The sequence below is a fragment of the Sciurus vulgaris genome (assembly GCF_902686455.1).
Source record: "Sciurus vulgaris genome assembly, chromosome: 7".
Classification (NCBI taxonomy): domain Eukaryota; kingdom Metazoa; phylum Chordata; class Mammalia; order Rodentia; family Sciuridae; genus Sciurus; species Sciurus vulgaris.
The window spans coordinates 59,488,239-59,632,417 of NC_136467.1; the positions used below are offsets into that span (position 1 = coordinate 59,488,239).

At 35.0% G+C, this 144,179-nt stretch overlaps 1 protein-coding gene and 1 pseudogene across 7 annotated transcripts; both read left to right on the forward strand.

Annotated features, from left to right (window-relative positions):
- Window positions 1-9,253: 9,253 nt before the first annotated feature.
- Window positions 9,254-19,951, forward strand: LOC306666913 (ribosomal RNA processing protein 1 homolog B-like; annotated as a pseudogene). The gene is made up of 2 exons: window positions 9,254-9,351; window positions 19,162-19,951. The product of its transcript is annotated as a ribosomal RNA processing protein 1 homolog B-like (transcript).
- A 7,369-nt stretch (window positions 19,952-27,320) lies between these two features.
- Window positions 27,321-110,272, forward strand: HACE1 (HECT domain and ankyrin repeat containing E3 ubiquitin protein ligase 1). Of its 6 annotated transcripts, XM_079148370.1 has the most exons (24): window positions 27,321-27,672; window positions 31,915-31,969; window positions 33,160-33,249; window positions 34,003-34,107; window positions 39,824-39,899; window positions 46,686-46,817; window positions 57,588-57,670; window positions 65,402-65,498; window positions 65,668-65,769; window positions 66,798-66,904; window positions 70,815-70,965; window positions 76,207-76,532; window positions 76,988-77,056; window positions 77,301-77,388; window positions 84,113-84,224; window positions 84,318-84,415; window positions 84,599-84,686; window positions 88,498-88,647; window positions 89,149-89,345; window positions 99,061-99,192; window positions 103,866-103,964; window positions 104,236-104,306; window positions 108,591-108,704; window positions 109,249-110,272. In XM_079148370.1, the coding sequence occupies exons 1-24, from the start codon at window positions 27,597-27,599 to the stop codon at window positions 109,349-109,351; spliced, it is 2,721 nt and encodes a 906-aa protein (XP_079004496.1). In that variant the 5' UTR covers window positions 27,321-27,596; the 3' UTR covers window positions 109,352-110,272. The 6 variants fall into 6 exon arrangements, with proteins under 6 accessions (XP_079004496.1, XP_079004498.1, XP_079004497.1 ...); XM_079148372.1 differs by lacking the exon at window positions 88,498-88,647; XM_079148371.1 differs by lacking the exon at window positions 33,160-33,249.
- Window positions 110,273-144,179: the final 33,907 nt, after the last annotated feature.

Below are 144,179 nucleotides of genomic sequence, written 5' to 3' on the forward strand. Positions count from 1 at the left end.
GTTGTACAGTGCTTGCTTAATCTGTCAAGGCTCTGGGTTTAAGCCCCAGCACTTCAAATACAAAACAAAATAAAAAACAAAGGAGAATATGTGACTGAGATAAAGCCTAAAGAGTAAAACCTAAACTTTTTACTATCTAGGCCTCTACATAAAAAACTTCTCAATACCTATCCTACAAGTTGACTTAAAACTCCTAACCATAACATGTGCAAATGAAAAATCATCAGGTATAACCCTTATTATTTCTTGAAATTATTTAAAATATTTTAAAGGATAATGTGAGGATTACCTTCTTGCCTTAAGAAAGAGATAATTTTCTTCTTAAGCAAAAAAACTTTTCTCTACAAGTGGGCGTGGTGGCACACACTCATAATCTAGTGAATCAGGGGGCTGAGGAAGGAGAATCACAAGTTCAAGGACAGCCTCAGCAACTTAATGAGACCCTGTCTCAAAATAAAAAAATGAAAAGAGCTGTGAATGGAGCTCAATGGTAAAGTACCCTGGGTTCAATTCCCATATAAGCCCCAAACAAAACAAAAAGCCCTTTTCTCTATAAACCATGCTTATTTGTCCATTTCATCCAACTGTAGGAAGGCTCTTATCCATTTTGGATAAAACCAAGACAGAAATTCTCAATTTATATGCACATTTATATATACATACACACAAATACACATACTTGTCTTTTTCTCCCTAAAGCAAGTCCTTATGAGGTTTTTTCGTTTGTTGGTTGGTTGGGTTTTTTGCCTTAAAAGATTTAAAAAAAGAACCTAAGATGGGAATAATCATGTCAGTACTCATTGCTTTTCTGTTCATCAACTACCTTCTTTTTATTGTTTTTCTTTAACTCCTCTGGGTTAATGCAAAGAAATTGGTGGTGAATTAAAACACCTGTTTTCAAATGTCAAGACTATGATGACTTCAGAGGACCTGGTCAATAGCCTCTGTATAGTCCTGTTCATACATCTGAGCACTGCAAATATGTCAACTCCTATCTGTCCATAGCAGGATTACAGTTTACACTATGATTTCACTATTATTGACATGCATTGAGTGCTTGTAGGTTTGAATTTAAATTGAATTCAGTTCTAAGGTTAGAAAGATCTTGTTCTAATTGCACTGTTGTGTGGACCTACTTGCCTGCTCCAGTACTTGAAAGTGCTGTTTCTTGCTCGGGGCATGGTGGAGCAGGCGAGTAATCCCAGTGACTCAGAAGGCTGACAGGAGGATCTCTAGTTTAAAACCAGTCTCAGCAACTTAGTAACATTCTCTCTCAAAATAAAAAATTGAAAGGGCCGGGGACTTGGCTCAGTGGTTAAATTCCCCTGGGTTCAAACCCCAGTACCAAAACAACAACAACAATAACAACAACAACAAAGTGCTGTTTCTTGTTCTCAAATCCGGATCCCTTCCCTTTCCTATTTTATTCAGACTTCCTTATACCCTACTCTTTACTTTGGTCCTTAGCTTTAACTTTTTCTTTCCCTGAGTATGATCCCCCAATATCTATCTTTGGATTTTGTGGCCTTCATCATGCCTCTGCCTGAGCTCTGTGAATACCTGATTAGCCTCTGAACCTTGCCTATGCCTTCAATTCTAGTCACTGTGATACAAATTCCTTTCTGTATTCTTTGTCTATACCCTGAGAATGGTGCGAGAGGTGAACATCCATGTACACTGTCCATGGTTCTGAATCACCATTGAACTGAAACATTGTGTTGTGTTCTTAGATCTGCCCACACTCCTATCATCCTGCTCGCCAGCTTTGTTCATGGACCTGGTCTCCAAATTCTGTTCTGCCACACAGAACAAGAACACTAATGGAGGATGTAAAGTACCTGTAGGAAGATGCTATGTGGAGGCACTGAAACAGTGAACTGGGTTTTGTGGCTGCCATGTGATTTTATTTTCATTTATCCAAATGGTGTCTAAAACCAAAGACCACAGCTTGAAAGAAAACGTTATGTGTGGATACAACTTTTAGATCTTTTTATCCCAAATTTTGTTTTCTGATCCCTATTTTACTTGACTTTTTCACTGCTGATACACACTAAGTGCTTTATATACTATCATTATAGTTTTTGCACAGGATTTTTATGTTCTTTTGTTATTTCAGGGACAGAGAAAATCTAAGGAAATAAGATTTAAGTAAGTTTGCTACAGATAGCTGTGGATACCTAATAAATAACCCAGTCATTGATGGTAGATGGTTTTTCTTTCTTTTCCACAAGGTCTTGCTATGTTGCCCAGATGGCCTCAGGCACCTGGCCTCAAGTGATCCTCTTTCTTCAGCCTCCCAAGTAGCTGGGATTGTAGGCCATGCCCAGTTATGGAAGAAGATTTTAAAGGGTAAAGTTGTTGAGAATGGTAAATGGATCAGAATCTAGATATTCATATCTTCTTTGTCTTTAGAAAAAAAGATGGGCACAAAGAGAAAGAAGTTATATAAAAGGAGAAAGTAAAGTTTTCATTTTAGGCAAACAAGGTTGGCCATGAATTGGTAATTGTTGAAAATGCATTATAGATACCTTAAAGTTCCTTATACACATATTTGCTCCATTTTTGTACATGTTTGGAAACTCCATAACAAAAAGTTTTAAAAGTTACTTTAAATTGTTGGAGAAAAAGGCTCATGAGTTAAATCATACTACATCTATACAATAAAATACCGGATACAGGTTGTGGGTGTATCTCAGTGGTAGCGTGCATTATTAACATGCACAAGGCTCTGGACTCAATCCCCAGCATCACACACACACACACACACACACACACACACACACACATACTCCAGTTACATATTAAATTACTTCTGGACTGTTTTATATAATGATGCTTATAATATAATTGTTTCATAGTTATTAAGGGCATAGAAAATTCTATCTAGCTAGGGTCAAAACCTGCTCTACTACTTTATGAGAATATCTTTTTTTTTAATTGGCAAGATTAATACTTAATACAATTTGGGGGCTGGAGTTGTGACTCAGTGGCAGTGCACTTGCCTAATATGCGTGAGGCCCTGGGTTCAATCCTCAGCACCACAATTCCAAAAAAAAAAATTTGGAATTTAAAAAAAAAATAAAATATTTTAAAAATACAGAGATGAATAAATTAAAGAGCTGTATGTGACCTTAACCTTATTCATTCACTGTAATGTTCCTCCTTAGAAGTGATACCATTATCAGTTTTGTTGGATTGGGGCTCAAAAATATGGCATCTTGGCATACAGGGTATTTTAAGATGAAGAAAATGAGGAAACTTCAGATGTGGTAAGGTCCATTCTTAGAACTTTTTGACTTTTCTTTCCCTGTAGTAAACCATACAAAATTCCTCTGACCTACCTCCCATGAAGGTCATAAACCCTCATTCCAGAGGAGTTCCACCCTATACTCCAGGCCAAGGAGAATCTGAAGAGACAGGGTTTGTTAAGTTTCTTCCAATTTATCACCATTAGATCATACACCTTTGTCCTCTGACTCTACTCCCACATGACTATCCCTAAAATACACAATTTTCCTTGGGTTTTTAGATCTTCATTTCTGAAGGATCCTTTGAGATTTAAAGTTTAAAATAAATTTATGATGCTCTCCTTTTTTAATCTGTCTTTTCTTATATGTTAGCCATGAACCTTGCAATGAGTGAAGAACAGATATTTTTTCTACTACAGTGGACATTTTTTCCTATAAACTTTTGAAAATATGAATTAATATTGATGTGTAAATGTAGAAATAGTTCTATTATAGTATATTTGTCAACATGTTGTATCATGTTTTTCTATTTATTTATTTATTTTAATTTTTTATACTGGGGTGCTTTACCATTGAGCTACCTCCCCAGTCCTTGTTATTTCTTATTTTGAGATGAGGTTTCACTAAGTTACCCAGGGTGGCCTTGAAGTTGTGATCCTCCTACCTCAGATTCCTGAGTTGCTGGGATTGCAAATATGTGCCACCATACCTGGCTTGCCAACTGATTTTTAATCTTAATACATTTGGGAGATAGTAATAGACAATACTTAGGAATTTACTTCCTCCACTTAAAATATCTACTTGAGCTGAGTGCTATGATACACCTCTGTAGTCCTAGTAACTCAGAAGGCTGAGGCTAGAGGATCTCAAGTTTGAGGCCAACCTCAGCAATTTAGTGAGACTCTGTCTCAAAATAAAAAATAAAAAAAGCTGGGATTGTGGCTCAGAGGTAGAGCACCCCTGGGTTCAATCCCTAGTACTAAATAAATAGATAGATAAAATACCTACTTCAGGCTTAGGGATATGACACAACAGTATAATTCTTGCCTAGCATGTACCCTAAGCCCTGGATTGGACCCCAGCTCTAAAAACAAAACAAAACAAAAACTGATTTCTTTTAGGAATAAATCTGTTGTCTCATTATTCTAATGACAAGCTTTTAGCCTTTCTGTGTCCTGGCATAGAAAATAAAACAAAGGATGCAATTTCAAAGGTAAAAGAAAATATTTGTCATCTATTATTGCCACAGACTGTGTAGGAAAGATAATTTGTTAACATAAGATTATAAAACACGAGGCAGTAGTGATTTGGAAATACTTCTCTAGATTTTCCAGGGTCATGAAAAACCTACAAGGCCTCTAACCTCATAATTTATAGCCTCACATGAAGTCAGTTAACTTTGTTTTGGGTCATCCATGTCCTGGCAGCTGTCTGTCAGTTGACCCTGTTGCTTTCATTGAGCAATTACTGCAGTTACAGCATCTAAGCACTGACAAGGACATAAACAATCAGATCTGATTTGATTAACAACAGTGATAGCACAAAGCCACTCCATAATATTGACACGTCAATATCTTAAAATGTATCTGGTTTCCCACCTCCCACCTTTTAATTTCTTTGCAATACTGGGTATTAAACCCAGGGTGCTCTACCACTGAGCTACATCGCCAACCACTTTTTAAATTTTATTTTGAGACAGAGTATCACTAAGTTGCTCAGACTTTCCAAGTGGCTGGGATTACAGAAGTGTGCACCACTGCAAATGCTCAACCCAATATTATTTTTTTTTTTTTGTATCAAGGATTGAACCCAGGAGTGCTTTACCACTAAGCTACATCCCCAGCCCATTTTATTTTTTTTATTTTGAGACAGGCTCTAAGTTGCTAAGACTGGTCTTGAACTTGCAATGTTCCTGCCTCAGCCTCCCAAGATGCTGGGATTACAGGTGTGTGAAACCATGCCTGGCTGACTTTTAAATATCTTATTATGGAAAGAATGTTTGTAGGCATGACATTGATAAAAACCTAGGTAATTTTTCCTGAGGTGCCGAATACCCTACTACCATTCATTAGGGGGTGCTTAGTAGTCTGCTACTGAGAAACTGGAAACAGTGTACGTACTTCTGTAATCCCAGCTACTTGAGAGTCTGAGGTAGGAGGATCCCAAGTTCAAAGTCAACCAGGTTCAAAATAAAAAAGTTTCTACTGAGGTAATATCTTTGAATATTTTCTACTAGAAATTATATGCATCCCTAAGATAGGTAGGGGCATAATTTCATAATCAAGTATGCAGTGAGATTTTCACAAGAGGTGCAATAGCCCTTGTAGAAGAAGAGATTAGTGAGTCAGGTGTTAAGAATTCTTGTTTTAACTGAGGGGAAATGGCACATGACTGTAATCCCAGCTACATGGGAGACCAAGGCAGGAGGATCACAGTTCAAGGTCAACCTTGGCAATTTATCAAGACCCTGTCTCAAAATAAAAATGAAAAGGACTGGGGATGTAGCCCAGTGGGAGAGTACTCCTTAGTTAGATCCCCAGTGCCACGAGGAAAAAAAAAAGAATTCTAGTTTTAGTTCTGTCATAATTATGTAGCTTTGTACAACTCTAATCTGTTTAGATATCCATTCATCTGTCCAATGGAATTCTTTGATTTTTCTGCTCCACTGATGTTGTTAATTTGTCACTAAATAGATTTATTAAATGTTGAAAGTAATGAGAATATAGAGATAGTAACACTCTACCTTAAATCATCACTTAGTGAGGGACACAGACAATAAACTAACCTACACATGGTAACATATGTGTGTAGAATAGACTCCCAGATGACAGACAGGGGGCCCTAACTCATCTAGGGATGAGCTGAGTCTTGAAGAAAGATTGGGAGTTGCAGGTAAATGAGGTTGGAACGACATTCCAGGGAGTGAAACAGCTGGGCACAGCTGTGATGTGTGAGCACAGGATATAGTTGGAGAACAAGTATTTTTTTCACCATTGGAGTCAAGCAGAATATTGGAAGATGGTCAAGCTGAAAATGGGATGGGTCAAAGTGGCTTTGTGTACCATTCCACTAATCTGAAGTTGATTCTGAATGGGATGGAGACTATCATTGACAAGTTGGGGAACAACGTGATTTAATATTAGAAAGATTTCTGTGTAGGAGCAGTGTGAAAGATTGATTGCAAGGAATGAGGCCTGACTCAGGGGAATCACACAGGATATTATAACTTTATCCAAAGAGGAAATGATGAGGGTCCAATTATTGTCATCATGGTGATAAAGACAGAGATTAAACATGAGATATGATATGCTTAAGAGGGGTATGCAAAGAACCTTGAGAACTATCAGATGTAGGGATGAACAATTCAAAGATGCTGCCATAATTTTCAGTTTATGCATTTGGATGGATGTAGATAAAGACTGAGATAAGTAATATAGAGTAACAAAATAATGGAATTTGTTTTTGTGGTTGCCCAACATTTGAACTCCCTTCTTTTGTAAGGGCAACTCTCCACAGTATGAGTCTTAGCTATTGTCAGAGGTCACCTCTCACTGTAGAAACTGAAACTCACTCACTTTTCTAGCCTCCTTTACAGCTAGGACAGAAGTACATGCCCTAAACTCAGCTGACCAGAAGTTCCGGTCCTAGAGTTTAAACCGGAACCAATGACACAAATAATCCTTTCTGTGGTGGCAGTGGTGGCAATGGACTTTCTGCTGCGTTGCGGTCAGCAGCTAACAGCTGGTAGCCACTGTGTGGCTGTGGTTCTTGGCATCACATCAGTCCCACCAGGTGGTTTTTGTGGAGTGATCCTAGTTGTCACCTCAACTTCTGTCCAGATTGTCTTGGACTTCCCTGATTCCCAAACCTGGTTTTCTAGGCTCCCTAGTAACTCCACTTCAGTTTTAATCAGTTAGAGGAAGTTTGTCATGCTTGCAACTAGGTCTCTGATAGATATTAGCAAACTTGGGTGGTGAAATCGTGTGGGGCTGTGGAGAACATATCACTGTGCTTTTGTACAGCAAGACTTTCTGAACAAATGTTACTGAAACTTGGTTCTAACAAACCCTGAAAGGTGACTAATTAGATAGTGGGAGAATTCCAGATTTACCTAGAGAGGCGCAAGTTTACATTTCAATGGGGTCTGAGAGCAAGGACTCCAGGCATCCCTGGGTTGTAAAGCTAGAGACAATGAATCTCTTTCCCAAGAGATTTATTTACATGAGAATTCAGGGTCCTTTCAATTCATTCCAAAGAGACTTTCAGCAAGGAAGAGATAGATGCCACTCTTTCTTTTATATAAATATCCAGATTTTTTTGTCAGCATTCTTTTCCAACAACACAAGTTTTATATTTGTAGAGCAGTGTCTGCCTTTTGTTACATCATCCCAGTGGAAAGAATCAGGGGATGGGGATTCACAGTTGTTATTTGCTTTGAACTTTATAATTGGTCTTTACTTCAGGAACCTCATGTGTGCGTTCAAGATAATATTAATCGATATGGCAGGATAGGAGGAAATAGTGAATATGTTCATGTATCTGGAGACATCAATGGACTGGAGATAGCAGTTTTTAGGAGATAATGGAGGAAGGACAAGGACATTAAAAATTTGGAGTAGTGACAAAAGATGAAAACTGGTGGCACTAAGAAAAAGTTGTACTGTGTTATGGTTTGGATGTGAGGTGTCCCCCCAAAAGCTCACATGTGAGAAAATGCAAGAAGGTTTAGAGGAGAAATGATTGGATTGTGAGAGTCTTAACCCAATCAGTGAATTAATCCCCTGATAGGGATTAACTGAGTGGTAACTAAAGTGGAAGGTGTGGCTGGAGGAGGTGGGAATTGGGGTGGGGCTCTGGGGTCTATATTTGTTTCTGGCAAGTAGAGACTCTCTCTTCTGCTTCCTGATCACCATGTGAGCTGCTTCCCTCTGCCACACTCTTCCTCCATGATGTTCTGTCTCACCTCAAACCCTGAGGAATGGAGCCAGCCTTCTAGGGACTAAGACCTCTGAAACTGTGAGCCCTTAAATAAACCTTTTCTCTTCTATAATTGTTCTGGTTGGGTTATCTAGTCACAGCAGCAAAAAAGATGACTAAAACATACTGGTAGAGGACTGCTAGCTAGGAAGAAACTCAAAGAACTGAGAGCTTGAGACCTGTAGCCTACACATCCTTGGGACAGGTTCTAATTGACTAATCAGTAAATTAGAATATGAACAATTTTCTCCCTTAACCTCATTCATGTTAACGAGTATTTTTGTTCCTATACTTGCCAAGTACTGTGCATGGTTCTGAGAAGGTTACTGGTTTAGCAGTAAACCACACCTCAGTGAAATTTTCAAGATGAAAAAAGTTCTGGAGGACTGGGGATATAGCTCAGTGGTAGAGTGCTTGCTTAGCGCTTATGAGGTTCTCAGTTCAATTTCTTGCAGTGCAGGAAAAAAGAGTTTTGGAGACGGATAGTTGTGGAGAGTGGTGACTTAGATCATAGTATTTGACTGCTTCTGGGTTGTGGCTGCGATACTCTGGGACTTTCTGTGCAAAGGTGCAGAACAAGATTGCCCAGTTGCTATAGTGATGCTCTGCCTGAGTAGGTTCTGTGCAAGGCACGAAACTATCAGTCTTGACCTCAAGTTCAGACACCAGCTTCTGGGGATACAGAATTATGAGCATCGTAAGATAATTAAAAGTGTTTACAAACTTTTCAATACCTTTGTTCAAATTAAATACCAGAAATGTGCTTTGAATTTTGCAAAGGCCATTCTCCTCTCTATGTTGGGAGACATCTGTTTCCTCCCTAGGCCCCTCAGGTCTTTTTGTCCTGGGAATAATAAATTTAATGTATGTTGGCTGCTTTTTTTGCGGCCCATGAGCCAGGATACTTACTCTGAGTGTTGTATCTACAGAAGTGGGGGAGGTAGTGGAGAAGAAAGAGGATTTCACTATCAAATATTCAGTGAAAAGGAATACCAGAATTAACTAGCAGTGATGTGAATTAGGTTAACATGACGACTGTGCGAAGTCCTCGTTATTGGAGCACACGGCAATCACAGAAAACCCTCAGAGGGAAACACATGTCTTCAAAGCAGGTAGGGCAACATTGGTATCCGTGTTCAGTTCAGTTCTTTTCGCCTTAGCTTTGCTTGGGGTCTGACCCCTGCATGTACTTCATGGGTCAGCCAGAGATGTGGGAAAATTTAAATGCCAAATTGGAACTCTCCTGCTTTGGTTTATTCTTTTCAGAATTTCCCTATGGACTTTGTAGGAGCTGTTTTCCTGTTTGAGCTAGTGAAACAGTGATTTTTCTACTTTAATTGTAGCTGTCTAATGCCAACTGGGATCTGCCCCACTTCCAGCAAGAATAAGAAATTCATCCATTATCCCTGCTTTCAAATGTTGACTTCCATTCAGTTTTTGTCAGCTTTGTTCCCTTTCCAGTGCCTTCAGGTACTTACTTTTAAAATTTTTTTTTGCAGGTTTTTATTTATTTTTGTGAGAATCTTGTTTCAATAGGAACAACATGGTCATTTCTCTTATCCAGCTTCGATTCTTCAGTTGATCGCTGTGGTTACTCCCTTGCACGTGCCTAAACTTCTTTGCTTCTTTCACTCCTTAGCATACTCACCTGGAAATCCCCAGGCTTAATTAAATACAACTTTCCATCTGGTCCAGAACTACATCCAAGAAGCCAAAATTGGCTGTATAAAAATATAAATGCTAACTAGTCTCACTTTAAATGAATGACAGAGCAGAATTGCTATACTTTCTTAGTTGAGCCCTTCTCTTATTTCCCTAAGTAACTTATCTCATATTGCTTTTTCTCTCTACTCCAGTGCTTCACTCTCAGCTTGCAATTTATTTAATGACGTAATAGCAGCAACAAGAAGAGAGTATTCATGTGTTCCCACCGGTACATCTGCCAATTGTGTGCTTTATACCAATGAATTTTGCCTTTTCTCCTATGACCTTGGTGTCCGTCTAACTTCCTGTCTGAGGTCTCCCTTGAGCACTGGGTTCCATCCTTACTTCCCTATTCACAAAGAGCAATTGTCCTCTCTCTGTGTTATTATTCACTTTCTCCCCTATACTTTAATATTTCTATAGCAGTATACAAACATGTTACAATATTGCCCAACTTAAAATATAAGTGAAATGTAGTGTAGATTCCTTTGTTAGCCTCCACTTGTTGCCCCATTTCTGCATTCTCCTTTAAAACCACGTTAATTGCTGGGCTCAGTAGTTTGTTCAGAAACTTGGGAGGCTGAGGCAGAAGGATTGCAAGTTTCAGACCATCCTTGGCAACTTAGTAAGATCCTGTCTCAAAAAAAAAAAAAAAAAAAAAAAAAAAAAAAAAAGCTTGCAGATATAGCTTAGTGGTAGAGCGCCCTGTACCACAAGAGAGAGAGAGAGAGAGAGAATGAATTGTGAATTATTCTGACTGCCACTACTTTTTCACCTCGTATTCTCTCTGTCATTGTTGTTGTTATTATTATATTATTATTTTGTACTGGGGATTTAACCCAGGGGCACTCAGCTACTGAACTGTACACTCCAGCCTTTTTTATGTTTTATTTTGAGACAGGGTCTTGAAAGTTGCTTAGGACCTTGTTAAGTTGCTGAGACTGGCTTTGAACTTGTGATTCTCCTGCTTCAGCCCTCTGTGTCATTGGAATTATAGGCATGCACCACCATGTCCAGCTCTCACTGTCTTTAAAAAATTAGTAGGTAAAACATTTATATAAATTCAAATTTAGCTGTTATAAGGGGGTACCCAGTGCTCCTGTGTCCCAATAAACTAGTTTTTCCAACTTGGAGACAACAATGTTAGCAGTAAATTGTGCATATCCAACACACATGCAGTTATGTAGTCTTTTTTTCTTTTAATAATGTTAACACACTATGAATTTCCTTCTGTACCTTGGTTTTTACCCCGACTTAACAATACTTCTTGGAAATTATTCAATATCAATAGAGTCACTTCAGCATAAAAATAGAAAGCATTTTTTCATTATTTTTATGATACTTCGTGACATATATCACAGTTTCACTAGTTCTTTATCGCCACTACGAACAATGATATAAAAATCATCTCTATAACTGTAATTTTGTGCAAATTTAAATATATCTACAGAATAAAATGTAAGTTGAATTGCTTGATCAAAGATATATGCATTTGAAATTTGAAATTTGATAGATATTGCCAAATTATCCTCCAAATGAGTTATATAATTAACATCTGCAGTGATATAGCAAAGTGGTTCCATTTTCCATTAAACCTATTCCAATCAGGTTTTACAGTCATCTTTCCATCAAAACCATAAGTTTAAAGGATATGAAATCTTTATGTTGTCAAATCCAATCATTGATCTTCAATTTTCGTACTCTAACAGGAGCATTAAAATACTTTAGAAGTTTTCTTCACATGGCTCATGTCCACTAACTGTCTGATTGCTCCTTCTTACACTGCTTTGCTAGATCCACCTCCATTTGCCTATCTGTAAATGTTGGATGTCTTACTACTTCAAATTTCTCTCTCTCTCTTATTTTCCCTAAGTGATTTTGTTCAATTGTGTGGTTTTATTACAATCCACAGCTGACAACTCTTTTTTCTTTGTTTATTGTGGTACTGGAGATTGAACTCAGTGGCATTCTACCACTGAGCTACCTCCCCAGTCCTTTTCACTTTTTATTTTTAGACAGGGTCTTGCTAAGTTACCTAGTGCTTTGCTAAATTGCTGAGGCTGGCCTTGAACCTGCAGTCCTCCTGCCTCAGCCTCCTGAGTCACTGGGATTGCAGGTATGCGCCACCATGACTGACTCCTCTTACATATCTAATAAACACCTTAAATTTAAGGGACTCTGTTTCCTCCCTACCCCAACCACTCTTTCTCCAGTTACTGCCGTATCAGTAACTGGCAGCTCCATCACTGGGTAACACAGGCCAAAATCCTTAGAAGTCTTAGATTCTTGATGCCTCTCTTTTTCTCAAACCCTTTTTCTCATTCCCAGTAAATTCTCAAAAGCCATCATTTCTCACCACCTTTACTAAAACAATTTTAGTCCAAGGCACTATCATCCCTCAGTGAGCTCTTAGTTTGTTTTCTTATAGCCCTACAGTTTGCTATCTACTCAATAGCTAGGACAGTATTTTAAGAAATGTACATTGTATTACATCACTCCACTGGTTCAAATCAGTTAGTGGCTCATCAAACTCTCCTAATCTATCCTACCATGTCTTTTACCTTATTTCCTAGCTCTTTCACCCAAGCTCCCTCTACTCTTTTTTTGCTGTCATTGTTGGGGGTAGGGTGCTGGGGATTAAACCCAGGGCCTTGTGCATGCAAGGCAAGCACTCTACCAACTGAGCTATCTCCCCAGCCCTCATTTTCTTCTGTTCTTAAACAACTCTTCTGATTCTTCATTTACTTTTTTGAGGCGCTAGGGAAGGAACCCAGAATCTTCCACATACTAGGCAAGTGGTCTACCCAGAGCTACACCCCAGCTACCAGACTGTATCCTAACTATGCTTTGATATGTTAATAGTTTTTGAGAAAATCCAAGTACATGCTAGCTGGTCCACCTTGTCTGTCTGAGCATTTAAACCCTTTCCTCTTTCCTCATGGTGTGGGGATCTGTCTTTCTTGCTGTTGCCCATGACATACTTTGGTCTGTCCATCTCTTTCTTCAATCTCTTGGCACCTTCTGCTTTTATCTGTTCTCATACATGGGTGTTTTTCAGAAAACATTATCCCACTGAATGTGATTTTATGTAAATTAAGCCTGCAAAATACAGATGTGGAAAACCTGTACTCAGATGACAGATGCATTTATGAAATGGATCTAGCATAGGATGATCGCAGACTCACGGATGATACTGAACTGCTCCAGACTCAGGCTACTTAGAAACATAGCATGTGCATAAGAACAGCAAGGAATACAGCAATATGCATTCATCTGCAGGTCCACTGCATTGAAGTGGAGGAAAGGGCAAAATCAAACATGTATAACAATAAATTCAAATGCCTCAGACCTAGCTTTGTGAGAAATGGATGACTCAAATTTAAAATTACTGTCTTCCTCCATGAAAATCTGTCAAAAGGGTTTTGCTGTGGTTGTAGCTCTGTGGTGGAACACTTGCCTATCATGAGATCCTGGGTTTGATTTCCAACACCAAAAACAAAAGGTGTGCATAGAACTTTTGTATTAGTGTTTCTCCTTCAAAAGGTCTACTGTAATTCTGACTACCACTGACTTTCAAGTCATCTTCAGCTCTTACCCATCTAGTCCATCAACCACCTAGATTCTGGATTCTGCATCCTGGTAATCCACAGTACTTATGCCCATCTTCATTGTTCATTCCTACCTTAATAAGTCGTATTTCCACTCACCTGTATGATTGCAGTAGCCTCTTAACTCATCCAGCTGTTACTACTCTTTCCCACTACACTCTGATGATGTTGCCCTCACTGCTTGTGGAACAGGCTTCAAGCTCTTAAGCATGTCATTCACGGCTAACTGAAATCTGGCTAAACGTGTAAGCCTTAATTCTCCAATTACCCATAAGCCTCGGCTAAATCAGCTATACATGCTCAACAAATATCAGCTGTTATTATTTGTTGTTAAGCAGATTGTCCTGCTCCTTTCTGTTGCCCATGTGTAAATGTGACCTGCTTCAGGCATGAAATCTCCCTGATTCTACTCCCTCCCTACCCTGAAAGTGGTGACTGTCCCTCACATTCCCAGGGTCATTGGTAAAACTTGAAGGATTCTCCACGGTTTGCTCTGTTTCACGATCACATTCATACGTGTCTTAACTTTTTAGAAGTTGAACTCTTTGAGAATATAAAAATATACATGTTGAACTTGGAACTAAGTTACCCAGGGGGAACTCACCAGCACCTTCTTTTTTTTTCTCTAGTATTTTGGGATTGGTTTATTTTCACCAGCACCTTTTATCTAACCAAAATTAAATGTTTAAAAAAGACAGAACTTCAATGAAATGGGGGAATCAAAGTACAAATAAAAATGGTTGCAAATACCCAAGTTCAATGATACTAGTTTTCTTTATATATAAATACATAGAAAAATATATATATATAAATTTATAAATATAAATATATATGTATATAAATTGTAGGTGGACACAATACTATTTATTTATTTATTTATTTTATGTTGACCTGTGCCTCACATGTGCTAGGCAAGTGTTCTACCATTGAGTCATGCCCCCAGTCCTGTTAACTAGTTTTCTAGACATTATTATTTTTGGTTGGAAATAACTTTTCATGCTACTCTCTGAAGTGATCACTAAGGTCATTGAACTTACTACAAGCTTCAGAAAATTCATTCATAAGACTAATTATTGATTTTACTTATTATCAAAGTCACAGACTTTTACAAATTCCTTAATGGTTAAAATTTTAAAATTCTCAGTATGAGTCACATTTTGGATGTTATTTATGTCTACTGATATCCTAATACCTTATCATGGAAGACCCAGTACTGATTTTTTTAAACATTTTTTTTAGATGTTGATAGACCTTTATTTTATTCATTTATTTATATGTGGTACTGAGAATCGAATCCAGTGCCTCATACGTGCTAGGCAAGTGCTCTACCACTGAACCACAACCCCAGTCCCCAGCACTGCTTTTATATTAGCAGATACCCTGAAATTTTGCAGTAGATATATGAAATTTTGAGACATCAAATTTATTGTAAGCATAGCCAAAAGCTCCTACTTTACACAATTTATGTGATTTGTGAAAATCCTATCATTTACATTTCTCCTAAGAGCTAATACATTTTTAATCTTAACATAACATGAAAGTAGGCTTGCAATAATATACTCCTGAAAAAGTTCTGGTGGCCTAAAATTTCTGTCAGCTCCTGTTAGCATCTACTTCCCATTGTAGACACACAGGGAAGAGAATTGATATGTATGGAGCTGATTCATAGACAGTGATTCCCCCACCCCACAGGGCCTCGTGTGTGTTAGATAAGCAGCAGTTTACCACTGAAACATGCCTCCAGTTCCTAGATAAAGATTTTAACTTAAATTTCCTCAGTATTTGTTGTGTTATCTCAGAACTCAAGAAAATAGAAAACTTATTTTAGTGTGGTTAGATTTTTCCAGGAATAATTCTCTCCACATATTAAGCTAGATGTGGCAACTGAAGAGGAAAATATCTACCCTGTCCCTTTATTATTTCATCTCAGTCTTAGAGAAGAAACTTTTTTGCATTGATAGAATATACATGTATTCACTTTGTGTCATAAGAGATATTAAACTATCTTTCTGTTGGAGGGGCCATGTTTTACATTTCTTGAGAGTAGTATAGAATAAACATCTTCAGTTTGTTGGGTACTTTGTCTTTTGATTGGCGTTCTTCAAGTAAAAATGCTTTCTAAGATATTTCTTTTTTTTTAAATTTTTTTGTTTGTTTTTAGTTGTAGATGGAAACATCACCTGTATTTTATTTATTTATGTGGCACTGAGGATTGAACCCAGTGCCTTATGCATGTGAGGCCAGCACTCTACCACTGAGCTACAACCCCAGCCCCTGAGATATGTTCTTTGTGAATATTTCCTCTTATGGAGAAAATGCCTAGTCCTTTTTCCAATAATGTTGTCTGCTAAGAAGTTTTTAAAAATTAACATCAAATTTTGCCTTTATGCTTTTTTGCTTTGTGTGTTCTGTTCAAGAAGTCTTTGCCTTCTCCAAGGTCATGAAAATAGTATCATATATTTTCTTCTAAAAGCTTTATAATTTTTGCTTTAAAATTTTTATAATTTTGTTATATTCATGATCCCTTTTTAATTAACTGGTACACATGGAGAAGTGGTGGGGGGAGAAAAGGAGGCAGGGAAGGAGAAAGACACAGTGTTTAAGTTCCAGAAACTTCTTCAGAAGGATAAGGAAGGTTTTTTCTGACAGCTCTGAGCAACTTCTCATTTCTCATTGGTCTAAATTGTGAACTACCAATGGACAGCAGTGGCCTAGTATGAGATTAGGCCCCTGAGCTACATGCCCCTAGCGACAGGGGTAGAGTCTACACATGGGCTGTATAGAAGTGTGGGCACCCGAATCAAAGTAGGATTATAATTAATGTTAAGAGGGGAAAAGGAGAGTGATACTATGGAATAAAAGAACCTTCAGCCATATCTCAACAAAATGAGATATGTGAGCTGTTACTTGGATTCTGATTCAAAAGAGTAATTTGCTAAAAATGTAAGACCCACATCTATGGTTCTAGTACTTGGGATGTTGAGGCACGAGAATCACAAATTTAATTATTTTAAATTTTTTTCATTTATAAAATTTTTATTTTAGAAAAATAAAAAGGGCTGGGGATGTAACTCAGTGGTAGAGCGGTAGAATGCTACTGGGTTCAATCCTCAGTAACACACACACACACACACACACACACACACACACACATACACACACACACAAAAGAAAATGTGTAAGACAACTGAGAGAATTTGAAAATCCTCTGGATATTTGATGCTATCAATTAATTTTAGCAAATATTTTATGTATAATAATTACATTATAATTATTTTGTGGAATCCTTATCTTTGGTAGATATATAGGTGAAATGCTATGATATTTGAGATTTACATTACAGTAAATTACATTACAGTATAGTGTTAGAATGGCAGAATAAATGGGGATATTGACAAAATGAAATTGGTTGGGTGATGAGTTTTATTTTGCTGTTTACTTTTTTTTTTAAATACACATTTTTTAGTTATCATTGAATCTTTATTTTATTTATATGCAGTGCAACCCAGTGCCTCACACATGCTAGACTCTGTCACTGAGCTACAACCCCAGTCCTGCTGTTTACTTTTTTATAAGAAAATATTGTAATAAAAATGTAAAAGTCATCCATCCAAAAGAAAAAAATGAGCATATACATTGTCACAAAAAATAGACTGTTCTGGATATAAAACGATGCCCATTCTATTAATACTTTTCATACACAGTACCTCTTGATTTGGGTTGTTTAAAATCATTTTATCACTGCCAGGTGTGGTGGTACATGCCAGTAGCTCCAGTGACTCAGGAGGCTGAGGCAAGAGGATCACAAGTTCAAAGCCAGCCTCAGCAACCTAGTGAGGCCCTAAGCTACTTAGAGATACCGGTCTCAAAATAAAAAGTTTTAAAAGGACTGGGGATGTGGCTCAGTGGTAAAGCACCTCTGGGTTCAATTCCTGGTACGAAAAAAAAAAAAAAATCATTTTAACAGGTTTGACTAGGCAATGAATTTTTAGAGGTAAGAATCATAGAGATCTGAGGGCATATACAATGATAAGTCTCTTTCACATGGCTGGCCTGGCACAGTCAGGGAATGCCTATGAACAACAGGACACCCTTTGGACAAAATATAAAACTTCTCATAGGCAATAAGAGAGCACAGCTAGCTCTCAGTCCTATGGGGCTAAGGGTCATATCAGAAGATGAGGAGTTAAAAGGTGAACTAGTTTTCAAGGCTATGGGATTGAGATAATCAGGGGACGAAAGGGTGGGAAAGTCAACTTAACCTTCTGAGATTATTATTATTATTTTTGATATCAGGGATTGAACCCAAGGGTGCTTAACCTCTGAGCCACATCCCCAGCACCCTTTTTTAAATTTTTAATTTTGAGACAGGGTCTCAATAGGTTGCTTACAGTCTTGCGAGATTGCTGAGGCCGACCTTGAACCTGTGATCCTCCTGCCTCAGCCTCTTGAGCCGATGGAATTACAGATGTGCATCACTGCACTTGGTTAGCTGTCTGAGATTATATGGTCAGCAGAAATATCAGTTCTGAAAGTAATGATATTAAGGACTTTCACAGACGATAAGGGCTTTCCAGGTGGTAAGGGGCAAATGTGTGCATAGAATAGTCACTAAGGTAACTCCCAGTTACCTACACCTTATTAGCATGGCAAAACATATCCCTAGGTGGAGACTTAAGATGGTTATGAAACACGTACACATAAAAAAGCATGATAAAGAAAAGCACAGGCATGACTGAAGTCCCACCTCTACATGTGATGACATCAAGAGACCAAGATCCTGCCTACCCTGGGGATGGAATAAAAGATATTCCCCTTTCTTCTTTTTTTAAAAGATTTTTTAGTCAGAGATGGAAACCATACCTTTATTTTATATATTTATTTTTATATGGTGCTAAGGATCGAACCCAATGCCTCACATGTGCTAGGCAAGTGCTCTACCACTGAGCCACAACCCCAGCCCCTGCCTTTGTTCTTCCCTTGAGTCAACTTGTGGTCTCTGTCCCTCATGTGTTGTCTCCCTTCTGGCTTGAGCAGAAATTCTTAATAAAGTTTTGTGCGTCTTAAATTCTTTCGGGGTTCATTGTTTGTTTCTATTAACTCTGGGTCAGTGGTTTTCCATTCCAACAGCTGCTTTTCCTGAAGTCAATGCTATTCTTTACTCACATGTATCTTTTTTTTGGTCCTGGGGATTGAACCCAAGTGTGCTTAACCACTTATCTACATCTCAAGTCCTTTTTATTTTTTATTTTGAGACAGGGTCTCACTAATTTAGCCTCACTAAATGGCTGAGGTTGGCCTTGAACTTGAGATCTTCCTGCCTCATCTCTCAGGTCACTGGGATTACAGGTGTGTACCATCACACACAGCTCTTAGGCATCATTTTTAATGGCTGCAAAATACTACATTATATAAACACCACAACTTAATGAGAAATTTTCTTATTGTTGGAGGGGCTTATTTTGCAGTTTTTTGTAAAAAATATTTTTATTTGTCTATGGACCTTTATTTTATTTACTTATATGTGGTGCTAAGAATCGAACCCAGTGTCTCACACATGCCAGGCAAGTTCTCAGCATGTGCTCTTCTGCAACTGATCCGTGACCCCAGCCCCTTTTTTGCAGTTTCAAAATTTCTCCGTTCATAGCACTTGAGTACCTGTTCATTCAAACCTGTTGGCAAACCATGAATAGAGAATGTAAGAGAATAGACAAGCTGGGCCTGGACAAATACGATATGCTAATCCGTGTGGTCCAGAGCCAGTCTTTTGAAGTTCTGAAACGGAATGGCTAGGAAGAAAACCGAATCAAGCTTTTTTCTATATGTTCTGACAAAGAAGTTCCTGTGTCCTGAGAGTCAGTCGCCTGATGGAGTGAGATTCCACTTCATTGATATTTGTCTGGATGAACTTTCCAAAATGGGAAGGAAAGAGGTTTGGGCTCAGAATGTCAAGTTTATTGATCCGTTCTGCAAAATTGCTGCCAAGACCAAGGACCACACACTGGTACTGACTATAGCTAGGGTGTTTTTGAAGTCATTCTAGATCACTTTCCGTTTGTACATGAAAAGACAATGGAGGAACAGTAAATGGCAGTGGGTGATGGTGACCTCTGAAGAGGAGACTTCTGAAAACCAGGCAGCATGGAGAAAAACAATCAGCCAAAATAAGACAGCACTGGGAAAATGCCACTGCAGGAGAAACGGGATCAGTGATGAAAGAGAAGGAAAGGCCTATGGAATCTTCAAGGACACGGGCTCCTTCTCCAGTGCGGCTAAAAGGCTGTTGCTGACTAACTCCTGGAAATAAGGAACAAGAAAAGCATTCCTTCCTTCAACCAGAAGCATCTCTGCAAACTAATCAAAAAGTTCCAAGGCCTCACTAAGGATGATATATCTCAACTCAGTTTTCCTTGAGGACCTTTCTGCTGACAAAGATGATCAAGCCCTCAGTCAAGAAAGACATAAGAAAAAAAAGATGTAAGCTTTTAGAGAAAGCTGACTTGGAGAAGGAGAAAGAAAACACTCTTTTTTTTTTTTTTTTTGCTGAGGAAGAGGACAGTGAAGGCAATATTCAGAAGAGAAAAAGGAAAAAAAAAAAAAGAAGAACCACACCCAGCCTAAAACTGGGGGCGCCAGGGATGCAGTCACACCCTCAGCACAGAGCAGGGACCCCGCGCTTCAACTACTGAGAGGCAGACCCCACAGGTGCTTGCAGCTTTACCTAGAGCAGGTCAAGTCCAGCACCAGGGAGGAGAGCAGCTCAGAAATCACTGTCCCCATGCACAACAGGAGGAAGAGGCTAAGAAGAAAGAGTCTGAAGGCACAGGAAGAGATCTGAGACTCCGTAGAGCTGCCTCTGGAGGACAAGTCTCAGAGCGGCCCTGGCAGCAGTCATCCTCAGATACCAGCCACCAGAGGTTCCCCAACAGATGAAGCTCGAGTTCTGAAAAGGAAGCAGAAGCTTGAAGTTATCCTGGTCAACTGCACACTGGCCCATCCTCCCTTGAACCTAGCAGAGGGAGAGCATGACTAGGCCACCCTGTCCCAGTGCAGGAGGTCACAGACAAAGAAGGCAGAACCCAGCAGCTCTGACCTCTACAATCTGTCCAATGAGAAAACAACAGTTTTGAAAAAGAGGGAGAACAATGAAAGAAATATTGAACTAGATAGAACACAATGAAATAGGGGAATCCAAAGTCAGGCAGATCCAAGCTCTGGGAAGCAGTAGAACAGAGAAGGACTTTGTGAAGTTTGACACCCATTCCTTACCAAAACCCCTGTTCTTTGGAAAAGTCAAGAGCAGCACTGTCCCCTACTCTGCATAGCTAGCTGGCCAGCTAAACAAAACACCCTCCAGCTCCAAGGAAGTCACCTTTGGATTGAACAGAAACACAACTGCAAAACTGAAGAAGACAGATAAGAGTATGGTCAGTCCCATAGGCCCTGTCCAAATGGCCTTCAACCCTGAGTAGAGGCCCCTCCATGGAGCACTGAAGACCCCTGCCACCTCTCTGACCAGCACTCCCCTGGTAATCAAGAAACTGCTGGCCATCACTCCAAAGAGAAGGCGGACAGCTCTGGACTTATAAGGATAGCAGAGTCTCTTTTAAAAACTGCTTTTGTATAAAATAATCTATACATTATAACTTTAGAAAACAAAAACAAAAAAGATAATTATTTCTTCTTATTTCCTTTTTATTTATTTATTTATTTTTTTTAAGATTGGGTTTTACTACATTGCCCAGGCAAATCGCTAACTCCTGGGCTCAAGGGATCCTCCAGTCTCATCCTCCCCAGTAGCTGGGACCACAGGCAGGTACTTTTATTCTGTTCTTTAAAAATAATCGTTTCAAGCTGGGCGTGGTGGCATGTGCCTGTAATCCCAGCAATTCCAGAGGCTGAGACAGGAAGATTGCAAGTTTGAGACCAGTCTCAGCAATTTAGCAAGGCCCTAAACAACTTAGTGAGACCCTATCTCAAAATAAAACATAAAAAGTGTTGGGAACATATCTCAGTGGTAAAGCACCCCTGGGTTCAATCCCCAGTGCTGATAATGATAATAATAATAATAATAATTTCTCATATGGACTAACTAGTAGTCCACTAACTAGTCTCTTCTCATCTACTAAATTGACAATTCAACTTATTCTTCATACTTTAAGAGGAGTGAACTTTCCCCCTCAAAACACAAATCTGATCACATTACTCCCACTTGTCTAAAATTCTTAAGTGTTTTTGCACTACTTATTCTAAAGGGCCTGTTATGGGCTACAAAGTCCTGTGTGGAATGCTTCTTTTCTTGTCATTTCAAAGTCCACTCTTTTTTGTTGTTTTTATTACTTGTCCTTCATAAACACAACCAAAAACAACTTTTTTTGTTTGTTTGTTTGTGGTGCTGGGAATCGAACCCACAGCCTTGTGCTTGCAAGGGAAGCACTTTACCAACTGAGCTATCTCCCCAGCCCCCAAAACAACTTTTGTTAGATTTCATGAACATTCCATGTACCACAGGATCTTTGCCAATTCCATTCTCTCCACCCACTTATCCTATCTCCTTTGCCCAGATACCTCTTATTCATCTTTCAATTGGTAGGTTAAGTGTTTGTTTCATGGGAAAGCCTTTTTTTTTTTTTTTTTTTTTTGCGGTGCTGGGGATCGAACTCAGGGCCTTGTGCTTGAGAAGCAAGCACTCTACCGACTGAACTATCTCCCCAGCCCCAGAAAGCCTTTCTAGATGTTCTCAGTCTTTCACTGAATTTTTTTTATCCTTTTAGAGAACTTGTTTCTAGTTTTGATTGTATATCCTGAGTGTAATTATTCAAAACATACTTAAGAAATATTTGTCTCCCCATAGATAGTATGATGGTGTTTTTGTAGCATAGTGCTTGAACTGTGGAAGGCACTTAATGTATACTGCTGAAAGAATAAATGAACATATTTATTTATAAACCTTTGTCTTTATTTCAGATTATTTCTTTGGGCTATATGCCCAGAGGTGAAATGATTGGGTCAAAAGCTACACAATCATTATAATGGCTTTTACCGCACAAACAGATGCATCAATAATGATGAAACATTTTCCCCAAAGGAGCCCATTAATGAATAAAAGATAATCTGCAGAAAGTCTTAGGTGATTTAAAAAATCACCAATTTTAATGATTTCCCCTCTTTGGTTCTCTTTTATTTCAGCTTTTTTTTTTTCTTTCTTTCTTTTAGTGTTGAGTATTGAACCCAGGACCTTGAGCATGCTAAGCACATGCTCTACCACTGAGCTATACCCACAGCCTTTGTTTCAGCATTTACCTGTGACTTAAGTTTCTACATATAGAGAGAACTTATTGTATATTACATATTTATATACATGATATACAGCAGAGGATAAGAAATGTCTGATAGATGCAGGATCCAAAAGATCTTTTCAGGTTATAATAATGGCCTCAGTAATTGAAGATGAAGAGGGCAGGTGGAGGACCCTGTGCTTGATTGCATAGGTATTGAATGAGAGAGCATGCTTTAGTGAGACCCATGGATGCTTCTCTTGGCTCAACTCCAGGGCTTCCTCTGCTGGCTTCATCGCATCCCCTGCTGTTTCTAGACCTACAAGCTGTTTTACTTTCCTCTGGTAGCTGCCTCTGTCTATGCCATTCCTTTGGTTTTCTCCCTACCCAACTGTTTTCTGTTATGGATTTTCCTAGTTTGCCTATTGAAATCACCCAGAAACCACTCCTGACATGGGAACTCACCCAAAAAACTTTATTAGCAGACAAACAAAGTGCTCTTAAAGGCAAGAGGGAGAGAGGGAGAGAGTGAGAGTGAAAGTGAGAGAGAAAAGAGAGCAAATAGCAGGGGAATTACCCTTAAGTAGTGAAAGCCTGTGGGCTAATTGAACCAATGACTGACAAGAAAGTTAACAATCTAGATTACAAAATGTTGTGTGGAGAGGGGGCAGAATCAGGGGAGAAATAGCTGCAGTCTTATTCCTTACACCTATTGATATTGTTACCTAAGTATTTTCTCTCTCTCTCTCTTTCTTTGTCTCTTTGTCTCTCTCTCTTCTTTCCTTCCTTCCTAGGGATTGAACCCAGGGGTACTTAACACTGAACCACATCACCAGCCCTTTTTTTTTCCCCTTGGAGACAGGTTCTTGCTAAGTTGCTTAGGGCCTAGGTTGCTGAGGTTGGCTTTGAACTTGCCTCAGCCTCCTGAGCTGCTGGAATTACAGGTATACCCCACTGTGCCCAGCACTTATGTATTTTTGTAAGCCTAACATTTATACTTTAAAAGAATGTGTGTTTCCTCTTTGTTAGGTGAAGTGAATGTTCACATATGTGCTTTGATGAGGCTTGTCACTGAATATTTTGAATGTTCTATATTCATACCTATCTTATTTTTTTTCTGCTAGTTCTATCAGTTTCATAGTAAAGGTGTTAAAAATCTATGGCTGTGGTAGTGAAATTTATTCTTGTAGTTCTGCCAAATGTAGTTTTATTTTTAGTCTTTGTTGTTAGGTATAGGTTCAGGACAATGATAAACTGCCTTTTGATTCTCTAGCACTCTAATAATTATATTATTTTTGCTTTAAAGTTTATTTTACTCATGTTAATATTTATTTATGATGGGTAATTTTATGTGTCAATTTGGATAATATTTTGGATGAGATTAATTTGTGAACTATGGTTGAAGTAGATTGTCCTCCATAATGTGGGTGGGCTTTGTCTAATCAACTGAAGGTCTGAATAGAACTAAAAGACTGGGCTCTTAAAGCAAGAGGGAATTCTCCAACTAACTGCCTTTGACTTCATCTGCAGCACTGGCTGTTTGGGTTATCAGCTTTTGGATTGAAATTACACCATTGGGTCGCCTGGGTCTCAAATATGCTGGCCCACACAATAGACATTGGGTTTGCCAGCTTCAGTAAACATGTGGGCTGGTTCCTTATAATAAATCTCTTACACACACTCACACAAATTGGTTCTGTTTCTCTGGAGAACCTTGACAAATACCAGGTACATATTATTTCCAATTCCTCTTTGAAATTCAAGGAAAAGGTAGTCTCTTAGGGCAAATAGCTGCTTTATTTTTATCTTTCATATGTAAAAAATAAAATCAGATCAAGTTAGAAAAAAGTTAAAAATTTATTGGCATTCAAAAAGTACATATTGTGTTGCAGGAGATTTTGAACTGTAGTAAGACACTCACCTTATTGCAGTTATAGCACAGTTTATAGTTATAGCACAATTTAATGCTGTGCTATAAAGGAGGAAGTACTTTGATTTCTCTTGTAATTGGCTGGTATGGTTAACTTTTTTTCTTTAACACCCAACAGCTATGTAAGCTGATTTGTCTATAGCTGATTGGTTTAATTTCACTGAATCATACTGATAGGAACATAAACTTATGTTTTGTGTTTATGGTTAGAGATATTTAGGGGAATTGGGATGACTTCAGTTTTGGTTACATGGTCATAGACAGTTTAACTTGGGTATACCTAAACTGTGGCTTCCACATTTATTTTTCTTTCATACATATGACCTGAAACAAATTGTTTTAACTGTTGAATTTAGTCAATGTATAATGAATACATTTGAACTTAACTTATACTATTCTATTCTGTGTTTTTGATGGTGGAATTTATTATACAGAATGTCTTTTTAACACTAACAGTTGATATTCTTGGTGTTTGTATCCATAAGAAAGAAAATCTTTGATTCTTTAGGTAATGATGGATGAGGAGCCATTTGGCTTTTTCTGATCCCCTGCTGGACAATTTCCTTCCTGATGTGAAGCTCTGTGTAATCTGGTAGCCTCTAGGCACATGAAGCTATTTAACTTAAATTGTATTTAAGTACAAATTTAAAATTCAGTTGCATTAGTCACATTTTAAGCACCTAGTAGACATATTAGGTTAGTGGCTTCTATTTTGGGCAGTGCAAATTATAAAAATGTCTGTCACTGTAGCAATATCTATTGGACAAAGGTGTATTGCAGCTTCACAAGCCTTGGAACAGAGCTAGTCAGAAGGCAGCATTATATTGCAGAAGTTGGAACTGACAGTGTACAGCAGCATTCTGTAATGTTCTCCCAGTATCTTTTGGTTCTGTAGTGAACAGTGACCAGCACAGGGAGCACTAAGGAGAATGGAGGCTGCTAAGGGCTTCTGCTCCAACACATAAACTCTAGTTTTGGTGCCCACAGGACATGGATATTAATCTATATGGAGGAAGAGACAGGGAACAATGGTGCCAAAGCAAGTTTTATTTTGCAGTACATACTAGGCGAGTGCTCTACCATTGAGCTACGCCCCCAGCCCAGAATCCCGACTTTAAGTGACTTAGGGAGGCAAACAAGACTAAAGCATTTTCAGCTGAAGCCAGGTTGCAAAGGTTGGGCATGGTCTAAACTGGCCCACAACATATGCCCTACCTTTGAAGTGTTGACTTCTCCTACCTTGTTGCCAGACTGGTTTAGTCTTATCTGAACCAACTGGTTAGGTGAAGATGATGTCAGTTACAGGCTAGACTGATTTAGGATGGCTTTGGCAGGGAGCACCCAAACAGTACCAGCCACTTTCTGCCCCTTCATATCTTGTGTGGACAGGTGAGACTTCTTTTTTCTACTTAATGCCCATCCATTGCAGAGATAGCTTTGCCTTTGCCTCTTTGAGGGAGAAGTTGAGAGTCAAACCCTTTTCTTCTCCCTTACTCAAGCATCACCTTAGCACTGGTAACAGATTTAAGAAGAATTTCTTCCTTAACTTTTCATTGTCAATTGGGTTCACCAGGCTCCTATTGTTTCCCTGATGGGATTAATTCTTTCAAGTTTCAGCTGCTCAAATTTCCATTGGTGTTTAACTGCTGTGCACAGATGACAAATATGATTTCTTCTCACTGATTTCCTTTCTATTACTTTCTTCCACACTTGTTGGTATCCAGGTTTTTTATAACTCATGAAGTCTTTGCATTTCTCATTAGGATGTCATCACATTGAGACAGCATTGTACCAAATACAATTTTTCTTTCATGCTGTTTTAATTCCTGTCATCCCCAAAGTTTCAACTTGGTGCTAGGTGTTGTGGTTAAGTACAGGGATGAAGCAAAAGGTAAGAGTGGTGTCCAAGCCTCCTGGAAGTCACTCAGTATGAGAAACAAATAAGCTATTGTTAATTTTCTTACAGTGAAGGAAAAATTGAATTTTGCTTTCGCATTTGTTTAACTTATTACTCCTCAAATTTGACATATGATATTTAAACAGTTCATTTATCTGGAAAAAAAGTATATCGACGGGCACGGTGGCGCGTGCCTGTAATCCCAGTCACTAGGCAGGCTGAGGCAGGAGGATATCAAGTTCAAAGACAGTCCTAGCAAAAGCCAGGCGCTAAGCAACTCAGTGAGAACCTGTCTCTAAAAAAAATACAAAATAAGGCTGGGGATGTGTCCACTGCCCCCGAGTTTAATCCCCGGTACCCCCCACCCCCCCAAAAAGAGTATCAATACCAAGATAGTTGGTGGTACTCGATTTAAGAATAATCGTGCAATCCCAACCTGATTTATACCCATTCATTTATAGGGGAGTGATAGAGTTGAAGGAAACTATTCCTGTCCAACTCTGGAGGAAACGCCCGGGAAGTGTCTCCCCGGGACATGGAGGTACAAGCCGTCCTGCCTTGCTTGCCTCACTCGCGGCCCTGGCCCTGAGGGGGCTGGACGGGGAGGAGCGGGGCGGGGCATCTCCGGCGTGGCTCCGCCCCGGGAGCGCGCCCTGCCAGCCCGGAACTACAGTTCCCAGAAGGCCGTGCGAGTCCAGAAGGGAGCGGCGGCCACGGTAGGAGACCCGCGCACAGAGGCGGCGGCGGGTGATCCCCAGCGCAGGTGGTCTGTCCAGTAGTCGCTGGGGGCCCTGGAACCAGGACGCAACCCCAAGCAGCCGTCGCAGCTCTGCGTGCTGGTCCGGGGGATCCCGCTTCTCTGCCAGCTGACCGGGCCTGGGGCGGGATGTAGGGCGCTGGGCGCGAAGGCCGCCAGCGCGGCTCGGCGCGGCGATCGCGGAGGACGCGCCGAGGATGGAGAGAGCGATGGAACAGCTTAACCGCCTGACGCGCTCGCTGCGCCGCGCGCGCACCGTGGAGTTGCCGGAGGGTGAGCGGGGCTAGGGACCAGAGAGGCCAGGGCTCGAGCCGTGCGAAGGTCTGGTGAAAAAACTAACCCAAAGCTGGGAAAACGCCCACTTTTACTTTCCTGACCTGGGAGGGGCCGGGCCAGGACCCCGGGCCTCCCCTGGCCGGTCGCTCCCGCCTCCGCAGGTGGGAGTTTGCGGGAGAGGCCGGGTCTGTTCGGGATCTGCTGCGGGGACAGTCCGAACCGAGGTCTTAACTGTCGATCAGGGGTTTGGGGGAAGGAGCAGAAATACCAGCCGATGGCGGAGACCCGTATTCAGAAAAACGTTAGTTACGAGCCATTTTACAGTCGTTGCTTGTTGGGGATAGGGAGATGCTCCAAAGAAACTATTTACTTTTTGCTACCGGGGGTGGGGTTTAAGCCATTTTTATTTTAAAATGTAGGGCACTCCCGTGTTTTGGCAACAGACAAAAGATTGTCATGCATCACATAGGTATTGTCAAAGTTTGTGTGTATACGTAAATATGCATTTTTCTTTAATAGGCATGTATCTTTTCATGCTTTATTCAGTGGGCTAGTTCGAAACCGAGGGGCTTCAAAAAAGAGGAGTAAGGCATGGTCCCTGTATTTCAGGACTCTTATTAGTTCAGTGTGCCAGCATTCCTTCAGAACAGGTAAAACTCTAATAATAAAAGAGAAAAATACTGCCGTTTCGTTTGTAGCCTCACGAATTCAGATGTTTTAGTGGCTGTGAGACCTGGCGGTGATGCCTCTAATGGACTGTTTTTTTATGCCCAAGTGAGAGAAGGGTTAGAAGGGAGTTAGGGCTGATGAATTGCCTTTTTTTTTTTTTTTTTTTCTTTTCTTTTTTTAATTCTTTGTAGTTTATGTTGTTATTTCATTTTTTAAAAATAACTTTCTTTGAATTGGTGCTGGGGAAGTTATAAGTTATTGGAAGTAGGCCTTGGGAATCTTGAAAGAATTATTGGGTTGAGGACTTTGAGATTAATTTTCTTGAAAAAAAAATTTCCTGAGTCTCTATGTAGGATTCAGAGTAAGGACGATTTATGGGAACTGTTTGGTACTTTGTTAGTATAAGCAGTTAAGTTCTGGGTTTTAGTAACTACACTTCCAGCTTCAAATTTTTCTTTCTCTTCAAACTTCCACCTTTGAAGCTGTTCCTTAAGTGCTGCTCTTACTTATTTTCCAAAGTCAGATTATTGGTATAAGTGGATGAAGGCTTTGTGTGTAGTTTCATTGACATTGCAATTTGTATTGCCCAGTGTGAATCCAATGTCTTTACATAAATATAATTTGGGAGGCTTTGGTAGTGTTTCTGCCACCCAATATAAATAATGTTAACATTTTCTTTATTTCCTTCCATTGTTAATTCCTTTTCTTTCTCTATCAAAATAAAATCATACTGCATATAGTATTTTAATTTGGATTTAGAAAAAGACAAAAACAATTTTTTCTTTGGTATGGTGCTGGGCATCAAACTCAGGGCCTCCAATATGCTAGAAAAGTGCTCTATGACTTAGCTACACCTTCATCCCTTCATAAACATTTTTTATATTCTTAAATATGCTTAATGACTTTGCAGGATTTCATAGGATGCGTGATTTTTGTTTTTATAACTGATTTTACGAGGAGCAACTTTGTACTTAAGACTTAGTCTACCTGTTTCCCCAGGGTTAATTCTTAGAAAAAGAATAATAGGGTCTAATTATATCAACATTTTTTAAGGCTTTAGGCATCAGTTTCTCAATTTACACCTGGAAACTACCTCAGCAGTCTGAGTGGTTAGAAACTAAGAGTATTACAATTAAAAGTAAAACTTTTCCCTATGTTGCTAGGCAAAAACTGGCATCTTGTTTATCTGTTTTTCTTTGATTTATGATGAATTTATTCATTTTGTTCCTTAAATTTACCTTTGATCCTAAGTTCTGATGAATCTTTTTGAATTCTCTGAGCGTATAGTACATTCTACAAATTCACATTGATGTGTTCACATTTGAGGAATGAACAGAAGTGCTAACACTGTACACTTAAGAAATATCAGATTTTTTTTTGCCTTGTTAGAATTCAGCAGTCAGTAAGCATGTAATTAGAATAAATTCTTAAAACAGTAAAGTTTTTAACTATCTTTTACTCTGTAGTTAACTTCGTTGCACGATTTACTGACTTGAACACTTGGGGGTGGGGCATAGTTATGTTTCCTTGAGGTGGGTATGATCACCAAGAATTGGAGTCTAGGTTGTTGAGTCATCCTAGGCAGGGCTAATCCAGGAATAGTCTTGTGAGAGAAAAAGAGGTGATGACAAAGAAATTACTTTAGGGATGTGGATTCTCAAAAGAACTTTAAAAGGTTGGTGTATATTGTTCGCATGTGGAGAAAATAAAGTATTGCATTTACCGTGTTTGCTTAATAAGAATTTTAGCATACATATTTGAATGATCATAGAATAATTATCAACTTTAAAACAAATCATTCCCATTGATAGTTTGAAGAGAAATTATATATAATAAATGCTGAGCTCCTTTTTCTTTAAGATTTTCCTTTTAGTAGTTAATTAAAACTATTAATAAAAATGGTCAACATGTCTGATAAAGCAAGAGGTTAAATTTTTCTTAACATTTTGAAAACTTACCTAGGTTTCAGGGTATCTACGTAGGTATGAAAAAGGAAGCATCTGGCAACAAATTTTGTTCTGTCCTTTCTTAGTAAAATATTTCGTCTCCTTTTAGCACCATAGTTTTTCTTTATCCTTACTTATCCTCGTAGTGACATGTACACACACACACACATATTCATATATATATATTTTTAATTTTTTTGTAGTTGTAGATGGACAGCATACCTTTATTTTATTTATTTTTGTATGCAGTGCTAAGGATCAAACCCAGTGCCTCACATGTGCTAAGCAAGCGCTGTCACTGAGTCCCAGCCCCAGCCCCTATGACCTATATTTTTTACAAGGTTAGATGTGACTTAACATGTAAGAGCCACATCTAAATTTAAAAAAATTTTTATATTATTTATTTTTGGTGTTAGGGATTGAATGTTAGAGCACTTACACCACTGAGCCACATCCTTGAGACAGGCTCTCACTAAGTTGCTTAGGGCCTTGCTAAGTTGCTGAGACTGGCCTGGAACTTGGGATTCTCCTGCTTTAGCCTCTCGAGCCACTGGGATTACAGGCGTGTACCACTGTGCCTGGCTTTTATATTTTATCTAAATAAAAGCCTTATAAATAAAATCAATGCAAACCTTACGGTGCTCACTTAAAATTATATACTGTTTTGATTTGTGTTTAAATTGGCAAACAAGGGTGTTGCCTGTTCATGACTTTTTTTAAATTAGGGAAATTGCCATTGCTTAGAAGTTCAGATTTTTTTTTTTTTTATTGGGTTGTGTATTATATGAGAGAAAGAATGTTGTTATACCAAGGGAGGCTTAGTGCAATGTTTTCAGCTTCAGTACTGACTCATTGGTGATTATTGAGAACATTTTATTGGATTGCAATTAGCATTTTAAAGAAAGAAACAGAAGAGGATAGAACAAATTAGAGTGTATCGTATTGCGGACCTTTTGGTTATTGTATATATAGTGTATTCTGGGTAGACTACAAGGTATGTAGCATTATGAGAGTATAGAATCTGTGGTTCATTGCCACCATTACACAGCTTGTTATCTTGTGTTACAGTTTTGAACTTGGGATCCTCCTGCCTCAACCTCCTGAATTGCTAGGGTTACAGGTATGCATCACTGTGCCTGGCTTAGTATATGTATCTTTAATATTCATATATACTTAAAATTTCACAAAGTATACATGTAAGTATGATAAAATACTACTTTGGAAGTAAAATTCAGTTATTAAAACTATAGAAAATGTTAGCTATTCAATTTGCTCCTTGTATCCAGAAGCTGAGCCTTTTTTGTGACAGCAGTAGAGGAGATGAGAAATTATGTAGTGTTGTAAGTTTTGCAGTACATTTGGTATTCTTCACTATTGTGAAATACCTCATTTTTTATATAGAGTTAAGAAAACTCTAATCTTAAAGTGAGCATGATGGTGCACACCTGTAGTCCTAGATACTGGGGACGGTGAGGCTGAATGATGCTGAAATTTAGGAGCTCGAGGCCAACTTGGGCAACACAGTGAGACCTTGTCTCAAAAGAAAACTTTTTAGTCCTAAGTATCACCCTTTGGAAAAAGTAGGAGATTAATTTATTCTTTTTCCTTTTTTTATGAAACTCAGATAATGAAACTGCAGTTTACACATTAATGCCAATGGTTATGGCTGATCAGCACAGGTGAGTGTCTCTTTCATAAATTTATGCCTTAGAATTATACTTTGTTCTAAATGTTAGACACACAGATACATAACAGATCCACAGTTTACACCTAGATGGTGTTCTGAGGGCTGTTTTAACCTATCATAATTTTCTGTTGTGAAATAAGGAACAAGATTTCCCAAGAACTATATCTAAGCTGTAATTTTATGGTAAGAGATTTTCTAAATGAATAATCAGATTTTATGTCCAGTTTTTGGTTGGTCATTGAAATAGAAAAAAAATTTCAGTGGTTTCTTTTAGAGATCACTACTGATTTTTATAGCAAAGATTAGATCTGAGGGGTAACTTACTTACTTTTTTTTTTTTTAATATTTTTTGGTTGTTCATGGACCTTCATTTTATTCATTTATTTGTATGCTGAGGATCGAACCCAGTGCCTCACACATGCTAGGCAAGCGTTCTACCACTGAGCCACAACCCCAGCCCCACTTATTTTCCTTCTGTGCTTCTACTTTGATGTTCTTTTTATTGAGATTGTGTTGATTTTTTTTTTTTTTTTTTTTTTTTGTAAATAGGGGCATGTTTAAAATACAGGTGTCTGCTTTGTGAAGGGATCTTTATTCTTGTAGCAGCCAGCTCTGATGTAGTTGACCAGTGGATAATTTAGTATACAATGAGAAGAAAATGAAGAGAAACTATTTTGAAGCAAGTTTAAAATACCTGGTATAGGGCTGGGGATATAGCTCAGTAGGTAGAGTGCATTGTAAGCACAAGGCCCTGGGTTCAATCCCCAGCACTGCAAAAAACAAAACAAAACAAAACAAAAAACTGGTATATTTAAAAAGTATTTTTGTCTGATTTTTTATTTGGCTAAAATTAATAATAGGTAGGCTCAGCTTTTGATAAAGAGAGCAGCTATGCCTATTCCCTTTGTTTCTCAATGAGCTGGGGAGAGCTGAAGTCAATTTACTTTATTAGGTATCCTCAGCGTATGTAACAGCACAGTTTGAGTGGCAGATTAGGAGACCTGCAGTACCAGTTTATGGATAATAGTTTGCTGGCTACCATTCTGTACTTCAGAATAGTGCCTTACTTTTTGGTTGATAAGACCTTGGGAATAATTATTAAGAGAACTTGATTTATTATGTTTAAAATTTTTTTCTTTACATACTGATTCCTTTTTAAATTTTTTTTTTGGGGGGGGCTAGGTCTGTTTCTGAACTACTGTCAAATTCAAAATTTGATGTCAATTATGCATTTGGACGTGTGAAAAGAAGCTTGCTTCACATTGCAGCAAAGTAAGACTAAAGATATTTTGTGTTAGAATCTGGTCTAGAGTAAGAATCATGAGCTTTGACTCACCATTTTCTCATAATAGTTGTGGGGAGAGATAAGAACAGACAGCCAAATGGTCTTTATCCTGTTGAGGGAATAGTATGCTATGTATTTTTTCTAGATAAATTTTTAACTTTGGGATTGAACTCAAGTCTCATGTTTCTGTTGTCTTAGCTTGTTCTAGGTTGGGCGTGGGGATTGTTTTTCCTGTTATACGTAGAGTGTATTCACCCAATTTTCCTTTTATCCTATCAATAAAAGGAATAAAAGGACTATGCTAACTATTTGAAGTCATTGGTTTTTTATTTTTACCTTGTGGGAGTATCATTTTTTATCCATAGTCTCCTACTGTATAATCAATCAGTTAATTTATTGTTACTCATTCTTCTTTCTGGTTTTAGGTAGATGTGTTTAAATTAATTGTTCATGCTTAAAAGTTGATTCTGGGAAATCAAAAAAATTGAGAATACTATATAGCTTCTTTTATAAATGAATTCTTGATTTTGTTTTATTTGAACTTCTCAAATATTTTATAGTTTCCTAATAGAATGTACCATTTTGAAGGTAGAGGGTATTTGTGACAGAAGTTAAATCAAATTATAGATAAATATAGAATTTTAAAATAATGTTTAATAGAAGGTTTTTTTTTTTATTTAAACTTTGTCAAGTATGGCTTTTGTTGAATGTATTTGAACTGTCTTTTAATATTTTTTCAGTTGTGGATCAGTGGAATGCTTGGTTCTGCTGTTAAAGAAGGGAGCAAATCCTAACTATCAAGATATTTCAGGCTGTACACCCCTTCATTTGGCAGCTAGAAATGGGTAAATATTTAGTTTCCTAAAATTGCTGAGGCTTTTTTATTGGTATTAACAGAAATTAGACAAATAATACATTTTACTTGTTATAATTTTTTGGTTTCTTAAGGATATATAAGTATTTTTTTCTCTTTAAAGTAGGTCTTTTATCATTATGTTACAGTTTAAAATAACTATCATGTAATAACTTATTGTTCACTAATATTTTTCTTCCTGAAAACATATTGCAACAGTTCATTCCTTGTATTATAATGACATTTTCCGAAAAGCATAATTTTAACCTCCGTTTTTTGTTGTCTTTTTTTTCCCTGCCAATCTTTTGCCACTCCTAACTCCATGGCTTATTTCCCAAGTTACTTGTTCAGTTAATTTTAGTAGTGGAAGTAAGGAGAGTGAGATATTGTACCCAGTTTATAGTTGTTTAACAATGAACTGTATTGAAGTAAATTTTCTAGTTAAGGGTAACTTTCAGTGCTAAACTATTTTCATTTTAACTCTGAAAATAAGTTTTCTAAATTAATGTGCTTAAAAATAAAAAAGGGGGAGTATTTTCAAAAAGTAAAACTTGAAGATGGTATATTGAGTATATTTTTGCCTCTTCTTGATAATTCTGGTCATCATGATGAGCATCATTATGTTATGGTGTGCTAGTCTAAGCCCTACTGTAATTTTTATGTTTTTTTGTTTTTCTTTTCTGTGAGGCATTTTGAGTGTCACATTTTTGTGTCTCTCTCTGCCACTGTTTTTCTCTTAAAATTCTATTGGACCAGGAAATGATACCAAAATGATTGAAATTAAGTTTAAAATGAAAATAAGTAGGTTTTAATTGAGGTCTTGAGGAACTTTGAGTATTATAAAACTTCTTTATGGAAGTATATTCCTGTTTTGTCTCTTGATTAATCTTAGAGATATTTTTGTTTCCTGTTCTAAACTGGAATAAGATTACCCACTGCATCAATCTAAGCCAAAATTTTGCATATAAGGATGCAAATTGAACCAAAAAGATAAGAACCATAGTGACGTTGGGTTGGAGGGGAAAGCATAGTCTTTTCACCCTCTCTGATGTGTCCCCTTTTATGAGTTAACACATGAGCCAACTTATTTGTCTGCTGTTTTAACAGATAACAACATGTTGGTAACAGTTGATTTTTCTAATGGTCTTTAGAGGTGTTGTAGTGTGTCAATCCAAGATCACAGAGCGGAATCGATTTCAGATCTAGATACATTATCCCGAGTGTTGAATAGGATATTGACACAATTTTTTTATTTTCCCTCTTGGTACTGGAGAGTGAGCCCAGGAGCACTTTACCACTGACCTATATCCTTAGCCCTTTTTTGTATTTTATTTTGAGATAGGATCTTGCTAAGTTGCTTGGGGCCTTGCTAAGTTGCTAAGCCTGACCTCATACCTGGCAATACTTCTGCCTTAGCTTCCCAAGTTATTGGGATTACAGGTATATGCTACTGTGCCCGGTTAGTGACAATAGTCTGAAAAGGTTACAGGTATTCTGTCAGCCATCATAAATGGAAAGACATTGGTACAAGGCAGGGTTTAAAAAGTCCACTGTAATTGTGGGTAGACTTAGTCATACAACTTCAATGTGAGGATCAAGAAGTATGTCTTAGTCTTGAAAGACAGGATGTTCTTGATCTGCTAAAAAGATGTTTTGTAAATTATTTTCCAATATGCAGGCCTTTTAAGTATCATGTAGAAAATAGCTTTGATCACTGTTTCTGTCAATAGTAATTGAAAAGACCATTATATTTTAAAGAGGAAGAAATATGACATTACATGATTCACTTATCAATTAGCAAGAAGAAAAGGAATAAGAAGAGTTCATGACCCATTCTTTAGTTTGGTTGCCTTTTTACTTTTAATAAAGATTGCTTTTGACATTCAATATTTAAATATTTTAGCTTTTTAAAAATTAAATTGGTGCCTTGTACAACATAGAGATGTTCAATAAATGTTTGCTAAATGACTCGAATCCTTATTACTTCCTAAAACTACTGGTGTTTTCAGAAATAACTTTTTCCTGTAATTTCATTATGAATTCAAATTTGTCCATATTGAAGTAAAAGTCATGGAAGAATTCTACCTCTTTTGCTGGTCCGTTAGTTTTTCTTTTGCTTCCTCAGCTGTCATTGTCAGATAGATAGTATATTTCTATTGACCTGCTAGCATTTCTCTTGTCACTATTAGTGTTGTGTTGGATTTCCTTTCTTTTTTTTGGGGTGGGGGTGGGTACTACGGATTGAACTCAGAGGCACTCAATCACTGAGCCACAGGGTCTCATTGAGTTGTTAGCGCCTTGCTGTTGATAAGGTTGGCTTTGAACTTGAGATCTTCCTGCCTCAGCCTCCCAAGCTGCTGGAATTACACGTGTGTGCCACCATGCTCAGCTGTGAAATACAATTAAAAAAAAATTGGGGGGCTGAATTATGAGCTAATTAATAAAGGACCAGGCCTAGCTGGGCACAGTGGCACTCCCTTGTAATCCTAGTGGCTCAGGTGGCTGACACAGGAGGATCATGAGTTCACAGTCAGCCTCAGTTGCTAAGCAACTGTGAAACCCTGTCTCTAAATAAAATACAAAATAGGGTTTGGGATATGGCTCAGTGGTTGAGTGCCCCTGAGTTCAATCCCTGGTTACCCCCTCCCCTGAAAAAAGGACTGAGCCCGTATATTAGTTAGCATTTTATGTCTGTTTTTTGGCAAAATGGCTGCTAACTTATAAGGCATTTTGATTTACTCAGATTCTGGAAAACTGTAATAATGGTTGTTAAGTAAGAAAAGTAGGATAAGTTTCCTATATTGCCCTACACCTTTTGCAGTTCTTTCTTGGGAAGTGGGGAGCCTTATGGTTTGTTGCTTTTTTTCCAACAACCACCCCTATTCTATTTTTTTTTTTTTTTTTCTATTTCCTGGGCTATTTCCACCTTTTATTTTGGAATAGATCAGTGGTCCAGGTGAGCTTCTGAATAGGTTTTAGAAACCCACCCTTATGATATAAATACAAACATATATTAAACAATGTCTTTATTTTAATAGTACTGTCTGGTCTGCTGTCTCATAATTATTGAGAATTTTCTTTCTTTTTTTAAGTATTGACATTGAGCTACATTCTCAACTCTCTTTTTTTTTTTTTTAATTATTTTGAAATAGGGTCTTCTTTGGTTGCCCAGACTGGCCTCTGACTTGAGATCTTCTTGCTTTAACCTCTGGAGTAGCTGGGATTATGGGTGTGCCCTACCTTGCTTAGTGAGAATTTATTTCCTACGATTTTCATAATGATATGTTAGATGAGGAAACTGTAAATATTTGAACTTAAAAGTTTATTCAGAGCTTTATTTTCTTCCATGTCTTTGATTATAATGTTGCTGAGGCTGGCTTTGAACTTTGGATTCACTTGCCTCAGCCTTCCAAGCTTATAATGTGATTTTTATGACATTTAACTTTGTGTAAAACTCAAAGCAAGAAAATTAATTTGCTAGTCCTTTATTCTTTTATTTTAAACTGTTCATTTGATCATTTAAGAATCACTTTAGGGCTGAAAAGGATGCCTGAGAACATTCTTATCCCAATTCTTTTGCAGGCAGGGATGGAAGAGTGACCTAGTTCTGCCCAGTGTGACTTAGGAATAGGTTTGTTGGGGGGACTTCTGGAGAACTTTTGCTCTAACTCCTTTCTTTCTTGTTCTTGTGATGTTCAGATCGGGCCGCATTGTGTCTTCACATATGTGAGGTAAAGGTAGTTTTCTTAAGTCATGCTTAGTCAAGTCATCCTGACACAAATGCACATTGGATGCAATCTTTATTTTGACAGCACCATATATTTGATATCACTTGATTTTTAATTTACTAATAAAGAACCTACATCATGTACAACCATAGAAATGAAAAGTTGTACCCCATTTGTGTACAATGAATCAAAATGCAGTCTGTAAAAATGAAAATAATAATAAGAAAAAGAATTTTAGTAATTGATTATTGAAGTTTTGAGAGTCACTATGTGTCTGGCTATGCTTGATTATGAGTTATTTAAGGAAATGTGATATAATACATGGCAGAAGTTTACTATCTAGTTGAGTAAATAGTAATATATACATATATACCATTTACTCTGCATATGCCACTATACACTATGTATACCATACTACTAATACATGTATTTATACTGTATGCACTGTTTTATGTATATCTCTATTCATTTAGGTCATGACTTCATACCACAGATTTTATTCCGTCAGTTCAGTGCTGAGCATAGTTGTAATAGTGTGTGTGTGTGTGTGTGTGTGTGTGTGTGAGAGAGAGAGAGAGAGAGAGAGAGAGAGAGAGAGATGATTGCCAAAAGAGCTATACCAATAGGTAATATGGTTCCAGAGGAATATGAGGTTCCATGTAGTTCACAGGAATCCATACACAGTTTATTAATGAAGGGGAGTTTAAGATGAATATTGAATAGTAACTAGGAATAGATCAGGATAAAAAGAAACTTTGTAAGCAAAATGAGGTGATAGGCTGGCTGTACAAAAATGGGCAAAGACTTGAAGAAACTTCTCCAAAGGTATGCAAATGGCCAGTAAGCACATGAAAAGATGCTCAGCATCACTAATTAGGAAAATGCTAATCAAAACTACAACAAGATACCAACTCGCAACCATTAGAATGATTACCATCAAAAAACCCCCAGAAAATAACAAATACTGGCCAGTATGTGAAGAAATTAGAACCCTTGTATATTTGGTAAGAATGTAAAATGGAAGAGCTGCTGTGGGAAACACTATGATAGTTCCTTGGAGCTGGTGTATATTGTTCAGTGATAGAGTGCTTGTCTTGCATGCATGAGGTCTTGAGTTCAGTCCCCAGCACTGCAAAAAAAAAAAAAAAAAAAAGGAAAAAGAAAACCAAACAAATATTAAGACAAAGTATGGTAGTCCTCAAAAATATTAAAAATAGAATTATTATTATTTGATCTAGCAGTCCCACTTCTGGGTGTATATTCAAAAGAATCGAAAGAAGTGTATTAAAGAAATATTCATATATTTATGTACGTGTTTATAATAGTTAAAATGTGGAAACAAATGTCTATCAACTTATGAATGAATAAACAAAATGTGGCATATAAACATAATGAAATATTATTCAGCCTCAAAAAGGAAGGAAATTCTGACAAGCTATAATATGGATGAAGTTTGACTTTGTACTATGTAAAATATCACAAAACTTTTACAGGTTTAAAATGGTAAATTTTATGTTATGTGTATTTTACCATAATAAAAATGAATGAAAAAAATGGAGTAGAGTGGGATGCATAGACACATTTTATTGATTTTCTGATCATGTTTTTATAACTCAGTGTTAAGTGTGTTCAGTCAAGAATGTGGAATACAACATTGAGACATTTTGCTGTATTCTTCATACAATAGACTTTTATGGATTTTCTTATATTTCCAATGGAGATTACTGTTTCATTTAGTCAACACTAGAAATTTCTCCATAGTTTGAGTAACTTTGTTCCAATGACACGAAAACCTAATGGTTATTTATCATATTATCTTTGTATCATAGAAACAATTTTATATTTTATTTCAAATAGTGTTCATTTAAATATTGCAGATATAGTTTGAAAAAGGTTGATTGTAATTAATATTTCATTAAAATAATTGTTATTTGTATATTTTTTCCAGTACCAGTTATCTGTGACTGTCTTTCTTTTCAGGCAGAAGAAATGTATGAGTAAATTATTAGAATACAGTGCTGATGTCAACATTTGTAATAATGAAGGCCTTACAGCAGTAAGTGCTATCACTTTTATCTGAGATTTGTTTTTTCAAGCATACTAAGCAGATTTTATTTAAAGGTAATAATATAGACTTCTTCCAGGAGGGAGAAGGCAGCCATGGCTGATGTTCTAGAATCCCAAGAAGTGAGCACGCCCTACATCTTTTATAGGTTACGGTCTTTTTTGGTTTTCCCACTCTCTCCCCTTATCTCTCCTTCCTGCCTATGTGACTAGGCCCAGGGATTGGGTTGTAGGTGACATAGCAAAAAAAGGTGAGCAGCAAATGGCAGGGGGAAGGCCAATGTGATTCAGGCAGGTAAGCGCCCAGGGGACATTTTATCTGAGATTTTTAAAATAATTTTTCGAATATGATCTTAAATGTGATGGCAATGAGAAATGTAATACAAGTGTTTCTGTGAGTTCTTTATAGTAATTAAGAAGGTGTAGATTGAGATATAGTTTTAAGTCATAGTTCACTGTATTTCTCCCTTCTTGTTAGGTTATTACTTTTACTTGTTGTAAAGTCTTATTCTGCTAATTTTTGTCACTGACATTCAAGGAACTTCTTAGGAGCATTTCTGCTTGAGTATGTTATCAGTTCATTGTAGGAGAGCTGTTTTCATTATGTCCGTTTGAGTAGTGTTAATGTTTCATTTTAGGAAAACTGGTGTGGCTAGAGAGAAAGGAATAAAGTAACAAAGGGAATTAGCACTCCTTATATTCCCTGTACTCAGAGATAATCACTGTTAATATTTTGATCTATATTCTTTTAGATGTGTTGTATCTTAAACTAGTATTTTTATCCATTTTGCCTTTTTTTTTTTTTTTTAAGTACTGGGAATTGAACCCAGGGGTGCTTTACCACTGAACTATGTCTCCAACCTTTTCTATTTTTTATTTTGAAATGGTCTCTCTAAATTGCCCAGTCTTGGCCTTAAACTTGTAATCCTCTTGCTTCAGACTCGTTTCTAAGATTATACTCATGTACCCCTGTGCCTGGCACATTAATATAGTTTTGATCCATAAAGATATTGTAGGGAGGTGGTATGGATATTGCTAAAGGGCTTGTTGAAATCTCAGAATTTTAACCAAATCATCATTATTTAATGGAGCATTATTTGTTTTGAAAGTAGAGATAAAATAGAATTATTGAGGGCTGGGGATATAGCTCAGTTGGTAGAGTGCTTACCCAGCAAGCACGAGGCCATGGGTTCAATCCCCAGTACCACCAAAAAAAAAATAGAATTATTGAGACAATAAATTTTGAAGTCATGGAAGAAGATTTTAAGTAGTATTTGTTAAATTGAATTTAACCTACCTTTGATAATACTTGTAGATTTTTACTTTTAATTTGTAAATAAAGAAGAATATTGACTACTTACTTACCAGGCAAGTGTTCAAGGTCTTTTTGATTAAAGACTTTTGGGGGAGGGGTATAAGAAATAATATTTTTATATATGTTTATCTGTATATATAAAATATATATTATATATAAAATTTAAAATTATATATAGAGGCCTGGGGTTGTTGCTCAATGGTAGAGTGCTTGCTTAGCATGTGTGTCACTGGGTTCAATCCCCAGCACCACATAAAAAAAAAACTAAATAAAATTATATATAGAATATAAAAATATGTATCTTATATAATATATATAATATTATATTATATATTATAATATTATAATATTATATATTATAATTATATATTATTATATTATATTGTATTATTTATTATTATATATTATATAATATATAATAATTATATTATATATTATTATATATTATAATTATATATTATTATATTATAATTATATATCATTATATTATATATATTATATATTATTATATATTATAATATTATATATTATATATTATATATTATAATATTATATATAATATTATATAATATATAAATATATGTATCTTATATAATATATATATATATTTTAAAATACGGCAAAGTTTAGTAGAGGAGAAAGAAGACCCCTCAAGGGAGAGACACATCTAACCCTTCACCTTTTCAGTTTGATTTATTTTACTTAACATGGTTGTCTCTAGTTCCGTGCATTTTCCTGCGAACTACACAATTTCATTTTTCTTTATGGCTGAATAAAAATCAATTGTGTATCTCTACCACATTGTCTTTATTCATCCATCAGTTTATGTACACCTAGGCCAGTTCCAAAATTTAGCAATTGTGAATTGTTCCACTATAAATATGGAATAAGTAAGTATCCCTGTAATATGATGACTTTAATTCTAAAAGATAAATACCAAAGAGTGATAGAGGGTCATATGGTCATTCCATGCCTTGTCTTTTGAGGAACTTCCATACAGATTTCCATAATAGTTATACTAATTTTCAGTCCCATCAACAGTGTAAAAGTGTTGCTTTTTCTCCATATTCTCTCCATCATTTATTATATGTGATCTTGATAAATGCCATTCTGACTGATGTGAGATGTAATATCAGTGTAGTTTTGATTTACATTTTCCTAATTACTAATGATGTTTAACATATTTCCATATATATATATTTTTTCATTTGTATTTGTTCTTTTGAGAAGTGTCTGTTTAGTTTACTTGCCTATTGATTAATTAGGTAATTGGATTTTTTGGATATTAATCTTCTGTTCTTCTTTGTTATCATTCTCTTGTCCCTTTATTTCTACAAATGAAAGGGAATTGAGAAAAACAGTAAGTCAGTAAGCACTCTTGTTTTCAAGTGAAAGAAAATCAACTCAAACTAACATAGACAAAGGTGGGGGCAGTGTTTTCTTTTACAGGTGATAACCCTGGGGGTAGTTCTGACTGCAGGCACAGCTGGTTTCAGTGATGTATATTTTTTTCTTTCCTTTTTTTTGGTCTTTTCATCTCTTAGTTTCCATCCCATTTTTTGGCCTCCTCTGTAATTACAAGATGGCAGTGAGCTTTCCGTGCTCAACTCCTGCTAGCCTTTTGAGGACCTCTGAAAGTGTCTATGAGGACCAGTTCAAGCCAACTTGGCAGACTGTGTTTTCATCTTCAGTGGGTTTCCAAGCTCTGATTTCTTCGACTTGGTCATCTTCCCACCTCACCCAACATAGGGTGAAATGCAGAGGAAGGATCCCAGGAAAAATCAGGAGTTTCTTATCATGCTGGGAGAATTTCTTATCTTTTTGCCATTTCCTCTTGAGTTTTAGTTATACCTGCCATCATTTTATGTTGTGAGGAAAGTTTCTTTAGCCCTGCAGCCTGTGGCAAAGATAACAGCATCAATGTCGTCCTCTCTGGAGCCATCCTCAAATATGGCAGCTGTCTCTGTGAATTCCTTCACATTTCCTTTCACTTTTACCAAGCCAGAAATTATATATTTGGCAGATCATCATTTACTGTTAGATGTTGGCTTAGATCTCTGTATTTAGTCTTCAGGCCAAACATTTCATAATCAAATCTTTGATTCATACTTTTTTCCAAAAATGTATTTGTGAATGCTTGGCCACATATCTCTGATATAAGATGTTTAAGTTGAGAAAAGTGTAACACATCAAAAGGGTATCCATGGTCCCCTACACGATTCAGGATCCAAGCCTGACTCCTGGTGCTGAGGAATACCTGCTTGGCTGTGTAGTTAATCTCTGCAGCCAGATCTCCTCCAGAATTCCCAATAATTATAAAGACTTTTTCCAGTCAGTGCTTCTGGGTTTTTATAGTCTTGACTATGGAAGTACTGTCCTTTGAACTTCTCAATTTCTGATACCTACACAGCCCTCCAATGTCATCAGTCCTTTCAAAGCAAACAGATTCCAAGTCTTCATCCAGGCAGCACTTGACAGAAGAGAGCCCACAGGCTGCACTTCCAAGCGCAGCCATTCTTTTCTTGGTCCTGGTCTCCAGAGGTCTTCACCTGGCTATGGTAATGTCACTTTTCTGTGAGGCTGACTCGTAGCTCCAGCTCCGAGTCGTCCACAGTGTGCACCCCCTGCTGGCTGCGTGGCGCCCTAATACCATCCACTCTTAAGGAAAGATTGTGTTCTGTATATCTGCAGTGCTGTGGTAGGTGCCATAGAGAGTTATGAACCCTTAGAAATGATCTTTCCTTAGGATACTACCTAGCTCAGGTAAGACAAAGATGTCCAGTGTTAATTTAATCTGTTGAATCACATAAGTTTTTATTTGATAATTTCTTCACTTAATTCCTGAACTTCAAGGAAAATGGAGTAGAAAATATTTAAAAAATTTTATTGAATAAAACTATTTATGCACAAATGTAAAGTCAAATGATTCTACAAGGCTTAGTGTAGGAAACAGTCTTTTGGCCTTCCCAAACTTGCCTCCTTCAAGGCTACCTATCTCTAGGCAGTTCTTCTCAGTTATTTTAATAAATTTAAAAATTTCATATCTCTGTATTGAAATGTTTGTGAGTGCTAGTTTTGATATTTTTTTGTCCAGAATGTATAATGTGCATTCTGTTATTACATATTCCCACCAGTAATATCTGAGTGATAGATTTTTTCAGTTTGTTGCCAGCATTAGCTGTTGTCATTTTTTTTTTTTCCTTATAGTACTGGGGATTGAACCCAGGGATACACTACTGCTTTTTAATTTTATTTTGAGATAGGCTCTGACTAAGTTTTTGAGGTTGGCCTTGAATTTGTGATCCTCCTGTCTCAGCCTTCCAAATCACTGGATTACATATGTGTACCACCAAGCTTGAATTTTTTTTAGGCATTATGATGAATATGATCTCATTGTGTTTTCAGTAAGCATTTGCCTAATTGCCAGTGATGCTGAACATCTTTTCATAGGCTTATTTGCCATTTGTGTATCTTCTTATATGAAATGAAATGCCAATTCATGTCATTTATCCATTTTCTAATTGGATTTTTAAAAAAAAAAACTGTTATGGGAAGCCTTTATATATCCAAGAGAGTAGGGTTTTATCTCAGGTATGTGATTTTCAGATATTTTCTCCCAGTCTTTAGTTACTTTTTCAAACTCTCATCAGGGTATTTTTTTCTCTTCTTTTTTTTCCCCATTGGGGTCTTTTGAAAAGCAAAAGTTTTTGGTTTTGATGGAGTAGACTTTATCAGATTTTCCATTTTTAGATCATATTTTGGTATCAAGGTTATAAGAGCTTTTTGTTTAGCTCTAGATCCTGAAGATTTTATCCCTTTTTTTCTAAAAGTTTTAGTTTTACATTTTACATCTGTCTGTGATTTCTTTTGAGTTAATATTTGTATAAGACATGGGGCTTAGATTGAGGTTCATTGTTTTGTCTATTAATGTCCAGTTTCTTTAGCACCATTGAAAAGGATGTCCTTCCTGCATGGAATTATTTTTGCATCTTTCTCAAAAATCAGTTGAGTGTATTTATGTGGGCCTTTTCATTGATTTATGTGTCTTCCCCTCTGTGGGTACGACAGTGTCGTGATTATTGCTACTTGAAAGCAAGTCTTAATATCACTAGAGTAATTCCCCCCACTTTAATTTTTTTGTCTGTCAGGTTTGTGTTAGCTATTCTGATTCCTTTTTCTTTCTGTATAAATTTTAGAGCAAATTTGTCTGTGGCTACAAAAATACTTCTCTGGGATTTTGATTGAAATCGTATTAACTGAGAGATCAATTTGGGGATAATTGACATCTTACATTGATTGATTGAGTCTTCCAATCCATAAACACAGTGCATCTCTCCACTTATATAGGTCTTTGATTTCTTTCATTAGCATTCTGTTATTCAGCATAGGGATTTTGTATATGTTTTATCAAGCATTAAGCCAAGTATTTACATTTTCTTTGGAGCAGTTGTGTAAATGGTGTTGTGTTTGTGTTTCTACATGTTTAGTATTAGTGTATAGAAGTGCAGTGTTTTTGTGTGTGTGTTGATCTTGTACAACCTTGCTGAACTCATTTATTTAGTTCTAGTTTACTTGTTTTTTCCTTTTGCTTTGAATTGTGTTATCTGTGTCTTAGGTGTCTCTCTCACACTTTGCTGGAGCACATCATCTGGTAGTTTCCTGAGGAAAGGTGCATGGGAGGTAATTTGTTGCTACTTTGTATGTCTGAATATGACTTGATTCTTTGTATTTGCACAATTATGTAATTGATAATTTAGCTGACAATAAAATTCTAGGCTGGATATGATTTTCCCTTTGTATTTGGAAAGCATTGCTTTGTTGTCTTCAAGCTTTCATTCTTAAAGATTGGTACCATTTTGATTCTTGAGCCTTTATGTGACACTTGTTTGTCTCTGTAAACTTACAGAATTTACTTTGTACTTCTGCATTCTAAAATTTCATGGTTATATATTTTGGTTGGATTTATTTTATTCATTTGGCTGGATAATGCTGAGGCCCAATAACCTAGTAACTCTCATAATGGGAGTTCATGAGAAATTTTCATACATTATGATTTGGATGATTCCCACTCCCATTTTCTCCTTTCTTAGCTCTTATGTTTGAATTTTAGACCTCTTGGACTAGCTTATCAATTTTATTATGTTTTCTCTTGTTTTTCTGTTTCTTTTTCTTTGTGCTTTGTGGGAGACTTCTTCAACATAATCTTCTAAATCTTCTTTTAAGGTATTTGGTGATTCTCAGCCTAGGAACCATACCATTTGAGTCTTTGAGTTCTTGATGGACTAAAATGTATTTTGATGCACGTATCTTTCTCATGTTAAAAAAAAGGGAAAAACTATATGGACTTAAAATATCTTTAATTTTTATATTATGTTCATTTGAGAAATAATAGCATTATTCATCTTCTGTTTTCTTATGAAACGTTCTTGCACAAATAATTAATGTAACTAAATGACTTCACAGATACACTGGCTGGCTGTGAATGGGCGGACAGAACTGCTCCATGACCTTGTACAACATGTCAGTGATGTTGATGTTGAGGATGCGATGGGGCAGACAGCACTGCATGTAGCCTGCCAGAATGGTCACAAAACGGTAAATTCACCCATGAAGACTTGAAGTTGCTTGTGCTTGATTTTGAAAACTTTAAATTTGTGAAAAGTTTTTCACTGTGTACTTTGGAACATGAAGCTTTATAAGAAAATATTATTTTCTAACTCCTGTGGATTTCTGGAGATTATATTTTATATAAGGCAAAAAGAATAGAAAATAGTACTTTTAATTCTTCAGAATATTTGTAATTTGTACTCTAATTTTATTTCTGATTCATAAATTTTGATAGCTTAATAAACTTTTTTTTTTGGTAGTATTGGTACTCGAACCCAGGACCTTGTGCATGACTGAACTATATCTGTAGCTGTTATTTAAAAAAATTTGTTTTGGGACATGTTTTGTTAAGTTGCCCAGGCTGGCATCTAACTTGTGATCCTCCTACCTTTGGTCTCCCAAGTAGCTGGGATTTTAGGCATATCCTACCATGCTTGGGTGAATATACTAAAAATTTAAATGTGTGTTCACATATATTCTAAGCAATTATAATTTTTCTTCTAGCTTAAACCTCAGTTATTGGAATTAGTGAGGAAAATGAGTACTGGTATTGCTTAAATAGTTTGGAACTTCCAAACACCACAGTGTTTATATTTTTTGTCTAATTGTCTGAAAACTAACCAGTGTTTTCAAGAACTGTTACTTCTCATTGGTGCTTACTTTCTGAGTGTTATTAAGTTTAAAAAATGTTCTATGTGAAAAAAAAAAGATCTGAGGTATCTTAAATTATCTTTTTTTAAAATGTGTGTGATGCTGGGGATCAAACATGCTTTATGCATGGTAGGCAAGTGTCTACCACTGAACTACATCTTCAGCCCCAGTGACCCAGATTTTTAAGGAACTACTGTATATTTCAAAATAAGTTCTATATATAGCTCTCAGAGGACAGAAAAGCACTTCTTTAATGTAAGTGATCTCTGCTATACCAAATGGGCAGAGTATCATTAAGTCTTGCAAGCCTCTCTTATATAGAAAAAAAAAAAAACAATTGAGATTCAGATTAGAAATAATCTGTAAAGACTAATGTTTGCTGCCTTGAGCTAGTGTAGAAACAAGGGATTACTAAGAATGCCTTCATTTAAAACATGTGCATTGCAGGCTGCATTTAAATTTAGAATTGCCTTCTGAAGTTATTGAAGATTAGGTGGTATGAGTATAATATACTCCATATGGTTTACAACCTAAAGCAGGTGTGGTTAAGTAATGGGGAATTCCTCATAGTCAGATGCCTTTGAACAATTGTATGCCCAAAAGATTTATAGGGAGCCTGACTTCACTAATGATGAGTTTCACAGGGTGAGATTTTGCAGATATGCTCGAAGAGAAACAGTACAAAAACCATATTGACTTGTTGATTGTATTGACTAGTGAGATTGCTCTTCTCATAGTTGGTCAGTTATGGTTATTTTTGAGGTTTGTGCACAGATAAAGGAAAACTTAGCACTACTTTCTGAATTATTGTGTATATCTTTCATTCTTTTTCAATTTGGACAGAAGAAATCTTAAAAATTATCCTTATCTCCTTGTCTCCAGACTGAATTATACTTCTGAAAGTCTGTATTGATAATTTTGCTAGTATTGCTTGTGTTTCAGAATTTTGGGACTAGTCCAAATCTCAGTGGATTAGCATGTACTCTTATCCTGAGTTGGACATGATGTACTGGTTTGTGAAGTATGTTAAATTATTATAGGATAGGGATTAATGACTTTTTAGAATCTTTGTGTATCTTTCCATAGGTTGCACTCTGAGCAACATATTTTAGTGGCTAGTCAAAATGACCTTTTTTATTGTCTCAAAGTAGCCAGCTCTTGCACTAATTCTAGAAAGATCTCTAGAACTTATGTCCACGCAGACAAATACTAGCACATCTAGGTTTCAAGATTTTTGTTTTAAAATTTAAGCTTTAAGCTTGCATATCGGTTATATATATTTTGGGAATAAAATATAAAACTTTCAGGGGGAAAGAGACTGTAGTAAAAGTATTTAAAAATTTTTCAAATTAAGCCAAGATAATGAAGAAATCCTTGAAATTTGTCTTCTAATCTCATTTTAGTATCAATCTCAGGAGTGTATGAAAAGATTTTGAGCAACTGTCCAAGAACCTTAAAGCTTTGTAGAATTTTGTAATTTAATATTATACTCTTACTTAATGACCAGAAATGCTTTTCCAGATTTACACAACTTTGTTTTAAAGGGAAAAGGTTTGGAAAACAGATTAATTTTTGTCATAATTAAGAAATTGAATAATTTTAACCATGATTTTATGTACCTGCATCTGTCTTGTTAGCGGGAATATCATAAAGATCTCATGTGATTCATGGTGTTTTTTTTTTTGTCCTTGCAGTGTAATAACACCATGATTTTAAGTTACTTCTATTTGTATTTGAAAATAAGATGAAAGAAATGATTATAACTAATAATTTTATTTTTATATAATTTTATTTATATCAACTGTAATACTGCATTGTTAGGTACACAATACCAGAATTATGGTTTGTCTTTGAATATTGATTTTAAAAAATGATTTTAGACTATGTGGGCATGATGATATTGAGACTGTGGCAGGAGTATTGCTTGAGCCCAGGAGTTTGAGACTAGCCTGGTCAACACAGAGGCCCTGTCTCAGAAAATGAAACAACAACAATAACAAAATCATTTCAAAGTTTTGTTATTTATCTGACTTATGTAATCTTTGGCAACTTTTTCTGCTGTTTCTCAGAAGGTATCTTCTGTGTAGTGATAATATAATTGAGGAAAATGTTGTGAATACTCTGGAGGAATTTAAGAGCATTAATATCTATTGCCGTTATTACTACCATTATTAATAGGTATGTGATTATGTGAAAATACATAGAGCAATATCTAGACTCCTTTATTCATTTAATTTTTTTTTTTTTTTTGGGTGCTGGGGATTGAACCCAGGGCCTTATGCATGCGAGGCAAGCACTCTACCAACTGAGCTATATCCCCAGCCCCCTCATATACTTTTGTATAAGAAGCTATACATATACTTTTGTATAAGAAGCTGTATTTGATTTCGTTATTCTTTTTTCTTTTTCAATTTTGTTTTTAGAAAGTTTAGTAAAATCATAATTATATATATGTGTGTGTGTGTATATATATATATATATATATATATATATATATTTCACTCAGTTTTTTCTTTTCTTTCTTTCTTTTACCATAAATTCAACTTCCTTTTTGGTAGATTTTTCTTTTTTTATTCTTTAAGATTTATAAATATATTGAATTGCCACAAATGATTGTTTATTGTCTTCCTGGAATAATGTGGATTTAGAAACACTAGAGAACTATCATGTAGTTTGACCAAAATTTAAATGTTAGGTTACGTAGCAGGATTAGTTCAGGGATTAATCTATAGTTTATTTAAAAATAAATTATATTTTGTAAGAGTAAATTTTATATTCCTGAATTTATACAACTGAATATAAAGCTTCTCAAGCAATGTAAAGTGATGGTTGGACTCTTGTTTGGGAGGTTTACATTTTTATAACTTAAAAACAGTTGTTTGATACAGATATTATGGACTGAAATTGTAGATTTGTTAGTTAACAATGCTTACCTACGTTCATTTAGCTCTCTTGGTTGTTGTATCCTTAGCTGTCTTCCAAGCTTTTCATCCAGAGAGTTACCAGTCATGTGAGCTTAATATAAAGTATTTGCAAAAACATTAATCAGATTCAGCCTTGAGGCCCAAAGGTAGGTAGACTAATATTTTAGAAAGTACTTTTTTATTCAGAGTAACTTTATTTATTTCAATGCTAGAATTCTCTTTAATTGCTTATGGGAAATAGCAAAAATTAGAAAGTCCTCCTGTCACTGATATTTTCCTAACACAACAAAAAAATAATGATTATTGTGGGATAGTGAATACAGGTTCAGACCCTCAATATATTTAGGTGAACAGGCTGCTGAAGAAACCCTATATGATTCAGTTGCTGATTAGTGGTTTGACAGTTTTTCTTAGTGTATTAGTTATTTGTACATTGTCATAAGTTATGTCATTAGAATTATTTAATAAAAAATAGACGCTTTTTGATTCTTTAGTCCCCTTTTAGCAAATGATAATACCACAACTTAGGCTTTTGCTTATAGCTTTATTAATGAATATCTATTGCTTTTTACTTTGATCAGCATTATTTTGAAAGTTGACATCAATAAAGAGCTGCTTTGGGTTTTTTGCTTTGTGATATATCAGTGTATTGGATTCAGGTGGTCTTAGTCACTATTTTCAATTAAATGACTTTTGAGATTGACCCAGCATTAGCTTTGCACATTAGTTTTCCACTTAGGATACTGTTTTATCACTTGAAACATTATGAAGGCTGTTGAAAGTGTGTTGTTTCTTAAGGATCTGTTGAAGGTCATATGAAAATTTCCTTTCTATGCTTTTCTTTCTACGTACCTCCTGAGCAGTTTATTTTCTAAAGAGAAGGAATCCCTACTCTAGATATTAGGGATTGGAAGAATAGTTTTTCGTGGTAGTGGTGGTTGGTGGGGAAGAGTTGAGCAGGAAATTATAATTATGAAATTTCTAAGAGCTTATTTTGCTGATGTCATTTTATTCATCTATAGTGATCTTAGTTCACTGTAGCTATTAAAATTATGTATATGACTAATCAGCTATCAGTCACAGATATTTATGTTGGTTTACTTTTAATGTTTACTTATATTTTAAGCCACAGAGCTTAATTTTTACAAGGAAATGAGAAACTATAAATTCTGAAAATGAGAAATTTTGATCACTAATCATAATATCATTATGGTTTTTTGGATCTTTTATGGCTCATAGCTCAATGCACAGTTTTCACAGAAAGTATTTATGTGTAGAGTTTTCTGGACAAGATATTTTCTAAAATAAATTGTATCCAAAAAAATGAGAATTCTGTTTTCATTTTTCTGGCTACTACTGATCACCATCTAACACATTGCATGTTGTTTGTTTATATTTTGTCTGTTGGTCTTTTGTACTATAATGTAAACTTCATGAGGACTGAGATTTTGCCCTTTTTTTAAAAAAAAATTCTTATAACTCTAGAATCTAGAATAATTCATAATACATAATAGACATGAGATTTTTTTGTTAAAGGATGGAATGAACCACTCAAATGCAGTATCATTTTGACCATTATTTTCTTTGCATTTGTGAATGTTTGTCATCCTTTTTCTTTTGTATTTTCAAGTGGAGTGTTTATTGATGGCCCTGATTCTTCTAAAGGTTGTATTGGATTTATTTGTATCTATTGTGAAAACCCTTGGTTTTGAAAATCCTTAGGGGGTTTAAAAGTTGAATTCTTCAATTATGTTGTGCCTTAGGTTTTTATGTAATTTAAAACCCTCAAGTGGTAGTGTTTCTTCAAGAGCTTTTTCTTTAAAATTTAGTAGAGAATATTTTGTTTCCGCCTGAATTTTATCCATTGTATACATATAATAGTTTTACATAGTTGTAAATATTTGTTATTTTGTCATACCTTTGAAGATTGTATAGTGTCAGACTCTCTAGTTAAACTGAGGTTGTTGAAGCTAGGCAATAAGTATCTTATTGCAATTTTATGTAGCTCTTCATCTTTCATGATATTTCACATTCAAATTTTATGTGTATATTGTCAACAAGAAAATAATTTGTTGTGTGGTTAGATCTTTTGCTTTATCATTGAAATATTGTCACTCTGGATTATCTGGGAATGAGAATTCATTTTGTACACTAGCCTGTGTTTAATTAAGATGTAGTAAGGAACCCAGGAGGTCTCACCTCCCCTACATGGCTCAGTAGGAATGGCCAGGATAGTACAATGATAGGTGAGTTGGGTTAGTGCTGCACTTTGTACCCCTGGTCTGACACCATGTAGGCCTGACTTGTTTCCCTTACCACACACCACGGTGCAGTCTGCTGTTGGCGTGAATACATCTTAGATCTCTTTTGCACTTGAATTATCTTAATTTGCCTCTCTCAGCGAAATGATTGGTCATTAAAAAAAGACAAAACTGTAAATAAGGTTAAGGTTATCTCTTTCTTGCTACTTTTTCTGTTATACCATTGACTCAATAATTGAATTCTTCATTATCCTTTCCTCTCCTGTCAGAACTTTTACAAAAAGAAACCAGCAAACATTTTTTTTTTTTAAATGACAGAGGTTGATGACTTTTTGTTCATTTTATGCTATAAGGCAATTTTTTTCTTCACTTTAAAATTCCTTTATACATTATTTAATGCTTACTCTTAAGAGAAATGTTTTTTTTTCCTCTTTTTCTTTAGGCAATATTTTATCTACAAGTGAAGATATTTAAAACTTTAAAATATGTTTCTTTTACTAGTTATGTGTTTTGAGGGTGTTAACTGGAATAAATTTGTTAATATAGAAGAGCAGAAAGACTTCTGAAGGTAAAATGCTAGAATCAGCAATTTCCACTAATTTAATCAATGTTCTTTCATCTTAAGAAAGGAAAAAAAAGTTTTTCCAGGACTAGGAATTGAATCTAGCCTTGTTCTGCCACTGAACTGTATCTCTAGCCCTTTTAAAATTTATTTTGAGTCAGGGTCTTGCTTAGTTACCCAGGCTGGGTTTGAGCTTTTGCTTCTCTTACCTTACTTGGCCTCCCAAGTAGCTTGAGAATTCAGGCATGTGCCATTGCAGCTGGCTTAAAAAAGAATTTTTAATGTTTTTGTAGAATATACAAGGTATGACAGGAATATAAGAAAAGAAAGAATTTTTAATGTCTTAGTAGGATATACAAGGATATGACAGGAATATAAGAAAAGAAAGAATTTTTAATGTCTTCGTAGGGTATATAAGGATATAACAGAAACATGTGACAGTTCATACTATAAATGATGTTTTCTTGCTATGATTTGCTTAGTTTGTCTCATTGCTTTATTGAGAATAGCAGAGGAATATGTTAATCTAATGGCTAACTTGTTTTTATACTTTAACCTTTATAATATACATAAAAATGCAGAAGCACTGTAAAAAGTATATAATTTAAAAAATGACTTTTAAAATTGAACACAAGTAGCTATCAAGACATTTGAGCTTTGCTGTATAACAGTTATTTGGTAGGAAATGAGTAGATCATCTGTGTTTAATGTAGTTTAAGAAGATATGTCATATTAGCCCGAATACTATTTAGTAATCTGAATTCAGAAAAATTAGAATTCTTACTTTCTAGTAAATAGGATTATTATTATGAACATGTTAGGCACATGTTAAGGTTATTCACATTATTATTAAATAATTTTTACTATAATTTATATGAATGTATACTATATTTTAAAATTTATTTCAGTTTCTGGCTCACTAGTTTTAAATGTACATTAATAGATATTTTCAGTGTATTTGCTTTCATCTCTCCTCTCTCTCTCCTGGTCCTTTTGAACAAGGAAAGCTTCTTGTCTATAATTTCTCCAATAGTTGTAGATACCATTAGTGCTATTTTACTTATGTTTTGAGACCACATAGACAAAGCTGCTAGGTTAAAAATCAGAAAGGTTGAAACCAGAATCAAAAGACCCAATAGGGCTTCTCTTATATAATAGTGACCTTTTGGTCCTTGTCATTCTCACATTTGAAAGTTGCTTACTTAGTTACTTGTCTGAGTTTAAAGGAGGTATATAGCTGATAATATTAGTTTTATATAGCCTTTTCTTTTTTTTGATGGAAGAGATTGAACACAGTGCTTTGTGCATGCTGAGCATGCACTCTACCTCTGATCTGCACCCCCAGTCCTATGAAAGTATTTCTGTTATATATATTTTAGAATTCATATTGGGATCGAAGTAAATTCAAATAGCAATATATGTTAACTATATCTTCAAATCTTATTTTTTATCAAAATATTTTAAATAAAAAAATGGTCCCTTAAACCAACCCTATTCTTTGTCAAACCGTGATTATGAACAATTTTCAATATAGTTCTAAATAATAGGCTTCTCTGGCTTTATTTTTTCAATTTATGATGTTTAGTACTGTTTATTCATTTCTTGTTATGGTGAGTTAGAATTTATAATTTTTTTGGTTGTGGTGCTGGGGATTGAACCCAGGGCCTTGTGCATGTGAGGCAAACACTCTGCCAGATGAGCTATATCTCCAGCCCAAGAATTTAAATTTTGATTAAACAATATTCATTGTATGAATGATTAAGTAAATATTGTTTACTCTTAAGTCAGGTAGGGAACTACAACATTTCTTTCTTGAAGTTAATTGACTTTGCTCAGTTTACTTTGTAAGAATCAGCAGTTCTTTCTGTATTATATGTTCCCATAAGTGTCTCTCAGTACTGTTTTCTACAAAGGCATATTTATCAAATAATTTGTTGGTTTGCCTTTCTTGTGTTTTTCTCCCTTTAAACCTGGAAATTTCTTAGTGTCTGTCTTGTGTTTGACCTCCAGTATTCAAGTTTCCACATCTTCTCTTTTGGTTTATTCCCTTGTTGTGGGGGAGGATATCCTTTATCTCTGAGATCTACTTTTTTTGAGAAAAGGTACTTTTTTAGTTTTTTAAAAACTTGAAATTTTTCAGTTAAGCATGTTTTTAAATTTATAACTGATTTGAGTAATAGTGTGGCTGAGTAGAGAATTTTGTATTTGAAATCATTTACCTTAAAGTTTTAAAGGCTTTTTACCTTTTAGATTTTGGGTGTTACTGTTGAAATGTGTAATATACATCTGTCTTCAGTTTACCTCTGAAATTTTAAATGCTTGGTGTTATGAAATTTTACTTCGATATTGTTTTGTTGACATTCTTTTAATTTTTTAAATTGGGGATTTGATGAGCTGTTTAAATTTGGCAGTTAATACTCTTTAGTTCTGGGGTATGTTTTGGTGTTATTTCTTGATTCCTGTGTTGTCCCCCAACCTCTTTATTTTCTTTATGCTTACTTTCTGCAATGTGTCTCCCTGGATTAATCCACTGATTTTTCTCATCCTTCCTATTTTCTACTTATTTGTCTTTTCATTCTGTTTTCTCTCTTATAGAATTCCTAAACATTGTCTTTCTAAAATTCTGTTTAATTGGTATGTCTTCTATCATATTTTAATTTCTTATTCTCTGAATATTTTCCCCTTGGGTTTCTGTTCTTGTTCTAAGAATGTAATATCATTTTTTCCTCTCCTCTCTGAGAGTATCAACAATTCTAATTTTGGTTGTTTTCTTTATTTCTTTATTTTTCTGAGTTTCTTTTTTCTTTTTGTTTTAATTTTTGCTACTCTGGTTTGTGGGCTGCTTCAGTTATGTCTTAAATATTGTCTGTTCATTTGTAAGGGTGAGATAATTAAGATATTGACTGAAAGTATTGTGTTTGTACACCAAATTTGTTGACTGGCTTCTCTGTACACCAAGTTTTCTTCATCTTGGTATTATTTATATTTTGGTCCTGCTAATTACTTGTTGTGAGGAATGTCCTGTACATTATAGAATGTTTAGCTCTATCTCTGGCCTTTAATCCCTAGTTAACAGTAGTCCCCTCACATCCCCAGTCATGAAAATCAAAATGTCTCCTGGGATTTCCAAATGTCCCGTATGGGGAAAACGTATTTTTTTGGTTGAGAGTCACTGCTGTAGGAACATTGCCTTGAACTGGACTATTTCAGTAGGGACTCTAATATATTTAGACTTTCTCTGGTGCCAGGATATAGAGTAGAAACTTTCCATTTCTCCTCTTGAGGTTTGAAACCTGGCTGCAGATTTTGGGGAGCCAAGAGAAAGGGCTGGAGATTTTCACTTAGTTAGTTCTTTTCACCATGGCTCTTGAACCTTTCTTGTACCTGTGTTTTTTGTTTGCCAATCCAGAGTCTTCATTTTCACTTCCTCTAGACAATAAACCACCTGTCTTAAAATAGCAGAGAGAAGAATAGCGACTAATACTATGGCATGGGAGGAAGGGTCTTGGGTAAGGAGGAATTATTTCTTTTGTAGACTTTTAACTATTCCTCCTTTTGTTTTAGCCCTATGTTAACATCCTATTTTCAAAGGTACCTGGTACTTGGAATTCCTGTGGTAGTTTTTTGTTGTTACTGTTGTTGTTGTTGTTTATTATTGTATATGTGCTATTTTAAGAAATTGGTTACTTCTTATTAGAATCCCCATTTGAACTTAGCCTTCTTTGATCTGCAGAGTCAGTTATTGTTCCTCCATTTGCTTGTCGTCTTTGAAAAACTTTCTGGCTTATCTAGTATGCTGTGGTACTCTTTCTTGTTCTTCCTTGTATGGGTGTATGGTCTGATTATGTTGTCAGCACACTACTAGAGCAGCAGTAAAAGTGAATACATGTATTTACATGTATTCAACCCAGAAGTAATACTAAACAGTCTTATTCAAAAAACTATCATATATTTTTACATATTTTATTCCTTTTTTCAGGAGGAACTCAAATGAAGATTGTAGAAATAAAACCAGAATATGTGTGTGTGTGTATTTATTTGGTGTGTGTGTGTGTGTGTTGCCAAGTGTGAACTTTTAGGATTTTATATTTTTATATTAGCTTTTCCTTTTTTTTTTTTTTTAGGATTACAGACTACCTATGATATAGTGCTGCTCATGCTAACACAATTTATATCACATTGCTAATTCCATACGTAACACGTGGTGCCTGAGTTTGTGCAGCCATCATAATTGTCACATACCCACTCATTTTCTCTTTAAAGCTTTGATTTATGGGAAGAATTTTCCTTATATGAATTCAAATTCTGAAAGTTGTATCTTTTGACTTCTTTGGTTTTAATCATTTTTTATTCTCCCTAGACAGTGCAATGCTTGCTAGACAGTGGTGCTGATATTAACAGGCCAAATGTGTCAGGAGCCACTCCATTGTACTTTGCTTGCAGGTATGATATTTTATATTTTCATATATACCCCAAAAAGATTGCTGTGTATCTATCATATTTTCAAACAAATATTTCTGTATATTTTCTAGAGCTGTATTTTCCCACAAATATTATGTTCTCTTTTAAGATGAAGAAAAGCATTATGGTTCTGTTACTTAACTACATGAGTGAAAGCATTTTCTATTATATTTAATTGCCAATGTTTTTATGTTGTAGGTGGGAACTTTTGATTTACTTGATTATTTCAGTTTTAAGACAAATCAATAATCTAGTAATTTACATAGGTCACTTTATTAACTAACCAGGTGAGTTCCTTTAGGATAAGCTATTGGAGTACGTTTTGGTCCAGAGCCATGCTTTTGCTTTCTCTGTATCTGTAACTTTAAAATATTGAGTCAGTATCGTTAGCTACTGAGTTATGCATTATTTTTGTGCTTTTTTTCTTGATTCTTTTCTTGACTTGTAGTCATTTAATTGGCAAGCATTTAGCTAACACTCACTGTGTGCTATGCATTGTTATAGGTTTTAGTGATACAGTAATAAGTTAGGACTGGGATGTAGCTCAGTGGTAGAATATTTGTCTAACATGTACAAGGGCCTGGGTTCCAACCCCATCATAGAAAACAAAACAAATAATGAAAAACAAAAAACAAAAAACCCAGTATCTAAAGAGCAATACAGTAATTACATACATGTATTCACACCCATTCAGATATAGATGAGAGTGTGTGTGTGTGTGTGTGTGTGTGTAATATAAATATAGTTTACAGAGAGCAGCTGAGCACAAAAAACTATAGTGGTTTTTCTTTTTGATTTAAATTCTAGTCCTTTCTTGGTATCCCTGGGTATTGGTTCTAGAATTCTCCCATGGATACTAAAATCCCCTAATACTCATATCCTTTATATAAAATGGCATTGTATTTGCATATAAAGTATGCTTGGTCTCCTGTGTACTTTGAATCATTTCTAGATTACTTATACCTAATGCATTGTTCGTGTTGTATGAATAGTTGATATACTATGTTGTTTAGGGAATAATGACAAAAAGTCTGCACGTTTGTTTTAGACTGAAAGACCTGCCCTTCTTGTTTGGGTCTCTGATGTTATCTTGATCAGACTGATTCAGATCATCTATTGAAGGATAGAAGCAGTACACAAAACATTATAGTGATTCTTGACTTTGATTTATATTTTATGGATTTTAAAATTGATTTAGACTCATATTCAAGGGAAGTACAGGAGTTTTTGGATCCTTATACATCTAGATTTTGTCTAAATTCAGTCATTTTCTTATACGTAAAATTTGATTGCTTGGCTAGAATACCAGTTCCTTCCATAGTGTCCTCAGTTTATGACTATTGTCATTGTTTGACATCCTGAAATCATATTCTATCAAGGATTTATCTTTAGATCAGACTTTTCTTTGAAGCTCTGAATTTGGGTGTCTATCATCCCTGAAAAATCTCACAGAATCTCAGATGTTAACATGTCCAAAATAGAGTTTCTGATTTTCCTCTTCAAACCTTTCTTCCTTATCTTAGTCAAGGGAACCCTTATTCTTCCAGTTCTTTAAGCCAGAAACCAGATTGTAATTTTTTTTTAATTTCTCTCTGGACTGCAGCGTGGAATTTATTAGTAAGTTCTGTAAATTTCACATTCAGAATTTGTTCTGAAACTTTATACTCTTAAACTCATCAAAACCACTTTAAAACAGTTACCTTGCGCCTAGAGTACTGTAGTATTGTCTTTAACTGGTCTCCCTGATTCTTCCTTTGCTTCCTTCCAGTCTGTTTCTTCCTCAGCAAACTAATCTTTTATACGAATGAATTAGCTGTTGGCACTTTGTGTTTAAATCCTGTGTTTATTCCGAATTTTAGTAATTTGAGTTTTCTCCCTCTTTTTCTTTGTTAGTGTGGCTAAGGGTTTATCAATTTTGTTTATTTTTTCAAAGAACCAACTATTCTGTTAATTTTTCCGATTGTTTCTTTTGTTTCAATTTTGTTGATTTCGGCTCTGATTTTAACTATTTCCTGTTACTACTACTATTGGTGTTGGTCTGCTCTTCTTTTTCTAGGGCTTTGAGCTGTAGTGTTAAGTCGTTTCTTTGTTGATTTCTACTTCTTTTGTTGAATGCGCCCCATGAAATAAATCTTCCTCTAAGTACTGCTTTCATAGTGTCCCAGAGATTTTGATATGATGTGTCTCTGTTCTCGTTTACTTCTGAGAATTTTTTTATTTCCCTCCTGATGTCTTCTGATATCCATTCAAAATATAATAGTGTATTATTTAATCTCCAGGTATTGGAGAAGTTTCTGTTTTTTATTCTGTCATTTATTTCTAATTTCAATCCATTATGATCTGATAGAGTACAAGGTAGTATCTCTATCTTCTTGTATTTGCTAACAGTAGCTTTGTGGCATAAAACATGGTCTATTTTAGAGAAGGATCCATGTGCTGCTGAGAAGAAAGTGTATTCATTCTTTGTTGGATGGTATATTCTATATAAGTTGGTTAAGTCTAAATTGTTGATTGTGTTATTGAGATCTATGGTTTCTTTATTCAATTTTTGTTTGGAAGATCTATCCAGCGGTGAGAGGGGTGTGTTAAAATCGCCTAGTACTATTGTGTTGTGGTCTATTTGATTTCTGGAATTGAGAAGGATTTGTTTGAAGGAAATATCACACCAGACACAAGTGAAATACAAAACATAATTAGAAGCTATTTTGAAAATCTATACTCCAACAAAACAGAAAACCTCGAAGACATCAACAAGTTTCTAGAGACATATGAATTACCTCAACTGAACGAGGAGGACATACACAACTTAAATAAATCAATTTCAAGCAATGAAATAGAAGAGGTCATCAAAAGCCTACCAACAAAGAAAAGTCCAGGACCAGATGGGTTCTCAGCCGAGTTCTACAAAACCTTTAAAGAAGAGCTCATTCTAATACTTCTCAAAGTATTCCATAAAATAGAAGAGGAGGGAACCCTCCCAAACTCATTCTATGAAGCCAATATCATCCTGATACCTAAACCAGACAGAGACACATCAAGTAAAGAAAATTTCAGACCAATATCCTTAATGAATATTGACACAAAAATTCTCAACAAAATTTTAGCAAATCGCATACAAAAATATATTAAAAAGATAGTGCACCACGATCAAGTAGGTTTTATCCCAGGGATGCAAGGTTGGTTCAACATCCGGAAATCAATAAATGTCATTCACCATATCAACAGATTAAAAGTTAAGAATCACATGATTATTTCAATAGAAGCAGAAAAAGCATTCAATAAAATACAGCATCCCTTCATGCTCAAAACACTAGAAAAAATTGGGGTAGTGGGAACATTCCTTAACATTGTGAAGGCCATCTACACTAAGCCCATGGCCAATATTCTAAATGTGAAAAACTGAAAGCATTCCCCCTAAAATCTGGAACAAGGCAGGGATGCCCTCTTTCACCACTTCTATTCAACATCGTTCTTGAGACTCTAGCCAGAGCAATTAGACAAACCAAAGAAATTAAAGGGATATGAATTGGAAAAGAAGAACTCAAACTATCCCTGTTCACTGATGACATGATTATATATTTGGAGGAACCTGGAAATTCCACCAGAAAACTCTTAGAACTCATAAGTGAATTCAGTAAAGTAGCAGGTTACAAGATCAATGCTCGTAAATCCAATGCATTTTTATACATAAGTGATGAATCTTCAGAAAGAGAAATTAGGAAAACTACCCCATTCACAATAGCATCGAAAAAAATAAAATACTTGGGAATCAATCTCACAAAAGAGGTGAAAGACCTCTATAATGAGAACTACAGAACACTAAAGAAAGAAATTAAAGAAAACCTTAGAAGATGGAAAGATCTTCCATGTTCTTGGATAGGCAGAATTAATATTGTCAAAATGTCCATACTACCAAAAGTGCTATACAGATTCAATGCAATTCCAATTAAAATCCCAATGATGTACCTTACAGAAATAGAGCAAGCAATTATGAAATTCATTTGGAAGAATAAGAAACCCAGAATAGTTAAAGCAATCCTCAGTAGAAAGAGCAAAGCAGGGGGTATCGCAATACCAAATCTTCATCTCTATTACAAAGCAATAGTAACAAAAACGTCATGGTATTGGTACCAAAATAGACAGGTAGATCAATGGTACAGAATAGAGGACATGGACACAAACCCAAATAAATACAATTTTCTCATACTAGACAGAGGTGCCAAAAATATGCAATGGAGAAAAGATAGCCTCTTCAACAAATGGTGCTGGGAAAACTTGAAAATCATATGCAACAGAATGAAATTAAACCCCTCTCACCCTGCACAAAACTCAACTCAAAATGGATCCAGGACCTCGGAATCAGACCAAAGACCCTCATCTTATAGAAGAAAAAGTAGGTCCAAAACCTTCAACTTGTTGGCTTAGGATCAGACTTCCTTAACAGGACTCCCATAGCCCAAGAAATAAAAGCAAGAATCAACAACTGGGATAGATTCAAACTAAAAAGCTTTCTCTCAGCAAAGGAAACTATCAGTAATGTGAAAAGAGAGCCTACAGAGTGGGAGAATATCTTTGCCACTCATACTTCAGATAGAGCGCTAATTTCTAGAATGTATAAAGAACTCAAAAACCTCTGCACGAAGAATACAAATAATCCAATCAACAAATGGGCTAAGGAAATGAACAGACACTTCACAGAAGATGTACAAGCAATCAACAGATATATGAAAAAATGTTCAACATCTGTAGTAATAAGAGAAATGTAAATCAAAACTACCCTAAGATTTCATCTCACCCCAATTAGAATGGCGATTATCAAGAACACAAGCAACAATAGGTGTTGGCGAGGATGTGGGGGAAAAGGTACACTCATACATTGCTGGTGGGGTTGTAAATTAGTGCAGCCACTCTGGAAAGCAGTATGGAGATTTCTCAGAAAGCTTGGAATGGAACCACCATTTGACCCAGCTATCCCACTTCTTGGCCTATACCCAAACAACTTAAAATCAGCATACTACAGAGATACAGCCACATCAATGTTCATAGCTGCTCAATTCACCATAGCCAAATTGTGGAACCAACCTAGATGCCCTTCAGTTGATGAATGGATAAAGAAACTGTGGCATATATATACAATGGAATATTACTCCGCCATGAAGAATGATAAAATTATGACATTTGCAGGCAAATGGATGAAATTGGAGAATATCATGCTAAGTGAAATAAACCAATCTCAAAAAACTAAAGGACAAATGATCTTGCTGATAAGCGGATGAGGACATATAATGGGGGGTAGGAGGGGTTAGCGTTAGGGTTAGGGTTAGGTTTAGGGTTAGGGATAAGGAGGGTGGTAAGAATGGAGGAAGGAAGGACTGTATAGAGGGAAAAGAGGGGTGGGAGGGGTGGGGGAAGGGAAAAAATAACAGAATGAATCAAACAACATTGCCCTATGTAAATTTATGATTACACAAATGGTATGCCTTGACTCCATGTACAAATAGAGAAACAACATGTATCCCATTTGTTTAAATAATAAAAAAAATAAATCTTGTGTTTATAACTTTTCTGTGCCTCTTTTTTTGCATTTCAGTTAAAATTCAGATTCTGTCTTGGCCTATTAGACTTACATAGTCTGACCCCTGTTTAGCTCACTGTACTTTAGCTGTTGGTTTTCTCTGAGTTCCCTAAATGCAACAGATTCCTGACAGCGTGCTTTTTCTGTAAGATGAAATGCTCTTCCTTAGGCTTTTTGTGTGGTATTGCCTCCTTATTATTCATGTCATTATTCAACTATTATTTTTTAGGAAAGAAATTTCTGGCCAATCTAAGTAGACTTCCTTAAATTTTCTGTTACAGTATCATGGTCATTTCTTTTGTAGCATTTTGTAGTTGTTTATTTACTTGTTTATAGTCTGTTTTTCCTACTTAAGTGAAAGCAAGAATTCTGTTCATTTTTGCCACTTTATATGTGCACTTAGTACAGTGTTTTGCTCTTAGATGCTTAGGAGTTTTTTTTTTTTGAATGAATGAATTACTATAATTTTATGCTTGAAAAATATCTTATACAAAACAATGATATTTATAATAATTAATGTAAGCATGGTTGTGTAGAACTGGGATAATCCCATAGTCTGAATGTTGGAATGTGGTAAAAGAATGTTTTAAAAAAAGTACATTCTGCTATTACTGTATTCCCATCATTAAGGATTTTTTGTTTTGTTTTGGTGCTTGGAATTAACTGAGGGTCTTGTATGTGCTTAGGTTCTGAACTAGCAAACATTAGATAACTTTGAACAAAGATAATTATGAAAGTCTATGTTGAGAAATAAAACCATCATTGTAGAAGAATGGTGAATATGGCACATGATTTGTTTACAGGCAGACTTTTAATTGTACTTGTGATATTTAGATTTTCAAGTATTTTCTGTACTTGCAGATAACTTTCATTCTGTTAAGAAAAGTAAGATTTAGTTGAAATGTATAGATACAGTAAATCAGTGAGAAGTGCACAGAGTTTTAGAGCTTTATAATGGTTATAAAGGGGTAAAATTCAGAGCATGGATTTGTAACTCCTGCCAGGCAACTCCTGTTAGTTACCAAACTCAGTTAGTAGCCAGGTAAAACAGACCTTAGGTCAGAATTTTAAACCTGTAGAATTGGAATATCCTGTTAGAAAATATGGTCTTTTTGTTTCATAAGAAATCCAAAATATTTGTACAATATGTACAATTACACATTCTATCCAAGTTCTCAAGTGCACAGGGTCTGAAGTTAAAAGAATGAAAATGTTTGAGAAATCACTTCTATTTCCTCTTCAAGGAAATGAAAATTATCTGAGTATTTAAAAAAAAAAAACAAAAAACCCTTAGCTAAGTTTAGTTGCTTTTCTCATCTTCAAAGTAAAGTTTCTGTGTTAGATGGCCTTTTAAGTTGTGGAACTTACTTGGGCATTTCTTAAAATCAGCCTTATATTTTAATGTTTCTGGATTATAAATGTGTCTTTTTATTGCCTTTATTTTGAATCAGAGGAACTCATTCAATAATAAGACCTAGGGTCTAGTGGTTGCTACCTCTAGAGTATCTTGGTTCTAACTGAAAGAGAGAGAGCTCAGAGAAAGGCATGTGGATAAGGGAGCGGTTTATTTTAGACTAGACTGAATAGCTATTCACAGAAGTCAGACTGAGTGGGTGGTTAAAGTGAAGGTTGAAAGCTAGATAGATTTTTTTCCTAGTAATTCCCACTTGCGTTCTTCCCTTAGGTTGTTACTTTGATGCTTTTTTCATTTTATTTTTTTTATCAAAGAATTAAAGTGCTATAAAATGTATTCCTATTTTCAATATTTAAATTCTTTTGGAGTAAGTAGTCTAAAAATTTGGATGTGTGTGGAAAGGAGATCAGGATAGAGTTGAGAAAGGGAAATGAATGGAAAAAAAAATCAGAAGCTTGGGAAACAGTTACTTAACTCAGAATGTTATGAGTTATTGTAGATAATGTGACCCAAGTTCAATTCTTAGATTTGAAAGATCACTTTCTTATCTATATAGTAAAAGTATGATTTAACATTGTGAAAAGTTTTTCTTATTGCTGAGGATGTGTTTTAGACTTTCCTTTTTTTAATGGATAATCTTCTATTGATTTATATTAACCATCCATAATTCATAGGGAAAGACTTTAAAAGATTTCATTTTTAACTTGGTTCTCTTTCTATACAGTCATGGTCAGAGAGATACAGCACAGATTCTTCTATTACGAGGAGCCAAATATTTGCCAGATAAAAATGGAGTAACCCCTCTGGATTTATGTGTACAGGTATTTTTAAGTATATATTCTGAGTTCCTTTATGATAGAAACTGAGAATGGTAAAATCATATTTTTCTTAAATGAGTAGGAGAGTGCAAAGAGTTTTATTTGGTGAAGTATGTGACCTTTAAGAGAAACTTTGTTTTTGAAACGGAATAATTTTAAATCTTATTTTTAGGGTGGATATGGAGAGACTTGTGAAGTATTAATTCAGTATCACCCTAGGCTTTTCCAGACTATTATTCAAATGACACAGAATGAAGACCTCCGAGAAAACATGGTAATGTAATTGTGCTGGTAACTTGTAAATGAACAAGCTTTATTCAGGCTTATATATGTGAAACTTTACAAATGTGCTTAGTAATTTATTTATTAGTTCAAATATTTTAATAACTTGAATTTGCTTATCTGTACTATATGATGAGTATAAACTGCAGTTATTTTTCTGTATCCATGGTTTCTCCATGCATGGATTCAACCAATCATGGATCAAATATATTTTTAAAAATGACATATGTACTGAACATTACAATTTTTTTTCTTGTTACTTAAACCATACAGTATAACAACTATTTTCATAGCATTTTCATTGCATCGTGTATGACAGGTGATCTAGAAATGGTTTAAAGTGTATGGAAAAATATGCATACCTTATATGCAGATACTATGCCATTTTATAAAGGACTTGAACATCTGCAGATTTTGATATACATGGAAATTCGGGTATCAGTCCCCAGAGATACCAAGAAACAACTATGTATGATAATTAACAAACTTTGGGCTAATATTTGACCTTCTGAATCTTGATCTTTCCTTAAGATAACTGTTCCCCATGAATAGAGGAAATGAATCTGAGGAGGAATATCATGTTAAAATTTGTAATCACTAGTTTACTGAGGACTGTTTTTTAATTTGTCTTTTTGCTGTGCTGGGAATTAACCCCAGATCTTTCTACTGCTTAGCTGCATCCCCAGTCCTGAGCTCTGTTGTTTATAGTAGTTATATTCTTAGAAAAATTACAGAATTTAAAATTTTCTTAATTTTGAGACGTATGGAGTTCAATTTCCTCACATATGCTAGGTGATTTTTATTCTATTTTTTATTGTTTTTTACTGAGTAATTTTCAACAAAAATTTATGTCTTCATCTTTCATATTAACTTTTACAAATTTATACACAGCAAAGTGTAAAGGTCTCTATTTTACCTGGTTGGCTTTAAGGTGTTTATTAAACTAATAGGTACTTAATTTTTTGACAAAATTTAATAGATTATTATGTAGTCTCACTTCTTTGCTTATAAAATATTTAGTTGCGGCAAGTTCTGGAGCATTTGTCTCAGCAAAGTGAAAGCCAATATCTGAAGATTCTAACAAGTCTTGCTGAGGTTGCTACAACAAATGGTCATAAGCTGCTTAGGTAAGTGTATCAGCGTTTCAGTTGGTAGCAGTGTCTGCCTAAATAGTTCAGTTAGGTGCCTTTTGTCAGTGGTAAGATGTTATAAAAATTAGCTGACTTATCATTGTTTTGTTTAAAAGGACCAAGGTAATCAACTAAAGAAACATTGATCTCTAAAGAAACTAGAGCAAACTAGAGTGAGTTTTGGCTTATGTGTTTGGAATTTTATGAAACTATTACTTAGACTAGTCATGTAAGCAAGTGCACATGAAGAAGAATCCAAAAAGTAGTTTGGGAATCTTGCTCACTAATTTTTAAAAGTGAATATAGGCTTCTCTTCAACTTTTCAACACATTTTTGAGATTCAGTATGAAGTTTTCTCCCTGCACTGTCCCTCTCATTTCAGTTCTTTATTTTTTTCCAGAAGTTTCTGTGGTTTTAATGGCTTATCACTAAGTCCATGGAGTTAATACCTTTATATTACTTGATTTTATATATATGGTATTTTCCTCCAGTTACACTTTTTGTAGTTAATCTCCCTAATTAGGAGTAAGTAGCTATTAAAAAAAGGTTAATGTGTTATTTTTTCTTATTTTATGTATTTTTGACAGTTCTGGGAATTAAACCTAGGGCCTTTTATATACTAAGCAAGTACTCTGCCCTTGAGCTGCACCATTCTCTATGTGTTATTACTACTTACTAATTTATAAAATTGACCCTCTTCTAATTTGGATGCTTTCCCCTTTATAGAATTATTTTTTCATTAATCACCTCTACATTGACAGGTCATGATTATCTCCCACTTCTTTAGTTGCTACTGAACTTTTTTTTCCTCAACACCATGCAGATTCTGTAAGTCATCTACGTTGTCAAATTCATGATTTTAGTTCTTTGTTTCATTTTTCTCTCAACTTTTCACATATTTCAGATGAGAGTTACTTTCTATACTTGAAAACCCTTCACTTCTTTGTGGTACCAAGATCACCTTCTTGCATTCTTTAAGTCATTCAAAGTTTCTTCAGCAGTTCTACTAAATGTACAGTTTGCTAATTTTAAAAATTATTCTCTTTGTAACTACTTTTAGAATCTTAACTAGTAAGAATCATTGAATTCCAGGTTCTCATAATGTACTTCTTTTATTTTATTCATTCCCAGTATTCCATATAGTTTATGAAGCCTTTCTAAGATTCAGATATGCTAATTAAAAGCATGGTCCTTGGAGTCAGCTGGACTCAAGTTTAAATCCACACCATTACTAACAGTGTGACCTTAGCAACTAACTAAAGATACACCATTTACTAACTGTGTGACCTTAGCAACTAAACTTTTAAAGATTTCCTTTATTGTTCATCCCTTCATCTAATGTATGTTTTTGAATGGCTGCTGTAGGATACCAGGACCTCTGTTAGGTGGTTGTGAAGAAAACAGATAAGATGTCTCCTTATATCAATTTGCAGTCTAGTTGGGATTTTGTTCCATTTTAATAGAAAGTGGTAGAAAACACCTTAATGAGTTATTCCGAGATGAAATTATAAGATTCTTTAAAGTGCCAAGCATAGTGTCTGGAACATAGTGGAGATAAAGATGATTTATATAAAAGGAAAAAGGAGATCCTGATGATTATTTTAATTGCTCCCAGAATATAATTTGACCTGTTTTACTACAATAGAAAACTTTTTCCCTTATATCTTTGTCCTATTTTGTGGTCTTCCACAGTAATTAGAGAGCATTATGTTTTTCTGTATCTGTGTTTTTAAGTACATTTTTATCCCTTAATAGGTAGGTACTAAGCTAAGGAGAATTAAAAAACTTAATTTCACTGAAATCTCACAGTAAATTTGTGATTTAGATATTATATCCATTTTACATATAAGAAAATTGAAGTTAAATGATTTGTCAATAAATAGAGGATCCAAGATTCATATCTTCATTAATAAAGAGCAGATTCTGTGTTTCAGTCTGGCTCTTAAAAATGACAGGGAGATTAGTGGAAGAAATACAGTAGTCACCAGCCTGTGGCACTAATAGGAAGTGGCAGAACTTTTAAGAGGTGAGGTTGGTCAGTCTCCCCACCTCTTCTCTCTCTTGATGTTCTGCCCCACCTCAGGCTCAAGCAACAGTGGAGCCTGCTGACCATGCAAGGAGAGAGAGATTCCATTGTTTAAGAAAATACTTCTTACCTAAAAAGATCATTCACAAAGTGTTCCTTTGGTCAGATACTTAAAACAAGTATTTGTGTAAGTGATTGCAGTGGAAAACTCAAATTTGTACTTTTCTCATGGAATTTGAGAGTCATTGTAGTTAACTTTTTTCTAAGAGCTGCAACACAATAAAATAGCTATAACTAAAGTACATTTCCATTTTTTTAGTGTCAGCCAATCTTATAATGTGAAAATTAGAAACACTTTGTAATGACACGTAAATATCAATGCAAACTAGGTAATGATTCTATGTCCATTTGATTCAGTTTCCAAAACAGTCAAGTTTTGCTAATGTGCTATGCTGTTGCTGTCCCAAATACAGAATGGACAGCAATAGCTATTTTAATGATAAAATACTAGAACTTATAGCTATTTTTTATTAACTATTTAAAAAAATTTTTTTAACTGTAGATGGACACAATACTTTTATTTTATTTTATTTATTTATGTGGTGCTGAGGATTGAACCCAGTGCCTCACACATGCCAGGCAAGTGCTATACCACCAAGTCACAACCCCAATCCAACTATTTTTAAAAAATAATTTTGTATTTCTTAAAACAGAAAACAACAGGATTATGGAAATGAAAATGTTAAAGTTTGGTTCAAAGGTCACAGGGTAAAATATACAAATATGCCTATTTGTCCCTGATCAAACTGGAATAGTTGGAAGTAGACATTTTCTTGCATTATTAATCCTTATTGTTTTTTTAATGTTAAAGGTATACTAGAAATGTTACCATGAACTGGGTAAAATATACAGAGGGCTTTCGATAATTAAATTCATACAAACACAATCATGCCATTCTGCCTGAAAACTTATGAAACTCTTAAGTCTGTTTTTGTGCAACAGTTATAAGATATTGATGTTACAGATTTCAAAATAAGACCATTCCCTGGACAAAAAAAAAAAAAAAAATCATTTGTAGATACATTATTAAACTCAATACAAATTTAGCTGAACTTCTATAGTTTCTCTGTGGAAGAAGAATGATTGATATTTGTGATTATGACCAATCCCAAGGTGTTGTGGGGTTCTGAAGGGCTTTCAGATGTGTTAAGAAAGTTTATATTCAGTATCATTTAGTGTTAGTTGAATTTTTCATTTCTTTTCCATATTGGAGTTTATATAGAGAACAACCCTGATGTAATCAGTTGGTAACTTTAAGATTATTCAATTTGTGAATGTTCTATATGTGAATAATTGGTTACTCTTCTTGGGTAGGGAGGAGATATGAAGTTATGGATAGACTACATAGAGTTTCAGCTTCTAACTTTAAACATTTGAGCTGTGAGTTGGTCTGCTTTTGTGCAGCAGTATACTTATACAACTTAATACAGCATTGCTTCTTTGTGAAATGTTTTCAGAGTTCTAAATAGTTCAATTTTATAAGTGTACTTTTGGAAAGAAAAGTTGAAGATTACCTTGAAGTTGGTGTGTCTAGATACCAATTGTTCTACAGGGGTATTTTTTTTTTTCTCACATTTTACACCTTGATCTTGGTTATATTCTGGGTGCTTTAAAATTAGTATCCCATTAATAAACAATCCATATAATATGTATTTGATACTTTACTATTAAACCATTCCGTTTCCTGTAATGATAGGAAGAGAATTTTACCCAGTTATATTATGAAACTAAAGGTCAGTGAAATGAAACTATTTTAAAATAAGTATTTGAAGATATAGTTTGTTTTGATCCATCTAATCTGTTCATGTTTTAATTTTTCAGCCTATCTAGCAATTATGATGCTCAAATGAAGAGCCTTTTAAGGATTGTGAGAATATTTTGTCATGTCTTCCGAATTGGTCCTTCCTCCCCTAGTAATGGAATCGACATGGGGTATAATGGGAACAAAACTCCAAGAAGCCAAGTGTTCAAGGTCAGACAAGTGTATGATGTTAGAAAGATAGATGTTAAATACGAATTTGACAAAGCATGCCTTCATTAATCAAAATCTTACAAACAGGATGTAATTTTGGTTCATATCTGTACCATTTGTTTTTTGTTTTGTGGTCTGGGTCCTTCCACCTGCTAAGCAGGCTCTTCACTAAGCCACATCCTCAGCCCACCTGTACCATTTTTTAAATTAGGCTCACCTTTTTCCTTTCAGCTCTTTCTAAGCTACACAAAGTTTAATTAGTGAGCTTTCTATATTTTCTTACATATAAAATTTTTATTCCATTAGTGTTTTAAGCATAGAGATACTTAGTGTTTAAATTTAATTTTATTGAATTGTATGTTTTTAATGTAATAGGCCACCACCATTAAAAAAATTCTTATTAGAAGGGAAATATCTAGTTTATTAAATTTTATTATTGTGTGCATATATGTTTTGTGTGTTTCTGTGTTTTTAGAAGTAAAGTTACATGCCGGTGTGGTGGTACACACCTGTAATCCCAGCAACTTGGGAGGCTGGGGCAGGAGGATTGAGACCAACCTCAGCAACTTAGTGAGACCCTAAGCAACTTAGTGAGACCCTGTCTCAATATAAAAAGTAAAGAAATGGGCTAGGGATGTAGCTTAGTGGTCAAGCACCTCTGGGATCAATCTGTAGTATCCCCTGCTGAACAAAGAAGTAAGGATGGCTCTCATTTACTGGGTGTACTAACAGTTTTAATTCCTGGGATCACCTCAAGGAAGAATTACTGAGATATTTTCTTAAAATATTTTGTATTGCTTCAGCTACCTCTTCTATACAAGTACAAATGAATGGAAGATTAATCCTTGGAAGAAGGATTCCATATAAAGCCAAAGGCAGTGTTGTTACCCATGTTAAATTGTAATTTTATGAAGTTAAAAAAATATGTATATATGACTTTTAATTCTATTGATGCTTGTTTGTGGTATTGTCTATATTTTTATTCTTATATTTTTTGGTGCTACTGGACAGGTGCTCTACCACTTAGCTACATCCCCAGCCCTTTTTATTCCATTAGTGTTTTATTGTAAGCATAGAAATATTTAGTGTTTAAATTGAATTATATGTTTTTAATAGGCAACCACCTATTACATTATTACTAAATCAGGAGACAGATTCAGTAAAAGAGGATATCATTCTCTCTACTTTTTTCCTTTTTACAGAATCCAAACTTTGTGTTTTGTCATATATCCATAGATATATGTATCTGTGTATCTCTATATCTATCTGTTTGTTTACAAAGTTGTTTTCTTCCAGTTTATTTTGTTAGTATCTTCATTTTATTTTTAAAGGTATTTTCTGCATTAATAAATGCTTTTGCCTCTGGACCACTTATTTTCTCTTTAAATTTCGAATTTGCATTTTGGTAAAATGTTTTTATTCTAAAACTCAGGTAATTAAAAAAATTAACAAGTATTAACTTTTAAGGAATTTATTAGTCTCTTTACATCCAATTTTATGAATAAAACATGAAATTCGGGGAAGATGGCAAAATGATTTGCCTTCCCACATGTCAGGATGAAAGTAGAAACTGTACATTACCATCCATGCATATAAAGTTCCTGTTCTTTGTGGGGTGATACAAATTAAAAATCTTTATAGCTGCTGAGTCACACAGTGTTAGACTGGAAATACTATTTTAACTTTTACCACATTTTGTGAAAGGTAGCAATTGATCTCTACTTTCCATTTCATTAACTAGGTACTCTAACATGTCACTTTATTGTTAGGATTAACTAATGGGTTTTCCATTAAGAATGAGTGAGTTTATAGGCCATGTGTTTTTAGTAGGTGAAATTGTTTAACATCCTGTTATTAGTTTTCTGATTTATATTAGAAGTTCTTTAAGTTAATCTTAACACTTACCCATTTTTTTAGTGTTAAGAGATTTTTATCTAGAGCCTTTGGAACTTTGGAGTATTTGAAGGGGAAAGTTGTTTTTATTATTGGAGTGAGTTAAGGAGCATGAGGAAGACAGTTTAGGTTATTTTGAATCTGATGTTCCCTTTTTTGTGTGTGAAATAGTAAGCTGTGACTATTAATGGTTTCATAGAATTGTATTTTGGAAAATTTGAAAGCCAGGAAAGATTGGGAAATTAAACTTTAAGATCTTATCTTTTTGGTTGTGACATTTGACATTATCAAGTTGAGATAGACTAACAGAATTTCAAGGTATCACCCGCTGTTAATTAAACTGTTAGTATTGATTTCCTGTCACATTTCTGCTTCAGTATGTCTTGAAATTTTAAAAAATTGTCCAGTAAATTTGGAATTCTCTATTATAGTTTTGAAATATAATTTAAAATGTTTATAGCTCATCTGTGATTGTCTTATTGTTACTATAGAGATGAATGTGGTGGTAATCATTCAATAATATGAAATGAAGCAATATTTTCATAGTACCAAGGAACCTGCTACTATTTTCCTTAGTAACTGACTTATTTTTCAATAACAGTTGATATGTGTGGGTTTTTGTATCCTATCTAATATACTTTATTATTTATGAATATTGAAAGCATCACAGATATGGTATGCAATAGCTCATTTTTATTTATTTATTTATTTATTTTTGCAGTGCCAGGGATGGTAACCAGGGCCTTGTACATGCTAACCAAGCATTCTGAACCACCTAGACTGCAATATTTTATTTTAAATTTTAAAGTTTATTTTAATATTTTTTTGTCTGTGGCTACTGCCATGGTTAGAAATTAATGTTATTTTTACAGTATTCTTTTTTTGTGTGTATTTTAATTTTTTTTTTTTCTGTGGCTGGTGCCACAATTATAAAGTTATTTTTACAATATTAGTTGTGATTGAGGAATGAATTTTCAAATAGGTCTTCAAAGAGAACATACATTTCTTAGGTAAAGTCACCTCATGGTTTGAATTTAGGTTTATTTAGTATATGTGTGATTGAAGAAAGGAAAGGTGGTAGAAAAAGAGTAAAGAAAGGCCCCTAGTGTCTTATTCTTTATCCTTCATTTTATTGCTATTCCTTATTGAAAACTTGTAACTTTTAGGATTTTTGTTACTATCTTTTTGCACAGATCCATTTTTTTCTCTGCTGTTATTTTGGATTATTCAAAGTTTGCCTTTAAATTTTTGTACATTGCCAGTATTTGAAAATAGGATTATAAGAGTGTAGGCCCAATGTTCATCTGCATGATCAGCCTGTATCATTTCTTGCCTTAGGCTTCATCTTTATCCAGTGTGTTGATTTTCCAGGTTTTATCACTTCTCATTTACAGGCCAATTATTTCTTTTTTCTTTTGTTGGAAACAGTGTACGTGACCACCTGTTCTTTCTATTTCGGAGTTCATTTTCTGATGTAAAGCTAAATAGTTTGCTGACATAAAAAGTTCTTTTTCAGTTTCTACAGCAGGTTTACTGTTTTGCTCATAAGGAGAAACTATAGTCTCAAACTTGGATGGTGATTTTAATTCTAAGACATTTTCAATAAAAGTATCATGTCACTGTTTATAGCAACTGCCCCTCCTTAAACAGCAGAGACCTCAAATCTTTCAGCTGGGGCTTAACTTTAGAAAAGCCCTCTTTGTGGGTTGGTGGGTTGCTCATTTCAACCTCATCAAGGGTAATGGTAATTTCTCTTTAAAAAGGAAACTGCTTTCCTGCCTGTCTAGTTAGTGTACCAAGTTGTGTTGATTATAGTAGTGGTAGTTTTATTTGTTTTGTTTTTACTTTTTTGGTTTAATGTGTAAATGAAGAACTAGGGATGATTTAATTTTTTTGCAAATTTGATAAGTACAGTATTCTGATATTTGATAAAGATTAAGTTCTGGATACCTTAACAAACAATGAAAATGATGTAAAAGTATTGTTAGATAACATTTGGGAAGAATTTTCAGGCAGAACAGGTTATTAAAATATTTTTTTAAAATTTCAAATACCAATACTTCTGTGATCACTATCCATAGAATTTTCTAAAATAAGATTATGTGTTTAGTGAAAATGTTTTAAGATAGGTATTTGTGAAGCACATGGTATAGTTTTGTAATATTCAATGATCATTTAAGATTTAAAAGGTAAGGTTAACTTTCATATTCATTTGCAAAAAGCTCATCATTCTCAGTAGGAATATTTAAAATACTGTGTAAAATGTATAACTCCTCTACACTCTCTTGAACTGTTAATCTTTATTTGGGATTAAAAATATTCTAGCAGGTCTTTTATTTAAAAAGTAGTTGGGCATTTATATTTCTGCTTGTTTTAAAAACTACTAATTATTGTAGATCATGTTTATATTTCATTTCCTTTAGTATTTGGTCCTATTGTAGCATTTCTAATGAAAATATTTAAAATATAAAATGTTATTTGCTCTTAATTCACAGATGACATTTCACTATTCTTAGTAGAAATATTTAAAATATAGTGGGAGTAAGAAGAAGTTTATTCCCTCCCTTCCCCTTTATTATTATTTTTTAAACTGTTACTCTTTACTTAGAATTAATAGTTTACTAGGAGCAGGGAGCATAGCTGAATGGTAGATTGTGTGCTTAATATGCATGAGGCCCTGCATTTGGTCCCCAGAACCACAAGAAGAAGAAAAAAGAATTTGCTAGTTAGTATTTTTGATAGGAGTTTGGTAATTATGCTTCTTGTTTTAAAAATTACCAATTATTAGAGATGGATTATGTGTGTAAGCAAGCCTATAGTGTATGTGTATAAATCTATATTCATAAATGTCATATATTATAATTTCTTGTGATAAATTATCAAAATTCTAGAAATTCATGTAAGAAAGGAGAACTTTAAAACTGTTTATTAGGTTCTTTGGGAATTGTAATTTTTTAAAAAATTGGAAAATGCCTTATTTTTGTTTAATTGAAAATTGTTGACATGATAATACAGTAAATGTTAGGGGTATTGTGAAAGTAATGCATAGTCTTAAAACTAAATTTTTGAAATTGAAAGAACAAAGATTGTTTATTATTTTGTTAGATTTTAGTTTTCTTTTTTTTTAATCACCAGGAATACATACATACAAATTAAATTTTTGCTATAAGTGAAAAAATTATCATTTATATGACATGCATATATTTTTATTACTTACCTGGAAGCATTATTGTCATATTAATATGTCATAAAAATGAAATATCGAAATATTCTTTTATTATGTATGGGAATTTTTTTTTAGTCAAGCAATTTAAGAATGATGTCTAAAAAGTTTTCTTTTCCTCATAGCCTCTGGAATTGCTTTGGCACTCATTAGATGAATGGCTAGTTTTAATAGCTACAGAATTGATGAAAAACAAAAAGGACTCAACAGATATCACTTCTATTTTACTGAAACAAAAAGGCCAAGAACAAGATGCCACTTCCATTCCACCATTTGAACCTGGGAGCTATGAAAATCTATCCACTGGCACAGGGGAATCTAAACCAGATGCTCTTGCAGGGAAACAGGAAGCCAATGCAGATTGTCAGGATGTTATTTCTATGACAGCCAACCGGCTAAGTGCTGTCATTCAAGCTTTTTACATGTGCTGTTCTTGTCAGATGCCTCCAGGGTAAGAAGGTTTCAGCTTATTATTTTTTGCTTTGATAAATGAAGAAAAACTATATTTTTGTAATTTCAGTAACAAGTAATTGTTGATGCTTTAAGATCCTGTTCTAACTTTGTTTTAGAGTACTCATTGTACTAATCTTGATCTAGTACAAAATTTCTTTGTAGAATGGAGAATGTCACCTTGTATAGGATCTCTTAATTATTTTATGTTTGAAATGTGTAGAGCAGAGATGCTCATAATTTCAAGATTTTTAGAAAGATACTTGTTTATATCATCTGTTGGTGGGAAATACATATTGACTAGGCATGCCTCAGTTTTCTGAATTTATAAAGAAGATCCAAACCCAAGTTCTTTCTTTTGGTCTAGAAGCCAGTCCAGTTCAATTCATATTTATCAGATTTTCTGTATCTTATTACCAGTGTTTGTGTATTCTGATTTTTTCTTAATCCCCACAGAATGACTTCCCCCCGTTTTATTGAATTTGTCTGCAAACATGATGAGGTTTTAAAATGCTTTGTTAACAGGTAAGGCTTTCTGAGATTCATGGACTGTCCTGCAGCCTTTCTTCTCTTTATGTTTGGTTTCTTCTAAACAGAAAAAAATGCTATTTCTCTTACTATTCAAAATGTGCTCAATAACAATTCAAAATGCAGTAGGTGGGGATTAATATTTTTTTCTTCTATTTCAGTGTCTATATATCTGAATTTGCATTTCATTTAATGGTACTTATTTTTCTTGTCCATTTAACAAGATATATTTTTCTTTTAGAAATCCTAAAATTATATTTGACCACTTTCATTTTCTCCTTGAATGTCCTGAGTTGATGTCAAGATTCATGCATATCATAAAAGCACAGGTAGAAATTTTCTTCATCTTGTTTCTAGTCATAGAAATGAATTCAGTTTTTAGAATTTGAATATTGTTGAGTGTGGTCAGTATTATACTTAAAGCCTCCTCTAAGTAAGAGGGGATGGAATTACATGTTGCTTTAATATGAGGAATGAATATTCTTCTTTAAGAAACGTGTATTGAGTGCCTACTATGTGCAAATGCCTGTGTAAAGACAACAGAATTCATTACTACATTCCCTTAAGTGAGTTTCATGGATCACTACTCCTGTATGGTAGATGGTCTTTGAGGAAAGGATTTTATCCCCAGATACAGTTGGGAAATAGTCTTATGTCCTGTGGAAATATGTAAAGCGCATGAGTAGCATGTTAAAGGCTTTGAGAAAATCTTTGGTAAAAATAATGATTTAACATTGCTAATCCTCCTAAACTTACTTTACCTGACAACCTTTCCCCTACAAGGGTTGTACCTGTTTATTCCTTATATCTCATGTTTTGTGAAAAAAGGTAGGGAAAAACTTGTTTTGCTCCTTACCAGTTATGTGTCTTTCGGCACATTTCTTAACATCTTTGACCCTGGATTTTATCGCCTATAAAATAGAGGTAGTGACACCAACTTTATAGGACAGTTACGAAGAGTAAACTGTAAAGATTGCTTGGTATATATACTTAATAAATAGTACTTGATTTGGAGATGGAAATCACATTTCTCTAAGAGGATCCTTATTCAGTGCAGCAGGGAAGATAATAATTGTACCTATAAATTGGTAATTATTATTATCTTGTTCTTCCAGAGTTTAAGTGGGGAAGAACTTGCTTTTGGTTGCTGTAGGTGAAGGGAAATTTCAAAAAGGAGGTGGATTTTAAATGACTTTGAAAAGCTTGAGAAACATCTAGTATTTTAATGGGAGTAAAGAGGACAGATATTCTGGACAAAGTATGGACTGGCATATGCAGATAGAAAAGTGTATAAAACTATAATGATTGTAGTGGAAATTTCAGTTAGGTGAGAAGTGCCCGGAAAGGTAGATTGGGGTCATATTCACATATTGCATTGAGCCTTGACTTCCAGATTGCAGAATCTTCTTTGTTTGCTTAGGCTGTGTGGAGGCTTCAGGAAAATAACAAATCTTGGCAACATTTATTTTAGAAAATAATTTATCAGATGTATAGGATAGAATGGAAGCTATGGTTTTGTTAGTAGTCATGAGATAATAAAAACCATAAATGGGTTTTAATGTCTTTAGGAGCACGAACCCTTTCTGAAGTTAAAAGAGCTAAAAATTCATTTTTATAAAATTATGCAAATGTACATAGGGATCTTTTTAAAACATATTTTTAGCTGTAGATGGACAGGATGTTTTATTTATTTTTTTATGTGGTGCTGAGACTCGAACCCAGTGTCTCACACATGCTAGGCAAGTACTCTACCACTGAGCCACAACCCCAGCCCATATAGGGATCTTCATATGCCTGTTTAACAATGATAATGTGGGGCTGGGATTGTGGCTCAGTGGTAGAGCACTTGCCTAGCACTTGTGAGGCTTTGAGTTCGATCTTGAGCATCACATTAAAAAATATATAAATAAAGGTATTGTGTCCATCTATAACTAAAAATATTTTTTAAAAAATGATGTAAAAGAAGGCAAAATAATAACATGCATATTAAATGCTATTATAGTTTCAGTACCATATATTTGCTGTGTATGAATTATTTAATTTTCAGAATAGTCAGCTGCTTTTACTGAAATTGAGAGGGCTAAATGACTTGTTTAAACCATTCAGCTACTAAGTGTAAGAAGCAGAATTTAAAAGTCTATCTGGTTCTTATGTTTATTTTTGTTGTGCTGATGGTGGTGCTGGGTATTAAACCCAGGGCCTCTCACTTGCTAGGCAAGCTCTACCACTGAGCTGCATCACCAATCTTTTAAATTCATTTTCTTTCCTTTTGTGTGTGTGTGTGTGTGTGTGTGTGTGTGTGTGTGTGTGTGTGTTTCTAGGGACTGAACCCGGGTCCTTGTTCATGCTAGACAAGTACACTACCAATGAGCTGTATCACTAGCCCCCAAAGTTTATTTTGTTAACCTATACTACATGACTCTCTTATAGGGCAAATGAGATACTAGGTGAAAAAAACTTATAGTTTTTTGAAAAAGAGATACTTTGCTATTTTTAATACTATTTCTGGTTTTCATTAGTTTTTCTCCTTTCCTTTCCTGAACAGTTTAGTTGAAATGAATCTGCGTTAGATATTCACTCTTTTTGACCCAGTGAGAGAGTTTTATTAACTTACCAGGATGAAGGGTGTTCATGTGCATCCTGCTGGCCTAGTGGGGCTTTGGAGTGTGGGTGTGGTAAGGAGGTGTCTGTTTAGAAGAGGTGCTCATGATGAGATAGAAAATTGGAGTGGCATAAGGAGGAGGTCCACGTGGAAGATGGTGGCATCTTCTCATAGTTACTTAGCAGAATCTCAGTAGGGTGGCGGGCATTCTACAGTGAAGGGGCCATGTCAACAATAGTAGATTGTTGATAGTCGGGAGGTGGAAAGGAAGTAAGAGTTCAGATAAGTAAGTATGGGAGCCTAATATTAGAGAAAGGAGTTACAAAATGGAGGAAACTAGAACAAACTCTATGCTATTGAATTTGAATTAAAAGATATCACTGTGAGCACAGTTTTCAATCTTTATTGATATAACAAACCTGGTACACAGCTCTTGGTCTCTAAATATAATTCTTAATGAAGCAGGGCTCTTTGGAGTAATAGTGAATTCCAAGGTCAGGTTATGGAAAATACGAGATGAACTTGGAACATTTTCTTGTGCAAGAAAGTAAAGATGTGTTCAAAGAATCATGGAGTTATGTCAGAATGACTCAGAATGCAGCTTGAAATGGATTCCCATTTACCAAATTTGGAACAAGTGGAACATAAAAATAAATAATGATAACAGCATATTATAAATAGGATAGAAACTTGTTTATCTATACTGGAAAATTAATGAATGAATATGAAAAGTTTAATGAGGGGTGGTTATTTATAGGCTCAAAATATTGCCTCACAGAATATTTACTACAGAGAGAAAATGGGAGCTTTACAGTGGAGAAGCTTTGCACTAATCAGAGCAGACATATCAGTGTGTCCATTAATAGGATACACTAAGAAGAACATGGCCTCACTTCTGTTATGGTTTCACTAAAGATGTGCACTGTAAATCTAAGCATGAGGAAACATTAAGCTAATTCTGATCCAGGGATGTGCTACAAAATTAACTGACCTGCAGTCTTTAAAAGTATCAAGGTTATGAAAATTAAGAAAATATTGAATAACTGTAACCAGAGTGAAGGAGATGGAGAGAAACAGGATAGTTAAATGTAGTTCATGAATCATTATGCTCATAAAGGGTATCTGGGAAATTGTCGAAACTTGAAATGGGGTCTGAGAATTGGATACAGTAATGCATCAGTGTTCCTGATTTTAGTAGTTGTTAACTGGTTATATAGGATAATTTCTTTGTAAGAAGTATGTGCAAAAAGTATTTATGGGTGTACTGGATAGCATGTTGGCAACTTACTCTCACATCAAGGAAAAAAAGTGTGCTGTACTCTTCTGTACTTGAAAATTTTTTGTAACTTGGAGACTGTTCCCTCCAAAAAAGTTGAAGACAAACTATTTCAGAAGGATTGACTATTACTTCTGTTGGTGGTTTTCAGGTGGCCAGTAGTTAAAGGGAGATACATTTTATATTGCTGTACAAATGCTATTAAGAGGAGCCTCTGTAATCAGTTCTGTTTTGTGAATTATATATGGAAATGCAGGTACTCAGAATGTGATCTTTAGCTGTGTGGAACTGTGTGTGTGTGTGACTGTGTGCACATGTTTATATTGATCTTATAGATATCTTTATTAAGAGCTTGAAGGTAGTAGTTAGTACCTTTTAATGTTCTATATGAATTACTTAAAAATTGCCAGTTTTTATTTCTTGGTTCACATTTTATAGATTCAAGACAGTTTAATATATTTTAATGGCAAGTAAGTTTACTGTCATTTATCGTCATAATTATTGACAATTTTAACATTCTTGAGAGTGGTAATAGACCATCACCTAGTTATTGAGTGTTGTGGATGGTATTTACACAGATTACTTAATGTCTTAGTACTGCATTTGTTTTCTTCTGTAAATGGAAATAAGTGTACCTTTTATTTAGTGTTATAAGGGTTGCATGTGATAATGTACCGAAAGGGCTTGAAATAGTACCTGGCTCAGAGGTGCTTAAAAAACATTAGCTAATTTGTGACTATAATTATAATTATGATTATTATGTTTTGTTGCATTATTTCATTTAATCCTCACAGTTAGTCCTTGAAGGAGGTATTATTTTATCTATTTTACAAGTGAGAAAACTAAAATTGTGAGGGGATTAGTAGTTTCCTTAGGATCACAAATTCAGTAAGTAATCGAGCCAGCATTTTAAACCTTGTTTATCTGACTTCAAAGCTCATACTTATATGTGTTTTTTTTTTTTTTTTTTTTTTCCGGTGCTGGGGATTGAACCCAGGGCCTTGTGCTTGCGAGGCAAGCACTCTACCAACTGAGTTATATCCCCAGCCCTATATATGTTGATTCAGTATAATGTTTTGTTCTCTTTAACAAAAGTTTTAAAAATAATCAGCATTTGAATTTCAAGTACACAGTATTCCAACCTGTTTACTAAAAGTTGAATACTTACGTGCATACTATATATGCAAGAGCAAATATTAAAAGACAGAAGTTAATCTCTCACCAGTTTCTAAACTAATAATATTGGTTATTTAAACTAATATTTTTATTAAGAATTAATAAAAAGCATTAAGTCTTTTAAAGCAAAACTAATATTTAGTTTAACTCAACTGAAGAAATTAACTGATACCCTGGAAACTTCCTGAAAGTTAACTTCTTTGAGGTATTGAGGGGTGGTATTGTGTCACCTTGTTTATCCTTGACCTTGTTAGTTGTGTGTATCATTTGCTGAGCAAATTTTCAATTCTGACCTGGAATCGTGAATTTCTTTCTTCTTGGTGTTTATTATCTCTATTCTCTTGAACAAGGTATGTTAGCTTGTTTCCAATTTCAGCTTTCTTCATGACTCTGTTTCCAATCAAGTGTAGCAGAGTCAAGTGTTATTTCCAAACCCCTAATATTTATATCCTACAATAACTTTAAATTCAGGATGCATAAAACCTTATTCATTTTCTTCCTATCAGTGCCTTCTAGGAGTGTGGTGATAAGTTGTGGGAGAAAGTTTTTTTTCCCCTCTAAGTTATATCTGTTAATAAGGTCTATCTCTTAGAGAACTTCTCTTACTTTTCATTTTTATTCAGAAGAGTAATGGCTTTTAGATATACTTCATAGTGTGGACCCTAATTATCTAATATCCGTTTTTTAACTTCTGCTTGGATAATCTCCCTTTATATTTGTGCCACACTCACTTTGATTACTATATATTCTTCTAATCAATATCTATAGTCGTCCCTGTATCTTTTACTGGAGTCTCATAATCCTTAATAATGTGCTCAGTTTACTTACATTAAACACTTGCTTCAGTATGTATAGAAATAGAACTCTGGTTATACCAGTGCCTTCACTACATCTTCCAAAGAGATATGATTTCTCCTGCTGTACCTTTCTCATTTGTTATTTCCACAATCCCAGAGTGCTGGGGACTCGAACCCGGGCCTCCAGCATGAGAGGCAGGCACTCTGCAAGATGGGCTATATGGCCTGCACTGTGCTGTACCTTTCTCTTTGTCTCCCTTAAACTGATGTGTCCCCTTTCCTCCCTGCTTGAACAAGTCCTCCTGAGCTTTCAGTTCTGGTTCAGAAAAGGAACGTGCACAGTTTCTAAACTTAGTGCATTAGTAGTTTGTATTTCACTCTTTAGAACTTGATATATACTATTGTATTGTTTTAGTTATTCTCATCTCTTCAACTGTACTGAGCAGTTTTTAACAAGGAAATTGACATTTGTACTGCTTTTATGTTTTAGTATTGACACATACTAAGTACTCAGTAATAATTGCTGATTAATCATAAAAATTATAGATCACTTGCAATTTTCTTTACCTGTTAGATGAATAAAAGGCAGACATTTTCTTTACTATTCAAGAGATCTTATTCTTTGATTTTTAGGGTGGATGAAGGGAAGACAGAAGGATAACAAATTATTTTCTAGGTGCTTCCTATATTCCAAAGGATAGAAATAAGAATGAAGCTAGGTGAAAGATTATTTTCATAGAAAATTAAATGGAACATTCACTAACTTTTCTGGGTGTGAAAATTCACTTTTTTTTTTTTTTTTGAAAATTCATTCTTATAAGCTTTGTTCAGTTTAAAAGAAATCAAGAACTAATATGTTCAGTTATATATTTAATCTTAAGTTCTTAGATATAATTATTAGTTTTTCCTGTTGAAAATGTAGGAATTTTATGTTTGATCTGAGCCAAAAGACTGAGAAGCAATGAAAACGAAGGGATGTTAAAGAATACATTGTCCAGGTTGTCAAAGCATTTCAGCCCAGAGATGCCTTTTGGGGAATAGTTACTGAAATGTTGAAACATTATCTAGTAATTACTTCTTGCAAATTAGAGGTCTGGGAATGATTATTTGTAGAAATTTTCTAGCATTTAGTATGTTAATAAATCTGGTAATTAGATGACTGAAATATTGTTAATATATTTTCCTGTCATTTTTTTGGGTAGCCATTCAAAGATCGCTGTGAATGGTTCTATGAACATTTGCATTCAGGACAACCAGATTCAGACATGGTGCACAGGCCAGTGAATGAAAATGACATTCTGCTGGTTCACAGAGGTATGTTTAAAAAAGAAACATATTTATGTGAGGCACAAAGTATTTGTTATTATAAATTTTAATATGTAAAATTAACCAATGCTACATATTTAGATTCTATTTTTAGGAGTAGCTGTGAAGTTGTATCAAAAGCAAATTGTGCAAAGTTAAAACAAGGGATTGCTGTACGGTTCCATGGAGAAGAAGGCATGGTGGGTATAAAAATAAGTGATCTAGAAATAACTGTATATAAAAGAAACACATTTGAATAAAGCTTAATATTTAATTGATAATGGAAGAAATTTAATGATTTTTAATTTTGTTCTCATTCAGGAAAAAATTTCCCAACTTGATATATTTCTGTTGATGTTAAACTTTATTTTCTTGAACCTCAGGGTCAAGGTGTTGTGCGAGAGTGGTTTGATATTCTGTCTAACGAAATTGTCAATCCTGATTATGCATTGTTTACCCAGTCAGCTGATGGTAAGTTGGGTGGTTTTGACTTTTTTGTGTGACTTGTCATATTTTTCAGACTACCTCAGTTTGTTTTATTGATTCTCACAGTAAACCTGTCAAGTAGGTGGGGTGTTCTCATAATCATAGAAAAGAAAACTGAAATTCAGAGTTTTTGTCCCCATTGACACAACTGACAAGTGGTAGAACCATAAGTGGAACTTGATTCAGTGTAACTTTCTTTGATACAAACAGTTGGATTCCAAATGCTTGCCACAGGATTCTGAAAAAGTTCTTATTTGTTCTTTGAAATTTATTTAATATTTATTCTTTAACCTACTTTTTTGGTTAACATTTTCTTTCATAAAATAGTGTTAATAGTAGATGGACTTAAAAAAAAGTTCTTATTTGGAAAAATAAAAATTTACTAACCTGATTTGAGTTTCTAAGTCTTAAAATTTTTTATTGTGAGGGCAGTTCACTCAGGACTCCTCCCTTATGGGAGTTCTCCTTCCTTTCTTTTTCAAAAATAAATTCGGTTACTTTACTCTTTTAAAAAAAATTTTGGTTACTAAAACAGAAATCTAGAAATTGTGATGTTAAATCTTAACTCATAATCTATTTATGCATGCTAACTTTTTTTTCAGTCCTTTTAAGCTATCAAGACCTGGCAACTAAAAAGCTCTTACCTAACCATGTAATACAGATGAACAGCTCTCTTGTGGAAATGGTTTTGGGACCTATAGAGTTGTAATTTGATATTGTAGACTAAATGGAATTGGTTACCACCTCATTTTTGTGAGGTATGTTTCAGAGCTCTGTAATAAAGACTTATATTTGAAGTGAAGGTAGGATTTTAAGGTTTCAAATGCTTTACACAGGTCCTCGTTTTTCCTGAAAATCTTTTCTTTCTTCAGTGTTTATGTTCTTTTATAAGGAGAGAATATCTGATTAATTGTAGCTTCTGACTGCTTCCAAACAAACTTAGCAACAAATTTCCATTTAATAAGAAGGATTACTTTTAGAGAGACCAACAGAAGTGGGTTGCATTGAAACTAGGAACTGCAGGCATTCACCTGTGTAATGCGCTCCTTGGGTATTTGAAATTACTTGAGAATATGAGACTGCCTGCTTTAATTCTGTAACCTTTGATTGTTTGCTCTGTGGTGAATTTGGTATCTTTTTGAATAGTATGACAAGTTCAATAAAGCCCCAACTTTAATGATTTTAGGCCTAATCTTTAAAACTCGATTCAGCATATTTTAGACTTTTCTTTCTTTATACTTCCTCATTCTGACTGTTTAGTTTCATACTTGAAATTCAAATTTGTTGTGGGAAAATCATGACTTAGAGGTACTTCCTTAAGACCACAAATTTATAACAGCAAATATTGAAGGACATAGACTGTAAAAATTGTAGTTCTTTTTGTAAACTATATGTTTTCTCTTTGGGATCATGGTTATTAACTCAATAATGAGTTAAAAATCTAGATGAAATATTTCCTTGTTTGTTTTCATGAAGGAATTTCATTTAGGATTTAAGAGTTCCTGAATGTGGGGAACATTTGGAGAGACCTATTGTTTGTAACAATTTTTTTACAAACTTATTTTCTAATCAAATTAAGATGCTTACTGTAGAGGAACAGCTTATTATAGTGGTTGAGTTTAGACTTTGGTGTTATACTAGGTGTGAATACTGGCTCTGCCGCTTCTTTGATTTGATGTTGGATCAGTGAACTTAACCTTTATGAACCTCAACTTTCCTATTTGAAAATGGAGATAACTTGTTTTATAATACAGTGAGAATTTAGTTGATATGTCAATTTGCTGAGATGTGAAAATGTTTAGCTTGATGCCTGGCACAATGAAAGCATGAAATAAGTACTAGATAGTTACTATTATTCTTTGAAAATACTTTCCTTCTTGAAAATGTATTTTCAGGGCTTGGGATATAGCTCAGTGGTAGAACACTTGCCTCATGTGCATGGGGCCCTTTGATTGCCAGCACCATGAAAGAAAAGTTTTTTCATTAGTCTTGAAGAATGTCTCAATAAACCATATTTATCTGAATAATAGTTAAGAATTTTTAATAGTGAAAACAAGAACCTGGAAGGGTCACAGTTGTGTTTATTTTGAACTTAAAAATTTTCATATAAATTTTATACTGTTTTAACTAGTTTTCAAGTTAAAAACTACTATTATTCCTGTCCTGAAGATTTTTATCCCATTTGCTTCCTTTTTTTCCTTTCAGTTTCTCCTAATTTATTCTTTTTAAAAATCCAGATTTCCCAGAAAGTATTAGATAGTGAAGGAATTAAACACAAAGCTAGGAGAGGAAAATAAACTCATCAAAAATATTTGCTGGTTCATCCATAACCCTAAACATTCACTATTTGAACAGGTTAAAAAAATATTTGTGATTATCCTCAAAATATTATGTTTTGGGGATTATTGTTATGTTTATCTTTTGAAGTCTTTCTTCATCTCCAAGGCCTTGCTTTGGCTTTTAATATCCATTTATGCCTCATGACTAGAAATTAGTGAATGATGAGCTTCATGTGGATTATTTGAGCCATTCAGCCATAAGCTTCTAAATTTTTTCCCTTAGATCTATGTAAATGGGTGACAGCAATTTAATCCAGTATCAACACTGATAAATTAAAGCTCAAATTATTATCACAAATATGTATTCCGAATGGCCAAACATTTCACTTTCTAATAATATTTTCCACTTTATTTTTATTTGATGCTATTTCTGTTAGATTTATCCTTTGTTTTAGCCTCACTACTTAGAACAGTAGTACATAGTAGCATGAGCTCATATGTTTCTTGAATGTATGAATTTTTAATCCAGGTTTAGTGATCATCAGAGAAAAGTCAGTGAAATGAAGTTGAGAAGTTGGTATTAGGTTTTTCAACTGGACACGAATTTTTTTTGTGCTAAAATATGTAATGTAAAATTGACCATTTTAACCATTTGAAAGTCTGCAATTTAGTGGCATTGGGTACTTATTCACTATGGTGTACAACAATCACCACTGTCTGATTCTAGAACTTTTTCCTCAGCCCAAGTACAAATTCTTCTCGTTCAGTAATTCTCCATTCAGTCTTTCCTTAGCCTCAAGTAACTAAGTAATCTACTTTGAATTTATATGAATTTGCTTATTCTAAATATTTCATAAAAGTAGAATTAACTCTTAAAATTAGATTTTGACACTCTAATCAGTAATGGTTACTCTTGCCATTTTTCCTTTTATCTTAGCATTAATTGTTTAAACTTGATTATTTGCCATGTGAAAGAAGTGGTTGACTTGGAGACTTAGGTGATTTTCTGAACATTGTTTAACAGGCATCAAGTTTAGTGACTAGGTCTGTTACTTAAGAACAGGTGCACATTTAAAAGTTTTAGTCATTCTCATAACTTTTTGCTTTCCTTAAGAAGCAAAAATGAGTGAACAATTGCCCTGGACACATAAACATGAATGAGACAATGTCTGCCCTCGTTTATAGCCTAGCAGTTACTGCCACGCTACCTAGGAAAATGTGTGTGCATATGTGTATGTGTATGGTCTTTTACTAGATTTTTTTGAGGGTATCTAATGTTCTTCCAACTACTTTCAGTAGACTTATCCTGATAGTTTATGTGAATCAGTGGTCATTTTCAATACTTCCATTTCTACTGCCTGTTTAAATATCTACAAGGAATATTCCATTGGAAACTTAAGTATGATATAACCTTAGCTTTGCTGAAGTTATATGTGAATTAATTTATTTGCATTCAAATTATCTCTCTTCTGCATGTAGATTCTTAAGTATAAATTATTTTGTATTTATTTCATTAGGAACAACTTTTCAGCCTAATAGCAACTCCTATGTAAATCCTGATCACTTGAACTATTTCCGGTTTGCTGGACAGATCTTGGGATTAGCTTTGAACCATAGGCAGTTGGTCAATATTTACTTCACACGATCATTCTACAAACACATTCTTGGTATGGTTTTATTATTTCTGTAGACATGTATCCACATTGATTTTCTTATAGCTTTCAAGGACATTTGAATGAGATAATTTTTATTTTGATTGGATACCATCTGTGTGTAAGGCATGCAGGGGCCAGAGGGAAAGAAAAATTACCTCCTTTTAAAAAAACCCTCATAAATTTTTATTCCCTTTATTTTAGTGTATGTATGTTTGTGGAAAAAATGCAGTTTAATGTTTGTACTTAAGATAATTGGCACTTCTGAAATTTATGACAACTTACAAAATATCTATTTTAAAGAAATATTTCATTGTAAAGATGTGGAAAAAACATAGGCTTAATTTAACAGACTTCCAAATTTAGGAATTATATCTATTTAAAAAAGCATGTTGTGAATTGGATTCTGTTCTGCAGTTTTTCAGTGTATCCATAGAGGGCAGTATTTTACCATTAAACAGATGAGGAAAGGCAGAAACATTTAGACTGTAACTGCTGTGTTTTTGCATTTTTTAGGTATCCCTGTAAATTATCAAGATGTAGCATCCATTGATCCAGAATATGCCAAAAATTTGCAGTGGATTTTAGATAATGATATTAGTGATCTGGGTCTAGAACTAACTTTTTCTGTTGAGACTGATGTGTTTGGAGCAATGGAAGAGGTGCCTTTGAAACCTGGGGGTGGAGGTATTCTTGTGACACAAAATAACAAAGTGAGTATTTTAATTTTCACCTTAATTATTGTTTGAAGTTTGACCCTGATAATTTGCCAGTTACTCTAAATTTTTCTGGCACTTGCTAGAAAAACTCTTATGTTATAGATTAAAAAGTTTAAGTTAACAAAACAATCAAATACCAAACTTTGAATTGGAAAGTATCATTTCAGTATTGTTTTACCTAGGCTGAGGTAGTTTCTGAAGCAGTCTGGACACAATTTAGTTGAGCATACAAATTGGGCATTTACAAATGCATTTTGAAAATTTTAATAAGAAGTACAAGCTTAATCTAGATAGTATTTGCAATAATCACTATTTCCAAAGTGTGATTATAGAGTTCTAATATAGAAAAGAAGAAATACCGGTGTTTAAACTTTGGGCATGCTTTTCTGTTCCAGCAAATCTATCAGACCTCTTGATTTTTTTTTTAACTTTATAACTTGATTATTTTTATTATTATATCTCCTCTATATGTTATCACAAAATCTTGGCATTTGTTTTAAATGCTGAAAATTGTAAACTTTTGAAGATCATAATCAAATGTATAATACAGTATTATATTTTGCTATATTATGAAGGACATTGGGAGTCAGAAAATCTGATTTTTGAATTCCAGTTGTTATAACTTATGAGTAGCAACTTCTTGTTAAACAAACCTAAGACCTTTTTCCTTTCCTTAGTCATGTTTTAATTCCAAGACAGCTTCAAGATTAACCATAAAGATTGTCATTGTAGATTTAGTAAAATACAGTTTATATTTAAAAGGGCCAAAAGATCTATCAAAATGTATAAGTGCATTCCATTATCATGCACAACTAATTAGAACAAATAAAGAGTCACCTTTTTTGTTGTTGTTGTTGTTGTGATGGTTGCTGGGGAGTGAACCCAGACAGAACCTTGTGCATGATAGTCATGTTCTTTACTACCACTGAACTGCATTGCTAGCCTAAGACTTAGTCATGTTTTAATAACTCATTGAGCCTCAGTTTTCTCTATCCTGTAGAACTGGGCTAATATTACCTACCATACAGAATTGTTATTGACATTTTGTAACATGAAAAGCAGCATAAAAGTTGTAGTAGCAGTATTAAAGAATGCTATTAGTATTCTTTAAAAGTATGTTCTTAGTTTCACATATATAAAGGAAATTGTCAACCTATATTAAGCTACATAATTTTACTTTTGAATGCTTATATGCTATACTTACACAAAAACATGAAGTTTAGTTATTAGAAGTAAAATCAGTAATTGTATTTTTACTCATCTATACTTAGAAATTTTTAGTTTGCCTTCTGATTTTATACACAAGGACACTGAATCCTAAAGAGTTAATGGCAAAGGTGGTGCCAAAACTCTGGTCTCCTAATTTCAAGTCTGATGTTCTTCATGCTGTATGTAAAATTAATCATATTGAGGAAAACTTACCTAATTTTTAATATAATGAGTCATGTTAGACTGTAGAAGATTAAGATAGTAAAGTGCTTGAATTAATTTTAAATTAATATGAACTTGGGAGTGAATGAAAATATTTTGAAAATCTTTAGCTTGTCCACCTTGAAGTACATTTATTATTTTATTTTACACTGAAGAACTACCCTCAATTAAGGGTAATGAAATCATAGAATCTTTCTTAAGCAGGTGATTGCTTTTCAGGGAAGAACCATAAATGTAATTCTTATGGGTGAATACTATATCTGGTGAGTAGTTTGTTGCTCCTCTCAAATATATTGAATATGATGAAGTAGAAAGACCCTTTAACAACTGTATTTATACTTGCATTTCCTACCCACTCCACTATGACATGATTTTTGTTTAGATTTTTAAAAATACTTATTAGTTTTTACATTTGGGTTTTTTACTGAACTCTAGAAAGAAGGAAAATAGTAATTAAATAATTATAAATAAAAGTATGCTCACATGGAGGATGTGCCCTTCATTGTGAGTCTTGTCTGGGGATAGAATACTATGGTAATTACATTAAAGGGTCTGAGACGTTGTTTCTAAGTTGCTTTAATTTGACCAGTTGCTTATGGGCTAACTTTAAAAAAAAAATGAGGATTGATAATAGCAGGATCTCAATTATAAATGTTAATAATAATTCTCAACTTTTACTTTTCTGATATAAGCATTTTTCATAATAAATTGAGTCTCCACTTTCTAATGTGACCAGTATAATTATATTATCAAATTGTTGGGTGTTTAGACATTTAATGTTTATTTAATAAGCAAGCAGATTCATTTAAAACTTAAAATCTTTAGAAACATACCACATGTTAAACTGATTACTTGCCTTAAAATTGTTAAAAGTATTCAGTACATAAAATGTTCTTTTAAAAAAATCAAACCTGTCTTTGGAATATCTTTTTTTTTTAACTTGTACATTCTACCATGAACTTTAGTGTTACTTTAGAGTAAGTCCATTTTTACTTACCTTTATAGGCATAAAGGTGTAATTGTCATGTCAAGTTGAACTTTATAATTTTAACTGTTTTGAAACTTAAATGACTTGCAAACTTTTTTAGTAAGAGAGAGCCTATGTAAGCTGATTTCCACATGGGGGAGTCATTTATTCCTAAATTATATTAAAGACCTCTGTTAATTACAGAATGAAACCAAATAGATGAAAATAAAATGCCTTTTATCTAAAAAGCAATGTATTAAATAAATGTAAGTGGGCTGGGGAGATAACTCAGTCGGTAAAGGCCCTGGGTTCGATCCCCAGCACTGCAAAAAAAAAAAAAAAAAAAAAAAAACCAGTGATAATTGGATGAATTATCGCCATGAAGGACACTAAAAACAAACAACTGCCTCCTAAATAAATGTAAGTAATACATGCAGAAGAATATATGTTAGTTCTACATTTTTATATATAATGTTCTTTCTTTTAAATTTTGTAGCTATCAGTGATTTGTTTTAAAATCTAGAGGGGGGAAAAGAAATCCCTCATTGTTTTCACTTTGGAAAATAGCCATATTACCAGAAGCCATATTTAAATTTAACATTTAAGTAGTTTTTCCACCTCTTTAGAAAGAATTTTGATTTCACTTTTCTTGATCAAAATCTGAAATATAAGAGCCATAATTCTTGAGTTAGATAACATCCTTTTTTGCTTAGATCTTCAGTTTCAGCTCTTAGAACTGAATGATAAGCCACATGATTTTTAAACACTAGCATTGCCTTCACAATATTAATCATAAAGTTCATGCAGATTGGGGTAGTGGAATGGTCACGAGGTGGGGCAGGATGTCAGGGAATGGAGGAGGCAGTGGGGGAGTTGAATCATAGAGAAATATGAAGTGGTCAGGTAAGAGTAAGAAAGGGGAGAAGGAAATGTTCTGGCTTACCAGAACATACCAGAAGGCACACAGATGACACAGAGCATGGCATATGTGGGGAACCACAGTAGATCAGAGTTGAGGAGCTTGGCTTATATTGCACAATGAGTGAGTGGGAAAAGATGAGGTGCGGGGCGATAGACAGGAGCCAGATTATGAAAGACTGCACCCACAATGAGAAATTCGAGGCTGTAGGTAGGGATGGTTGCAAATGTTAAAGAAGGGAGAGACATGATCAAATTTGTTTTTTTTTGTTTGTTTGTTTGTTTGTTTTAAACTTAATCTTTGAGCATGAAGAATGCGTTGAAATGGAGCAATATCGCAGTCAAGGCAACTGGTAGGAGGCTGTTGCATTGTTTTCAGGGAGCATGCATGAGGAATTTTCTAAGGCACAGTGGCAGTGAGACTTGGAGAAGAAGAAATAGTTCTATAAATAGAATTATAGTTCTATAAATAGAATTTATAGAATTTGGTAATAATTGGAAAGAGAGGAAGGAATAAAGGGTGATTGCAACTTTTGTGGATATGGCTCCCCAGTTACTTGCAATGTTGCCATCCTACTATCTGTTAATCTCATTGCCCTTTAGTTCTGTTTTTTAGTGATAATAATAGATGTTGTTTATTGAGTACCTTTTGTATGTTTTACACATTTGAATTACATACTTTTTTCATTTACTGTGGCGGTCTTTTGATTTAATTATTTCTCTTTATTCAATATGGAAATAGCCTTAATATTAAAAACACCTGACATTTATTAGGCGCTTATGATGTGGTAGGCAGTGTTTGAAGTGCCTTAGCTTAAACAACCCTGTACAGGTGGGGAAATGGAAATATATAGGGACTAAATGACAACCCCAAAATCACAGTTAATAGTTTGGTGAGGCTGTACTATATACATTTTTTAAACCTGCTTATAAGCAAGATACTGTATTTCTTCTGAAAAAATTTGAGTTCTCAGTGGAGAAATTCTCATTTTTTTTCCTCTTATGGTACTGGGGATTGAACCAGGGTGCTTTGCCACTGAGCTGTATCTTCAGCTATATCCCCCCCCCCCCCCGGATTGAACCCAGGGGCACTTAACTACTGAGTCACATCCCAGCCCTTTTTAATTTTGAGACAGGATCTTGCTAAGTTGCTTAGGACCTCACTAAGGTGCTGAGACTGGCGTTGAATTTGAGATTCTCCTGTCTCAGCCTCCCAAGCCACTTGGATTACAGGTGTGAGCCACTGCACCTGGAGCTTTTGTTTTTTTTATATTGAGATAGGGTCTTGCTAAATTGCTGAGACTGGCCTTAAACTTTTGATCCTCTTGTCCTGAGTCACTGGGATTACAGGTATGTGGCTCTATGATCATCTGAAATTTTCAATAAGAACTATATACACCAGAGCAATAATAATCAGGTAGATAAATCCAGGAAGGAAGGTTTTATTACCAATAGTTTATATAAAGTCAGTAATAACAGCATTTAAGTAGTTCATTGCTTAAAAAAGAAAACCCAACAAACAAAAACCCCACAAAGCATTTCAAAACAATTTTATAAATGTGGCCAAGAATATCAGTCTACGTGGAAGGGGAGAAGAGCATTTTATTTGCATTATTAAAAATTATTGAACCATTATTCAAATATCTATGATGTATTGAGATATCAAGAAATAGTAAAAAAAAAAAAAAGGCGGGGGGCTTATTTAGGGTGGGGCAGGAGGGCAGGCAGGGAAACTGGAAGGGAAGTTCCCCTCTGGGGCCTATTTCCATATCCTTCACTCTCTACTGGAGATCCAGGAGCCATCTTGGGACTTCAGCGTGAAGTCGCCTAAAGAAACTGAAACCCAGATTTGTGAGTACTGGAAACCTTCAGGGACACTGTAAGTCTACAGGGTAGAAACTGTACTAGTCACCCCACACCTAGATGGGTGTCACCCCACAGCTAGATGGGTGACACACAAACAAAATGGGGAAAAAAAAAAAAAAAAGGAATAAAGCACTCCGAACAAACCAGGATGCTCCAGTTATAGACTCCATTGACAAAACAGTTGAAGAAATGTCAGAAAAGGAGTTCAGAATTTACTTAGTAAAACTGCTTCCAACTTTAAGGAGGATATAAAGAATGAAATCAGAGCTATGTTTCAGGAGAAGGAAGATAACTTAAAGAGATGAAGATCCTGAAAAGAAATCTAGAAGAAATCTTTGAAGTGAAGGAATCAATAAACCAAAATAAAAACTCAATGGAAAGTAATACCAACAGAGGGGACCACTTGGAAGACAGAACCTCAGGCAATGAAGACAAAAATATAATTTTGAAAATAAAGGTGACCACACAGAGAAGATGGTAAATTGCTTGACGTTCCCTCACCCGGACACAATGCCTGAACAGCAGCTGCTGAAGCCAACGGAGTGGAGCTACTGTGACTACTTCTGGGCTGATAAGAAAGACCCCCAAGGCAATGGCACCATGGCAGGGTTCGAACTGCTGCTCCAAAAGCAACTGAAAGGCAAATAAATGCAGAAAAAAATGTGTGAATTCATCCAAGAGAGGATAAAGTTTGAAGAAGAATATGCAAAGAACTTGGCTAAGCTCTCTCAGAACTCCTTGGCTGTCCAGGAGGAAGGCTCCCTGGGAGAAGTGTGGGCCCAGGTGAAGAAGAGCCTGGCAGATGAAGCAGAAGTTCATCTCAAGTCTCCACTAAGCTTCACAGTGAGGTAGAGAAGCCCCTAATGAACTTTCGTGAGAACTTCAAGAAAGACATGAAAAAGTGTGACCACCATATCGCTGACCTCCATAAGCAACTTGCCAGCCATTATGCATCAGTGGAGAAGGCCCGGAAAGCCCTCACAGAGCGGCAGAGAGACCTGGAGACGAAGACCCAGCAGCTGGAGATCAGGCTGAGCAACAAGATGGAGGACATCAAGAAGGCACGGAGGAAGTCCACACAGGCTGGTGATGACCTTGTGCGCTGTGTGGACCTCTACAGCCACCCCCAGTCCAAATGGTTCAAAGAAGTGGTGACCACCACTTTGGAGCTGGAGCAGCTGGAAGTGAAGAGGATGGAGACGATCTGGCAACATTTGTGCCAGTACATACAGCTGTGGCACAAGACACATGTTCAACCAAAGCACAATTGAGCCTGCAGACCACCTGCTTTGAAAAGTGGACCCGGCCAAAAACAGAGAGCTGTGGGTCAGAGAGCACAAAATGGGCAACGTTGACCCTGTGGACAAGGAGATCTAGACACGCCTGTGTGGCCCCGGTGGTCCTGCCCAGGAGAGGAGCTGGGTGTCCCACAGAGAAGAGATGGTGGCATCTGCTGGGTGAAGCTACCCTCCCATCCACTCTCCTGTCCACTGAGGAGAGAGGAGATAGTTGGCGATTCCAGAAGGGTGATCTGCATGACCCAGCTGGGATCCCAAATATTCCCAGGCCAAGAAGACATACCTGCAACCCTGCCCTTGTCTCCAAGACTGAAGCTCCCAAACCCCATGCCATGCTTGTTGCTCTTAAGAACAAACTGAGGCTGGGGAAAAAAGAAAGAAAGAAAGGAAGAAATAGTAAAATAAGATTTTCAAGAAGAAAATTTGTTCAAAGAAATGCGTCAGTTTTCAGTGTCCCAAATGCCCTCCATAAGGAGGACATAATTTAGGTCCAAAATCTGAAAAGTTAAAATTTTAAGGAAGATCTTTTTGAGAGGTGATGTTATTCATTTCACATATTTAAGAGATTAGGAGATTATTGAAGCAAAATGTTTCTGTAAATAGACAGGTAATTTAACTGGAATGTAAATGTCTGAAAGTTGAATCACCTTAGTCTTAATGTGCTTATCTTTCTTTTTATAGTTACTTTTCACTTATATCTTTATATCAATTATCAGCCTCAGAGGTTGCACTGGAAAAAAGTTGATAATGCTGTTTTTCTTCTGTCTCTCTGCTGAGGCTTTCTAGGTTGAAAATTTCTGTATGTTAACATATTATTTTATATATTCTTTAATATGGTCAATCCTCCAATTTAATTACATAGCATCTCAAAGAATTGATTGCAATACTTAAGTAGGAGCAGAAGTGACTTTCCCAGGAGATGTTTTCTGTTGGGGAGAAAAGATCTCTATTCCCAGCTTTTATCAGTTCTTTTAAACATTTTAATCATACATTGACAGATTATATTTTTATATATTTTATGGGTACAAAGTGATGCTACATGACTTATGAATACAGTGGAATAAATAAGTCAAGCTAATTAACATTTATTACCTCAAATACTGACCATTTTTATAGTGAGAATGAATTAGTTCTTTTAATACCTTAGAGCAAAGTGATATTTTAGATTTGATTCATGTTTATTGCTTAAAACTTTTCATTCTACTCTTGTATGAATTGGTTATCATCTATGTCTGCACGTTTCTTAAGCTTATATGAAAACTTGGCATAATTTTGCAAGGGTATATAAAGCCTCCCATAAAGCCTTCATAGGTGATTGAAATGTAGCTATTTTATTTCTGTATAACATAAACAGTTGCAATGTTAGTGTGTCAAATTAGTAGATGTTCATAGTAACAATTGAATTGCCAGGAAGATGTTAATTTATGTTGTTTTATTTGAAGTTGTACAGTTTAAAGAGACAGGGAAACATATTTTAGAGGCAGTTTGATTTAGGTGTTTCTAATTAATCACAGTTATCTTTCACCTATCTGGTAAACTTTTATTTTATGAAATAGCTCAAAGCTTGTAATGACTAGGATTTTATTATTTTACTGAAAGATAATTTAAACCAAGAGACAGTAACATTTAAATTACTTAATTATTATGAGGATTGGGATGTGAAGGAGCTGATTTTCACAAGTCCATATCTGGTAGCTATAGACTGGGTTACTGAAATAAATATGGAAAATAATTAATGTTCAAAGGAATAGAAGATAAAGTATGAGGAAAGATTAGTACATGTAAAAATTAAAAAATTGAATGTATGAGGATATAAGAATTGATAAAAAGAATATTTATTCCACTATTCCAGCTATGGGATGCAACTAATACAGTTAAAGTTCACCTGAGCAATTCACAAATCTTATTTTCATACTTCATAATTTGTTAAGGCCTTTTTCTCCTCTGTTTTTAGGGTATTTATTCCTGGTTGTTGAGAACTTTACATAGCATATTGCTTTTAACTCTCAGAAGTTTCACTTAGGTCGGGTGTGGCGGCACATGCCTGTAATTCCAGTGGTTCTGGAGGCTGAGGCAGGAGGATTGTGAGTTCAAAACCAGCCTCAGCAACTCAGCAAGACCCTGTCTCAACATAAAATATAAAAAAGGGCTGAGGATGTTGCTCAGTGGTTAAGCACCCCTGGGTTCAATCCCCAGTACCAGGGGAAAAAAAAGTTTCACTTAAAAGTAATTTAGAAAAATATATAAATGATAACATCTGATAGAGTTTATATACATGTACATGTATATATGATAATTCATTCTGGTCTGTGCCAAAATACATTTTTATTATCAGTTAAATTTTAAGTGTTATTGTTTCCTATAACAATAATGTGTTTTAAAATAAAATGTATGAAAATGGTTTAACAGAATTGGATTGGCTATGATAAAATGAGCCATTTTATTAAGCTTAAAGTATGTGCTAAGTGAATATGTTAATGTATACATTCATTTTTATCACATACTTATTGAATATTTACAAAGTAGTAGCCAGTCTTAGGAGCTGGGAATATATACGGATAAATATAAAACAAAATGCCTGCCTGCAGAGAGCTTATATTCTAATAAGACATTTTAGTCAGAAAGACCTTGAAATATAAAGAAAGGCCTGATTGAGCTTGTGTTTGGGGAATAGCTGGAAGGCCAAGGAAGAGAGTTAAGTGAACCAACTTAGGGGAGCAGTGAGCAAGGCAGAGGCCAGATCATTAAGGGCCTTATAGATTAGGAAAGGTTTTTGTTTGGATTTTACTGTGCCATGGGAACTCATTGTAGTGTTTTGAGCAGGAAAGTTATGTGTTATACGTCTTTATTTTTAAAAGTCACTTTAGCTGTGGCAGAAGCAGTATAGGAACAAAAATGGAAACAGATGGTGCTGTAATCCAGTTAGAGATGATGATGGCTCAGATCAAGGTGCTAGAAGTGGAGGTAGTTAAGACTGAATCAGATTGAGACTATTTTTTAAAGATAGATCTTACTGATAAAGTGTGAGAGAAGTCATAGGTGATTGATTACTAGGATAGTTCCGTAAACAACTTAGTGAATGGTGGTTTATTGGTTTGTTGAGTTTTATGAATATTGGCATCAAATTAATTCTAAACCTTTACCTCTTAAATGAGAAATTATTGTATCAACATATTAAGTAAATGAGATTTAAAGAGAAGACGTCACAAAAACTTTTTTTTTTTTGTAGGCAGAGTATGTCCAGCTTGTTACTGAACTTCGAATGACAAGAGCCATCCAGCCTCAGATCAATGCTTTTTTACAGGGCTTTCATATGTTCATTCCACCTTCTCTCATACAACTTTTTGATGAATATGAATTGGTAAGGAAAAACATGGTTTTTTGTTGTTGTTACTCAAGAGTATAGAACTCTAGTTGATTAATTCAGAAATAATTTTAGAGTAATGAATGGAATAAGGTATAATGAGGCATTATGGTTTAGTATTCGGGTTTAGAGATTTGTTATGAGCTTTGTGGTTGTAATTTTCTTAAACTTAATAAGCAGATTAACAATTCCTTAATGTGAAATGGGGAGATGTTTTGATAAATAAAAATGGGATGTATTTCTAATGTCTTCTACTTGGGAGATGTCGAAGGCCAGCCTTCCTTCTCATAAAAATATTCCACATGTCTTCTAAAATTTTTATTTGGCTCTATCAAGTAAGATTGCTGATAGTAACTTTTTGTGCTTACAAAAGGAATTAAGAGGGCTTTTTCTTGCTTTATTTGTATGATCTTCTTCAGCTTCTTATTTTACCATATATGTAATTTTATAAATTTCTACTTCAAACCTCTGTGGAGTCCACTTTCTTTGTTGTCCTTTAGTCACTAATGTTTGCTTTGTTTTGTTCCTTTAGCTTGCCTGCCTTCTACAGTGATCTAACAGGATTTCTAATTTTATTTGAGTTATGTCTGGGTTTTTCTTCCATTTTCTTTTTTTTTTTGCGATGCTGGGGATTGAACCCAGGGCCTTGTGCTTGCAAGGCAAGCACTCTGCCAACTGAGCTATATCCCCAGCCCTCTTCCATTTTCTTTTTCCTTTTTTTGTAATAAATTATTTTCAAACTCTGTATTATAGTTCTTAATAAAACACAGTATTTTAAATAAAAATAGCTTATTTAGAAATTATTATTAGGAATAGTAAATTCACTCTGCCTTTTCATTGTATGATGGACACCAATGTATATCTTTGTGTTTATATATGTTGGTATTTCCATTTATCATTCAGTAATGAAAAAAATTTGCTAATTTTGAAGTTCATTGCAACTTAATCTCATTAAATGTAGGTTTTGCGGTTGTTTCAAACTGTAAGATTAATAGCTTCATTTGGCATAGATTCATTAGTTTTTAGGTAATTATAAAAGTTATTATTTTGAGCATTTAAAAATGAAGGAATACTTACGAAATGTTATTAGACGTGACTGAAATTTGACTTTTTCTATATTGTAGTTGTGTTAAATTAGCCGTGTGAAGTTCAAGACAGAATTAAGTTATTTTCTGGACCTATGTGTATGTGAAAAACAAACAGCAACAACAAAATTAATTGGTAAAAAGATTGCTTGATAATTTACTGATATTGATAAATTTATAATAATAAAAGATGTGCATAATAAGTAAAAAGCTTAGTGAATCTTAATGAACTGAACACACCTCTGAAAACAGCTCCTAGATAAATCAGAAATCCTAGCACCTGAGATTTTCTTCACGCATCCCCTTCCAGTCACTATCCCCTTTTGAGTGTAATCATTCTCTTAACTTCTAAAATCATCTCAGGTTTACCAGTTTGTAAAATGTATGTCAATAGAAAAAGCTCAATTTTTATTTGTGAGAATCACACCTATTGTTACATGCAGCTATAATTTGTTCATTTTCATTGCTGTGTAGTATTTCATGACGTCAGTTTCCTTTTTGTCATTTCTACTCTTGAACATTTGTGGCTTTTTCACATAGGCTAGTTCAAGTAGTGCTACTATAAGCATTCTGTTGTATCTTTAGGTGAAAATATGTATACATTCTGTAGTATGTATATCTTGGAGTAGACTTACTGGAATATAAAGTGTGTGTGAATTCCATGTTAGTAGATAACTAGCAAATAGTTTTTCAAAGTTATGTGTCAGTTTACACTCCCATCAGCAAGTGAGATTTCTGGGTGTTCCATATCTTCAAAGAGTGTTCAATATATATATATTTTTTTTTATTTTTGCCATTTTGGTGGGTCTATGATATTAATTTGCATTTCCCTGTTGACAAATGAAGTTGTTTATTGGTCATTTGTGAATTCTGCTTTTGATGTATCTTAAGTAATTTGTCTATTTTTCTATTTTCTGTTGTTTTTTTTTTTTTTTTTTGTCAGATTCTTTATGTGGGTCCTTTATATATGTGTAATATATATATGTGTGTGTGTGTGTGTGTGTGGTGTGTGTGTATTGTGAGTATCTGGTATCTTTTAGTGACTAAAAAATTTTATTTTAACAGTTCAGCTTATCTTTTTTAAAAAATTTTAATGGTGGACTTTTAAATTTTTTTTCTTTATTATTTCATTTTAGTTATACATGACAGTAGAATCTACTTCAATATAATTATACAAGCATGGAATAATCTTATTCTAATTAGGATCCCATTCTCGTGGATGTCCATGATGGTGGGATTCACTGTGGTGTTTTCATATATACATACAGAGGAAAATCATTTCAGATTTATTCCACCACCTTTCCTTTTCTTATCCCTCCTTCCTTCCCTCCATTCCCCATTGTCCAACATATTGAACTTCAACACCCACCACCCTGCCACCCCTGGGTTAGCTTCCACATATCAGAGAAAACATTCAACCTTTGGCTTTTTGAGACTGACTTGTTTCACTTAGCATAATAATCTCCAGGTCAATCCATTTACTGGCATATGTCAAAAAGTCATTCTTCATGGCTGAGTAATATTACATTTTGTGTGTGTATGTGTGTATCTATCACATTTTCTTTACCCTTTCATCTGTTGAAGGGCATTTAGGTTGGTTCCATAGCTTAAGTGTTGTGAATTGAACTGCTATAAACATTAATGTTTCTGCATCACTATAGTATGCTGATTTTAAATCCTTTGGATATATACCAAGGAGTGGGATAATTGGATCAAATAGTGCTTCCATTCTCAGTTTTTTGAGGATCTCCATATTGCTTTCCAGAGTAGTTGCACCAGTTTGCAGTCCCTAATTGTGGACCTTTTTGTGTCTTGTGTAAGAAACTTTCTTACTCCAAGGTCATAAAGGCATTTTTCTGTGTTTTCTCTTAAAACCATTTATTCTTTTTTCTTTCACATTTAGATCTGCTACTATGAGTTTTTGTTGTAGTTCTTAGATCAGGTTTCTTAGTTTGTCTTCTCTTAAACTGTAAATTGAATTGATTCAGATGGTGGAATAATTAGGGATTAGCAACATTGTAGTCATGGCTGTGATTTAAAGTTTAAATGAAAAGGGCTGTAAAGCACCTCTGGGTTCAACCCCTAGTACCAAAAACAAAGAAAGAAAGAAAAAGCAAATGTTGACAAAAGTGTTGTCATTAACACATTCTAATACTGTTGTAGTTGAGGAGTTCCTACCTAATGTCCGAGGAACTGTCTTTCACCTCTGTGGTGCTCAAGAATTTATCCACGGTGGTACTAGAATACAATAACATTGAGTCATGTGAATATTAGGTAAGGTTATGGCTGTGAACATTTGCATGACTCACATTCTCTTAGTATAGGTGATACACATTCCAGTTTCAACAGACGTTTCTTTTGTTATATTTTTAAAATTCATTTCTTCTGTCATATATTTTTTAAATGGGTAAATTATTCATTGGGACTTAATAGTTTTGTTATATCTACTTTTTATTGTGAAGTTCATATTCATCTGTTTGATTTTGGTCAATTTAATAACTTTTTTTGCCCAGTTGTTAAATAGGATAATAAAAGATTTTTTCCTCTTCACAAAAAATTGGAATATCGTATTCATAAAATGTTTTAAATTTCTTGAGAGGATATAGTCTCAGTCATTTTTATTCATAATTATTAATAATGAAAGCATACTTAATATTATTAAAAACTTATCTCCAGCTTAGGGAAAATGATTAAACTCATGAATTATAAGAAGCGTGTAAAATTCATCCCTACTCCCTTTTACCAGATCTATATCCAGGTCTCTCCTTGAATTTCCTCATGTGGCTCAAATAAAGAAACTTTACAAAGGATTATTTCAGAGATATTTATGAGGAATGAAGGAGTTGTGGTGAGGCATTCAGAGACTGGCAACAGTGGAAAACCTTTATCATAACTAGGACTGAAGATGCAGGTGGAAGAATTAATGTGAGACTCTGGATTGCCTAGAATGGGTAGCTGTGGTTTAGGAATCAGGCTACTGCAAAGATGTGGTTCTGAAGCAGGGAGGGAGCAGAGAATAACCTTGCTTCCAGACTCTTTTCTGTGTTTGTCAGAATAGAGTTCTCAAAAGACTAAATCCATTTTTTATAAACAATAACTTTTTTTATTTCATTATCCCCTTTTTCCTAGTGATAAGGATTTTTTGAAGAACTTTCTTTGTTTAAACCAGTATTTACTCAGGACTTTTTTGTCACTTTCATGTTGAGAAAATGGTCTTCTGATAGAATTTAACATATTTGCAAAAAATCATAAAGTAAATCAAAGGTAATATAAAATTGTTGCACATATAAACTGTTGTGTATGTTTATGTATAAACTTATAAGCTACTATCTTTTTTATGTTTTAATTAAATTGTACTAAAGCAGTGACATTTCCACATGTCTCAATATTTTGAATTATCAGTATCAGGGATTTTCTCCTGTGTATTGCTTCTAATGGATGGCATGCAGAAACTGTCACAAAAATAAATCAGTTTTATATGGGATTAGTTTCTAATTAAGGCAGATTTACTATTTAAATGTAATAACCTTTTTTTTTTTTTTTTCCCAAAGATGATTAATGAAATATTTTCCTTCTTCCCCAAAGGAGCTACTGCTTTCTGGCATGCCAGAAATTGATGTGAGCGATTGGATAAAAAATACAGAATACACAAGTGGCTATGAAAGAGAAGATCCAGTTATTCAGGTAAAAATCTCTCTAGAGCTTAGAATGAAGTTAAATTTGCTGTTTTAATTTTGTAAACTCTTCAGCACTGTTGGATGAAAATCTACATTAATTAACAAAGTAAAGTTTCCCCCTAAATTTTTCTTGTGGGAATATTGCAGATAAAAGCTTTGTATGAAATCATTTTTGATAAATGAGTTTCATAGAATAAAATATGCTTTATGAATATTGCATATTTCTCTGGTATTAAATCTACATTTGTTCTGAAATATGAGTTTTTGTTTGTTGTTAGTGGTTCTGGGAAGTTGTGGAAGACATTACTCAAGAGGAGAGAGTTCTTCTTTTGCAGTTTGTTACTGGCAGGTAAGAAGTGTTTTTATGATGACATACAAAGAATTTAAGTATTTTATTTCTAACGGCGTAGAAAATAACCATAGAGAAAAATAAGTAGTAGTAGTCAGAATTGCTGGTATCTTACAGATCTTTTTCCACTATTTTAGGTATTAAATAAAGATTTATATGCTAACATATGATAAAACATTTATAGTAGTACTTGATAAATGTTTAACACATTGAAAAGATTTCCAACTAGGACTTTTAAAACAATCACTTTATTATTATATTTAAATAATCTTATTACATTTGAATAATTTATGTATCTTTTTAGTATATTTTATAATTTGGTAATCTTTTCATGTTACAGGTAAGTGAATGTTAGTAGCCAAATTTATAATATTTGTATGTTGCTGGCTTGGTTTAGTACAAAGGATATTTTGTTTGTCCTGGATAAACCCCCCCCAACACACACACCCCTACACACACTGTATACCTCATATATGCATAGCAATTTTGTCAAATTCTTATCAAACTTTGAAATGTTGAGATTCTTGGTCTAAAAAATAATTTGTGATAAAACATTTCTTTGAAAAGTTCACTTGTAGTATCAATTAAATATAATAGCTATTAGAAAACAAAATGTCTTTAATCTCTTAAATTGCTGTAAGATTAAGAAGTGGATTTTCAGTTTTTATAACTTAGAATTGCATATGTTTCCTTCTACTTATGAAAACATGGTTCAATTTTTATATAAATATGTATGTAGGTCTTCTAAAAGTTAGGAAACAGAAAATTAAACTACTCCTCCAACCAGCAGTCACTATTAACAAATGTCTGCATATTTAAAAAATAACCGTCAGTGCATATCTATATAAATAATTCTTGTAAAATCCATTATTTTCTTATTTCAAAGATGGTATATAATTGGTATAGAAAATTTAAATAAGGATACAAAAAGAAAATTTCATTAAGTAATCTCATTATTTAGAGATAACTACAAATAATATTTTACTTCATTTTCTTAGTCTTTTAACTATATGAATAGAAAAATAATTGAGTCATACTATAAATCAAATTTTTTAAAAAGTTTTTTTAAATTGTAGATAGACACAATACCTTTATATTTTTATGTGGTGCTGAGGATCTAACCCAGTGCCTCACATGTGCAAGGCATGCGCTCTACCACTGAGCCACAACCCCAGCCCTATAAATCTAATTTAATTAGTAAATGAAACACTAATATTAACAGATTATAGGCTAAATGTATGAAAAGAAGCTTGTTTTCAGGTTTATTTGGTTTTTGACTCTTGAGTACCAAGGGATTCTCAAGAGATTTGAGTGATTTGATAAAAAGAATTAAACATTAATTATATTTTCTATGAAGGAAGGTTAGAAAATTCAGATTAAAAAGAATCATCTCTAATTTCAATCCCTAACAATAATCACTGTTAACATTTTGGTTATTCTTGTAGAATTATTCCCACATATATAAATTTTACTTTTTAAAACCACTTTTCCTATTTTATATCTTTTTGAATTTAGGCCTAGATCATTAAAAACTGTTCTATTTTTAGATCTGTGTAATTTCTCAAATGATTGCCTATTCTTTTTATTGACCTCCCTTAATTTCTCTTACCCTTTATTATTAAAATTTCCTTTATCAATAATGTTGTACAAATAAGGAATTCTAATGCTTATATTTTCATGAGCCAGTCTGATTATTTATGTAGGATACATTTTTAGGAGGAAAATTTTTGGATTTAAGAGTATTTTGGGCAAGGGGTATAGCTCAATGGTAGAGTGATTTCCTTAGCATGTGCAGGGTCCCAGGTTCAATCCCTAGCACTTCAAAAAAAAGAAAGGAAGGATGTTAATTTTTTTAAAAACTATTTTTTGTTGTAGATGAACACACTACCTTTATTTTATTTATTTTTATGAGGTGCTGAGTATTGAACCCAGTGCCTCACACATGCTAGGCAAGTGCTCTGCCACTGATCTACAGCCCCAGCCCAAGGATGTTAATTTTTACAATATTGATAACATATGATTCATTTTCCTTTCATTAAGATGTCATTAGGGAATGAGAGGATGTAGATGTAGTGCCTTTTTTTTAATAATCAACACAATGTATAATCATTTATTTTGCTATAATTTCTTATATATATAACTTTTTGTGTGATATGAATTGATTATCTTTTGTATTTTGCCCATTAGTCATATTTAAAAATTATTTTTCCCCTTGGGTATCAGGGAATGAACCCTAGGGCCTTATATATGTTAGCCAAGTAGTGTTATCTCTGTATCCTACACCCCTGGTTTTCTATGCTTCTTTTTAAAAGTTTTAATTTGAGGACAATCCCCCTAAATTGCCCAGGCTGGCCTAGAGCTGTCCATTCATCCCTTTCTCATTAGTAGCTGGGATTACAAACATGTGTGCCACCATGCCAGTCTGGCTCACTGGCTCATTTCCTTCCTTCCTCCCTTCCTCCCTTCTTTCCTTTCATCTTTTTTATATTAATAATCATCTTAATGAGAGTAAAGTGATACTTCATTGTAGTTTTTGATTTGCATTTACCTGGAAGATTAGTAATGTTGAGCATCTTTTCACTATGTTTATTGGTCATTTGTTTATCTTTGAAAAAATGTTTATCCTTTGCTCATTTTTTACATCATGGTTTTGTTGTTGTCGGAGTTTTTAAAATATATTCTAGATAGCAGTCCCTTATCAGAGTTTTTGATTTGCAAATATTTTCTTCCATAGATCATCTTTTAATGCTATTGATAGTGGTCCTTTGATGCACGAGAATTTTACTTTTGATAAAGTACAGCGTACCTGTTTGTGGTTTGCCTGTACTTTTGGTGTCATACCATGAAATCATTGCTATATCCAATGTCACTGAAAGCTATTTTTCTATATTTTCTTCTAGGAATATCACAATTTTAGCTTCTTGTGTTTAGATCTTTGGTCCATTTTAGGTTAGTTTTTTATATATGGTATAAGGCAGAGTCCCAACTTTTTTTTTTTTTTTAAATCCAGTTCTCCCAACACCATTTTTGTTGAATAGGTTGCTCTTTCCTCATTGAATGATCTTGGTCGTTCTTGTTGAAAATGATTTGGCCATCAATGGGAAGGGATTAGTTCATGGCTGTCTATTCTGTGACATTGGTCTATAGTCTGTCTTTATGCCAGCATGCACTGTTTTTAATTACTATACTTGTATATAAGAAGTTTGAAATCAGGATTGTGTGAGCCTTCACCTTGTTCTCTTTCAAGATTATTTTGGCTATTTGACTTTCAACAGTTTTTTAAGTAGACTGAATTAAGCTTTATACTATGAAACATTCCGAATTCTAGTCATGTACTACCTATTTAAGTGTTTCCTTGTCATAATTCTAATTATCCAAAAAAGAACTTAAACATCTCATTTTTATTAATATTTATTTTTCATGGTTCTGGGAATTGAACTTGAGGCCTCATGCCTGTTAGGCAAGTACTTTACCACTGAGCTACATCCCTAGCCCACAGCATCTCATTTTAAAAGCAACCAAGTTTTTTCCAGGATCAGTTTGTTTAATCATGATATATATACACATACTAATTTGAAATATTTAGTTTATTTTCAAATATGTAGAAATTGAGAGCTTGTAACTGTATCCTCTACAGCCATGTACCCAAGATTACAATTTCTGTGATGTTATGCATTAAATTTTAGCTGTCCTGTGACCTCTTTATGTTAGATGACATCTTAAAAATATATTTGGTATTGTTTATCTAGAAAGAGAAATGTAAAGAATTTTCTAGTTTTTCTACTATGAAAAACAAAACAACAGAAAACACTTTGGATCTAGATACTTTTCACCAAGAAGGAAACCATTTGGATCATAACATGTAAGGCCTTTGTTGCTTAATCAATCAAACATTCATTTATTTAGCAAATATTTAATGTCTCCTAGATGCCAGGCATTTTGCTATAACTCTATTGAGGCAGATATAAATTGACATGTTTTAGCCATTAAATCAGTCTCAGTTTAGTAGGGAAGCACATGAAAGCAAATAATTACAAATGCACCATGCTAAATTAAGTAGTAGATGTATGTGCTGTGGTCATTTGTAAGTATAGTATATAGCTGATGGAAATTTGGAAGGGTAACTGGCCACAAACGCAGTAATGAATTGGGAGTTTTGCAGAATAAAACATTTTGTCATTGTTCTAGAGTTGAATATATACTTACTCTAACTTAGAGCTTGAAAATATCTGTTGGACAAAGATTTTTCCTTATGTGATTGTAACTTATGGTATAAACTCTTAGTTCCAGGGTCCCACATGGTGGGTTTGCTAATATCATGGGTGGAAGTGGATTGCAAAACTTTACAATTGCTGCTGTGCCATATACCCCAAATCTTTTACCAACTTCAAGCACATGGTAAGTTAGTTTAAATGCATTGTGCGTTGTTTTGGTTAATTTTAAATAGTTAGTAATGATCAATACTAACTAACTATTAATGTACTGAAGGAAAACCTCAACTATGATTTCTATTCAGAATTTTGGAATCACATACACATAAGTCATTACATAGCTTTTGTTCCCCCTTATTTTTTTGGTAGGGAAAATATTTTGGGAAACCCTAACTACCTAATGTTTAATTGAGTATGGTTCAAGTACCACCAAACTTACGTTGTTAAAAATATCACTAAGTTATTATCACTTCAAACTAAATTGCCCTATTACTTTTTTCCCTGTTATTTATTTTAACCTGAAAGGAACTTATTTTCTTCTACTACATTTGCATACTGAAAGAAACAGCAGCAGTTTTTGTCTTTTTAAATACTACTTCAGGGTTTTCCAATTTGAATGCAACTTCAAGAGTGGTTTTATGTTAATTATGAGTAGTATTTTCACTGCTAGATAAAACAATCAGAAATTTCATGGATTTTCTGTTTAATGGTAGTATGTTTTTATTTTAAAGCATCAACATGCTCAAGTTACCTGAATATCCAAGTAAAGAAATACTCAAGGACAGACTTCTTGTGGCACTACATTGTGGCAGCTATGGTTACACAATGGCATAATGGAACCGAGAAGACCCATCTGACTACTGATGCACAATTCAAAGTGGCAGAATCAATTTAGAAAACTGTCAACAGAAAAGCAGCCTAAATGCAACCCATAGGCAGGGCTGATGTTTAAAATTTATAAAGGATCAGGTTTTCTGTTTTTTTTTTTTTTTTTTTTTTTTTTTTCCCCTCTTTTCCCATTTATGTTTTCTCTGTGATACAATTAGAGAATATAAAATCACAGTAGACGTCATTTTTAAAAATGCTAATTGAAAGTAGAAACTTTTTTTTCTATTTCTTTAATCTTATCTAAGATTTTATTAAGGCAAAATCTTATTCTACATTCCACCTCTGCTATGTAACTGTCTTGTTAAAAGGGTATTTTCTCTTTATTTTCCTATATATTAAATTATATAAGGACATCCAATTGGTATGTTCTACTGCATGTAAAGTGCCATTTATATTTTGGAAAACTATTGTATAGAATGGATTAATTTAGATTGTGTATAAAGCCACAAATATGTATTTTCCCACATTGTATCTATATTGCAATGTTTTTTTTAGCTTTTTAGTATTTTAATATATAAAATTTAGACTGATGTGATAACAGCTAATGAAATTAAATCTAATTTATATATTAGAGCTTAGTCTATTATGACTTACTTGCATCTTTCAGTGGTCAGTTTTCACATGTACATATTGTGGTTTCAAAATTTTTCTTATGCCTTATTTTAATTTGTAATGAAGGTAAAATTAAAATATAGTATTTTACCGTATTTCTTCACATTTATCTGTGAACTCTGATGACACATTTGAAGTAATCTCTTGTGTAGATTATAATTTAAGTATGTAATGTTTTATTTCTAAAGTTTGCTTTTTGTAATTGAAATGTTTTGCTCAAGTGACATGCCTAATACAGAACATTGGGTTTTTGAATTTTTGGATGGTCCAGTCAGTTTATTTATTTATTTATTTTGGAAAAGTTACACTGAGCAGTTGCAGTATGAGTAGTTACAGCTTGCATTTAGCAGGAGGCAGGCAGGCACACTCACACATTGAGGGAGGCTGATAGAGGCATTTAAAAATGTGTAGTACCTTGCTTCTGGAAACTAAAAGTATCCAGTGGTGTTATTGTTGATGAGCAGCCAGTGTATTTGTCCAGTGATATTTAATCAAGAGATTTATACACTGAAAGTAATAAAACAGGACCCAAATCAATATATTAAAGAAACTTTTATATTTGTTTCTTTAATATATTGTTTTGGGTTCTGTTTTGTAGCTTTTTTTAACATTAAAATATCTCTCAAATTATGTGAAATATTAGGAATTCTTTAAAAACTATTCTAGTTTTAAAGGTCTTAATTGGTTTTTGTTTGTGATTCTAGAATCCAGCAGTTTTCAGAATCAGCCCAGGTTTGGAGAACTACAATCTGCTGTGTAGTCGAAAAGCACTAATGAATAGAAATGGAAATGAGGTACAGAGATAGCCCTATTGGTTACAGCTCAGTGTTGGCCTGTTTGAACATGGTTTAAACATTTGACTGCTTGTGGATTGACTGAAGCTTGTCTGCTGTATTGGTTGAAACTTAGCTGTTTGTTATGGGAAAATACTCCTCAATTAGGTTTTCAGTTTGTTTGTGTACTAAGTTGGTTGCAGTTTGGTATATAAGAGTCCAAGTAAGAGACTTCCTTAGGCCAAATTTAGTTAAATGATTTCTCCCTTTTGGGTGGCCTCTCAATTTGGAGAGATTGAAAAATTTTGGACTTTGGCACCATTCTCAGTCCCCATTGTAAGTGGACTTATTTGGTCTCAATATAGAATTCACATCTGAAAATGTCGTATTAGTTGCATAATTCTTTATGTTCTTGCTGGATAGTTGAAGTGAGATCATTCAGCACTCAGTGAATGACTACATACAAACATTTAAGGTTTGAGAGGATAGCAATGCACAGGGGGTTTTATGATGACTATTAGGAGAATAATCCCAAAGACTGAAGTGTACTCGTGAACAAGAGCCCCTATAAATTGAACTAATCAAAATTAATCAAACTTCAGGCAGTAGAGATGGTTTAACAGTATTTAAGCCTAGTTGATAATAGTTTTATATTCAGGGTATATTGTTGGTGAATACCATAATTTGTCATAGAATGGTCTGATTTAATGAAGTATCCAATTGTGTTGTGCAATTAGTAGTGACCCAGAGACTCAATAGAAGAACATAAAAGTTAGGAAACCTTGGAAAATCTAGGATTTTTGCCATCTACCACTTAGGTTGCCTAAAAACCATGTGTTTGCTGCTTCTGTAAACACATCATACATTGTATTCATTAGAAAAATTTCCTTAATGTGTTAGGTGGCAGCATCAAAAACAGCAGTATCAGCCACCTTTTAAATTCAGCTTTCTTCAGTAGCAAAATTGGGAAAGATAGGTAGTTAGGCTTATAAAAATTTAGGCTTATAAAATCCCATACATTAGCTCCCCTTTAAGTAAAAGGAGATGTAAAATTGCATGATGTTCCATTAAGTTTTCTTTTTTTTTTTAAATTGTTGGTGATGGGGATTGAACTCGAGGACCTTATATGTGCTGAGCATGCATTCTACCTCTGAGTTAATGTCCCTAGCCCAGTTAAGTATTTTTTGGAACACATATGTTATTTACTTTTTGGAAGTTGATTTTTAAAGAAATTTTTTTTTTTTAATTTTATGTTTTTGAGATGCTAAATTACCCAAGCTGGTCTCTAATTCAGGATCATCCTGCCTCCCTCAGTCTTCTGAATAGCTCCATCATGACTGGCTTTTGAAGTGTGACTTGACTTATCTGAACCCCTGGGGATGTCTGGTTGTGTGGATGTTTGGAGACTAGGGGTCCTGCTGAGAGTGAGGACGTATGGTGTCTACCCCAGTTAGACACCGGAGACCAGGCTCTAGAGGCACAGATCTAATTTTACTTAGGATTGTACACGATATATATATAAGCACATTATCCAATCAGGTTAACATGCTTGTTAAAGCATAACATATTCAGCCTATAGGTGAACTATACTTCGAGATAATGTAAACAAACCAAGCATGCCTAAGTAATTCTGCCCAGCAACAAGTCTGAGACAAAGGACTAGGGGGATGGTAAGCTCCAGCACACAGCATGAGGCAAGACAGCTTGGATGAGCTCACATCATAGCTTGCTGGGATATTTGAAGAGTGAGGCCTCCCCTCAGCTCGTAACTCAGCCTCAGCAACTGCAAAGACCTTCATTCCATGGTGAGTCTTTACCATTACCTCAGTTTCTCTGTCCAGACTGTTTGGCTTACTTACACCATGGTGTCAGTGACTGCTGTCAGATAACCTTGAGGAATGTTCCCTACATGGTTGGCCACAGAATGCAAGATTTCTACCCAGTTGATGAACTAGTTTCAAGTTTAATGCTACTGGTACCCCACTAATGCTAAGAGTGAGTCCTCTAGGAACCCCAGGGAGGTCTTCCTTTAGTAGAGAGGCTTATCTTCATAAACCTCAGTAATTACTCTGTTTTTTTCCTAGAGTGTAAGCTCTAGCTGAAGCCATCCATAAATGTATGGTCTCATGGATTTCCTTTAGGGAAAAGGTAAAGATTAGGACAGGAGAAAATAAAAGCTACAGCTTTTAGTGTGACCAAGAAGTCTTGATCTATGTTCTTGGGAAAGCTGTCCATGTGTGGAATGCCATCTACGTCTGGGGAGAAACATCTCTGGTCAACTTAACTGCAAATTCTTCAGCAGGTGTTTAGTTCCAAGGGTCTAGAGTTGTGAGATTTCAGACCAAAGGTTTGAGTACCTGAAGTTTTGCTGCAGTGTGAGTGGTGAGAAGAACTTGTTATAGTCCCTTCCAATAGAGCTTAAAGGTGGTCATTCTCTGATGTTTTTGGAAGTGTCTGGGTTTTAGATCATGAAGGATTTGATTGTCCTCCATTGTTGGCTCATGAAAAACTTCTTTTACCTGGTGAAAATACCCTTGGGAATAATGTGTTCAGGCCTTGTACCATTTAGTCATACGAGTTTAGGAGAGCAGGGGATACATGAGATCCTGTTATTCTGGCCATAGGCTTCCCAATGCCTGTTTTCCACAGTGGGGTCAACCTACAGTACCTTGGACCAAGGCAATCCAGTTGATTCAGTTCACTTTGTCTAGAGCTATTGTAATATCTTACTTAACTCTTTCCCAACTTAACCAGTGAAATGAATGCCCCTGTTGGTGATTTCTTCAAGAATCACAAGAGAAACACACTTCTAAATAACCTTGTAATTAACTGTTACAGCGCCACCCTGCATGAGTAGGCTTCTATACAACCAGGAAACATGCACTGAAAGTGCCAGTTGAATGAAGTTCCCTTGTAAATTTTCAAATGGCCCATCGGGTGGTAGAATATACTTGAAAGTTGTCTGCTCAGGGTTATGGGTTAGATATATGGAACATTGATCATAAACCTTTTTAGCAATTTTATAACAGCACACCAATTTTTTTCATAATATGTATCATTTATTCCTTCCATAATGAGTCATAGAATGAAGAGCTTTTAGTAGTGGGTATGGCTTGGATGTGAGGTGTCCCCAAAAAACTTACGTGAGACAGTGCAGGAAAGTTCAGAGGAGAAATGACTGGGTTGTGAGAGTCTTAACCTAAGGTAAATTAATCTTTGATGGGATTAACTGAGTGGTGACTGGAGGCAGGTGAGGTGTGGCTGAAGGGAGTAGTTCATTGGGAACTTGGCTATGGGGTATATATTTTGTATCTGGAGAGTAGAGTCTCTCTGTGTGTCTCTCTCTCTCTCTCTCTCTCTCTCTCTCTCTCTCTCTCTCTCTCTCTGCCTGCTTCCTGATCACTGTGATGTAAACTGCTTCTCTCCACCATCCTTTCCTGCCATGATGTTCAGCCTCACCTTAAGCCCTGATGAATGGAGCTGGCCTTCTATGGACTAAACCCTCTGAAACCGTGAGCTCCCAAATAAATTTTTCCTCTTTTAAAATTGTTCTGGTCAGACCTTTTAGTCACAGTAGGAAAAGCAAAAAAACAAAAAACTGACTAAAACAGTAGTGGAAACTTAAAGACTCAGAAAGGACCTGGTGGCTGTCCAGGCTCTCCATGAGTCCTGACTTGGTACTAGATTTACAATCTCTTGTACCAATTTTATTTCTTCAATTCAGTTGCATAGCACTCTTTATTAAATAGATTGTCATGGGCAATTTGATTTGGATCCATCAGTCAGAGATTATTCAAATTTCATATCTTAACAATTTTAGTACTGCCTGATCTAGCATGAAACTCTACCTAAGTATTTCCTTGGTACTTAATTAATTCTTGTTCTGCTTGATATGGGGTTAGCAGTTTTGTAAACAAGTCACTTTATTCAGTAGAGTTCTTATCCAGTCCAATAGAATGATCTTTTTGTGTGTGGGTGTGCACATGTGTGTACCAGGGATTGAACTGAGGGGCACTCGACCACTAAGCCACAATTCCCAGTCCTATTTTGTGTCTTATTTAGGGACAGGGTCTCACTGAGTTGCTTAGCACCTCGCTTTTGCTGAAGCTGGCTTTGAAGTCAAGATGCTCCTGTCTTAACCTCCTAAGCAACTGTGATTACAGGCGTGTGCCACTGCGCCTGGCCAGCAGTATTGTCTTAAAGTTACCAGAAACCTGTACTCATCAGAGTCCTTTCCATGAATCTCCTTGAAGACTCAACAATTTAGGATTACAGTTTCTTGCAAACACCTTTTATGAAAGCATTGGAATAAAGCAATTAACTATGGACAAGACTTAAAATGACCAGGTGTGATGAGAGTTCTTTACATTAATAATGAAAAAATAAGGAAAAAAATCAACCTTTTCTTTTGAATACATTTAAAAATTAAGATTGGCTAATATGCTATCCCAAGAATATTAGATTTCTGTGAAATTCATATAATTTTTGAAGCATATTAAAAATCATATAAGTATACCCAAGAAGGTTTAGCACTTATTATTTGTCAGTGCTTTATCATACATATCAGATAAACATAATTTGTTTGGTATCTCTCTTTTAAGGTTCTCACCTTGTATATATCCTTTGCAGCTTTTCAGGGGACAAACTGGAAAATCTCAAAGTTAATCTGAGTCAAGAAAAAGAGTTGATTTAGAATGTGATTTTGAGAAGTTTATAAAAAATATTAAAGTTCTAAAACATTTGACCAAAATATGAACACAGGTCACTGTGAACAGTAATCATCCATTTAACCAAAGTGATAATAGTGTTTAAAGGCAAATATAGAAGGTTACAGATAAAAATGTTGGCTTTATAATCCAGAGGACTCAGTTTTCTCAACAACTTAATATTAAAGACTTAATCAGAGACTTAATTAAGACAACATGAACCACTGGAAACCATCTTGATTAAAACAGAACTTTTGTTTCCTACATTAGTTACCTAAAAGCTATAAAGAAAAACCTTTCCATTAAGAGTAGATCAGTACTTCAAGAAAATGTTTTGACAGGACCAAATTTTTGTTTTGCATCATTATACTTTTTATTTGAATGCTCAATTTTTAGAAAAGCATAAGCAATTCTCTTCCAGTTGTGGCCATGTTGGTCAGAAAGTGTCGTCCATAAAATCACTCTTCCACCAATGTTCTAATAAACCTTTTTATGTCCTTTTGGTTATTTGTCTTATACTTTGCCTCTTTGTCATTTTGTAACAGCAGTCGTTTTACTGTAGGACAGAAATTACTCTCAACAAAAACACATCTTTCATTTAAGATTCTCTTACCAGAAACATGTTTTAATTCCCTCACATATGGGTTTGTTTAAATTCCCATGTATTAATTAGGATTTTTATTCTTGGTAACCTTAACTTGCAGTGACAGCTTCAGGAAGTATGATTTTTAACTGTTGTATGCCAGAATTTTATGAATATATACTTCATAATTTCTAGAAATATATAGAACAGTTTTTTCCTTTTAGACACACTTAGGTTATTTCCCCCCTCCTCCAAGCTGAGATTTGAACTCCAGTCCTCACACATACGACGTAAGCGCAATACCACTGAACTGCCTGCCTCCAGTCCTAGTTTTTTCAGCATGGAACAGGACATATTTACTAACAGATCCAGATATATTTTGTCTTTCAATAAAATTTAAAAAGCTGAAAGTAAAATAAGCTTATGTTCAGAAATTAATATTTCAGCACTTTATCTTATTTGGAAATGAGCTAAATAGCCAATGACTATTTATCATTAGATTTAAATTAACAAAATTCTAAAGGTATAAGTTACCAAACAAATTTGGAAAACTTTTTAGGTAAAAATTTATGAAAGGTAATTATTAAAAAGTTCATTATAAACTTTTATCCTACTATGTAATTTTCTTGTTCTTAACAATTATCCTTGGATTGCTTGTGAAAATTCCAGGGGTCATTAGACAAAGCTAGCCATCATCTCAAGTTATTTCCCTGTTAACCATTTTCACAGTGTCTACTTGTCAGGCCCATCATCAAAACAAGAAGTCTAGAGGTAAATTCTTCTCAGAAATCACAGCTATTTTCATTAAGCCAGCAACATTAAACTAATATTATTTATCAAAGATTTGCTCAAGTCAGATAAACCTGAAAAATATTTGAGTTAGTTCCTTTTTTTCTGGGATAATAGAGTAGTCCTTATCTATAGTTTTGCTTTCTGTGGTTTCATTTACCCTACAGTCAACCCTGGTTCAAAACTATTAAATGGAAAATGCCAGAAAAATTCATAGGTTTTAAATTATGCATTGTTCTAAGCAGCAGGATAAAATCTGGCGCCATTCTGCTCCATCCCACCTGGCAGTGAATCATCCATTGTCCAGCGGATCCATGCTGTATATGTTACCCAGCCATCAGTCACCTAACCATATTGTAGTGCTTACGTGAACAATGGATTTATATCTTAGTGGTTGCAAAGCCAAAAAGCACAACCAGAAGATAAGGGTGGAGAAAGTTGTATTATCCACAGCAAGTAAGGAAAGCACTGGAGTTATTTGCAAAGCAGTGCTCTTGCTGAACAATGGTGTGGGGTTTTACTGGGGAACCTGTACATACTCATATAGGAAAATACATGTATTGGTGAGCATGCTTAGTTTAAGGTCTAAAAGCGTATGTTCAAAATGAAAAGATGAATTTTGGGCATGCTGAATTCATTGTTAGGATGAGCCAAGCGTACTCTAAGTCTCCTAATAGAATGAGGCAGAGTAACTCAGTGACATTGCCTTATTCCTTCTAAGTTTTTCCAAAAAGTTTTTTTTTATTAAAAATAATAAAATTTACATAGGGCAATGTTGTTTGATTCATTCTGTTATTATTTCCCTTCCCCCCCACCCCTCCCACCCCTCTTTTCCCTCTATACAGTCCTTCCTTCCTCCATTCTTACCACCCTCCTTATCCCTAACCCTAAACCTAACCCTAACCCTAACGCTAACCCCTCCTACCCCCCCCCTTATATGTCCTCATCCGCTTATCAGCGAGATCATTCGTCCTTTAGTTTTTTGAGATTGGCTTAACTCACTTAGCATGATATTCTCCAATTTCATCCATTTGCCTGCAAATGCCATAATTTTATCATTCTTCATGGTGGAGTAATATTCCATTGTATATATATGCCACAGTTTCTTTATCCATTCATCAACTGAAGGGCATCTAGGTTGGTTCCACAATCAGGCTATAGTGAATTGAGCAGCTATGAACATTGATGTGGCTGTATCTCTGCAGTATGCTGATTTTAAGTCCTTTGGGTATAGGCCAAGGAGTGGGATAGCTGGGTCAAGTGGTGGTTCCATTGCAAGCTTTCTGAGGAATCTCCATACTGCTTTCCAGAGTGGCTGCACTAATTTGCAACCCCACCAGCAATGTATGAGTGTACCTTTTTCCCCACATCCTCGCCAACACCTATTGTTGCTTGTGTTCTTGATAATCGCCATTCTAATTGGGGTGAGATGAAATCTTAGGGTAGTTTTGATTTACATTTCTCTTATTACTAGAGATGTTGAACATTTTTTCATATATCTGTTGATTGCTTGTACATCTTCTTTGAAGTGTTCTTCTGTTCATTTCCTTAGCCCATTTGTTGACTGGATTATTTGTATTCTTGGTGTAGAGGTTTTTGAGTTCTTTATAGATTCTGGAAATTAGCGCTCTATCTGAAGTATGAGTGGCAAAGATATTCTCCCACTCTGTAGGCTCTCTCTTCACATTACTGATAGTTTCCTTTGCTGAGAGAAAGCTTTTTAGTTTGAATCTATCCCAGTTGTTGATTCTTGCTTTTATTTCTTGGGCTATGGGAGTCCTGTTAAGGAAGTCTGATCCTAAGCCAACAAGTTGAAGGTTTGGACCTACTTTTTCTTCTATAAGATGCAGGGTCTCTGGTCTGATTCTGAGGTCCTTGATCCATTGTGAGTTGAGTTTTGTGCAGGGTGAGAGATAGGGGTTTAATTTCATTCTGTTGCATATGGATTTCCAATTTTCCCAGCACCATTTGTTGAAGAGGCTATCTTTTCTCCATTGCATATTTTTGGCCCCTTTGTCTAGTATGAGAAAATTGTATTTATTTGGGTTTGTGTCCATGTCCTCTATTCTGTACCATTGATCTACCTTTCTATTTTGGTACCAATACCTTGCCATTTTTGTTACTATTGCTTTGTAATAGAGTTGAATATCTGGTATTGTGATACCCCCTGCTTTGCTCTTTCTACTGAGGATTGCTTTAGCTATTCTGGGTTTCTTATTCTTCCAGATGAATTTCATAATTGCTTGCTCTATTTCTGTAAGGTACATCATTGGGATTTTAATTGGAATTGCATTGAATCTGTATAGCACTTTTGGTAGTACGGCCATTTTGACAATATTAATTCTGCCTATCCAAGAACATGGGAGATCTTTCCATCTTCTAATGTTTTCTTTAATTTCTTTCTTTAGTGTTCTGTAGTTTCTCATTGTAGAGGTCTTTCACCTCTTTTGTGAGATTGATTCCCAAGTATTTTATTTTTTTCGATGCTATTATGAATGGGGTAGTTTTCCTAATTATTCTTTCCAAAGATTCATCACTTATGTATACAAATGCATTGGATTTGAGCATTGATCTTGTAACCTGCTACTTTACTGAATTCACTTATGAGTTTTCTGGTGGAATTTCCAGGTTCCTCTAAATATATAATCATGTCATCAGCAAACAGGGATAGTTTGATTTCCTCTTTTCCAATTCATATCCCTTTAATTTCTTTGGTTTGTCTACTTGCTCTGGCTAGAGTCTCAAGAACGATGTTGAATAGAAGTGGTAAAAGAGGGCATCCCTGCCTTGTTCCAGAAGATTTATTTCATGGGGCGCATTCAACAAAAGAAGTAGAAATCAACAAAGAAACGACTTAACACTACAGCTCAAAGCCCTAGAAAAAGAAGAGCAGAGCAACACCAAAAGTAGTAGAAGACAGGAAATAGTTAAAATCAGAGCTGAAATCAACAAAATTGAAACAAAAGAAACAATCGGAAAAATTAACAAAATAAATAGTTGGTTCTTTGAAAAACAAACAAATTGATAAACCCTTAGCTACACTAACAAAGAGAAAGAGGGAGAAAACTCAAATTACTAAAATTCGGAATGAACAAGGAAATATCACAACAGACACGAGTGAAATACAAAACATAATTAGAAGCTATTTTGAAAATCTATACTCCAACAAAACAGAAAACCTCGAAGACATCAACAAGTTTCTAGAGACATATGAATTACCTAAACTGAACGAGGAGGACATACACAACTTAAATAAATCAATTTCAAGCAATGAAATAGAAGAGGTCATCAAAAGCCTACCAACAAAGAAAAGTCCGGGACCAGATGGGTTCTCAGTCGAGTTCTACGAAACCTTTAAAGAAGAGCTCATTCCAATACTTCTCAAAGTATTCCATGAAATAGAAGAGGAGGGAACCCTCCCAAACTCATTCTATGAAGCCAATATCATCCTGATACCTAAACCAGACAGAGACACATCAAGTAAAGAAAATTTCAGACCAATATCCTTAATGAACATCGACACAAAAATTCTCAACAAAATTTTAGCAAATCGCATACAAAAATATATTAAAAAGATAGTGCACCATGATCAAGTGGGTTTTATCCCAGGGATGCAAGGTTGGTTCAACATCCGGAAATCAATAAATGTCATTCACCATATCAACAGACTTAAAGTTAAGAATCACATGATTATTTCAATAGACGCAGAAAAAGCATTTGATAAAATACAGCATCCCTTCATGCTCAAAACACTAGAGAAAATTGGGATAGTGGGAACCTTCCTGAACATTGTAAAGGCTATCTGCACTAAGCTCATGGCCAATATCATTCTAAATGGTGAAAAACTGAAAGCATTCCCCCTAAAATCTGGAACAAGGCAGGGATGCCCTCTTTCCAAAAAGTTTTTAAAGTTAATTAATTAATTAGTTTGAGACAAGGTCTTACTATGTAACAGCCCAGACTTTTTTCTGTGTCCTGGACTCAAAAGAATCCTCCCACTTAAGCCTCCCCAGTGCTGTGACTACAGGTGATGCCATCATGCCTGGCTTCAAAGAGTTTTAGCTGGAAGAAAAAGAACAAACAACATTAAAGATGCAATAACAGTCTTTTGAAAGAATGGCAGTTTTCTCCCCCCTTAAGTGTAGGCATTTACTCCTAAAGTTCCCTGTTCTGCTTACCAGCCAACATTTGTGTTCAAGAAATATATAGGATTTACACTTGTGAATTCAGGCATTTATTGATTGTCTTGGAGTGTATCCCCCATGGATAAGAGGGGAACAGCTATATATAAGCACTTATTTTTTAAGTTAATTTAATAGAGCTTTTTATAAATTTTGGCAACATCAGCCAAGAAAGAAACATAACACATATATGTAACATATATACATATAGAACATAAACATAGAAATAGATCGCATATCTTTCATTGTAACTTTTAACAGTTTCCAAATAGTTTTAATCCCCCATTTTGACTGTTAGTCTCTCAATGCTATTTCATTAGTGTTATGGTTTGGGTGTAAGGTGACCCCAAAAGCTTAGTGTGAGACAATGCAAGAAGGTTTGGAGGGGAAATTGTTGGGTTATCGCCCTAACCTAATCAGTGAATTAATCCCTGATGGAATTAGCTGAGTGTTAACTGGAGGCAGGTGGGGCGTGGCTTCAGGAAGTGGTTCATTGGGGGCGTGACCTTGGGGTATATATTTTGTATTTGCAGAGTGGAGTTTCTCTCTCTACTTCCTAATTGAGCTGCTTCCTCTGCCACACTCTTCCACTATGATGTTCTGCCTCTCCTTGAGCCCCGAGAAATGGAGCCTGCCATCTATGAATTGAGACCTCGAAAACCGTGAGCCTCCAGATAAACTTCCTCCTCTACAGTTGCTCTGGCTGGGTCTTGTAGTTATAGCAGTGAAAAAATTGACTAAAACAGTTAACATATGCAGTTGTTAGCCAGACAGACCTAAATTTGTATTTCCTAAGGAATGACTCTTGGATAAAACAATTTAGACAATTTACATTTTAAAGACACAGACCTGAAATTTTAATTTTCCCAAACCAAAAAAGAACATTGAAGAAAAGATGACCAGAAAAAACACCTTAAACAAAAGAAAGGCTTGCTATATAAATTTAAGACAGTGCCTGCTCCATGGTAAGTTTCCAGTAACTTAATCCTTCCTCCTTTCCTGGTGCAGAGAGGGAGATAACTTTTATAAATGGAGATTTCTTTTATAGTTGTGAATATTTTAAAAAGCTTTTCAAAAATAATCAACTAAATGCCAGAAAGTTGTATTTTGGAATCTGAGTACCATGGGTAGTATTTGCAACTTAGCTTCTGTGTTTTTAGCTAGATTACTGAGTTCAGGGCAAAGCCTGTTAACAAATAGGGCAGAGAAAGTATTTTCTATGCCTCGGCTCCTAAAAAAACCAAACTCCTCACTAGAGCACCAACACTTTAGCTTTCTTTCATCTTAATAACTCTGAAAAGCTTAGCAGATTCATTTTTTTCGAATCAGTTAGTCACTTTAATCTTTCCATTTGTCTTTTATAAATAATCTTTTAAAAGGCAGTAAAAATTTTGTAACATTTTTAGAAGCTTCTGAACATCAGTAAGTGTCCCTGAGTGGGATGAATTTGGGATCACTCTGTCTAAATCTGTTTTCTGTGATTGTAATAAAATAACTGAGACTGGGTAATTTACAAAGACGAGTTTATTTGTCTCATAGTTCTGGAGGCTGGCTATGACATCTGCTCAGCATCTAGTGAATGCTTTTTCCATTATAACATGGCGGAGGGTGTCATGTGGCAAGACTCAGCAAGCATGCTTTCTCTGCTTCTTATAATGCCACTAATGTTATCACAGGGGCTCCACCTTTATGACCTCATCTAATCCTAATAAACTCCCAAAAGTCCCATCTCTAGATATCATTAACATGAATTTGGGAATTGTTTCCAATATATGAACTTTTGGAGGAGGCACATTCAAACCATGGAACCCTCATTGTAAAATGTACTTCTTTAAGTACATTGTTGTTTATCTGCAATGATGCACATACTGGCCATCTTAACACTAAATTAAGAGATTTTTATTTCTTTTAAACATTTACAGCTTCTGAGACCATAATTCTTATATACGAAAGAAGCATGTATACCAAAAGGCCAAGTACTCAGACTTTTAGAAATTAAGGATCCCATGTTTTCATTGGGTCTGGGATCTCTCAGAGCTAGATAAGAACCTAACAGGGCTGGGCATGATGGTGCACACCTGTATTCTCATTGTCTCATGAAGCTGAGGTAGGAGAATCACAAGTTCAAAGCTGGCTTCAGCAACTGAAACCCTGACTCAAAATAAAAAGTAGGAAAAAAGGGGGTGGTGGTTGGCACTGAGGATGTTGCTTAGTGGTTAGCTGCCCCTGGGTTCAATCCCTGGTGGCCCCACCAAAAAAATAAAAAATAAAATAAATAAATCTTAAGAGGGAAATTCCATAAGACTGGGTCTGGTATTTCACAGTGTACCTTGTTGCCTAGATATTTTTCTTGAGGCTGGTGAATAACCTAATGGCAACTAGCTCATTCTGTGACCAGCTTATCCTTTCATGGAGTCTTAGTGTTTGTGGTGAGGGCTCTAATAGATTTTAAATGCTCAAAAGTCACGTTTTGTCTTTAGCTCAGATTTCTTTGACCAACTTAGTCAATGATTTTTCTGTACTTAAGTGTACAAGAAAAGAAAATGAAGAAAATAGGACATAAAATCCCTTCAGGCCAAATAATTATAAAATAGTCTCTTGAGTTTTCAAATTGGTAACCATAACTTCTTTGGTATTATATTGCTTATAATTTTAATGTTTACAAACATCTATTTTTGTTTATAAAAAATTACATTGTCAGATTGGTCCCTTTGCAAATACTTAGGTAGAAGAGACCAATCTGAAGAAAACAGAATAGCACTCTAAAGGAATGAAAATATAAGGCAAGGAAGCATATGGTTGGAAACTGGTTGATGAAAATATCTGGGCAAGAGTAGATTAAATTATCCAAAATAATCTGAGGGGATAGTGACCACATACCTAATAAAACCCATTCAAAACTTAGATAAGCTAATCCAGATCCAAAATGTAAGAGAGAAATCCCAGCTTCAAAGCAATCTGCTGAACACAGCCCCTACTATTATGCCAGTCTGATGCTTGTGGGGGGAAAAAAACAAGCTTAAGCACAGGGCACAAGTTGAAATGAGGGCTACTTACACGTGTGTATTTTGTCTGTCATGCTAATTCTAAAATTGAGTTATCAACATTAAGAAAATCTAGAGGTTTCATGCAGATGTCCAGGGTTTTGGTTTCTATTGAGAAATGAAACAATCTGACAACACAGGGTGCACATTGCTACAAATCATTATTAGTGCCCTGGCATTGAGTGGAAGCTGCAGTTTGGTGGCTGAGGTGCTCTCCAGTTTACTCTAGCCTGCTTCACTCCTAATTCATCTTACCTTCCTGGCTGTTGAAAACTTTGGAGACTGCCATACAAGATTTATGTTCATTAGAAATGTTTCCCTGGGCCAGGCACATTGGTGCATGCCTGGAATCCCAGCAACTTGGGAGGCTGAGGTAGGAGGATTGTGAGTTCAAAGCCAGATTCAGCAAAAATGAGGTGCTAAGCAACTCAGTGAGACCCTGTCTCTAAATAAAAAAATACCCAATAGGACTGGGGATGTGGCTCAGTGGCTGAGTGACCCTGAGTTCAATCCTCAGTACCCCCCTGGCCCCCCCCCCAAAAAAAAAAAACCCAAAAAACAAAAAACACACACACAGAAAGAAATATTCCCCTGGAGTCTAAACAGGTACACATTCTTTGGAAGACAGTTTAGCAGTATCAGATTTGTAAAAGGCACACAGTCTTTGATCTCTGTGATGAGAAAACTGAGAATAATCTCAATGTCTAATAGAGTGCTAATAATACATTCATAGAATAGAATATCAATTAAGAAAACAAAGAATTTAAGAAAGAATGATATGGATCAATATGTACTTGTTGCTCCCTGATGGGCAACAAGGTCCGATGTACCTCCTCAGGGCCCGCCTGAGGAGAATACGGGGCGAGCAGGATGATGAGTGTCGTTGGCAAAGGAAACACACCAGAGCCGGGAGGTCTGTCAGCACATGAGGCACAGCAGAAATCTCGTTTATTGAGGAAATCACACAGCTTTTATGTAGGGTGGAGGCTAGGCAGGAACCAATCAGCTTAAAAGTCAGCAAGGCATGGGGGTTTACGCAGGGGAGAGTCCCATAGGACTATATGGCAAGCAGAGCTGATCACGTTCGTAGAACTGTTGTTAACCAGTCCCTGACGGTGGTCCCATTTATCGTCATTAACTATTGAAACCGCCTTTGAGGCCTTGATCTTGCTCACTCGCCAGGGAGTAAGGAGTCAGCCTGAGTTAGTTAATGTGTCATTAGTCCCAACATGTACTGATATGTAAATGTTTCTAAGATTTATTAAATGAGGTAATAAAGATGTGTAGAAGTGATTGGTGCGAAATACAATATACATGGGGGTATGTGTAAAGAAAATTACTGGGGAGAAGGACAAGACACTATTTCTATATCTGGGAAAGAATTGAAAGATGGGATGAACTTCGTTCACTGCCTAAAACCTTTTTTTCTGTTTATATAAATCATATGTGTTATTTCCTGTGTTATAGAAAAAATATATATGTACGTAGCAAAAGAAACATCCAGTTCTAATATGGTGTGTTGTAATAGGTTTTATTGAATTTGTGAAATGTCACAGCAGTAGCAATGAGTAATATTTTCATAATCATAAAACATAATTTATAAGCTTAATCAGTAAATTAAATTAATGTGGTTAAAATAACTCTCCTAATTAAAGTCTTTTGTAAACAGTCAAAAATGGGAATGCTCCCTTGCCCACAAAGCTGTTTCCACATTGCTTGATAATTAACAGTTTTTAGAATTCTAAAATTCTACCAATTGGAGATTTATTTGAATTAATACTTTTCTCATTTTTCTTTAATAATAAAGTGGTATTCAATTTATATGGGAAAACCTGAGAAGCATGGATTAGCAATAAATTATGATTCCACTACTGAATAATTGTATTACATTTCCTTTTAATCTTTCTCAATGTATTCCCCCCAACCCCTGGTGCTGGGGATCTAACTAACCCAGGACCCATGTATTCAAGGCAAGCCCTCTACTGCTGATCTATTGTTGCCAGGCCCGCTCAGTTTATTTTTTACAGAGTTGAATTAATAAAGAACATAGTATTTCAGCATCTTTATTTCCTTAGCATTTTACTTTAAACATCTCTCATGCCATTAAAAATTATTTGTAAACATTTTTGCAATGTTATGCCATTTACGGTGGCATAATATTGTTATATGGATGTATCATTAATTTATTTGACCTTATCTCTAAAGTTAACATTTAGATTTCTAATATTTTTCCTTTTATAAATAATAGGCAGTCTCTTTAAAAATTATTTATAGTTTAGGTGTAGTAATGTTATCTGGGTTATTTGTTGATATGTCCAGTTGCTCTTTGGTCATAGGCTTACTGCTTGGAGGCTTAAGAAATGGCTTTGGGAACATAGGATCTTTTGGTAAGTGGGATGGAGTGGGATTGCTACAGCAGCAGTCAGAACTGGGTATCCTTCTAGAGTGTAAATGGGCTAGGAAGGGAGGCAGAAGACTGTGACCAAAGTCAGTTATTTTAATAATTACTAACTTCCAGTCTCCTAATAACAGGGGAAGAACCTCATCTGTATGATACAAGCTCTATTTGTGGGACCCAGAACTCAAGCATTTACTGTTATCATGTATAGTTAAACTGTGTCAAGGGTCTTATACTCTTGTGAGATAAGCTGGAAATCTAGCCTGCATTTAGAATGTTTGTAACAAACGGAGTGGAACTTTTTGTCAGTCGAGAATGTGTTATGAAGCTATCTTTATCAGTAGGTATTTAGCCAATATCGAATTTTGGTTATTTTCAGCACAATTTAAGGGATATCATCATATTTCAGTAGTCAAGATTATTTTAATGTGAAACATACTGCTCTGTCTTTGTGTCCTTCCACAGCTGTTAGGCAACAGAATTGTCTTATAAGGTTAATATTAGTAACAGAAGTTCCAATTTTATGGTTTGGTTTAAGTTATTTTAATGTGGGCAGATTTCTGTTAGAATGCCCTTTATAAATTTCTTGGGTTCTGGTTTAGGTTACCTGTCTACTGATCTGGTGCAAATTGTTGCAACTTTAATTTATAATCAGTCCCTTCATTTTATAGATGGGAAGCTGGGGATCAGACAAGTAGTGACTTGTTCAAGGTTTTAGGGCTACTTGTTAACCAAACTGGAATTCAAAACCTAGATTTTCTGATTTTTGGTCTGCTAGGTTTTCTGTTACACCATGCTGTCTCTTTGTGACATAACTGCATTATAAAAAGACTCACAAAACACCTGCAGCCTATTAACCATCATGTACGACAAGCTTGTTGAGAAACTATAGCTTAATAAGTTGATAGTTAAGAGTGATTAATAGGACCATATTTCTTTTTTCCCACTGTGCCACAACAAGCTGGGGTTGGTATTTTATCATCTCAAAATGAGAAAGAACAGATGTATTGTCAGATCATAGATCATGGGGAGTCATTAACTTTTATTATCTTTATAAAAATGTTCAATTTCAAGCATACTTGGTGCTTCAAAATATGTTGTGCATCTAATGTTGCAAAACCATTAAAACTATAAACTGAGAATCTGATGACTTCAGGTACACTTGTGTGAGGGGATCAAATACAGTTGATTAAAATGGAGGAAACCTGGTCCTAGGTGGGAGCTGGCTATACAGATACTTTTCAAATCAGTTCAACAAATTCCATTTAATGCCTTCTATGTACTCGACACTGGTTTAGGGACTGTGACCCAGATACTGCCCTCAAAGGAAATAAAATTCAGTTGGGCAGATGAAAGGCGTATTTTAAAACAGTTTAAAACTGTGCAGTGTGGCATATGATTAAGTTGTAAAAACCAGCTGCAGGAACGTATTAGTGCAGGAGAAGGGTTTAATGCAAACTCATTGTCCAAGGCAGCCTCAAATATCTGACCCAACTGAATTCTTAAATTGTTCTCTAGCTTTAGAGTCAAATAAATTGATCAGGTTGTTGACTGAGCAAATAACTGGAAAGGGTAAAAATGATAAACATAGAAAATAAGGCTATTGTATAGCAGTTATTAAGTTCTTGAATTTTTAATTAGTGCATGATTAGTTTCTCGGCACTTAGGTCCTGGTTATTCCTTGAGAATTCTGATATTCTGCTGAGTTCCATGATTTGGAGGTTGTTAGCTGTCTACATGGCAGCCATCCTTGAAGATGGCCCTAGGTTTTTCTCGAAACAGTAACAATATCTAATTTCTTTTTGAAAGCTTACTGTAGGAGTAAGGAGTGGTGTAGATGGCATTTGTATAGTAGTCCTCTAAATAATCTTTTTCTAATGTTTAGAAATAGAGAAAAAAATAAATTGGTATTATTCAAATTCAAAGCTCCATACAGAATGGCCTTCTTGATGTAATCACTTGGCTTTTCCTTCTTTAGAAATCTCAGTTCTTTAGTATGTCCAGAGAGGAGCTGTATTTCTCTGCTATCACCTGCCACCTGTTACCCCATTCTAAACTCTCCAGGAAGGCTCTGTAGATGGGCGCCACCTAATCACTGTAGCCAATACCTGGGAAGACTTCTCATTATCCTTCCCTTCCTCTCATCTGGTACATCTAGCTCATCACCAACTTTTGTCAAATTTACCTGGTCAAGGTAAATTTTAAATCAATCAGCTTCTTTTGCCCTTGCCCAAGCTACTACCTTCAGCTCCTTGGACTACAATGACCTAACACAAATGGAGGCAATAGAGCATCATGTCCAGGAGTACAGAGGTAGGTGACTGGATTTCTTTTTTCTTTTTCTTTTTTTAGAAAAAGGAAAAAGAAGTGTTATTTCTTTGCCGGCAAAGGAGAAACACAGGGGACTCCTATCCCAGAGGCTGTGATTCTGCCCATCAGCAGAACAGGGGGCTCTTTAGGGTGGTTCAAAGGCTATATTCCACTCGTTCTATCTGGAGTTGTCATTCACTTGTTAATTTGGGATATAGTCATTTCTGAGATCTTCTGGTACCATCCTCCAAATCTGGATTAATTCTTTCCTATGGTGGGTGTGTACTCAAGGACATAAATCTGCCTAAAATGGGGAAGAAAGGTAATCCTGTTTCCCTGAGATTAAGGAGGGGGAGAGATGAGGGAGGAGCAGGGAGAAAGGAAGAGAAAGAAACAAACACATCCTTTTAAAATATAAGTTGCGGTGGCTGAGCAGAAAGGGCTGTATTCGAAGCATAAAGTGGACCACTGTTAAATTTCCCCACCATCAGTTTCTACATTCCATTTCTGTGGAAATGGGTGGTGACATCTCCAAGCTGCTTCCACTGAAAAAGGATGAAATTTGGGGAAGTAACCGAAAGTCCTTGTTCTCCATCAGATAGGGCATGGACAGTTAAGGGTATTTAGCATCAGGGCAGTTCAGTGGTCCACAGATGCAGATGGCAGGTGACTGGCATCTGCAAACATAGTTCAGGGATCTTGCAGATGGCCAAGGATGTTGTGACTTTACTGAGTTCAGTTTCCTTTTTCTCAAAGTAGACCATGATGGTGTAAACTGTACTGCTCAGGGAGAGAAGGCGGGAGTTCCCCTAAGCAAAAGGAGCTGTGGAGATCCTCATTTACTCCCTTTACTAAAGGAATGCTCCTCCAGTTTGACCCAAAGCAAACACCCTTCTCCTATCTCTCCAGCAGCTGGCTCTCAACCCTGGATTTCAATTCCAGCCTTTACACTATAAGCTCAGAACTGGGGGGGGGGGGGGGGGGGGGGGGGGGGCGTAGGGGAGAGCTGAGCTGTCAGGTGTTAGAGTAGCCAGTTAAAACAAGAAGCCAAAAATGAGTTAAGCCCTTAATTCCTTACTGGGATGGTATGACAGCAGGAGGCACTGGCTTCCCCATTCCATTTCTCCAGTGGAGGCTGTGCCTAGGTTGAGGGTCAGCAGCACAGATGTGGGAGTCATCTCATTGCTGAGAGAATGCCCAGTAGGAGTATTAGTCAAAATAGGGATTGAATCAAAGAAGAAAAAAGTGTTTTCAAGGTTTTTTCTTTTTTTTCCCCCATAAGGAGGTGTTGGCAGAGATGTCTAAGGTAGACCTCTGCCCAATGTCACAGATAATGACAGAGTGAAGATGCCTGGATTTGAAATGTAAATATGCTTTCATAAGAGCATAGTTGACCAGGGAATTCTGGAATCTCTATAACTCCCTTCAAAGAATTGCAGTGCATTCTTGGCCTGTGATAGGCTGACAGATCTGGCTCCATGAGAATGTTATAGGCCAGTCTCTAAGGGAAATGACTAAATAGACTCCATTTTGCTCTGAGACTCCATGTTATGTAGGAAATAAACTTCTCCCATGGGAACACCCCGCCTCTGTGCCCATCCTCAGTTACTTAGTGTGACATGTTTAACAACACAGAATGACAATTCCTATGTAAAGAAAAATTGCTCTCTTTTGATTCCTATTGCTCCTAAACAATGTACCATGTGAACAGTGATTGAATGTTAGTAACCATTCTTTAGTTTGTACCTAGGTAAGGGTCATTTTGACCCACTTCTCCTCTGTTGATGATCTCGTGATGTTAGTTTGTAATTCGAATCATAGCAACAGACACTTATGATTGATGTGATTTTTGGTATAAGAACTCCTATAACCCTATGGTCGGTGCTGTTCTCCCAATAGCCATTTTTTGGGGCATTGTGTGAGACAGTCAGCTGGCCAGCTTAATAAAGACTCTCAAATTTGGACTTCTCAGTGGTGATGGGTCTGGTCTTAAGTTGTGCCCCATAACAGGCCTACCAAGCCAAGTGTAGAAAGAGCAGTTTTTCTCCATGAGAACTCCTAGGTAAGCCCTTGTAATTGCCTGTCATGCTTGAAAAATGGCAAATTTTAAAACAGGAATCAGACTCTTCAGCTGGGTGACATTGGACAAGTTTTTCAACTTCTCTATGCCACAATTTATAATAGAAAAGTAAAATAACAATTACATATTGTATTAATTTCCTATTGCCTCTGTAACAAATTACAACAAATTAAGTGGCTTCCAACGGCACACACACATTATCTTATCAGTTCTGGAGGTCAGATGTATGAAATGGGTATCACTGAGATAAAATCTAGGTGTCAATAGTGCTCTTTCTTTTTGGAGGGGGACTCTATATTCCTTGCCTTTTCTAGCAGATGAAAACACTGTCACTGTTTGGCTTAATACTGAAGGTTTGGTCAATGCCATGATGTAAGGAAAAGAATGGAATTATCAGGATTGGAAAGGAAGAGACAAATTTGAAATTATTTGTATATAGAAGATATATGCTTTCTATATAAGATTTCTTTCTATATAAGAAATAAGCAGAATGAGTTGACTTTTAGAACTGATTGAAGATAAAAATGATAGCATTTGCCTTTATCAGCAATAACCAACCAGTAAATGTACCTGGAAATTAGATATTACTTATAGTAGCTGCTAAAGCTATAAACTATGGAATGGTCTTTCAAAGAATGCAAAAAAGCTTTACGGATAAAAGTTTAAATCTACTTAAAGGAAAAAACTTAAGACCCCTAAAGCACAAACCTTTAGGTGAAAATCGACTAGTATAAATTATGGATTTTTTTCATTTGAAGGAGAGCATAGACAAAGTTAACAGACTTGTAGACTGGGAAAAGATACCTATTATGTCTAAATCCAGCAAGAGATTAATATATAGAATAGATAAACAAATTCTGTGGATCAATAAGGAGGAGGACAGGAAACTCCGTAGGCAAACAAACAGAAGGTATGGTTAGGCAATTCACAGAATGACAAGGATAACTGGCTAACAAAACCACTACAAAAAACATGATTTAAAAGAAAACTTAGATTCCCCATCAGAATAGCAAATATTAGAAAATAGAAAATACCAAACTTTAGAGAGGATATGGCACTTTGAGCTCTTGTTTAGAGCATTGACTGGTTGGGTCATTCTAGAACGCATTCTGGAAAACATTGGTGAAATTAATTACATATTTACATGTGATCCAAACATTTCATGTTTTATTTTTCCCACAGAAATTTCACACATGTCCAAAGGGGGACATTATTTATTTATTGTGGTCTTGTTTATGACAGAAATTTAATTTCCCATTTTGATTAAAACAATATTATTGCAAATATTCTTATATATTTGTGTATGTGCTAAAGTTTTTATGGTAGAATTTCTGAGTCATGGGGAATTTACATCTCCAACTTTAATAGATGATCCTATTATCCTATTTGCTTTTCAAAGTGGTGATATATCAATTAGTATACTCTCATCCCCATGTGTAGGAGACATGGTTATTCTAGATGCTTTCTAGCACTTGAGACTGTCAGATTTTTGAAAACTTGTCAATATGGTTTTTGCCTTAAATTCTATATTGTCAGATACTAATACATAATATCAGGTTTATTTTGGTTGTATGTGGATGTGTGTATATATATGCATATATGTATATATAAAATGTAATTTTTTCATTCTTCTAGTTTCAACTGTTTGTTATATTTACATTGCAGGATTCTTGGAAAAACATTTTTAAAGTAGATTTAAAAATTTTATCCAATCTGATAATCTTTATTTTTCTATTTACATTAATATGTTTACTCACATATTTATGTTTATTTCCACTGTCTTCATTCATGTTCTTATTTGTCCAGTTATTCTGTTTCTGCTTGCAATTTAGAACTTCATGAATCTAAAGATTTGAAAAATTCAAGCTGGAAAATTCAATAATTTCTTTGAATATTATCTCCTAAAATTTTCCCTGTTCTGTCCTCAGGAATTCTAATTTGACTTTAGTAGATATTTCTACTGTACTATCTCTTTTATATTTTCCATATGCTTATGTCTCTGTTCTGTATTATGCAAAATTATCTGCTTTATCTTTCAATATATTGGTTCTTTCTTATTCATTCTTTATTCGATCCCTCTTTGAATTTTAAATAAAAATTATTTTATTTTTTATTTCTCGAGGTTCTGTTTGGTTCTTTTTTCCAAGTCATCCTGTTCATGTTTTATAGTCTGTTGTTCCTTGTTCAGATTTTAAATTTCCAGGCAAGTAGTTTATTGAGGGAGGCAATTCCAGGGTATGGGAGTGGGGGGACTGGAGAAGTGAAATAGGAAGGAGGGAAGCCAATGAAAGAGCGCCCCATAGTTGAGGAGCAGTGGGGGCATCTGGGACTCTTTTCCATCAGGACATTTTGAAGAGCCGACATTGTGAATTTACCCATGTAAAGGGGTGAAAGATGAGATCATTTATCCATGAGCCTTCATAACCCATCAGTAAAGGGTCACCCCAGGGATGGAATCTTACTGTCCTTTCACATTATGTGTGCACTGGTGCTGACTTGATTTCTGGAAGCATCCTAACTGACATCAGAGAAGCTATGAGACAGAGCAAGAAGTAAGTGCAAAGCACCATGAGATCACTGCCCTTCCCTACTGTCCAACTGTACTACCTGATGTCTGTCCAGGTCTTGCTCATTAAGACTGTGATTTCTGCCGGTTCTGCACACCAGGTATTTGTGTATTTTGTGATTTTTCTGCTCTGAGCTTTTGTTCAGAGGTAGTTTATCTGTGGGAATTCTTTGACAATTTACTTAAAGGGTGGTGCCTTTAGAGTCGGTTTGCTTTTGATTCTGCCGGACATCTGAGGGTACTGCCAACCCAGAACCATTTTAAAGCATGTTCTTAATCTGCAACTTTTTTGGGGGCAGGGAGATTTGAAATAGAAACTCAAATGAAGGTCTCTTTTGTAAATTCTTAGGAGAGATATTTTTCACCTTTTCCTATTATCTCCAATATGGGAAAGTGAGATCTCTGGGTTGAGTTTTACAGTGAGGTTTCTTTGGCTTGTATCCCCATATCCCATGGCCCTATGAAAATCAAAGATCAAAGTCATCTGGATAAGTGAATATCATTAGGGTGAATCTGATTTTTGGATTCTGCTTTCCTCTCTGTTTACATTTTCAAGTACTTTTAGTCACTTCAGTGTTCCTTACCTTTTTGCCAGTTTATTGGCACATTTAAAAGTTTTTTTCCTATTGATTTTATGCATCAATTTTGGATATTTGCAGTGGAGGAGTCAGTCAGATTACCTTGGTTGTAATATTGCCTGAAATGGAAATATTCATTATTGCTTTTGAGTCAGAAAACTAATGAAATTTTTATAGTCAAAGAAACCCTCTCAAATTCATCATTACCATCACACTGTAATTAGAGCATAAGTTAGAGAATCATTTTGCCTTAGATTCTTCAAATATTTACTAGCTATGTGGTCATAGGTAGGTTAACCAACCTCCTGTTGCCTCACTTTTCTTATCAGAACAGAAGAACCTACTCCATAAGGTTGTGTTGAGAATTTAATAAACTCATACAGATAAAGCACTTAGAATAGTGAAGAATATTAAATGCCCAATGTATATTAGTTATTTTAAGTACTACTATTATTATTCTTCCAAGCTTACCTTCTAGTCAATTTATGCTTTCATTGTTCCTGTTTTTTCTTCTTCTTCTTGGTCTTGGGCATTGAACTTAGTCTCACTCGACCACTGAACTACATCCACAGCCCCTTCTATTTTTTATTTTGAGACAGGGTCTCACTGAGTTACCAATGCTGGCATTGAACTTGCAATTCTCCTGCCTCAGCATCCTGAGTAGCTGGGATTATAGGCGTGCATCACTACATCAGGCCTATTCTCTTCATTTCTTACTTTAGTTTGGCAGAATTCTCTGTGGGAGCAGAGAGACCCAAGCAGCACTACTGCACACTATCTCACATCTCCAGCCCCAATGCTGGTGTCTTAATCTGTTTTGTGTTGCTGTAACAGAATACCTGAGACTGAGTAATTCATCAAAAAATATTATTGGTGCATTATAATTATACATATTAGTGGGGTTAACTGTTACACATTTGTATATGCACACAATATAACAATATAATTTGATCAGTTTTGTTCCCTAGTATGAGACTGGGTAATTTATAAAGAACAGAAATTTATTTTAGTCTTGGAGGCTGATAAATCAAGTTTAAGACTCTGGCAGTTTTGGTGTCTGGTGAGGGTCTGGTCTCAGCTTCCAAGATGGTGCCTTTGAATACTGCATTCTCCAGAGTGGGCAGATGCTGTTCCTCACATGGCAGCAGAGCAGAAAGGAGTGAGAATGCTACCCAAAGGCCTTTTGGGACATTAATCTGTTCATGAGGACATACCTTTCATGATTTGAACACCTCCCTTCAGGGCCCACCTCCCAACAGTGTATCACTGGTGATGAAGGTTCCAGTGTACGAGTCTGGAAGGGACAAAGGTTCAAGTCATTGTACCCAGTCATATTAACCTTAGAACAAACTCTCCAATAACACAATTTAAAACATTAGGAAGACCTCAAACTTGAAACTACAGATCCAGGTTTAATTCTCTGTTCTTGACTAATGAGTGATGTAAATGACTGTTGCCACCTTCTGATCTCTCAATGTTGTGAATTAAACAACTTTATATCCTTAAAGTTCTTGGTAACTGTAAAGCTCTAAACAGGTATTATTGAGTTTGGAGACTCTTGTTTAAAAGACAGGAGGCAATTTTACAGGATAACAATAACCTTTTATGTACATCTAGAGAGATCAAGCATAACCTTGATTCCTGGGTTATGCAACATGAAACCTACTTGCTATAAACATCATTAAACATGAATTGACACCACCACACACAACAGTGTACTCCCTCTCCAGACTAAATGTGGTGATCATTAGCTTATGCATGAGAGGCTAGAGTGTATATGTCAACACATAGTTCAGCTGTATGTACTTATTCCTCTAAGTACTTGTGACACACTATGTCAAGAGTTCAGTGGCTGAGTTTCACATAGGGCAGTGTGATTCATCGGGATTATTAGGGATCCTCCTGGAATAACTTCCCTGAGTTGATTGGCTTTGACAGATCAGTTTGCTTAGATTAAAAAGCAATTGCTGCTGTCTAGTCAAATTTAAACACTTTGGTAGAAGAAGCTGAACTCTAACTCTGTCCAGTCTATAGAACACCTTGATGTGAAAATTACATTGGAGGTAGTGAAGAGAAAACTGAGTTAGCAAGACTCTGGGGTATGGTTTTGTAATAACATGAGGGAGCATAAATGCCAAACAAAGGTAATCCCAGGCATATGATGAGGGAGAAGAGAGTACATTGCTTTTAATAGCACTCTATTTGTGCACAGTGCATTGCTAAGTCATTAATAATGTGTAAGTTTCCACTCTGCACTACATGCATTCAACATTGACCACCAGTAGAATTGGAGTAGAAAAGATTTGTCTTTGGGGCTGAATGATGAAAGGTATTTTGGGACATGGGAATCTCCCTCTTTCCCCTTTCTGAATGGATCCAGGAATTTAATAGAAAAACAATAGCAACAAGGGAGCTGAAATAACAGTATGCTAAAATTTAATTTCTATTTTTAAAAAACTGGACCATCTGATTTAAATGAAATTTAAGCCTACTGCCTGAAATTACATTCTCAGCCTGCATATATTGTAAATAAAAGGGAAGCTGAGATGATATTGAGCCTGCTTCCAATCCATAGCTAAACCCATGGTGCTTAGCAATTATTAGTTTGAAAGTAGTACAAGAAAGAGGAAGGACTCACATAAATCTTCACTTTTATCACAGCTTCCTTTTATATTTAGGTTCCTTATCTTTTTGAATATGGAGGCCAACTGGGATGTTTAAAGTGGAGAAGAGGAACCAGGCTCAATGGGCTTCTCTTCTCTCTGAGGAGTTTAAGTTGCCCTGTGAGCACAATCCTTATGTGGTTCCCAGGCTCAGAAAATATTGGCTATACAGTATCAATTGTAGTGAATGTGATGTAAATTATCTTTGCAGCAAAGAGCATTGTTACCATGTCCATAGATTCATGGATTGTGTAATAATCATGATGATCCAGTTTGGGACATTTTCAATACCCAAAAGAACCCAGGTACCCACCAGCAGTCACTTCTCCCATCCGAGGCAACTGCTAATCTACTTTCTTCCTCTATAGATTTGCTTATTTGTACATTTCAGATGAGTGGAATCATAGAATATGTGATCTTTTGAGACCAATTTCCTTTTACTTAATGTTTTTCAAGATTTATCCATGTAGCATGTATCAGTACTTCATTCCTTTCTATTGCTGAATAATTGTATTCATTGTATGGATGGAACACACTTTATCCTTCAGTAGATGGCAATTTGTGTTATTTCTACTTTTTGAATATTATGAACAATGGTGCTGTGAACTTCATGTGCAAGTTTTTCCATGGAGGAATGTTTTTCATTTCTCTTGGGTATATACTTAAGAATGTGATTGCTGGTCATATCTATCTCTTTTAACCTTTTTGTTTGTTTGTTTTAGTTGTAGGACAGACACAATACCTTATATTTATTTATTTTTATGTGGTGCTGAAGATTGAACCCAGTGCCTCACACATGCTAGGCAAGTGCTCTATCACTGAGCCACAACCCCAGCCCTTTATTTAACTTTTTAAGAAACTGCCTGTTTCCAGAGGGCTACACCATTTCACATTCCCAAAAGATTTTTTCCCAACATATATTATTTGTCTTTTTGATTACAGTCATCCTAGTGGGGGTGAAATATTATATCATTGTGGTTTTGATTTGTGATTCCCTGGTGGCAAATGATTTTGGTTGAGCATGTTTTCATTTGCTTTGTGGCCATGTTTGTGTATTTCTTTGGAGAAGTTTTATTCAATCCTTAACTCATTTTAAAATTGGCTTATCTTTTTATAATTGTGTTGGAAGTGTTCTCAGTCTCATTATTAAATATATGATTTGAAAGTATTTTCTGTCATTCTGTGGTTTCACTATTTTTTTTTTTTTTTTTTTTTTTTTTGAGAGGGTACCGGGGATTGAACTCAGGGACTCTCAACACTAGCCCATCCCCAGCCCTTTTTTGTATTTATTTAGGAGCAGAGTCTCAATGAGTTGCTTAGCATCTTGCTGTTGCTGAGGCTGGCTTTGAGCTTGAAATCCTCATGCTTCAGACTCCTGAGCCCCTGAGATTACAGATGTCTGGGTTCACTATCTTGAAGATATCCATTTCAGCATAAAAGTTTTAGCATTTTATGTAGTTTATTTTTTGTGGCTTGTGCTTTTGATGTCATATCTAAGAAAACACTATCTACCAAGGTCATACAGATTTATTTTTATGTGTTTCTTCATAGTTTTTGGCTCTTATATTTAGACCTGTGATACATTTGAGTTACTTTTTGTGTATGGTATAAGGAAGGAGTCAGCTTCTTTCCATTTTCAAAATGAATATTCAGTTGTCTTGATATCATGTTGTTGAAAAGACTCTTCTTCCCTATAGAATCATTTCAACATTTTATTGAAAAACAATTGGTCATTTGTATGGGTTTATTTATAGACTTGGAATTATATTCCATTCTTCTATTTGTTTATCCTATGCCAGCATCACACCATGTTAAGGACGATAGCTTTGTAGAAAAATTTGAAATTGATAAGTATAGTTTACCCTGTTTGCTTTTATTTGTGAAAATTTGTCTAGTTACTTTATATTCCTAGCATTTCCATAATAATTTTTAGGATCATTTTGTAAATTTTTGTTAAAAAGTCAGTTGAAATTTTGAGGGGGTGTTGCATTGACTGTGTAGATCAATGTGAGAAGTATTGCTGTCTTAAGTATTGCTTGTCTCTGGTTTTCCAGAGATCCATGAACATGGGATGTCTTTCCATTTACTTAGGTCTTCTTTAAATTCTTTCAACAGTTTTTATAGTTTCTAGTGTATAAGTGTTATATTTCCTTTATGAAATTTATCCTTAAGTATTATTTTTTGGTGCTACTTTAAATGAAATTTTCTCCTTATTTTCAGAATTTCAGTTGCTAGCAGATAGAAATGCAACTGATATTTACTATTCACCTTGAATCCTACAAACTTGTTTATTAGTCAGACTTGTTTATTAGTTCTGATAGCTTTTTTATGAATTTCTCAGGGCTTTATATATAGGTAAATATTGTCTGTAAAGAGAGTTTTACTTTCTTCCTTTCCCATGTAAGTACCTCATTTATTTTTCTTGCCTGATGTCCCTGTCTAGAACCTCCATTGTAGTGTCGAATAGAAGTAGTGAGAGTGGATATCCTCATCTTATTCTTGTTCTTAGGGGAAACCATTCAGTTTTTCATCATTAAATATAATAGTAGCTATAAAATTTTTATAGGTATCTTTTTTTCAGGTTGAGGAAATTGCATTCTATTCCTGTTTTTTTAAGTGGTTGTATCATGAAAGGATGTTAGATTAATGTTAATTTTTTTCTGTGTCTATTGAAATGACCATGAGGTTTTGTCCTTTAATCTGCTAATATGGTGTATTATGTTGATTTTTTATATGTTAAAATCTAAACTTATCCCAGGCTATCCTGGGATAAATTCCAATTAGTCTTGGTATATAATTCTTTTTATAGGTTGCTAGATTTGATTTGCTAGTTTTTTGGGGGTGGGTGGGTGGGGGGAGGTAGTGGGGATTGAACCCAGGGGCAGTAAACCATTGAGCCATATTCTCAGACATTTTTATATTTTATTTAGAGATGGGGTCTTACTAGGTTGCTTAGGGCCTCACTAAGTTGCTGAGGCTGGCTTTGAACTTACAATCCTCTTGCCTCAGCTCCTGAACTGCTGGGATTACAAAGCATACACCACCATGCCTGCAGGTTTGATAGTATTTTGTTGAAGATTGTTGCATCTATATTTAAGAAGGATATTGGTTTATAGTTTTCTTTTCTTGTGAGGTTTTGCCTAGTTTTGGTATCAGGGTAATACTGGCCTCATAGAATACATTGGATAGTTCCTTTTTGGTCTATATTTTTGAGAAGTATAAAGAATTGATATTAATCATTTAAGTGAGTTGGGTACAATTCATGCAAGGGAGTTGTCTAGTCAGGGGTCTTTTCTTCATGGGAAGTTTTTAATTAATAACTTAATCTCTTTACCTGTTACAGATCTATTCAGATTTTCTATTTCATTTTCACTCTGTCTCAGTAGTTTGTGTTTCTTTAGGAATTTTTCATTGATTATGTAAATTACCTATTTTTTTAGCATGTGGTTGCTAATAGTATTCCTTTGCAATCCTTTTTATTTCTGTAAAATCAGTGGTAATGGTTCCTTTTTTTTCTGATTTGGCATTTAAATTTTTTTCTTGGTCAGTACACATGAAGAGTACAATATTGTTTTATGAACAGGACTTCTATCTGTTGAGCTTATTTAAATTTAGGGATTAAACAAGAATTCCTGAAGGTATTTGTCCCTCCTCCTTGGTCTTCCCAGGATGTGACTTTCCTCTTCTTTACCACCACAGATGGTAAGAATGTTCCTTTTTTTCCTTCATTCCTCAGTTATGCTCACCCTCTTCTTTGTATAAGAGGATAAAATTTCTATCTCGCATTCTTAAATCTAATCAATGGGTCCATTGAAGCACTTTTCAGTATCTACATGTGTTTCTTTGGTGTCTTTGTTCCATCTTATGTAACCCAAGTGACTTCAGCTCTGTCATTTAAAATAACCACAATTCAGGAATTTAGTTTATTTCAAAGAGGTGTTCTGTGCTTCACACTTAGGACTATTATTTTGTAAATGCTATTTCGATTCAAATTTTAAAGCAAACTTTTTACAGTCATATTTATATTCTAAAACTTATTCCTGAAATGATTTTGAAGATGATCTAGCTCAGGGATTAAGCAGCAGCCATTGTGCCAACAGTTTTCGACAAGTGAGACTGAAGACCCAGGGTAATTGGGCCTTATAATGGGCTAAAAAAAAAAAAAAAAAAAAAAAAAAAATCCAAACCACAAAACACTCAATAACCCAAACGGAAACAGAAATCTGATATTTGTGGATTTGTGGGATTTTTTTTTTTTTTTTTTTGGCACTGGGGATTGATCCCAGGGGTGCTTTGTCACTGAATTACATTCTTCTCGCTGTGTTGCTGAGGATCTTGCTAAATTATCCAGGCTGGCCTTGAACCTGCAATCCTCCTGCTTCAGCCTTCTAAGTATCTGAGATGACAAGGCATGTGCCACCAAGTACAGTCTAAATTTTAAAATGATAGCAATGAATTCAAAGGTCCTAAAACTTAAAGTTAAGGACCCTATTCTTTAGCTTATTTGTATCCTGCTTTGCCCTCAGCATTCTGTGGATTAAATGACAGTTTCAGTTGACAGGAATTCCAGGAGACTGTCGGTCTAGCTAGATCTGAAGATGGACACAGACAAGACAAAAGCTATTAACTTTGGCCTTTAATATAAATAGTGGCTATTTGGAACCATATGTGTATTAAGAAGCTATGGGAATAAACTTCTTCCCTCTTTAAGCTTTTATGCTCAATGAACAAGTCATTTATAATGGTGGATCTCCAAGAGACTTCATGTTAACATAGGGAATTGTTCCTTCTACTTAACTAGAAATTGAGGAGATTCTTTAAAATCAAGTAACCAGTCTCCTATTCAGCTCAAGGTTTACATATTAATGTCTCTGGAGTGAGATTTTCATTTAGAGGCTTCCTGGGCAATTTGACTTCAAGGAGAATGGCCCGAGAAGCATCCCTATAGAGAGTCCAGCACTGTTATTTAAAGCAAAGCTCTCAATGTATTTAAAGTCATGCTTGGAAGCGACTAAAGACATTGTATTTATTATTTATTTTGGTGCATTATGAATGGTAGGCAAGGGCTCTACCACTGAGCAACCTCCACAGCCCTAAAGACACATTTTAAAAATTGAAAATGAATGTCAATTTTTTACTTTTTGGAGTTTAGAGATAATATCCCTTGGTATCTTTTTCTTTTCTCCTTGGCTGTCCTCAGGAGTTGATTCCTTTAAAAAAAAATAGCTTGCTTGAAACATTTTGCTCTCTGAAGTATTTGAGGTCTCTACAGATCACTGGCACAGTCTTTAGTTTCCTGATCTTTTTTACTTAAGATTTCCTTCCTGAGGGAAACTTTGTTTTGCAGAGGAAGAATGAAGCTCAGACCACGTCCTGACACTCTTGAGTGTGGCTGAGCAGCCTTTTTTAGATCTCAGGATAAGGCAAGGTGAGGTAGACTTCTCTTTTTAACCTGTAGACATTTGGAATGAATGGCCTTTGTACCAACACAACCAGATGTGTAAATGTTTTTCTAAGTAAAGAGATCCTTTTAAGAAGGGAGGACAATTACTCATGAAAATGAGATGACTGATGCTGGAGAACCTCAATAATGCAGTTTAAGTGCTTTTACACCTTTGGTGACTTCAGTTTTAAATTTTATTTAGGTAGTGGTAATTTTCTACCCTCTTAGTAAATAGCAATTGAGTTATACATTTATATACTATTTGGTGAGTATGAGATGCTTTTGAAAATTAGCCATTAGCAAGTATATTTCATGTATGAAGCAACATCTAGACAGATGGACTCAGCTTTAAGTTGGGACTTGTCTAATAATCTCAATTCAGCATTGCAAAGTTAATTCCAAGTGGAACCCCACCAAACCTTTAGGCAGTGAACGGAGTCTGGTATAATGCTTGATGTGTACATCACACTCCGTGAGATGGCTGGCCTTTCTAATAAAAAGTGGGTCCAGAGGCTAGACATCTGGTGTGATGTTTATGCAAAATACATTGTCAGATTGTAGCATATAGAAGAATAATGATTGTCATTCTCTTTTGCTGTCCATTTCTCCCAGGTGCATATTATTGTCTGCTCTACTGTCAAAATTGTGTTAAACAACAATAGTAAAAAAATAAGCCTTACAGTTTTCCAAACTGATCATTCTTGCTTGGTTGCAAATAAATGTGGACTTGTGCCATCTCCTTTGGGAGGCTGCATTCTTTATCTTTGCTCACATGTGTAGGTATGATCTGCTCAAAGGGTGAAGGAGGAGGATGTGTGTTTCACATGCTGTCTTCCCTTTCCACCTGCTTTTATTTATATTGAAGAACATGTATGTTTTCCTTTCTGAAAAGTATTTAACTCCATTTCAGATTGCTTTCAAGTTTAGTTTAATGTTTATTACTTTGAAGGTCTTGATTATTGCCCATTGCCCATCAGATTCTTAGTTTTACTTTTGTAAACTTTAAGATCTTCAATATCAAATTATTATTCCTTTATCCATTATAAATATCTGTTAGGGGTTTAATTTACTGGAGTATCAAAATACTTAAATTGATGAAGATAGTATGTGTAACAGTGGTTTAAATCTACCATCATAATTCCAGGTTTGAAAAGCTCTGGATGAAGTTAAAGGGAATGGATTTGATTCATATGTCTTCTTCAGGTCAAGATCTATAGGTTAGAGTGGGAAAGGATGCAGGTATCCATTTACCTCTTCTGTCTGGAAAACTTCCCTTGACTCCTTTGTGTAGCTGTCAAATCCTACTTATCCTTCACATATCTTACTGGCATAAATTATGTGTTCTCTGAGCTTTTTACTTGATGCACAATGAAAAATTTCTTTCATTCACTGTAGCTTTAAATATGGGAAGTTTTAAATGGACATTTGGGACCATGCTTTCAAAAACACTTTGAAGAGACTTTTCCCCAATTGCTACTGTCAGAGAACCCAGACCTGGGTTTAAGGAGGAAAGTACAAGGCAATTTATATCAATGAAAAAAAAAAATCTGAACTTTATTGAGATTACTGTATTGTTCACCACCAACAACAAAAAAGGAGTCTGTTATTTTGCTGGTCTCTCTCAGCCACTGAACTGCCACTTGGCTAAATTGTCCTGGCCTCACTGTGAGTGGATCTCTGCCCATAAAATGAAATCTCTTTGTTGCTTGTGGTTGTAAGTTTTTGTTCTTTCATAATAAATCTAGCCCAAAGACTTTTCTTTACTGTAAATTTGTCTCCTCTGAAGTGCTCGTAAACTGTATCTGCTTCCATTACCTGTGGAAGATCCAAGTTTGAGCATTTTGTAGAGTAAGCATATGCACTAAGAATCAATATGTGTTTTATTAGCAGCAAGAGACTCGTTGGATTGATTTTTTTTCTTTTACCTTTATGGGCAATTGCTATAAAAAGGTAAATTAAAAAAGTTAACCATCTGCTTACCCTCACTTTTCATTTAAAATCTTTTATTTGATTACTCTTTCCAGGTAATCAATGCTTTCTATTTGCTA

Bases quoted from the DNA above. Each gene is read 5' to 3' on its own strand.
- HACE1 (XM_079148370.1), top strand. From the start codon at position 27,597: ATGGAGAGAGCGATGGAACAGCTTAACCGCCTGACGCGCTCGCTGCGC. The intron at 27,673-31,914 runs GTGAGCGGGGCT...TATGAAACTCAG, and splicing joins CACCGTGGAGTTGCCGGAGG to ATAATGAAACTGCAGTTTAC. The intron at 104,307-108,590 runs GTAAGAAGTGTT...ATAAACTCTTAG, and splicing joins TTGCAGTTTGTTACTGGCAG to TTCCAGGGTCCCACATGGTG.